At 38.8% G+C, this 117,254-nt stretch overlaps 4 protein-coding genes and 1 non-coding gene across 14 annotated transcripts; 3 read left to right on the top strand and 2 right to left on the bottom strand.

Annotated features, from left to right (window-relative positions):
• Nucleotides 1-5,243: 5,243 nt before the first annotated feature.
• CD274 (CD274 molecule) lies at nucleotides 5,244-110,790 on the bottom strand. Of its 4 annotated transcripts, none has more exons than XM_053656281.1 (8): nucleotides 110,713-110,790; nucleotides 37,363-37,468; nucleotides 21,239-21,304; nucleotides 18,915-19,256; nucleotides 12,860-13,144; nucleotides 10,517-10,615; nucleotides 8,974-9,033; nucleotides 5,244-7,895 (listed from the first exon to the last, which is right to left on the bottom strand). In XM_053656281.1, exons 2-8 carry the CDS (start codon nucleotides 37,448-37,450, stop codon nucleotides 7,873-7,875), a joined length of 963 nt encoding a protein of 320 aa, XP_053512256.1. In that variant the 5' UTR covers nucleotides 37,451-37,468; nucleotides 110,713-110,790; the 3' UTR covers nucleotides 5,244-7,872. The 4 variants fall into 4 exon arrangements, with proteins under 4 accessions (XP_053512256.1, XP_036999486.2, XP_053512257.1 ...); XM_037143591.2 differs by lacking the exon at nucleotides 110,713-110,790 and adding an exon at nucleotides 38,371-38,455; XM_053656282.1 differs by lacking the exon at nucleotides 110,713-110,790 and having other exon boundaries at nucleotides 37,358-37,406.
• LOC119048042 (plasminogen receptor (KT)) lies at nucleotides 38,553-78,037 on the top strand. Of its 6 annotated transcripts, XM_053656283.1 has the most exons (7): nucleotides 38,561-38,678; nucleotides 39,930-39,986; nucleotides 41,725-41,811; nucleotides 61,357-61,487; nucleotides 62,061-62,170; nucleotides 65,492-65,590; nucleotides 77,555-78,037. In XM_053656283.1, the coding sequence occupies exons 3-7, from the start codon at nucleotides 41,731-41,733 to the stop codon at nucleotides 77,893-77,895; spliced, it is 762 nt and encodes a 253-aa protein (XP_053512258.1). In that variant the 5' UTR covers nucleotides 38,561-38,678; nucleotides 39,930-39,986; nucleotides 41,725-41,730; the 3' UTR covers nucleotides 77,896-78,037. The 6 variants fall into 6 exon arrangements, with proteins under 6 accessions (XP_053512261.1, XP_053512260.1, XP_053512259.1 ...); XM_053656286.1 differs by lacking the exon at nucleotides 61,357-61,487 and having other exon boundaries at nucleotides 38,553-38,678; XM_053656285.1 differs by lacking the exon at nucleotides 41,725-41,811 and having other exon boundaries at nucleotides 38,558-38,678.
• LOC119048053 (small nucleolar RNA SNORA76) lies at nucleotides 49,139-49,272 on the bottom strand. Its single transcript, XR_005082248.2, has one exon. It is a non-coding gene; the product is annotated as a small nucleolar RNA SNORA76 (small nucleolar RNA).
• Nucleotides 65,972-71,696, top strand: LOC128626029 (PHD finger-like domain-containing protein 5A). The gene has a single exon (XM_053656288.1). The coding sequence runs from the start codon at nucleotides 69,866-69,868 to the stop codon at nucleotides 70,103-70,105; it is 240 nt and encodes a 79-aa protein (XP_053512263.1). The 5' UTR covers nucleotides 65,972-69,865; the 3' UTR covers nucleotides 70,106-71,696.
• A 130-nt stretch (nucleotides 110,791-110,920) lies between the features above and the next one.
• On the top strand, nucleotides 110,921-116,400 carry INSL6 (insulin like 6). 2 transcript variants are annotated; one of them, XM_053656107.1, is made up of 2 exons: nucleotides 110,921-111,245; nucleotides 114,312-116,400. In XM_053656107.1, the coding sequence occupies exons 1-2, from the start codon at nucleotides 110,960-110,962 to the stop codon at nucleotides 114,668-114,670; spliced, it is 645 nt and encodes a 214-aa protein (XP_053512082.1). In that variant the 5' UTR covers nucleotides 110,921-110,959; the 3' UTR covers nucleotides 114,671-116,400. The 2 variants fall into 2 exon arrangements, with proteins under 2 accessions (XP_053512082.1, XP_053512083.1); XM_053656108.1 differs by lacking the exon at nucleotides 114,312-116,400 and adding an exon at nucleotides 111,815-111,863.
• The last annotated feature ends 854 nt before the right edge of the window (nucleotides 116,401-117,254 follow it).

Genomic DNA, 117,254 nt, shown 5'->3' with positions numbered 1-117,254 from the left:
GTGTGGGACTGACTGTGGGAGCAGGGGGTGGGCTGGGTGGAGGAGGGCAAAGGGGGAAATTTTGGACAAGTATAATAGAATAACAATAACAAGAAGAATGATATAATTCTGCTAGGTAAAAAAAAAACAACTAGTGGATTGATTTGGTTCATTTGTTTGTTTAGAATAATATCATTTTACATTATGTGGATCCGAACCCATAGCTGCTTAACCAGAGGCCATAAATGACTTGATCATGCTTCTACATACTAGAGCTGTGCTGGGAGTGACACCAGTGAGAAATGGGGGAAAATTAAATGAAAAATTAATTCAAATCTGTTGGGTTCAAGTCCAGACTGAAAGCCAGGTGTGGCTGAATTCACTTATTGAAACTTCCTCACCACTACTTTTATATTGGCCTTATACACTGTGAATTATCATTACCTTCAAAATATGTAAATTACATGCCCTGGGAAGCAAGTAATTGAGCTCAGACTTTTAAAGACTATAATTTATTATTTTAGAATAGGTAATATATTCATGTAATTCAAAAGTCAAGAGATTATGCCAGTAAAATTCTCCTACTGGGAACCCAATATGCCACCAAAGGCAACCAGTTTTACATGCATCCTCTCTAATATATGTGTTTTACATATATGACAAATATACATCTACATTTTTTCTTTCAAAAATGCAAAATGTATATCTAGAAGAATACATAGTGTACATAATATGTATACTCACTAAATTAGTGAGTATACATACGAAGTACCTAGTATGCAAAGTAAGCGTTCTCAGCATGCACATTGTATGCACAATATAATGTACAGTAGCATACCACACTCTGTTCTATAACTTCCTTTTTTAACAATAGATATATCTTGGAGATCTATTTCATATCAGTACAGAATTTCCTTACCTGTTCACATGGCTAACTAATATAGTATTCCACTGCTTTGATGTGCCACCACATTGAATCGGTTCCCTATTGATGGGCATTTGGGTTGTTTCCAGTGTTTTGCTACTATAAATAAAGCTGTAATGAATATCCTTATACATGTCACATTGTGTGTATAAGAATATAGCTATACGGTTAATTTCTGCAAGTGGAATTGCTCTGGCATTTGTAATTTAGATAGATATTGCCAAATAATCCTTTTCAGAGGTTGTACTAATTTATATTTCCACTAGACATATAAGGGATCGAATATTTCCTTCAATCATTAAATTTATCTTTTATGAAAAGAAGAAAAGCTGTTTTCTATACTGCTGTGGTCTGAATGGTTTGGTCCATCCCTTCCCCCAAATTCACATGTTGAAATCCTAAACCCAAAGATGATAGTTTAGGACAATGGGCCCTTTGGGAAGTGCTTAGGTCATGAGAATGGAGCTCTCGTGAATGGGATTATTGTTCTCATGAATGAGACCCTCACAGAGATCCCTTGCTCTGTCCCTCACATGAGTACACATGAGACAGGAAAAGGGTCCTGAGCAAACACAGCCCTGCTGATGCCTTGATCTTGGGTTTCCCAAACTCCAAAAATGTGAGAAATAAAATCCTTTGCTGTTTACAAGCCACCTTGTCTGTGCTGTCTCCTTAAGGCAGCCTGACTGGACTGGGACGCACATCATCAGAAGCGGGCATCTTCTCCATTTTCCAGGGTCCCGGTAGAATCTGGCTTCCTTGCCAAAGGTTTTCTAGCACCTAGGGTTTCCTCCTTCCTCTTTTCCACAGCATTTTTTATCATCTCTTTTCCGTTCTGAGACATTTTCTTAAAGTTTCATGTTCTCTAACACTTGAACTATTACTTAATTCTTCATAAATGTGTGTGTCATCTTCTCAGACTAAAGCTCCATGACTGGATGAGCCACATTTAATATTTCTTTAACTTTTCCCACAATGCACTGTAAATGCCTGACCTGCAGAAGATGCCCAATAAGTAACTGGGCTGTCTGTGGGAATGTGGGAAATGTGAATGGACATTCACATATTAAAGTATTTTCTATGTCTCAGCTTTGGCATGGAGCTGGACAGGGAAATTGACCCTCAGGCTACAGAGAGAGAGAGAAAGCAGAGGTAGAGGGAAATACACAGAGAAAAATTACATTAATGTGTCAAGAACTACTGCAATCCTGCCACAAAGCCCTCTTCTGGTAAACCCATTTACTTCTTACCTTAAAAATTATCTGCCCTCAAAGCGTAGGCACCGGAACCCTGTGTGAACTCATTACACCACAATTGTAGTCATCCCCAGGGATCTCAAAGCAGCGAATGTGAAAATGTGGCATCCTTTGGCTGGTCCCCAGCATAGAGATAATGCAAGTTTAGGGACTGGGTGGATCTTCACCTCCCTTCACCTTGTAACAGGGTGCAGCCAAGAGGAGGGCCCCAAATGGGGATTAGCAATGGCGTTCAAAAGAGCTTGGAGATGATTGGCTCCACACCACGGGGCCACACCTGCCTGGAATGCCGGCAGCTGTGGCCAATTGTGAGAGGAGCCAGATATAAACATGCAGAGGAAGATTGGTGCTGGAATTTAAACCCAAGCAAGGCAGGCATTTGGTGTTTCTTTGAGACGTGTCTTTTCGGGGGCCACGTGGCTTTGGAAGTGCTCCCATTTTGCCAAGTGGATGGTGCCTGGAGCCTGAATCACAGGGTTCTACTTCTTTGCTGAGATAGAGTACCCCAGACTGGGCAGAGGGAGGAAGAAGGATTACATGCATTTCTAGGTTTCTAAAGAACTTTAGTCTGTATCACTTTTAAATAATAACTCCTTTCCTTTTCACCAATCTCTGGCATGTGAGAGACGTCTTCCCTCTGGCGGTGGGCAAAGCAAACCTCGTACAGGGGAGGAACCCCTGGAGAAAAAGGGGGGATCTTTTAGATCGTTCAGCCCCTGCACCCTGGTGTGTTCTGTAACAACCTTGCCTTCAACCAGGTTGCTGCTGCTCACTTCCTCAGGCCTGTCTTTTCAGTGGCTGTCTCTTAACATTTCTGAACTACCCCGAACCCCAAATCATCTCTTTTTGTCATCTGGCCTGAGAGGCTCTGTTGAGGGACTGAATCCTGGAGTTGTGGATGAGATTTCACTCCATGGTCTGGACAGCTGCCCATGTCCCCAGGCTGACTCCTCAGCAAAACAGAACTAGATGCTCACATTTTCTGCAAGAAGAGATCTCCTACAGAGGTCACACTGGTTGGACAGAGGAGATGGGGAATCTGTGTTTACAGATGTTTCCTTCAATGGAAATGGATATTCTAAACTTCCTATCCATCCAATTGTGTTTTCTACTGTAGAATCTGCAATCAGATCATCAATTAGTGGACCAATGGAGCCAAAACATGATAGCTTCACAATTAGGAAACTAAGAAGTGTGTATTTCAGCTAATGCTTGGCTGCTTACTGTCCATTCAAAATTAATGTCACAGTCTTATATGTAATACTCTTAAATGGCCACTTTATATTTTTTCTGATGAGGGAAAGACATAATAATCAGCCAGAATTATAATACAAATTCTTTCTTAAAGCTTCCCCATAATATCACTGTATTTATGCAGTCATATTTATTTTTGCCTATTTAATGCTGCAATTTTCCTTAACTTTGCTGACTTGGCAGCCATCCAGGTAAATGTGATTCCCCTGTTTGCTACACCTCATCACTGGTTCATGGCATTAAATGAGATGTAAATTTCAGTACCTGGCATAGAGTACATGCTCAATAAATGGTAATTGTCATGATTATTAATGATAGACCCCAAGCATTAACAATTGCTTCTAAACTGCTAAAGTTTAACTTTTTAAAAATATAAATTGTGGAAACATTTAATTTATAATAGGGATATGTTGGTTTATTATATTGATTTCCTTGAAACTTTGGAATCTTGGGGTAGGAAAAAAATTATAAAAACAAAATGTATGTGTCTTAACCAGTTTGGTCAAGGATATCAATGGTGCAAAAATTAATTTAAAATTCTAAGTTTTAAAGTAGTAGTAATCTATGTTTTCTAAAACATTTAGGCATAAATACATTTGGTCCATTGTGGCAGATAGTTACATGCTTGTAAAAGGAACTGAAGTCAAAGTTTAATGACAGCTTGCCACTGATCTCAGGCTACCTTTTCTCTAACACAGACCCCTCCAATGTCACAAAATTCCAGCCAGAGCCACGACCACCAAAGTCAGCCAGGAAGACTAGTCAGAAAGCTGGTACAGCCTGATGTCCAGCACCTGGCATGAATATTACACCTTCATAATTTCTATGAGAATACTGATACTCTTGAAAAAACATGTAGAATCTGACGTACATCCTTAGAAATGATTATCACCTTTTGAGAGTGTCTGATTCAGAGAAATGATTAAAAATCTATTTAAAGTGAACCTGAAAACTAATTAAGCTGGACAATATATTAAAAGTTCTAGGCCCTGGCTGGTGTAGCTCAGTGGATTGAGTGCGGGCCTGCGAACCACAAGATCACGGTTCGATTCCCAGTCAGGGCACATGTCTGGGTTGCAGGCCAGTCCCCTGCAGGCCAGTTCCCAGCAGGGGATGCAAGAAAGGCAACCAAACATTGATCTTTCTCTCCCTCTCTCCTTCCCTTCCCCTCTAAAGAAACAAAAAATAAAATCTTAAAAAAAAAAAAGACACATCTTCATTTCAAAAAAAAAAAAAAAGTTCTATACTTCCTTGAACGACAAGTGTTTTCATTTTGTTTTAAAACACTGTACCAGGCCTCAATTGTCAACTTGGCTTTGTTCTAGGTTTCTCACTTCCTCTTCAGAAAGCGAAGACTGAAATACATCCAGCTTCATGTGCGTTGGCTTACACATCCATGTTTACTGATCCGAGAAGAACACTCTCACAAAGGAAAGCCCCTTTGTTTCCCTATAGTTCTCTTGACCACTCCGTCTCTTCCATGCTCAGATCTTTAATTTGGATGACATAATTTTGACTGTTTCTTCTTTTTTTTTTGGGGGGGGGGATGTTGTCCTAAAAGAAACTATTGAGTGAGGGAGAATAAAAATGTTTAATATGTTCTTTTGAAAATAACTTTTTTGCTGTTTTTCATCATGCAGGATTCAGGAGTGTGCTGTGTAAATACAGAAGCTATGAAAAGAAAAGAACTAGGAAGGTGGCTGTTGGTCTTTCAAGTAACTGTTTCCACTGGGAAGTTAAACTGGGAGTGGTTCTCTAAAACATGCAGGAAATAAGAAAATGGTCATGCTGGTACACTGGTAACAAAATAAATAAGAGTATTTTATTAAGTTAATAAAGTGTATACAGTGACAATCAAATGCAGAATTAGCTATCATTTCTGCCTATACCATTTACAATGAAACACAAGACAAAGGGATAAAGTGCTTTATGAATCCAACATCATGAGATGCCATTAATACTCAGGAATAAGCTGAATGGCTGCACGTCTTGCTCAGCCGGGATCCTTGCTTGTACTTCATACCAACAAGAGATATTGTACAAATAAACATGCGGTAAATAATAGAAGACATTCTGTTGGAGATTCTGTCTTCAGCTTTCACACATTAAAAAGCAAAGAAGGTTTTCCTTATCATCAATCCACATAAATGGTTAAGAGTGAAGGAATATTCTGGGAGCTCCTGAGAGGGCATCCGCAATACCGTCGGAAGGTTACTCTTAAGAGGCCTGTGTAGTGATGAGAACTGGCAGGACTCAAGGGTTTAAGCCCAGCCTATGGGCCTTCCCTGGCACAGATGAGGGTCTAGGGTCAAATAGTCTACTGGAATTTCCAAAAAGAATGTGCAATTTTATAAGTGCAACATCAAAGTCAAGTTTCTACTCAAGAAAACAGAAAAAAAAAGTAAATAAACAAGTTCCAGGCATAATTCCATCATACAGGACAAGTAATAAAATTACCCTTCAGGTCTAAGTGGACCCAGTGTACCCTAAAGAACCCATGACCCATTTTGAGAAAGACAAAATGAACCAAATCCAAACTCAGTCATAAAGCAGGTACTCAATGAATGCTGGTTGTCTACATGTTGATATACAGCATGCACTAAGTCTTATGAAAGATACTAAGAGGCTATAGAAAAGATGGCCTAGAAACTAACAAATCATAATGCATGACCTCTGGGAACTTCAGAATTGTTCTGGGTGCTATATAAGAAATAATATATAAATAAAAACAGCAAGGTGCACAGCAGACACATAATGTGTTACCACTTATGTGAAAAAGGGTAAAACATAAAAATATATACTGTGTATATATAAATATTTCCACATATGCTCATAGAATATTTTCAGAAGAAAAGTAAACAAAAGGCAAGAGCGGTTACTTCTAGAAAGGGAAACTGATGACCACCAGGATAGAATGGAGACGTTTCATTGTCTCCTAATGGACTTTCTGAATTTTGAATCATGGAAAGGTATAAACTCAAAATTCAAATGCATTAAAATAAAAAAAGAACTGCTAAATAATACCAGACACTATGTATATAAAGAGGCATCAGTTTGTATGGCAAAGGCAAATAAATCAGGGGTAAATATAATGAGGGAAAATTAATTCGAGAGTTATTTTCTACAGTTTTTAAAAATATTGACATCTTAAAAACCTAAAAATATTGACATCTCATAAACTAAAATTGCCTTGTTAAAATATTTTCAATTGTCCAGGAGCATATTGGGTAGACTGGCCACCCAGAGTGACCTCACTTGTTTTGGCAGCATGTCTAGACCTTATTCCTCACACTCTCATTCTCCCTTAACACCTTATGCTGTGACACTGCACAGAAGTGTAATAATAAATTCTCTTGTCAACCTCCCCATTATGCTAGGAGCTCCTTTAGGGGAGGTACTTTATCTTGTTCACATCTGTGGACTCACTGCTTGGCACAGTAATGGACATACAATGGCATTTCCTAAATGTTTTCTGGATGAATTAACTTCTTTTTTTTTTAATGAATTTCTTAGAGTAAAACACAGCTGCAGATTGTATTCTAAAAGGACAGTGGTGACAGTCCCAAAAATCTGAGGTTTGCTACTTATCAACCCCTCAGCTGTGAAATGGGTAAAAATTGAGTTTTCCACAACACATTTGTAACAGAGATTAAATAAAATTATGCCTGTAGGATACCACATCGTTGTAAAGCTGATATTTAAATGCAACAGATACTGTGGTAATGTACCTTACCTCAAGGTCTAAGAATAAGATTATTGAAACATTTGAGGTCTCATAGTAAGATTATTCAAGTCATCTGAAGTATCAATGAGTTAACTAGGGTAATATCCTATACAAACCAATGGTTCGTTCTATATGCTTCTCGTACACCAATAATTACAAAGCACCTTACAAATACTATACATTCTACTGGACATATACAAGTGGTGTGTTTAGTTTGGTGACACAATTTTAACTTATGCTACAATATATCTTCAAAATAAATCATTCATAACCACACTCACATGACAAGACCCCAAAGACGCACATGACAAGACCCCAAAGATGCAAAATAAATAGAAATGACTCGTATTCAAATACTGTTACAACACTGGGACTCTCACTTGCACAGAAGATCATTCAAGACGTTGTGTGAAGGCAAAGGGCACCTCTGCAGGAATTGACCATTAAATCAGGGAATCTCAACTTGTTTTCCTAGGATGAGCGACGGACAATTTGCATGGAGAACATCATTCAGAAGTGTCCTTTCTCCCTTTCATATGTACTGATGAGTCTCCCAGTCATTTTGAGGTATCAAGGTTTCCTTCCAGGCTATATTTTCTAACTCTATCTTTCTTTTAAGTCCTACATTGTCTGCAGCCCACCGGCCCATTGCGTGCTCTGGTCATCCTCCATCCGGCAAACCCGAACCACAGGCCGAGCAGCCCTGCTTTAAGATCAGAAGATTCAATGCTGGATTACGTCTCCTCAAATTGTGTATCTGGAGAGTAATAAGGAGAAACATTTTATATTTGCTAGATGATATAATACATTTGCAAGAAGATAAAGAAGCATATTATATTTTTGCCCAAATATCTTTACTTGACAAAGGGTGGATGACCATCCCAGTTTGCTCAGGACTCTCCTGATTTTAAAACTGAAAGTCCCATGTCCTGAGAAAACACTTAGTCCTGGGCAAATGGGGATGGCTGGTCACCCTAGGATAACCCCACAGCATTCACTAATTGGCTTTACAACACGGAGCAGTGCTATGAAACCACATAATGAACACTCCCTGAGCTTGTCCAAGCTAATTAGACTACTTTGAACTTGGGCTTCCTGTGAAGTTTAGTTTCTCACTACATTAAAAAGAATTGAAAACCTTAATATAAATTTCTTCTTTATTCAATCAGCTGGGTGAGGTCTTTCTGACCTTTTATGAATGTAGACATTTGTGGCAAAATGGAATTAAGCAGATAGATTAAGACTATGGTCCTATGGTCAAGATAATGGGCCTCAAAGCCTGACTTTTTCATTTACCAGTTGTGTGTTTGGGGGAAATTTACATTATCTTCTTAGCCCTGCATTCTCTCCTAGAAAATAGGGATAATCCTAGCATTTATCTCCTTGATTTGAGGGGTAGGAGGGAATGAAATGAGGTGCTTCACATGAAGCAGTTAACACAGTTCCTTAAATACAACACAACTTCTCTTTATCTGTCTATCTCCCATCTACATAAGTCAGCTTGGTCCCCAGATGCAGGGAGAAGTGAGGATACAAAGCAATAGAAACCTATCAGAGAGAAACCATCTCCTCCCCAGCTCAAGCCTCCCCGATGCCCCTCCCCACCAACACCCCACCCCAACACACAGCAAAGCTGCTCATCATTCTTTACTCTCCAGGGCCATCCCTAAATCTCCTCAGACTGTGGGGAAAGTTCTGGTATTAGAGTGGTGAGGCAAAAAGAAGCTAGCAGTTCCAACAAAGAGAAGAGGGATTATTACTGATAGATTTCTCCTTGTTATTATTTAGCTTTTTGTTTCCTTGTCCTTCAACTTCTCAATCCCTAATGTTCTTACCATTTTGTTTCTTTGAGTTCACGTATCCAGTGCCATACTTTTCCACATCCATCATTCTCACTGGAAAAAAAAACCATTTTTATTTCCACAAAACACAACTCTACATCCTACACAGTGACTCAAGTTTAAATTCCAGGTTCCTATGAAACATTTTTAATCCCCTGGGAAATTGAATAGACTTCCTTATTTCACAGGTCTCAACCCCCTGGGGCACATGCTTTTGCTCCTAAATTTCTTTAGAAGTATATACTTTTATTTTCCATCCTTCCCTCAGAGATGGACCATGTACTGAGGTGCTTTGTCATGCACTGGTTTTCTAGCCATTTCCAATGCCAACTAATTATTTTCCATAGTAAAATATTTAAAATGTAAGTTGGTAACAGTTACTTCCTTGGACAAATCAACTCCATCTCAGGATCTTGCTATTATTAAAAGTTGATCCTTATATTCTGGCTGTCTCTGTTCTGCTAACTATCTATTTAGTCTTTAGATTCAGTAACCTTCACTCCCTCCATTACACTGCTCTCCCAGATCCAACCACCCTCTTAAGGGGTTGTGGGGAATTTCTCAATAACTACTGGAATTCCCTTCCATTTTCTACTTCCCTATTTGACATCAGATAACTCTATGCAAACTATCATTGGATCATTTGCTATATTAAAGCACTGGAGAAATGTTTTCTCTGAGTCATCTTAAAATGGGGAGAAATTATTTGAATAGGCTCATTTTCCTGCACTTTAATTGTTGCCAGAGGTAAAAAGAGAGATAAACACATACAAATTATTTCAAAAATTACATTAACATCCTGCAAAACACTCTATGATAAAGTATCACAGCTCTATAGAAGGAATGACTTTTTTAACTTAAGGTGCCCAGAAACCAGCTCAGTGTAACAGTGCAACCAATGCACGACTCAAATCCAACCAAACCAATGGGTATTTTTGCTTTTTCTCTCCTCTAAGTCTGTGGTTACTTGCATAAGAGGAAGAAACTAAATGACACCGTTCTTCTTCAACCTCTTATACACTCCTGTACACATGGATCTTCACCCAGCAATCTTGCTCAGCTTCAATGTAACTGCTATTAAACAGTGGAGTGTTTTGCGCCAGCCTGAAAAGGCAAGTCAGGCTCCCCTGCAGTCATGATCCAACTGTCACTCCCTCAAAAATGCTACCATACCACAGTGTCCATGGCTGCCCCCCAATGCAGGTGATGCTGCTGAGCAGCAGAATGAGCAGGACTGGAGGAAGAGAAGGCACACAGGTTCACATGGTAGATGGCTAAAATCTACCTTGCATAATTAAAAATTGGCCCTGAAAAAAAAAAGTCTAATAGGAAGGCAGCATTTTGTAAGTCAGTGTTTCTTGGTGGAGGCACCACTAGCATTTTGGGTAGGACTGTTCCCTGTTATGTGGGACTGCCCTGCACGTTACAGCAGACTTAGCCTTCTTGGCTCTGCCCAGTAAGTACCACTGTGCTAACAATAGCACTCCCATGTAATTCCCCCCATCCCCAGTAAAGACCATTGCGATAAAAGAAATACCATCTCTTCGTAGACAGAAGATGACCGTCAGGGCTATAAGTAGCACAAGGACAGTTCCCAGAATTACCAAGTGAGTCCTTCCTGGAACTCTACCTTGTTCTGAAAAACAAAACAAAAAGAAACGAAAAATAAAATTTTGATGTAAAGGGAGGGATCAAGAGAATAACCATCCTTGAGCCTTAGGTTAATTTTTTTTAATTTATTTGAGAGAGAGAGAGAGAGAGAGAGAGAGAGAGAGAGAGATCAGTTTGTTGTTCCACTTATTCCTGTATTCATTGGTCGATTCTTGTACATGACCTGACCAGGGATTGAACATGCAACCTTGGTGTATTAGGACAATACTCTAACCAAATGAGCTACCTGGCCAGGCCCTACATTAATTTTCTTAAATACCAAAAGTTCCTGGCCAGTGAGTGGCTGGAATGATGAGATACCTCCAATATGAAAATGAGAGCAGCACAGAAAAGTGGAAGAAGCTCAAGCTGTGGAGAGATGGACTTGGGGTTGAATTCTGCTGCCACTGACTAGCTTTGACATCTCTTGACAAGTCCTTTAACCAGCCTACAAAATGGAAAACAATACTTTTGAGAAGCTTATGTTTGTAAAGTGCTTAGCACAGTACCACGGGGAGTGGCTGCTCAATACTAAACAGTAGCCTTGATTATTTCCCTCATTTTTGCATTATTTTTTTATTGTTGTTCAAGTACAGTTTTCTGCCTTTTCCTCCTACCCTTCCTTACCACCCCAGCCCTCCCCACCTCCCTCTCCTGTTTTCATGCCCCCACATTGTCCATGTGTCCTTTATAATGGTTTTTTTAATACAGAAATTGAGAGCATACTGTACATGGCAGAGATGGAACATGAAGGCCAACTAGCACTGCCAAAGGATTAACCTCCTTATGTCTGTGGTGATGATCAGGGATCAGTATTTGTTATCTTTTCTTTCTCCACAGTCTGAAACTCAGGCCTTCTAATCGCTAGAACCTCTCACCAATCTCCTCATCTCTCTGTCTGCAGCCCCATGGCACATGATGCTCAGAGGCTGCTAACCTCCCACCATCAGTCACGATCCCTGACTACCTAGTTCACGTTTTAAAGCCACAACAGCAATCAGCCTTTGTCTAATAGCTTACAGTCTGTAAAATCTGTTCCTATCTATTTTGAGCCTTAAAATAAGTTTATGAGTTAGATATGCCAGGTATTTCTGGAAAATCTCCAGGTTGTGAGGTAATAGACTCCCAGCAGTTAGGTGAGTTATCCTATGTCATCCCACAAAGAGTTGTCGTAAACAGCTGTTCAAGGGCAGGGACCCACCAATGCAGCTCCTACCAAACTGACTCATACACCAGGAAGAGTATCTCTCATTATCTAAAAACTTTTTCTGTTCTTTTTATTCATAGGACTATCATGGATATTGTATTTTCCAATTGCTTCACTTTCTGCCCATTTTTTGGTTGTTTTCTCTGAAGTACCTGAAACTTTACTGTCAACATCTAGTGGGGGAATGGGTGGTGAGGAGAGCTTCTCAGAATACCTCTGGTTTTATATTAACATCATGCTTACCTACCTCACTTTTTCTAAAGGTCTGAGCCTTTCACCAGACTGTATCCTGCCTTAACCACTTTATCTACTTCTGCAGAGTAAGGAGAGAGAAAAAAGTCGAATCTGTGCAGGCAGGAGTCTCAAATCATTGTCATATACTATAGCTCATTTATTCCTATGATAATCTTGCCCAATAGGTTATAACCATATAGGGAAAATGAAGCATGTAGAAGTTGAGTAACTTGCAAAGGGACACACAGCCTTCTGTCCTATGCACTAAGCAGACTACCTTGAATTGAATGTCAGACTACGTTGGGGAAGGCAGATGGAGAGGAAGGACCTCTCCCATGTGGAATAAAATAGGAAACTCCATTTGCTTTTTGCCATAGAAACCCTGGAAAGAAAGGAGTTGCTTTATATGATCAGATTTGAATTCCTGAAACATGGCCTGAATTGAGTATTTTTCTCAGGTGCCCCCCCAGATCTCCCAGCCACAAGACCATTTCTTACATGGATGAGACTGAGATAGACTGTTTTCTTATCTGTTCCCTGAAGAATGTGAATTTATTCATTTATGAGTCCCCAATGCTTGGAACGTAGGCCATATTCTATAACTATATACTGAATGTTTATTAAATAGCAGTACGACTTGGATGAATGGAGGTGAGGAAGCAGGATGCATTTTGTACATATAGTGCTATTCACTCAACAAACAATGAATGCCTACGATGAGCAGACATCATGCTCAGTGCCAGGGGAGAGCACTAGGCACATTTTTAGTTGAAACATTCAGAATATTACCTGGGATGACCAACTCAGCTGTACTGTTGTCTTCAAAACCTGATCTCCGAAAAGTGCAGTAGAAAACCTCATTAGCTGTTGTGTTGATTTTGAGCGTGCTGGTCACATTGAAAAGTTTCTCCTCCCTGTTGGAACTGGTGATAGTGGTTTTGCCATTCAGGACTTGGTGGTCACTGTTTGTCCAGGTGACTTCAGCCTTGGGGTAACCCTCAGCCTGACATGTTAGCTCATGTTCAGACGTGACTTCATCCACAGAAATTCTTTGGTTGATTTTGCGGTATGGGGCTACACCATGAGCAAAAGAAAAGAAGTCAGGGCTTTCACTCAGCACAGAACTGGACATGTAGCTTGGTGTTGTCCACATTAGAGAGAACAGAAATCCGGCTGGTTCTCATCGAAATAAGCTTAATGTTCAGATGTCTCAGCAGTGGAGCCCTGTTAGTTTTGCTTCACCTCCTCTACTCATACTTGGGCCAAGTTTGGGCTCAAAAAAACAACTATCTTGCTATAAATATCATATTGCTATTTTGATTGGGCTCAGGTAAATATGTAGATTAATTTAAAAAGCATTTTCATCCTTAAACCAGTAATCTTTCTATCCAAATGTAAAATATGTCTGTGCACTTACTCAAGTCTTCATATGTTTCTCAGTAAAGTTTTATAGTTTTTAAATACATGGGGCACCTTCATTTATTTCTGGATGTTTTGTCCTTATTGTTATAATGCTGTCTTCACAAACATGACTCTGCAGCTGGCCAGTACTGTTTCTTAGACTAATGAATAAACAAAAAGTCCGATTCTGATGGCTACTTTCTCAACTTTAGGTCAATGATCAGAAACTAGGTATGAAAATAGTATGATGTCACTGTGAAAACTGATACATGTTCTCGTATAAAATTTTTTAAGGTCTAAATATATTGTTATTAAAAAAAATTTAGATTTCTGGAAAAGTTGCAAAGGTAGTACAGAGTTCCTGTACACTTTCTACCCAGTTTTCCCCACTGTTAACATCTCACTTCACCATGGCACACTTCTAACCAAGGAACTGACATTAGTATGTTGCTATTAAGTAAACTTCACACTTTGTTCCCTTTCACTAGTTTTTCTCTAATGTCTTTTTCTGTCCTAGGATCTCATCCAGAATAACACATTATAATACTTGTTTTTTTAAACTTTTATTATGCTGGCAATTTTAATAAACCATTTAAATAATTATTTGCATGGAAGAAAGTCTGATTAAATTTTAGATCATTGGTTTGGGACCCTTTTAGGATTAAGATACCCAGGGTACTTACTATATTATTCAGTGAGTGCATTTATATCACCCAAGATCTTCACTCATGTTTATCCATTATAAGCATGTTCACATGTCATTATTCTATTGCTATAATCTTTATGTTACTCCTAATACTTCAGTGTAACCACCACTGGTCCACCTGGAGCCTTAACTCTGTATTCCCTTAATACAGTCATAACAATAGTTTTGTGATACAATATATTCACAGAGATTTAATACAGCCAGGAACGAGCAAAAACTGAAATAATGATGTGATATTTCTGTGCTCTTAAATCAATAAAACCACTAATGAAAACATTGAAAAATCAACATAATCACAGTTTGAAGGTACATGAATAAGGTATCCTATGAATACTTGAGTCCTCAACCTTGTATCTGCTATGTTTAAGATCATAAAAAACAAATTCACTTATTCACTTCATCAAATACCATTACCAAAACAGACTCTAGTTCATATAGCACATAGCTTCATTTCCAGACAATTAAACTTTCAAGCCTAAAATCACAGTTAGTGATAAAGGGTTAAAGGTAAAACATTTGCTTGTTCACTCTGACATTTTTAACGGTATAAGAATAAAGAAGAATGTTGTTTCATGACTAGGCATATATAAAAATATGGTACACCTATAAGGGCTCAATAAATGAGTGGATTCATTCTACTCATTGATTAAACTTCTACTACATTAGTCTCTGAAGTGGGACACATGTATTGGAGTACAGAAAGAAAATATTAGAATGTCCACTTATATGTATTTTTATAACAATTAAGAAATAATTTAAACTTAATAAACATAGCTGACTGACACTGGCCCTCACTTTGTGTGCCATGCGAGGGTCTTGTGGGAAGAGGGGAGTTTTATAATATCAAAGGGAGAAGAATGACTTATTTGGGCTTATAGCTTTTCAGATTCTCTTGACTAATTTAAACTAAACTAATCTGCTTACAAGATAAACAACTAAATAAAAATTTTCCCTACTGAAACAGGATTAGAGACAACACTAACAATTCAAGCACAAACCAAAAGGAAATGTCAGAGTGACACTTTTTACCATCACCTCATTAAGTTAAAATAATAAACACCTAACTGAACCTGATAAGGTATTGGTTAAAATAAAACCTCAAAGTTATCAAGACCTTTATTAATGATGAATTTCATCTAAGGAATATTATGCCTTAAAATATTAGTTAATGACAGTGAAGCATCATCATTAGCAAGAAATTTAAAATATTTATTAACTTTTTTCATCCTTCTAAATTTCTATTTTTGTACATTATAGAATGTATAAAGTATTGTTTGAGCCACATGAAATCAGTGATTTTTAATTTCTTCTGCCTTTCAAAAATATTAATTTCTTATAATATAACCTATGTACTAGCACAATATATTCCCTATCACTATATACACATGCACACATACTAGTTTAACACACTTTACTGATGGGATAATCAAAAACATTTGCAGACTCTAGGTTTACTGGATCTAGAGCACTAGATCCAATGCAATGGTCACGTCAAGACCAAGAAAAGGTTGTGATAGTTTTGAAATCCAAACACAACTCTACACACACTCAGGAAGTATAAACATGGGCAGTACAACTTGATTGTTAAGGGCACTGATGTTAGAGCCAGGTTGCTTGAATTTAGAGCCTGGCTTTACCACATAATAGCTGAGTGACCTTGGGCAAATTACTGAATTTCTCTGGACCTCAGTTTTCTCATCCATAAAACAAGAATAACATCACATATCCCTGAATCTAAGATGAGATTATTGACACTCAGATTTCACAGACATAAAATGTAAAAAAAACATGCATCTCAGACATGATGAAGCCCCTACTCCATAGAGTCATTTGAGGATCAAGAGTTAATATAAGCAAAGTGCTAAGGACAGGGCCTGACACATACAAAGTACTACAGAAGGGTTCACCACCACTGCTATTAGCACTAGAGCTCCACCTCCTTCTCTTAGTGCTACCACTTATGTGCACTCATTAGAAAGTACTGATGGTTCCTGGTGAACAGTCTCGGAAATAAATTTTCATGTGCCCAAACCTATTCATGTTTCAAAATGTTGAGGTTTATCCTACTTGAGAAAATATTTCATTCATTCCTTCAACAAAATTTTTGTGTGCTCTTTTCATGCTGCTACGCTTATATGCCAAGTCCTAGGGATACAGCAATAAATAAAACAGACCAAAATCTCTGTCTTTGCAGAGTATATATTCTAGGAGGAGGAGAGAGACAATAAACAGAACAGATTCACTTTTATGATACATTACATAATATATTAGATGGGGAATAAATGCTATCCAGAAAACTTGCAAAGTTCTGGTCGATAAATTTGGGGGGCAGATGGGGTTGGTGAGGAATGACAGCTCTCAACCCTTGGTCCACAGGAACAAATTAGCTTTATCAAGTTCACTATGCAGTATTTGTTCTTGCAGTTGCCCAATCCCAGTAAAGTCTTGAAAGTATAAAAGAGCACTTCACCTTCTCTGCTATTACCTTCAATGATTAAGGTAAAACAACATTTTCAATCATAAGTCAGATGCCTGGAAGTCTGGTATTTAAACTAAGAACGTGAAAGGTGCTATACTACTCACATCCAACGTGATAATAACTGAGTTTATCCAAAATGAAACTTTCAAATTTCAGTTTTGAAATGTCTCACTTGTAAAATGCCGTGGCAAGTAAACTCCCTGTGGGGAAGCTGTGTTACCACATGCTTGCAGTGATGGGAAGAGAAGCTGTTAGTGTTACTCTGAAATCATTTGCATGTGGAGGTGACTCAGAAGTTCTACTTCCTTGAATCATCTACCTCATGACCTAAACACCAAATGTCTATTGGTGACACCACCTCAGTTGGAATTTGGAGGCTGGCTTGCTCTCAATTCATCCCCAAGACCACTGTATGACAGCAAGATGGATGGGGAGTAGAATGTCAATTTAGTAATTTACAATACAAAATAGAATAGTCAAACAAATCAGATGCTGGTTATCTGCCTCACTCCATCAGAGACCCCTCTTTGGAAAAACCATCAGAGTCAGAGATTTCCTATTGTGCTAAACCACAGGAAAGGAAATTGCAGATCCACACGGGGCATTACAGAGCCCAGATGACCTGGAAAAACACATTCCTCACTACAGAGGCAGCTGTCCCACTCTCTGCACACTCCCTACAGTCTAACGTGAGGCCTTTTCTGAAAGCAGGAACTTCCACTCTGCACTTCCTTTTACCTGATGGCCAGGAGATGCTCTTCCTCCCCATCCCCCATCCAGCACTGCTGGCAGATTATAGGGTTCAGTTTTGGTGATTTCTTTCATACACTGAAACACAGTAAGTGCCTGATATTTGCTGATGGACTGAAGAAAAGTTCAAAGTCCCAACTTGGAATCCCACTGTTCTGTTTTCATGACTATCATTGTTCTAGAGAAGCATGTGGTAAAATATAATTAAAATTAAATCTACTTCACAACACAAGTGATATTTTCCTGACAACAGTAGCATTAACTGTTAGAATCAAGAGACTCAGTAATGTACTATAAAATAGATGCATTTCTCCTAATTCTTATATAATTTTGACTTTGGGTTTATATTGATCAGTTATCCCTTTATTGTAATTTTAAACTTTTCTACTTGTTGACCTTACTGAGATTGATGGCGGTTGTCCCAGATATGGAAAGACCAGGGGATGGTGATCAATTCTAGTCATGTAATAAAAAGGGGAAAGAAAAAAAATCCAAGCAGATAAGTCCAAAACTATAAGAGGGCAGATTTCAGTTCAATATCAGAAAGTAATTTCAATAGGCTAGGGAAGGATGATCCAAATGACAGTAGTGTCATTGTGGGAAGTATGTGAGCAGCATACCCGCTGGGGAATTTCTGTTCTGTTCCTTGGATTAGCTGTTCTCGCCTAGGATGCTTTCAGCTCTCAATTCTAGGAATCTTAACAGCGAAAGCAGAGGTAGTCAGCTAAGGTGTTTTCCTTTGCTTAGCTAGCAGTTGCCCATAGTTTGAACCCAGATGATCTGATGACGTATTTGTGGGTCAGTACCCAGGAATTTATCACTCATAGTTCCTTTTTAACATTCCAAGACAACACTGTTATAGACTTTCAAGATAAATGCCCAATGAGCATAGTTTATATCATCTCTAAGGATGAATAGTTTCTTCTATACTTGATATCATTATTTTTTGCCTTCAAAAATTGACTTCAAGTGTTTTTCAATGTGAACCTTTATAGGGAGGTTTGTTTTTAACATATTGATTTTGGTTTGACATAGGTTCAAAGGAAGGAAAATGCTGGCAGACCTAACAAAATAAAAATGGTCGTTGAATTTTTAAAAAAATCCTGGAGAGCCACATAAATAGTGACTACCTGGTCATCTCTGTGTGCTGTGGAAGATGGTGGTGAAGGGAGGAGGGACTCTTCTGTAATTCATTTTATTTCCTTTCATAGTATTTGAGTTATATGCAGTTACATGTATTACTTTTATAGTAATGCCAAAATAAAGAATTGATTTCTAGGAGAACTACACACACTCTGGAACATGGCTCTGTAGCGTTTGGCTCTGGCTGCCTAGGGACTCTCAAACAGGAGGTGCTCTAGAAATGCTCATGGGACAAGAATGCAAATGAATGAACGAACAGAGTGCTGTTGTGGAGAGTGCGAGTGAACTTCCAAGAATGAAAAGTTATCAACACTGGAATATGATTTTAATAAAGGTTGGACCTCTTTATCTATAATAATTCTTACCATTGACTTTCAGAGTAATCCGCTTGTAGTCGGCGCCTCCATAGCTGATCAAGCAGTAGTAAACCCCTGCATCCTGTAGTTTCACATCTGTGATCTGAAGTGCAGCCTTTCCCAAAAAGAGCTGGTCTTTCAACAGCTGGGCCCTCTGGCTGTAGCTACTGTGTTGAACCTTCAAGTCTTCCTCCCCATTTATAAATTGGATAACTTTCTTATCCTCCATTTCCCAGTAGACAACTAATGCATACAGGTTTAACTCTTTTGCTACCGGGAATTTGCATTCCATTGTCACGTTGCTGCCATACTCTACCACATACAGGTCCTGAGGAGCTGAGATAGTGAATGCTGCAAAGAAAGATGACCAATCTTCAGAACATGGGAAACTCCTCAAAAAATTCACAGAATAAGTACATAGTTTACAAACACTTGATCAGGTCACTTAGGTGATAATTATGTTCAAGGACTTACTTCCCTAAAATATATATTTTATCCAGTGGGTTTGAAACATATTTTGAGATGCTATATCTCATCCCTGAGTTAAAATAATAAAATTAGCTAACAAATTGTTGTCCCAAAATTCATAAATATACATTATCATAAAAATATATGGTGATGAGGTACTTAACACCTGAAGACTTTGTTTCATGTGGACATGCCCAGAATGTCCTTTGACTTGACACCTATTTGCCTTCTGTATAGTCTGAATGATAGATACCAATACAGTCATGTGCTGCTTAACAATGGGGGTACATTCTTTTTTTTTGTTTTGTTTTCTTTTTTTTTTAAATTTATTTTTTTAAATTGATTATGCTGTTACAGTTGTTCTATTCCCCCCTTCATTCCCCTCCACCCTGCCCCCCCATCCCCACCATTACCCCCCTTTAGTTTATGTCCATGTGTCTCAAGTCCTTTAGGTTCTATATTTCCCATGCTATTCTTGCCCCCCCCATCTATTTTCTATCTACTGTCTATGCTACTTATTCAATGGGGGTACATTCTGAGAAATGCATCATTAGGTGATTTTGCTGTTATGTGATCATCAGTGTATAAGTATACATACCTAGATCATACAGCCTGCTACATACCTAGGCCATATGATATAGCTTATTGCTCCTTTGCTACAACACTGTACAACATATTACTGTAGTTTTTGTACAAGAGAAAATGATTTACTCATGAGACATGGTAGACACAAGATGTATGAGGCTGCCTGTTGGCCTAACATGGCATAATGTCTAGAGACTTTTCTACGTAGAAAGAGTACACCCTAAAATAACAATAAGAAGTATAGCATAGTAAATACATAAAGCAGTAACATACTCATTTATTATCAGTATCAAGTATAATGTATTCTACATAATTGTATATGCTATGTACTTTAATACAATTGGCAGTGTAGTAAGTTTATACCAAACTCACCACAAACATGTGAGTAATGTGTTGCACTGAGATATTACGTTAGCTACGATGTCACAAGGTGATGGGAATTTTTCAGCTTCATTATAATCTTAAGGGACCACCATGGTCCATGCAGTCCATCATTGACTGAAATGTCTTTTTGCAGCACATGACTGTAGTCCTTTCTACTTAAGTGCCCTAAACTCTTACTTGATTGTCTGGCCAGAGGTACATGGGTATGAAGATTTAGGGAGGGTCTTAGGATGAGACCAGTACTATTGTTACCCTGACACTTTCCATAATTCTTCCTTAGAATAGACTCTTCAGGGAAAAGCAGGTCACAGAGCAAGGTAGAAAAAATGCTCCTTTCCTTGTTTAAAACATATAACATCACAGGCCATTTCCCCAGATATTTTCAGTAATTATACATGAGAAAGGGACAATGCATAATGGAGTTAATTTTGTTTTGTTCAGTTTGTCCATGTTTCCTAAATCTTCGTCCAATTATATAATCTTATGAAATAAAGAAAACCAAAATGTCCTCTCTATTAAAAATTATATCCATTTAAAATTTTTTATTGTTTATGCTATTACAGTTGTCCCAATTTTCCCCCTGCACCCCCTTCCTCTCAGCCACCCCCAACTTCCACAGTCAATCCCCACACCATTGTCCATGTCCACGGGTCCCTCATATGTGTTCTTTGACTAGTTCTTTCACCCTCTTTGGAACACTCTCCACTTCCCTCCTCCCCTCTTATAGCTGTCAGTCTATTCCATGATTCTGTGCTTCTGGTTCTATTTTGGTCATTAATTATTTTGTCCATTAGATTCCTCTTTTCAGTGAGATCGTATGGTATTTTTCACCAGTTTTTAATTTATGGATAAAATATTTAAAATATAGAACATAATGAAAGGATCTGGTGTCTTACCTTTCAACAAATAACAGTAGGCCATGAGTATAGCACTACTAAGTATCCTCATTTTTCTGAAATTACCTAGTTATGGAAAACACAAAAAGAAAACTACTTTACTCAATAATTAAATACCCAGACAGTATGGAACTTGGATGATGTAATTAAAAGAGCCCTCTGATAACCATATAATGACTCACTTGTAAGTGTAGAAATGCAGCAGGTGATTTAGAAATTCAGTAGTCACTTAATACCCCAGAGCCATTTGAAGCCAAATTTTTAAAAAGTTACTACAACTGTGTGCTGATAGCCAGAGGGAAGGGGGGCAGGGACTAGGTGGAGGTGGGCAAAGGGAGGGATAATGGAGACATCTGTAATAGTGTCAACAATAAAAAATAAATTTTTAAAAAAGCAACTATGATGAGAATTTTAAAATTTAATTACAAGCCTTGCAAAAAACTTACACTGTCTACTCATGAAGAAAATGTTGCACCAAAATACTCTCAGTTATTTCATGGTCCTTTTCCCTGCAGTATAACATATCTGGAAGTACAAGCTTGCCTTAGGCAAAATTTCAAAGCCAGCAGAATCTGACTTTCCACATCATCCCCCCTCTTAATGCTTCCCATCCTGCCACCCTCCCCACACCCCAGCAGCTGAATACTTTCATCACACCCTTTAATTAACTTTTCAAGCCTTCCACATCACTACGCCAAACATCTCCTCCTCTGACCCTCGCTTATGCCAGATAATGAATCCTATCCCTGCAATAAACTTATTCCACTAGTGGCAGGAGGAGTGAGGAGGAGAAACAGTTAACCAATTGATACTAAGCTGTGAATGGCACACAGCCACTCTTTCAGGGGTATTTGCCCAGAGTCTATTCTTCCTTTTGTCATCCTGCTTGAAATTCTCCTAATTCTTCCTCAGCAAACACTGACTGAGCCCCTCCTCTGTGCCAGGCCCTATTTTAGGCACTGGGGATGCAGCAGTGAACAGGAAAGAAAATGCACTCTCCTCCTGGAGCTTATATTCAAGTAGGGAAGTAGATAAAGGAGATTTGTATTGCATTTTAGCCAACCTGTTTATTTAATAAAACAGTTTCTCTCTTGTATTATAAATACATTTATACACTTTGAGAAGGAAGTCAGTTTTCCCTCTTAGGTCTCTTTGATCTCTGTATACATATAAAAACTCACACATGACCGACTAACCAATGTTACACATATATAAGGCAGAAGGTTAATGCTCCTAATGTATATAGCTCCTAAAGATCAATTAAGAAAACTACCCACAACCCAACAGGGAAATGAATGAAAGGTTCTAATACACAGTTCAGAGAATAAGAAATGCAATGTCACTTGTTTAAATGACATTTAAACAAAGGAAAGAATGCTCAATCTCACCAACTTAAAAAAGGTATAAAATTTTGATATGAAATACCACTTTTCACTTATTAGCTTGACCTAAATCACAAAGATCTCCAACAGTGTTTTTGAGGGTATGATCTTCTTACCTCCTAATGGTAGGAAGAAATACAAAGTTGTGTACGCTTTTTTGGAGAGCAATTTGGTAGTCTTCATTAAAAATTTAAATGTATATACTGCCCTGGCTGGTGTAGCTCAGTGGATTGAATGCAGGCTGCAAATTAAAGGGTCGCCAGTTTGATTCCCAGTCAGGGCACATGCCTGGGTTGCAGGCCAGGTTCCCAGTGGGGGCCATGTGAGAGGCAACCACATATGATGTTTCTCTCCTCTTCTTTCTGCCTCCCTTCCCCCTCTCTAAAAATAAATAAGTAAAATCTTAGAAAAAATTCTTTAAATTTAAATATGTATGTCATATGAGCTTTTACTTTCTTTTCTAGAAATATATCCTACAAAAACAAAAACACATACATATAACAATTATGTAAAGGGGTGGACTTGCTAATAATAGCCCCAAACTGGGAAAACTCTAGATAACCTAAGTGGTCAAATACATTTTGGTACAGTCATACAATGTAATACAACTAAAGACATAATTAAGTACATGTATAGGTATTAAGTACATGTGCAGAGATGTAGAAAATAGGTTGCAGAACAGTATATATAGCAAAAATCTACTTTAAAAAATCTATGTGTTTGTTTAAACATAGAGGTCCAGAAAAAGTCATATCAAGATGCTGACAGCAATGAACTCTAGGAGTAAAATTAGAGGGAGGATAGATAGGTTTTTCACCTTTTCATAATTTATTTTTATTTCATTTAAAAAATATTTTATTTATTTTTAGACAGAAGGGAAGGGAGGGAGAAAGAGAGGGAGAGAAATAGTGTGTGGATGCCTCTCACATGCCCCCCACTGGGGAACAGGCCCATAACCCAGGCATGTGCCCTGACTTGGAATGAAACCAGTGGCCCTTTGGTTTGAAGGCTGGCACTCAATCCACTGAGCCACACCAGCCAGGGCTTTATTTTTAAACAATATTTATTGTATTTTTCTATTACCATTTAGTCCCTTTACACCCCCTCCCCATCACAATCACCACACTGTTGTCCATGTCCATGAGTCCTTTTTCCTTGTTGCTCTATTTCTCCATTCCCTAACCTCCCCCAAGTTAGCTGTCATTCTGCTCTCTTTCTATGAATCTCTATCTTCCTTGTTAGTTCAGTTTGTTCATTAGATTGCACATGAGTGAAGTCATATGGTATTTGTCTTTCTCTGACTGGCTTATTTCACTTAGCACAATGTTCTCTGGGTCCATCCATACTGTCACAAAGGGTAAAATTTTCTTCTTTTTTATGGCCAAGTAGTATTTCATTTGGAATTCTACTTGGCCATAAAGTAGAAATCCATCATTTCTCCCAAGTACACAGGGAGAAAGGATGGAAGAAAAGAAAAAAAAAGGGAAATGAGACTGTGAATGATTTCTTTAGAGTTTTTTCAGATACTTGTACATATCTTACTTTTATTCTCACAAAAAATAAAAACATTTAATAAACCATTTCAACTTGCCAAGCTGCAGAGTATTTGCCAGACAGAGTAGTGTAATGAAAAGAACCCTAGCACCCCAAACATCTGAGTTGAGGTAAAATAATGACATTTATTTTTTAGTTTTTCTTCATTATTAAAGTAATATAAACACAGTACACAAAAGGAGAAAAGGAAAGAAGAGAAAAACCACTATTCTATCACTTTAACCAGGTAATGCCTGAAAACATTTTTAGTTGTGAAATGAGTCTGCTGTGGCTGTCTTTTTCTTAGGCCAGAGTTGATATACCACAATTATAAAATACAAACGTGCTATTATAAACACAAATACACTTATCAGGCAGAAAAAAGTTAAGATACCCTACCTCTGAGCAAAGAACTGCTGAATAAATCAGAGGGACATTAAATCCACTCATGGATTACAATAATTTTTCCAATGTGTATCTGAATTCCTGGACAAGAACTGAGATGTTCAAAGACCAAAGAAGTAAGAACTAGGGCATAAGTGATGGTTCATTCAGGATGGGGAAGCAGGTTTGTCCCTGGGAGAACCCAGTATAATACCATGGAACTGATACAGCTTCTGTTTCCCAAGCATAGAATGGAGAGGAGGAAGAGACAGGGAAAGAATTCAAGTTTTGTTTCTCAAAAGTAGGAGCATGGAGTATCTTGATATCTGTTGGGTTAGGGTTTCCTTTGATTTTTATCCAATTTATATGAACTATAATTTGACTTTTAGAAGTTCTTAGAATTTGATAATGTCTCCAAGTGAGCTGAAAACTCACCCCATTATTAGATCAAAAGAACTGATCTATTAAATGTCTACTAAACTATCAAATTCTATTAAACTCAATTAAACCCTGTGGCAAAACTCCTTCCCTTTAGTGACCCTGAGACGCACTTGTATATTTCCCAGGTATGGCTTCAATTCTCCACAATATTTCTATGGTTTCCTTTAAGACCACACTCTAATTGCTGTCCTATAACCTCTGCCTACCCTCTTCTACTGGAAAACTATTTTTTTCTTCAGAGTATAACTTCTTAAAATGGCTGGCAGCTGTCAATGTGAATTAGAACAATCTTTCTGGAAGGCAAAGATTCATTTTTATTTATTTATTATTAAATTTATTGGGGTCACACTGGCTAATAGAGGTTCATATCCTTAAAAACACTGTTACAGAGCTTTGTGATTTAGGTCAAGCTAATAAGTGAAAAGTGGTATCTCATATCAAAAGTTTATACCTTTTCTAAGTTGGTGATATTGAGCATTCTTTCCTTTGTTTAAATGTCATTTAAAATTATATAGGTTTCAGGTGTACAATTCTATATACATTATCTGTATATTATATTGTGTGTTCACCACCCCAAGTCAAGTCTCCTTCCATCACCATTTAATCAAAAGACCTTTAAAATATTCAGACTCTTTGACTAAGTTTATGCTTCTAAGAGTTTGCCTGAAGGAAATAATCAGCCATGTCCCAGAGAGTTATATGCAAAAATGTCCAGTGAATGGCTAAAATAATAAATCACCATAACTATAAATAATCTTTACGGAGGATTATTTCTGTTTTGTTATCCAGCACCGTGGAATACTGCTATTTTTTAAAAATCACATTTAGAAGGCTATTTAATACAAAGAAAATCATCCACAGATGTCTATATATTTATTTTAGGTGCAAAAACCAAGGTGGAACAATGGCACTTGATGTATTCTCTGTGTTATAAAAGAAAACCAAACTGTACTTAGACATACACCAAGGTCATTGTGTCTAAGAAATGTTTTAACATCCCCCCCCCCCCCCCCCCCCCCCCCCGGCCCCGCTTCTGTCTTCTTCCTTAAGTCTCCAGAGCGGGCAAAGAACTCAGGTTCCAGTATCCTAGGTTTTACAGCAAGAAAGGACCTTAGAGGATGCTGCAGGTGTGCTGACTTACCTAGAGCACACTATTAGTGAGTGACTAAGCATGCACCTGGACCCAGGTGGGGTGTGTCCCAGCCTCCAGCCCAGAAATTTCCCTCTAAGACCCTCTACCAACCTCAGGACCATATTTATGAACGCACAGAACTTACGTGTATACTTACAAGATTGACATTAAGCAAAACTGGATCCCACCTAGTGAAAGGTCAAACGTGTTACATGTTCTTACAAACCTTGACAAGTAATTAGATCTAGTGCCTCCCACCAAAACCATCGTGCTTCCCTCTTTCCTCCTCTCTCCATCTCAAAGACGGGTCTATAGACTATACATTTTAAAAGTGCACAGTGAGATGGCCAGAGATTCCAGCCAGTGGCCCACTCCCGGGCGAAGAACGCTCCCTACCTGCAGCGAGTAGACTCGCGACCGCGCGGACCTGAAGCTGAGCCCCGGACTTCGGACTTGGGAGTAGAATCTGCGCAGCGTCCGGCCAGCTATGAGCTGTCTGGGAGGAACGTGTGCAGTCCCCGCCCACCTCAGCTGGAGAGGACCCCGCCCCAACCGGGTCAACTTCTGCAATCTTCCTCGCTTTCTAGTTAAACAGACGGATTCTGCTTCACAGACATCAACAAGAAGCCAAAAGTGAAACTTGTCCCTGAGGTTTCCTGTAAATCAGCTTTTTAAAAAGAAGGCTTCAATAATTGCCTAACATTCGTTATTTTTATAGCGAATGTTTATTGAGGATATTTACTGATTTGAGAGAGGAGAAAGGAGGGAGAGAGCAGGGGAGAGAAAGAGAGGACTATGGGGAGGGGAAGGGGAGACGGAGGGATAGGGACTGAAAGATGGATTGGTTGCCTCCCCTAGGCACCCCACCGGGATGGAATACCAGGTAGTGCCCTGATCAGAATCCAACTACAACCTTCTGTCTACCATAGGACTCTCCAGCCAATTGACTCACCAGCCAGGGCTATCCGAACTGTTTTTTAAAAAGGCTTAAAACAAACCAACGCCTGAAATAATCCCAAAGATTTCAGATGGTTTGACCTTTAGAATCCAGACACCTTAAACTTTGCCATCAGATTCCCCCTCTTTAGATAAAAGCTGTTACAAGAAAACAGAACCTGACATAATTTTGTAACATATAGAAAGTAAAACGACAGGCCAATATGGCTTTGGTTTTTATTCTAGAAAGTGTGTGTGTGTAATAGAGGAAATATATTTTTAAGTGGGGTATTGTGAGACTTACTCAGAGTTCCTCGACATAATGAAACTTTAATTGCCTCGTCATTAAAAGAACTTCCCATCACAGGTTACAACTTATAAGAATGTTCCAGATTCCTGCCGTCTTCCATTCAGATTTGGGTAGCACATCCCAGTAGAGTTAAGAAAACCCTTCTGGTAATTCTGATCAGTGGATGAGCCCAAGCTGAAAACCATGTGACTTACACAGAGGGTGGTGGCATAATTTACTTAAGCATTCCCATGATTAGATCTTTAGGTACTTGACTCTTTCTCCTTCCCTCCTTCTTTCTCTCTTTGTAATCTTTAAATTGATCTATTGAAATCTTCATTGTTTGCCTTTCTTACTTACCCATTTCCACTGCAATTCAAAATACCATAATGAATGAATATTGAGATGTCCATTGGCTTTGTTATGGCATTTCCTTGCCATGTAAGAATTTTCATTCTCAGAATAGCACATATTTTCATTTTATTTATTTTATTTTTAGAGGGAAGGGAGGAAGAAAGACAAGGAGAGAAACATTGATATGTGAAAGAAACACCAATCCATTGCCTTTTGCACGCCCCAATTGGGAACCTGGCCCACAAACTAAGCACATGTCCTGCAGGACCAGGAATCGAACCAGTGACCTATTAGTTTGCTGAATGGTGCCCAACCCACTTACCCACACCAATTAAACATATTTTCATGTTTAACTTAGAAAAATAATTGCCTTAAAAATCTGGTGGGGAATGTGAAATTTTCTTTAGCCTCAATAAAATCACAATAAACTTGAGAGATTTGCACCCTCCTGCAAATTTCTTTTTGAGGTCATGTAGTGGAATAGAGCAATGTTTCTCCAAATTTAGTTCCTCTGATATTTTCTATTTAATGTTTCATTTTTCTAAAAATGACCATTAATCACCATAAAGACATGTTTCATGACCTACTAGTGTGGTCACAACTAATTATCAAGTCAGAAAAAAACTTGCTCTAGAACTATCTAAAACATACTAGCGAGTAATTTTGGGCAAATAATTTACTGAGTAGTCAGATGCCATCCTCTTAGATGGCATCTATGAACTATGAATGATTTTTAAAACAGTGGGGGATGTTTAGTTTTTTGTTTGTTTTACCCAGTGTTCAGGATGTGCATATATATAGGAAAGATAGGAGGAGAATGGAACTGACCTTTCTCTGTTGATGGGAATGGAAGGCTTTGCTCATCTAAGGACTCAGTGATTTACATATTAGTAATCTGAGGATGTGTGAATTTGATCATCTCACCCACCTGTTCCTGTCTTTCAGCCATTGATTTTTTTAAAAATTTTACTGTATTTTTCCATTACCATCTAATCCCCTTATACCTCCCTCCACCTGCAATCACCACTGTTGTCCATGTCCACAAGTCCTTTTTCCTTTTCACTCAATCCCTCCCTCCCCCACCCACCTGTTATCCTGCTCTCAGATACTGAGTCTGTCTCTGTTTTGTTAATTAGTTCAGTTTGTTCATTAGATTCCACATATAAGTGAAATCATATGGTATTTGTCCTTTGACTGGCTTATTTCACTTGGCATAATGTTCTCCAGGTCCATCCATACTATTGCAAAAGGTAAATATTTCCTTTTTTATTGCTGAGTAGTAGTCCAGTGTGGAACTGTCCCATATTGTTTTATGCAACCATTTACTGATGGACACTTAGCCTGCTTCCATATCTTGGTGATTGTGAATAATGCTGCAATAAACATAAGGGTGCTTATGTTCTTTTAAATTAGTGTTTTAGGTTTCTTTGGATATAGTCCCAGAAGTGAGATAGCTGGGTCAAAAGGCAGATCCATTTTTCATTTTTGGAGGTGTCTCCATACTGCTTTCCATAGTGGCTGCACCAATCTGCATTCCTACCAAACAAGGCAAAAGAGTTCCCTTTTCTCCACATTTTCACCACCACTTGTTTGTTGATTTATTGATGATGGCCATTCTGACAGGTATGAAGTTATATCTCATTGTGGTTATAATTTGCATTTCTCTGATGGTTAGTGACATTGAGCATCTTTCATATGTCTACTGGCCATCTGTATGTCCTCTCTGGAGATGTGTCTATTCAGAACCTTTGCCTATTTTATTGGATTGACTTTTTGGGGGTATGAGTTTTGTAAGTTTTTTATAAATTTTGGACATTAACCCCTTATCAGATGTATTGGAGACTATGTTCTCCCATTCTGTGGGCTATCTTTTTATTTTGTTGATGGTCTCCTTTGATGTAGTCCCATTTATTTTTTTCTTTAGTGTCCCTTGCCTGGGGAGGTATATCAGATAAAATATTGCTATGAGCAATGTCCAAGCTTTCCCTCCCTATGTGTTCTTGGATATTTATGGTCTGGGGTCTAACATTTAAGCCTTTAATCCATTTTGAATTTATTCTTGTGTGTGGTGTAAAAAGGTGGTCTAGTCTCATTTTTCTACATGTATCTGTCCAATTGTCCCAAGAGCATTTATTAAATAAACTGTTTTTAGCCCATTGTAAGTGCCTGCTTCCATGTCAAATATTGACTATAAATGTGTAGGTTTATTTTTGGGCCCTCTATTCTGTTCTATTAATGTAGGTATGTGTTTTTATACCAGTGCCATACTGTTCTGATTACTATAGCTTTGTAGAATAGTTTGATATTAAGTGACAGGATTTCTCCAACTTTGTTTTTTTTTTTGGTCAAGATCATTGTTGCTATGTGAGGCCTTTTGTGGTTCCATGTAAATTTTTGAAATATTTGTTCTAGTTCTGTGAAATATGACACTGGAATCTTGATGGGAATTGCACTGAATCTACAGATTGCTTTGGGTAGGATGGACATTTTAATGTCAATTCTTCCTATCCATGAACAAGGTATGTGTTTCCCCTTATTTGTACCTTCTTTAATTTCTCTCTTCAGTGTCTTATAATTTTCTAATTATAAGTCTTTTACATCTTAGTTAAAATGTATTCCTAGGTATTTTTTTCTTTTTGAAGCAATTGTGATGGTATTGTTTTCTTAATTTCCCTTTCTGTTTGTTCACTGTTGGGATATACAAATGCAACTGATTTCTGGATACTAATTTTGTATCCTGCTACTTTACTGAATTTATCAGTTCTAGTAGTTTCTTGATGGAATCTTTGGAGTTCTCTATGTACAGTATCATGTCATCTGCAAACAAAGACAGTTTTACTTCTTCCTTTCCAATACAGATGTCTTTTGTTTCATTTTCTTGTCTGATTGCTATGGCTAGGACTGCCAGTCCTTGAATAAAAGAGGTGAAAGTGGACACCCCTGTCTTGTTTTCAATCTTAAGGAATACGTGTGTTATTTTTGCCCACTGAGAATGATGTTGACTGTGGGTTTCTCATATAGGACTTTTATTACACTGAGGTATGCTCCCTCTATTCCCACTTTGCTGAGAGTTTCTATCATAAATAGTGCTGGTTTTTATCAAATGCTTTTTCTACACCAATTGATATGATCATGAGGTTTTTATCCTTCATTTTGTTTATGTGGTTAATCACATTGATTTACAAATGTACCAATCTTGCATTCCTAGAATAAATCCCACTTGATAATGGAGTATGACATTTTTGGTGTATTACTGTATTTGGTTTGCCAGTATTTTGTTGAGGATTTTAGCATCTATATTCATCAGGGATATTGGCCTGTAATTTTCTTTTCTTGTAGTGTCTTTATCTGGTTTTGGAATTAGTATAATGCTGACTTTGTAAAATGAGCTTGACAGCTTTCTGTCCTCATGAAGTTTTGGAAAGAGTTTGAGAAAGAATGGTGTTAGTTCTTCTTGGAATGTTTGGTAGAATTCACCTGTGCAGCCACCTGGTCCAGGGCTTTTGTTTCTTGGGTGTTTTTTGATTTGTGATCTTGTTCATCCCACCCACCTGTTTCTACCTTTCAGCCATTCATTTTCTCATACAGTTTATTAAGATTCTTAATGAAGTTTCTGATATACTCTGAAGATAGGAAAATAGGATATATTTAGAAAGAAAGAGAGTGACTTCCATCACAGCTAGACCTCTGGGTGGTCATCTAGGCGTGGAGCTCTGCAGTTCCGTTGACTTCAGCCTCAGCATTCCCTTCTCTGGGTGTTTTGCTGCATCTTCTAGAAAGGAGACTGACCCCACCCCTGTCAGAGAAATGTCTGCTCCAGCTCAGCCACCCAACTGAAGGAACAGAAAGGATTGCCCGAGGTGGGGGTCCCCTGACCCTTCCCTTAATACAACCAGTAATGGATGACTACAACAAACCCAGACACAAGTAGATGAGGTGGAGGACCTCATGCATGAGAATGGATAAGGTCCTGAAGAAGCACAAGATACCATCACAGCTGGATGACCAAGCTGATGCCCTGCAGATGGAAGCGTCACAATGACAGCAGTACTGCCAAGCTAACAAGGAAGTACTGGTGGAAAAACTGCAAGATGATGATCATGCTGGGAGCCATCTGTGCCATCATCATGGTAGTTATTGTAAGGTGGGACTGAAGAGTTGGAAGAAAGCAGTCATTGTATACTCCCAATGATTCCCCTGGAAGGTTTCCACTCTCCTCTGGGCTCCTGCTTGCCTAATGCAGGGGGTCCCCACTGGAAAGGAACCACCTCTGTCCTCAAGAACACTGTTCTCAAACTGTCCCAAGCCTGGAGCCAATTCACCCTCTTAGTCCACCCATCTGTGTCACAGGAATTATTTCCTGGGTTTATTTGAGGCTCACCAGATATAGATGGCTCTGTCTGTTAGACATATTAGCCCTTCTACTTTCTTCTTTTTTTTTAATAATTTTTATACGATTTTATTTATTTATCTGGGGAAGGGAAGGAGAGCGGGAGAGAAACATCAATGTATGGTTGCCTTTCGTGCGTCCCCTGCTGGGAACTGGCCTGCAGGGAACTGGCCTGCAACCCAGGAATGTGCCCTGACTGGGAATCGAACCGCGATTGTCTGGTTCGTAGGCCCATGCTCAATCCACTGAGCTACACCAGCCAGGGCTACTTTCTTATCCCACCCTGTATGTCCTTTTGTGTCTTTGCTGTCCCCCTTCCTTTCCACCACCCATGTGCATGAACAGATACGAAACTAAACCCTGGGACTTTGCAGTCAAATGAAGCTGAGCTTCCCACATCCCCTTCAGTTTGCCAAGAGATGATCTGGGGTTTCCACTGTGTGTCTGTCATAACCTCTTTGTCTTTTTTCCTAACCCCAGTCTCATACTTGTATAGAATAATAACAGTCGTACTTTGTTGGGGACTGCCCTGCTTGGTTTCAGGAATTGGAAACCGTCTCCCATGTCTAAGGCTATGAGCGATCTTTGGAACGTGAGCCACTGAGGAGACAAGGCTTGTCTCTGGCAGCAGATGCTGTCCCTGCTTCATCTCCATGCCCCCAAAGTATGGTCGGATGGTCAGAGACAAGTGAGACCCTTCAGAGGAGGGGCAGCCCAGGCCAGACACGATCACTTGGGAGGCTGTGAGAAAGAGGGAGTGATGGACCCTTGCCCCCTAGCTGTGATGAAGCCTGAGTCCCCATGTCCTCTGGGAGAAGTGCTTCCTGGCTCTAATCCACTTAAGCCTAAAAACCTATGATGGGGAAGGTGGTGCAAGCCTTGTGATGGGAAAGGTGGGCTCCCTGGGTAATTAGGCCTGAGAAGAAATATGTGAAACCCTGTGACACCTGCTTTGTTTAAGAATGCTTTTAGTTAGATGATAAGGGCCAGAGAAGAAGAGTTTATGTTCCCAAAGTTCTGTAGCCTTTTAGCTGGCAGGCCCTGATTTAGAAGAAACCCTAATGGTTCTTTGTATATGATCTACTGTTTACTGCTTGACAATGATTAATAAGCTGTACCTGAACTCCTGTGCAAAAATCCCAATTAAAAAGCCTGACTAGGCAAGGGTTGGGGTGCTCTCTCTCCCCTGGTGAGAGAGTTTCCCAGCCGCTCCAAGCCGCTCTCCCCTTGAGAGGGTGATGAGGCCATTCTGAGGCTCTCCCCCCTTGAAGGAGTAGCCTTGCGGCCCTTTTCCTCCACAGGACACAGTAGTCGTAGTCGTGTGAATTTGTCTCATGTCTCATTCATGACACTGTGGGCACTGCTTGTCAGTGCACGCTTCAGTACTTTACCAAAGGTATGGGACGTATTTACCAATTTCATTTCATGTATAACAAAGGCAAAAAATACAAATTTCTACCACAAAAAAAGAGGTTTTAACACTTAAAAAATATAGGAAATCCTGCCAGCTGGGGCTAGGGGCCATTAATCCTGAAACCTTGTGATTTGAGCAAAGTGGATGGAGAAGTGCTGAGATAGAAGAAGTGTGGGCACCCTAATCATTTCCAGTATCACTATTTCCTAGTCATGCCCCACTTACATTTTTAGGGGTAAAAACTCATCAATGCTAATATACTGTTTCTGAGGATCACTTATATCACAGTTGACTTGAGGTGGGTGTTTACAGATTTTAGGGCTTTAACACAACAGACCTGTTGAATATAGTTCTCTGGGGAAGAGGTGGTTCTGGGAGTCTACATTTCAACACCAACATGATGTGATTCATTTGCACACTGAAGTTTTAAAAATTGATGGTATGATGTTTAAGGGAAAAAATGAACCAAGAGTTTTTGTAAGTGCAGTTATAACTCCCCTTTCTCCATCAAACTTGGCTGATTGGTATTGATACCACCCTTTACACTACCTCTACCCATTCCACTAAAATAAGAGAGAGGTTCCTTTTCTATCCTGATCTCAGAAGGAGGGTAGATTCCAGGGTCTTAACACTGGGCCTGAAGTGATGCTAGCAATTTTCCGGTGAAGAAGCAATTTCCCGTAAACCTTCTTGTTCATCAAAAACAGGATAGTCCTGTCTGTGGCTTAGTTGCTTGGGTTAGATTCCCTGTCAGAGCACATACCTAGGTTGTGGGTTCAATCCTTGGTTGGGGTACAGAAGGGAAGCAACTAATAGACGTTTCTCTCTCACACCAGTGTTTCTCTCTGTCTTTCTCTTCCCTCCTCTCTCTCTAAAATCAATAAACATATTTTACCTTTATTTTGCCATATTTTGCTGCCCTCTTAAATTATTGTTATCTCTGATTAATAATCAGAGATATCTGATTTTCAATAGCAAACCTCAACCAACTAAAGCATCACTTTTTTCACCTATCAAAATAACAAAACAAAATGCAATAATTATAATGAAGAGAAAAATAATAATAAAACATATAGCATTCTTTATATGTCAGAAGTTTGTATTGGTGATTTACATATGTCAGCTCATTTAAATTTTTCAACAATTCTATGAGAAAGATACTGCTATTGCTCCCATTTTAGAGATATGAATACTGAAGCACAGAGCTTAAGTACTGGTCTAAGCTTACACAGCTAGGACATGGCACAGCTGAGGTTCAAAGCCAGATACTCTGGCTCTAGTACCTATGCTCCTAACTATTGTACAAGTGTGGTAAAATCAGTATCCTTATTCACACTTGGTGGCCTTGTGAATTTGTTCAACCTCAAAGATTTAAATATAGAGTTATCTTATGACTCAGTAATTTCACTACTATATACTCTTTCCTAAGAGAATTGAAAACATATACACAAAAACTTGTACACAAATGTTCACCAGCAGCACTATTCATAATAGCAAAAAAGTGAGAACCCAAATGTTCATCAGTTTTGAATTGATAGAAAAATATGGTATACCTGTACATTGGCATATTTAGCCACAAAAAGTAATGAAGTACTAAAAAATGCTACAACTTGGATGAACCCTGAAAACCTTTATGCTATGTGAAAGAAGTCATACACTAAAGGCCACATATTGTGTGACTCCATTTATATGAGCTGTTTACAATAGGCAAATCTACCGAGACAGAAAGCAGATCAGGATTTGCTCAGGGCTAGAGGAAGGGGGAGAATGGGGAGTGACTGCTAATGGTATGGGGTTTCTTTCTGGTGTGATGAAAATGTTTTGGAATTAGATAGTGGTGATGGTTGTAAAACCTTTTGAATATACTACAAGTTTCTAAATTGTACACTTAAAATGGCGAATTTTATGTTCTGTGAATTACATCTCAATTTAAAACTCTTTAGGTAGAGAGAGAACAGATCTTGAATCCACTGCTGCCATTATACTGCCACTTGGTGTCATTGTTGAGGAATGGACAAAACCCAGACAAGCCTTGCCAAAGCTCAGTAATGCTCTCTGCTTGTTCAAACCACTCCCAGGCTATAGGCCCCATGACTGAAGTGTAAGGTTAAAATTCAGACCATGTTCCCCAGAGGTATCCCAGAGGTAAAAAGCAAAAACTTTGCTTTTTAATCTATTAATACTTTATGGATATGCAGGAAAACATTGAGTAATTTTCCTTTCTAGGGTAGGAGATGTTCAATGAGTGGAGGATTTTACATCGATTCTAAGATATTTATACTATTTTTTTGATATTTATACTATTTAACCCAGCATTTACAATCAGAATGCTGAAGATATATATACCTTTATATATATCTTTATATATAGACCATGAAGATGGTCATCATGATGTTATTGCAATAGCACAAAAAATTAGCAATATACAACAACAGAAATTGTATACATACTTCCTAAAAATCCAACACCTGTTAAAAGTGGCACATATGAATGCTATTTAACAGCATGAAAATCCTTATGCTATAATGCAAGATGATTTTTTAAAAAGCACCTATTTGTACCTGTGTGTAAAACATATGCGCCTATATACACAAATTCATACAATTAGAAATAATGCACATGTCAGTTAAAGTTATATTCCTTTGATTTGAAATTATTTTAATCGTTTTACCTCACATTCTATAAAATGTGATATATATGAGGTCTGTCCAGGGGTATCCAGCCATGTAATATGAAAAATAGAGACATTTATTGATGAAGATATAAGATACAAGAAACATTGTACATAGGATAATGACGCCTCAGTCCCCTTCACAGTAGGCTCCTTGGGACCTCTCATAGTTCTCCCCATCACCATCAGTTACCCTATCATATTTTCCTGAATCTCATTGGTGGTCTAAAATCTCTTTTCCTCCAAAGGTGATTTTAGTTTTGGGAAAAGCCAGAAGTCACAGGGTGCCAAATCTGGGCAGTAGGGGGGCTGAGTCAGCTGGGTGATTTGATGTTTTGCCAAAAAACTCTGCATGAGATGTGATGCATGAGCAGGCGTGTTGTCATGATGAAGCTGCCAGTCACCAGTTGCCCATAGCTGTGGCCTTCTGAATCAGCCAAGTAGTTTCTGCAGAGGAATGTTCAAGCTTAATGCAAAATTATGATGCAGATTCATTGTTCCATTCACACAATCATTTTGAATGCTACAACCATACAGTACAAATGCTCACTCAGAGCATCTACTGCCCCCACTGACTAGTACAGTGAGGTTGTCCCTGTTCGTGTAAGCACATTCCAGTCCACTCTCATTGGCTGCCAGGTTATATAAATGTCATGCAAACCATTCTCATTATATTAACAATGGTTGGACCTTTTCTGGACAGACCTCATGTGTGTACACACACATACACCAAGAGTTCTCTGAATTATCAGGTATATATTACACGCTCACTTTATTCACTTATATTTTAAAATTGTAAACATATCATACATACAAGAGTATAATGTATGTGTACAGTTTAAAGTGTATCCATCAGGTTTCAGTCAGGAATCAGAATTATGTTCAGTTGGTTTGACTACAGAGATATTAATGTAGACACTACTTAAAGTGGGGTGTTGGGGTTAAGAGAACCATCTGGTTGAGGCATGTCAAACATTAAGCTGAGGTTAAGAACCACCAAGTTGAGAGAGCCTTGGTGCAAGAGCAGGAAGCCCATATCTTCTCAAGGCTAAAAAGGAAGGAAAGAAAGCACTCCCAGAGTTCTGAGAGCTGGAGCCATGGAGGAGTGACCCCTGGTTAAGAGCTGCGGTTGTGGAGAGACACAGCCACTGCTAGATTCTGACCCCAAAACAGAAAGAATGGATAAAACATACCCTACCTCTCTTTCCTCCTGCCTCCAATCTCCTGTGGATGCTTCCATTGTTCAAACCCAAATGGAAACCAGCTGAGAAGAGCCCAGGTGACATTTCCAAAGAGGTCAGCTTCTGGGGTAAAGGGAAAGGAGGAAAATAGATATGAGGGCAGGCAAACAGAAAACCCACATCGTGCACCTGCTTTGCCACCTTGGATTTATTCTTGCCCTTTGCTCAAGTGAAGAGATGCTCATCCCTCACACCTGAGAATCACAAAATCTTACTAATCATCAAATTTCTTTGAGATTATGTCAATTTGGGTATAATCTAAATTGACCTAGAATCTAAATTATAATTTTGTAAGACATACTACTCTTCATACAAAGTAACAGGGAAGGAAGGGAAGGGAAGATATAAGCAGTTAACATTTTGAGTGCACAGCTACGATAGTCCCTGCCTTTACAATTTGTTGCTAAAAATGATAATCAGAGCTTTCTACTTCATTCACTTATGTTTGCCTGGCCCTATGCACTACCTTGGTAGATCAGGATTTTTTCCCCCAGCCCAGTACATGCTTATTGATATTAGAGAGGGGAAAGGAAGACGGGTAGACGGGGAGAGGGGGGGAGGGGGAGAGAGAGAGAGAGAAACATCAGTGTAAGAGAGAAACATATGCGCTCCCTTCTCCAGGGGAGACCGAACCACAACCTAGATGCCCTGACTGGGAATTGAAAACCTGCAACCTTTTGATGTACTTTGATGCTCCAGTGCTCCAACGGAGCCCCAGCCAAGGGGGTAAATCAGCACTTTTTAACCCATGTGGTGACACTCTAATTTCTGCATGGTCCGACACTTAAGTGGTCTTGACTTTATCAGTTTCTGCAGTTATCTAATATTGCAGATGGGAGTATTAAGACTTGCCCTGTGAATCTCTGGAGTCGCAGTTTCTTTTGCCTTCGTTGTATAGCTGCAACCCCCCAACCTGGGCATGCGCCCTAACTAGAACCAAACCAGTGACCTTGAGGTTTACAGACCTGTGCCACAGCTGCTGAGATTGTCTGCCTCTTTCCTCTTTGAGCTGCCTGTTCTAAGGTCAAGGTGTAGAACGCTGAAGGCCTAGGACAGGCCGAGGGACCTTTATGGAAGCTAAGAGCTGCACTGATTGGCTGAGGGTTGAATGCACTGTCTTGGCTAGCCAATCTGGGAAGTGAGGCCGGGTTTCTGCAGCAGTTCCGGGGACAGGGAACCCGAAGGCCTCTTCGGCGATCTCCGAGTCCCTGAGCCTCAGTTTTCCTGCTGCCAAGTGAATAAAGGCCAGCGGTGCGGGACCGGGCAGCCACAGGTTGGTGAAGAGCTCGGATCCAGGAGTCCAAGCTGTCGCGCGCTGAGCTCCCGGGAGGGGGGGGATTGCTGGCCGTGCTGCGCGGACGCTACTCGTGAGCTCCTGCCCTCGGCTCCTTCCCTGCCCCTAGTGCTGAGGGGTATAGACAACCTTGTCTTGGAGTCAGTTCAAGTCACAGGACTCCTGGCCTTTCCCGTAAGACTGAAATGCAGTCGGGGAGTACAGGGCATTATGAACGGAAATCAGCACACCATTTAGGAAATACCGAAGATACAGTAATTAGGTCCAGGAAAGGCGGATGTAGTTAAATTACGGAAATCCTCCCAGGAGAAGCGGTGGGTTCCGGGTTGGAATTTGCAGGGGAAGTGGGCTAATATGAATGGAATGCAAACACTTATTGAAAATGATTGCAATGCAACTAATCATAAATGTAGGTTGTTAATGTGTAATTTGATCAGGAAGTGAGTCAGCGCAGAAATCTGGATGACAGAGGTTGTGGTTATGGGATTTTTTTTTTTACAACCAGGTTCCCAGGGGTACCTGGAAATTGCAGCCTCAACACTCCTCACACAGAAATACCACTTCCCACTGTAATCTATAGCACAGCTTTAACCCCAAAGTCCTTTTTAAAGTCTCAGGAGTAATCAAAGGAGAACTACGTGCAGAAGGAACTCAAATCAGTATTCTCAGCCCTCTGAGCCACACTGGTGTATAAGTTTTAAGTATCAAGAGATTTGTCATCAGTGATAAAAGTGTTGGAAGTTTTGAAAGACTTACCTTACACAATTTGGGTAACTTACCTTATAAAAGTTATCCCTATTGCAAGATCACTCTTGCTTATCCCCCCCCCCACTGAGTTTTATTGACAAATAATTGACATGCATCACTGTATAAGTTTAAGTATACAACATGATGGTTTTGACTTATGTATTACGAAATGATTACCACGTGGGTTCAGCTAACATCATCTCATATAGATACAATAGAAAGAAGAAAAAAGTTTTCTCCTTTCTGATGAGAACTATTAGGATTTACTCTCTTAACAACTTTTCTGTAGATCATACAGTGGTAGGAACTATAGTCATCATTTTTCTAATATATATTTCGTGAGTGGGAGAGAGAAGATTGAGAGTATTCTGAACACCTAAAAGAAGCTCCCAGACTTTGGAAAATGGCTTTGTTAGGATGGTAAAAGTTGAAAATACTGAACTCCAGGGTATACTTTACAAGATATTGTACACTCACTTTCAGGTGTGATATTCCCTGAGGACCACGGTCTAGACCGAAGAGAACAAGGCCCAGAAAGAGGTAAACATAAACCCTAACTTTCCAGTTTCTCTTCCCTAGATGGCTAACATGGGGACTCTCCCTGTACTTCAGGGGAGGTCCCATGCCTTGATAATAGGAGCACTTGTAAGACACAGGTCTGTGACACACTGTGTATGTATACAGGAATGGGATTAGATGGCAATTATTTCCTTTATAAATATTTGCAACATATGTAAGAAGTCAATTATCTACTCCTATATACAGAAGAAAAATAAGAAATGGCAAGTGACCTGAGCTACCCTTTCTCTTGTATTGCTCATTGCTTTCTGCAAAGTTTTATTGGAAAGATACACCAGGAGACTGCCAAGATGGATGATACATTGCTTCTGCCTTCAGGCAAGTTCAGAAATGCTGCTAGAGAGAAATGACATAGAACTGTCAGAGTTTGTAGAAAGGAGAGAACTTATGCTAGATCTTAGTAGTTCCAGTTCTGGTCACAGGATGGAGTGAGCTGGGGTAGTGGCTGAGGGGAAGGGAAACCTCATGACCTCCCAGGCCTGTTCAGGGTTGTGCCTCTTCTCTCTGGTGAGTGATTGGCCTCCTGTTCCCAACATTAAAGCTGACTCTAGATCAGAGGCCCCTGTAATTCCAGGGTGCATCTTTGGTAGAATACAGGTAAGCCACTGAAGCCTGGCTTGCAGTTCCCACTCACCTGAAGCCCTTATTATCAGGGATAACCCATTCCATCTGGCATGAAATGTTCTCCCTCCATTCTTCTTTCTCCCCAGTTAGCCAAGATTTCCTGATAGGGATATGGCTATGCTAATAGGACCTCCAAAGACTTCCCATACAACACATGAATCCTGGGTAGTAAGCATTGATACTGGCCACTCTGACCCACAGTTTACAACCCTGCTCAACAGCCTACCAAAGGGAATCAGCAACACTGTTGAGGAGGGTAGAACAGTTGTAATGTCCTTGAGTTTTGCATCCTGAAAATCAAAATCAACAACTGAAGGTCTTTTGTACCTACCCAATTGGATGAAGAACAAAATATTGGAGTACTGAGGTACTAGAACTGACAGCCTACTTAAGAACTTCTTAAGTAACATAAATAAGATAGACAGTACTATATACTCACTTAAAAATTGTGTTTCCCAGGACACTTACTTATCCTTATGTTTCCCCTATTGAGAATTTCAGCAGTAGCTTTAAGAAAACAAAGGTGAAAGTAGAGGAAGATGGCCAAAGGATGTCAGCAGTGGGAGGATGGGAATATGGGATATGTAGGAGAGGGACAGGGCTAGCAAGAAGAGTATTGATATAGTGACCTGGAGATACTTAAAACTCCTAAAACACAAAATGCAAGGAGCACAGAGAAATCCATCCTTAAAGTGCATAATGCATCTTCTGAATCACCTCTCGTCAGAAAAGAAGGTTCTATCATCCAACTGTACAAAAGGTAAAAGGATAGGTGGGATTCACCCTGTTTCTCCCAAAAAGACTTTTTTTTCCCGTTTGTGTGTTTTTCAGTATTCAGTTCTTCAGGATTTATAGTGGAAATAGAATCATGAAACATGGAGCCATAGACTTACAGAGCAGAATATTCTGCAAATCATCTAGTTCAATCAGCTGGTATTAGTAAATGACAGCCAAGCCAGGTCAAAATTCTTTTTTTTTCCCACGTTGTCATAAACTCATGATAGCCCAAAGCGGAGCATGTGAGGATGCATGTAGAATACATTGTTTTAAGCCTCTTTGCTGTTTTATGTTTTAGATCAAGATGGGGTTTATATTTTCAAAATCTATGAATGAAAACATGAAAATGCAACAGGAGTTCATGCTTATGAATGCTCGACTTCAGGTACATTTTTAAATAATGAACATTTTATGTTGTTACAGTAAAGTTTCTAACGTATGAGCTCTAGCAGTATGTTTTCTTTGACCCCAAAAGGTAAAATGCTTTTGGTATCCTCAAAGCCAAAATGAAGTGGGTTATTAATTATCTGGTGAATGAGCTTCTTAAAATCTCCAATCCAGATACTTGTGTAAAAATTTCCATAATATAGGAAGAGACAACTGCTTAAAGTATAGGGTAGGCAGAATGATACCTGCCCCCCAAGATATTTGCATCCTGATCCCCTGTGAAGAGTTTTCCTTACATAGCAAAAGGGACTTTGCAATGTGATTAAGTTAAGGACTTTGAGATGCAGAAGATGCTGGATTATCATGGGTTACCTGGATGGGCCCAGTGTAATCGTAAGGGTCTTTATATGGGAAAGAGGGAAGGGAGCAAGAGGGGTGGGGGAGAGATTCGACGATGCTATGCTGCTGGCTTTGAAGACAGGGTAAAGGACCATGGGCCAAGGAACACAGCCAGCCTCTAGAAAATAGAAAAGGCAAGGATATGGATTCTCCCCTAGATTCTCCAGAGGGAATGCAGTCCCACCAGTCCATTTTGAACTTCTGATCTCCAGAACTGTAAGATAATAAATTTGTGTTGTTTTAAGCCACTAAATTTGATAATCTGTTATATAGCAATAGAAAATGAATATAGAGTATGGAAACTTGACATTGGATTTATGTAGAAACAAAGCAAAGTAGAAGACTGTCTAATTGCCCAATATAGGTTGTCAAAAAGTACTTTAAAATGTTGTATACCAAAATCAAGTGCTAAAAGCTGGACTGGAATTACCATCCTAAGATTTCAAATAAAAGTCTCTATGCCTCTGTGGTTCACTATAGCTGAAAGGAGATGGTCCCACTGTGAAGCAAGATAGTGAGTGGTTAAAAGTGAGGGTTAAAGCTACACTTCCTGGGTTTGAACCCCATCTCTAGCCCTGACTAACTTATGACTTATGCCTCAGTCGCCGACTACGTAAGCTGGAGGTGACAGTATCCCCTTCATTAGGGTCGTTTGAAGGAGCAAAATAGTAGTATATAGAAAGCATATAGAACAATGCCTCAAGTCTTTAGAACAATGTCTCTCAGCCTTTATTAGCTGTTGCTGTTGTGATTATTGCTATTAAAGAGTGATATGATTGTCTTGTGTAGGATAATGATGTCTTTGGAGGAGATGGAACAATTGAAAGAATGGGCAGCTGAATTAATGGAACAGAGCAGAGTAACCTAGGGAAGACCAAATGTTAGGCATACAAACCAGCCAAGAATGTCACACACTCAGAGTCCTTGTGCAAGACCTTTGGAAACTATAGGGCTTTTACTCGTACATCAGTCTCTGTGAAGTCAGAGTCTTTGAAGGATCTGGGATTTTACTCTGCAAGCTAACAAATTAGCCTGTCCTTATTTCATAGATGCTGGTGGGATGCAGGAGACATCTATGTCAGAAATACAGAACTTTATCACTCATAACACAGCAAGCAGCATGAGCATGGGGTTGGTGTCACTTGTCCATCCCCCTTAAGTTTTACAGAGTTGACAAAAAGATGGGTTTTAATGGATGCTGTGTATTCAGTGGGTTTGTGGCACATTTGAAGAACACTGGGCTTAGGGAATCTACTACTTTTATAGTGAGTGTTGAGCTGGTGAAGTTGGGGGTTGGGGGTCACCTTATTTCTTAAGGTTGTTTACTGCACAAACACAGCCCACAGAAATGGCCTGAACAAAGAGCAGTCTGGGCCTTGCATTCTTGGCCTACTGAGCAAGTACTGGGACATTAAGGGCCTATGGCAGATAGCCCCTCTAGACAACCGGCCGTTCTGCCTGACTGACCACAGCTTTGAGAACAACCATGACTGCTGCCTACTGATCCCAGTGACCATCATAGCTGGTGCCGAGGTCAAACTGGCAGAAGCACTATCAGCCACATCAGTTTTCTCCTTGGCTGAATCAAAGGTAAAACAGGCCTAGGCATTTAGGAGAATCTCTGTGAATCCAACAGCCCTATTGAGCCAGTAGCTTTGCTTTAGATGGCAGAAAGGGATAAAGTGTTTCCCAAAGGGGTAGCTACTACTTTATGCAAAATTGAGATGACAGTAGGCCAGGCCAGCTGTGCCCATAAATACATTTTAACTTGCCAGCAAATGGGCCCTTTTCTTGTAGTTGTCCTGTCCTAGTTAACCCACCCCAAAATGAAGATGTCAGGCCTCAGAGTCACAAGACCTCCATGGGTCAGGTGTTCATTTTTAACAAGAGCGCTATAGTAAGCCAACAGCTGCCTTACATTAGTGAAAAGGATGTATTACTAACTGGTTGAATTGTGACCCTCCCTCAAATTTGTATGTTAAAGTCCTAACCCCTACTGCCTCAGAACATGACCTTATTTGGAGATGGAGCCTTCACAGAGGTAACCGTATTAAAATGAGGTCATTAGGCTGAGTCCTAATCCAATATGACTGGCATCCTTATAAAAAGGGGAAATTTGGACACAGGCCTACAGGGACAATGCCATGTGAATATGAAGTTAGCCATTTACAAACCAAGGACAGGCCTAAACATATCCTATCCTCACAGCCCTCGCAAGGAACCAACCCTGCTGACACCTAATTTAGACTTCTGAACTCCAGAACTGAGGCAATAAATATCTGTTGCTTAAGCCTCTCAGTTATGATGGTCCTAGAAACTAATACAGGATGTATTTGGTGCCTGTGTCCAGCAGGTGACACTGCAGTACTGGGTTTCTCTGGAGATCAGCTGTGATTTCTGTTTTTCTCTCTGGAATTCTGTATTGTTTCTGTTAGACAAACTGGAAGGGGTCAGGGGATCACTGAATGGAAGGGTGTTGTCTCTTCACCATGAATATTTACAATATAAGCAAATAACAGCTCGATTTCATTATACATTTACATAATGGGGGAAACAACTGCAGGATTCTGAAGCAACTCAAAGTCACTTAATTTCCCTTCCTCACTGCAAACTTTGTTCAAAGCCTATCAGTTGAATTCTAGTGCTTTTTTTTCCCTCTGGGAACACACCAGAGAGTTTAATGTAGAAAATCCAGGGGTTATCTTAGCAGTTTCAGGTAATTATGCTGTATCCTAGCAATCTGGGGAAACTGGGTGTGCAAAGTGGCTAGGAAGCCTTTGCCTTTTGACTCCTGATCCCAGCATTGGTGCTGCTACCTCCTGTGTGTACCCCTGGCCTCTGAAAGTATTAGGGTTCAAGGAAATGATTCTTTTACCCTCTACTAGTGCCACTGATCTGCCCTGTTTGTCATAAACCTGTACAAACCTGTACAAAATTTTTTTGAGTTTACCTGAGCCAAAATGAGGACAATTGCCAGGAAGAAAAATCTCAATGGATTGAGAAAATGCTATGGAGAGTGGCAGTTTTGCAGCTTATTTTCCACATTAGAATACAAGGAGGAGGCATAGGAGGGTTACATGAAATCCATTGGTGACTGATTAGGACAGTAGGAGAAAGCCAAGTGGAGAACTCTGGGGCATTGGATAAAAAGCAAAATGCAGCCACACATACTTCTTCTACATTAGTGGTATAGGGTAGTTAATAATTAACATTGACAGTACATAGAGATGGGAAGCAGGGGACAGATGACAAGGACAGGTTCTCTGGTCTCCTGCAGTGGTGCAGGGGATATACCCTGAGGGGTCTGAAAGGGATGATTATTTTGAATACTCAAAGGTAATGTTATCTTAGATGCAAAAAGACAACAGACAGGCTCAATTAAGGCAAAGACTGACCTTTGTCAAGGAAGATACTGGCCTAGTACTGATACCACCATGGCCCACTTTTAGTTAGGAACTTGTACATTCAGTCCCTCCTATGTGGTTATTTCCGGTCTCTGGGTTGGTGAGGCCACTATGCAGGCCTCCCCTCAGCTTGTAAGGTATAGTCAGCGGCCCAGGCCCTTTCTCATCCAAACCTATATCCTCAGCAATCTGGGCCAACCTGGGACTTAGCTCACACTCCATCTGCATGGGAATAAGTAGGCTTGGGTACCTACATCCAAGAGAGACATAAACATTTGAGTTCCTCCTCTCCTCCCCTCCATGAAGTGCCCCAGAACACTCAGTTTTCTTTGCTAAAGCAGCTGAAGTTGGAAGAGAGACAGCTTGGTGCCAATCAGCTAGCCTTTGAATTTATTACCCTCTGTTTCACAGGCCTCCCACCAACAGGCTCAACAAAAAGTTTCTAATGTTTCTAGTCTGCCCAAAGTTCCATGACCTCAATGCTGATGCCATTATTTCAGCTTTGGAGACCCCCTGACCCATCAGCCACAGCCACTCTGTATACCTTTGGGCCGAGGTGTGGAGTTGACTCTGCAGTGTCCTGGTCACATTCTTCTCTCTCCACCCACAGGAGAATGTGCCACAACCAAAGCAACATCTGGGTGACCTGTTTTGACCCTGCCTTTTGTAGCTCAGCCTCATTTAACAGAGGAGAGTGAGAGACCCTACTCTCCCCTGGCACCCTCACCAGCACCTAGGTGAGAGCATTTTCTGCTTGGTCACAGGGAGTCTTCTTATGGCCAGTAACTCTCCCGTGAGGGCTCTTGCCCTTTCCCTGTCAGGATGTCATGCCCCTATCAGCATCTCAGCTTGGTCACCATCACAGGCAGGCACTGTGAAGGGTCTGGGATTTCACCCTACTGGCAATATAATGAGTTAGCCTATTACTATTCCTGGGATGCAGGCAGAAGACTTTGTTGCTCTCTGCAGCAAGCAGCACCAGCAGGCTTCTGATGAGCATGAGATGTTTTCTGTGTGTCCTGAAGTCCTGTGGAGGGCATGCAGGTAGGCCTAGGTGGACGCTGAGGTGGATGCAGCAGGTTTGTGACTTAACTGAGGAACAGTGAGATGTGAAATCTACCACTTTGATGGTGAGTGGTCAGCGAGGCTGCTCTTTGGTAAGAGAGGTTACTTCATCCCTCAGGGTGGCTCACTGCAAACAGAACCCTGAAAAACGGCCCTGGGAAGAGCAGTCAGGGTCTGCTCCTCAGCCCATCCAGCAGGAAAGCACAGGAATGGGGACTCAGCATCCATGGGGACTGATTCTCTCAACATGTGTGCAGGTTAAGAAGAATTCTCTGATTTCAAGGAAGGAGACAAAGAGAATACAGATCAACATCGTCGAGGCAGCTTTCCAACCCAAAAGCTAGCTGCCTGAGTTCTGAACCTGCCTGGGAAAGCCCAGAGAGAAACATACTCACCCACAGCCATTAGGGAAGATCAGGTGTGTCCTTGAATGTACCCCATGTAAAAGAATTAAACTTCTAGCCTTATTCATAGGGTTTAAGCTACTCTTCTTTTTGAAAAAAAAAGTATCATGAATTATTTGATACATGTAAGAGACTATAGTTACAACTTCTGAAGCATAATAAAATGAAAAACAATGAACTCATTGCTACACTGAAGAATTATAGCCTCACAATACCCCTGAAGCTATCTCCGGGTTCCCCCAGACATGTGAGCGAACCCAAACAGCTAAAGCTGGGCTGGAATTGATCTCTTGTCCCAGAGCCTGTGGAAGACAACGTGTCTTTTCAGTTCTTCAAAGGGGAGATTTTTAAAAATCCCAACTGAACAGCACGTGTACTAATACCTTTAGCCTACTGTGATCTTGGGCTCTTTTCCTCAATATCTAGCTCCTGAATAAAAAGGGTAAATAGAAGAAGTAAAGCAAGAAAGTACAGTGTTGGCTTTCTAGGCAGTCTTGTGGTGAAAGGGAACCCCAGAATTAGAGTGGGCAGTGAAGAGGAGAGGAAAGCAGGCAACTCTGTATCTGGAGGTAGCGCGATAAGCAACCCGGAGTTGGTTCAAGAACCAGAAGTGTCAGGGGACTCACCCAGGACGTGCGCGCCTTGAGAAGGAGGCAGAATGACCAACACAAGTCCACCCACAGTCGGGGCCACAAGGAAGGCTACAATGACCTAGCTCTTGTGCTTGCATTCCCAGTCATCTTCCCGGTCCCCTCTGCCTGCCGGTCACCACCCCTTGTCTCACACCTGTAATCATTCTGAGGTTCAGTTGTTTTTTATTTTGGTAAAATCCATATAATGTGAAATTTGCCACTTTAAAGGGTATGATTCAGTGACATTCATTGTATTTACACTGTTGTGCAACCATCCCCACTATCAAATTCCATTAACATTATCATCAGCTGAAGAGGAAACTCTGTGCCCATTAAGCACTTACCTCCCATCCTCCCTCTTCCCCCAGGAGCTGACAGTCACTAATCTGCTTTCTGTTTCGGTGAATTTGCCTGTTCCAGACATTTCACAGTCATGGATTCATATAACAGAAGGTCTTTTGGGTCTGACTTCTTTCACATGGCATAATCTTTCCAAGGTCCATCTACATTGTAGCGTGTGTCAGTTTTTATTCCTATTGATGGCTAAATAACATTGCATTGTATGAATATACCACACTTTATTTACCCATTCATTGGTTTGTAGAAATTAAGGTTCTTTTCACCTTTTGCTTGTTCAGAATAGTCTTGGCATAGAAATTCTCAGACTGATTTTTGTTTGAACACTTGCTTGTCAGTTCTTTTGAGTATATACCAAGGGGTGGCATTGCACAATCATATAATAATTTTATGTTAACTTATTGACGAACTATCGAAATGTTCAAAATGGTACCAGCCTGCTGATATCTTTCTCTACCAAAGTTGAAACAGATGGAAATCAATTAATTTCACTGCATCATGAGGCACTGGGTCTACTTGCCAAGAATATAATGAGTCACTAAGTTTTTAAGGAGGCTGCTAAAAATGTTCAGCAACTCTCTTTAAGGGTGGGGGCAAGTATTAACATGTCTGGAAACACTTTGAGGAGTTAATGACAAAACTCTTCAGACTTAGTTTTCTGTGTATATTATAGGTTGAGTCATGGTAGGAAATGTAAGTAAAATAATTAAGAAAGGTTGTTGGTGCCATAGGCACTTATTTCTACAAAGGTAAACAAATGATAAAAAAAGGTCAAGCCCCCAAGTCGAACCTTTGCTCCCAGCCCTCCTTGCCGACAGTGGGCCCAGGACCCTCTCCACACTCCGTCCTCCAAGGGGCCCACACTGGTGTTAGGTTTGTCCACAAACTTCAGTGAGACCAACAAATCCAATTACAGACTGGCAGGACGATTTCCTTTTTCTTTTCCTCCCTCAACTATAACTCTATTTTCATAAATCTGAACAGGGTGAATTTTAATTCATATTCAGTTCATCATTGCCTGAGCAAGAAGGGTACCTTATTTATTTATTTATTTTTTGGTGCGGCCATGTCGCTCATGGTTAAAAAAGGCCGCCAGCCGCGGAGCAGTTGGCCCCAGTTATGCGCAAGCTCCTGCTCTGGCGCTGCAGCCTGACCCCAGACACCACAGGCAGGCGCAGCGGGGGCTCAAAGGCAGCATGTCTGGGTATCTTATTTATTTTTTAAATTCATTTATTTTTTATTGATTATGCCATTACAGTTGTTCTATTTCCCTCCTTCATTCCCCTCCACCCTACCTCCCCGTCCTCATTACCCCCCCCCTTTATTTTATGACCATGTGTCTCAAGTTCTTTAGATTCTATATTTCCCATACTATTCTTGCCCCCTCATCTGTTTTCTATCTACTGTCTATGCTACTTATTTTCTGTACCTTCTCCCCCCTTCTCCTCCTCCCACTCCCCTGTTGCTAACTAGACTTCCAGGAAATCCAGGAAGTTCAGAGAGTCCCAAAGAAGTTGTACTCAAGAAGAAACACACCAAGGCACATCATCATTATATTAGCCAAGATTAAAATGAAGGAGAGAATCCTAGAAGCAGCAAGAGATAAGGGGACAGTCACCTACAAAGGAGTTCCCATCAGACTGTCAGCGGATTTCTTAAGAGAGACCTTACAGGCAAGAAGGGGCTGGAAAGAGGTATTCCAAGTCATGAAATCCAAAGACCTACAACCAAGATTACTCTATCCAGCAAAACTTTCATTTAGAATGGAAGGTCAGATAAAGTGCTTCTCAGATAAGATCAAATTCAAGGAGTTCATCATCACCAAGCCCTGATATGAAATGTTAAAGGGACTTATCTAAGAAAATGGGTACCTTATTTTTTAACTCAGTAGAGCATTTACTGAATGTCTAGTGTATATCAAGTTGGGGCACAAAACTATTAAGAGATTATAGTGTAGCTTTAACAATTATTTGTTTTCTCTAAAAATCTTCATAATATGTACACATGCACATGTACCCCACATTTTTCCTAAAAGAATTTCAGGTAGGCTGCTGTTAAAATTTTTAGACCTCTACATGTGTCTTGTTTCTACTTTGTTTTCTTCCCCAAGACAATTAAGAATGTAGGGCAGCAGGGAGAGAAAGAGTAGCCTCTATAAACATCTTTAATATTTAACATAAGGGGGGGAAATTCCAAGTGTCTTTATTCTTGAATAAATTTACTGAATGCAGAGTAATAATGAATCCACATTTTAAGAAATGTTTTAGTTGAGATAATTTTAGGTTTGCAGGAAAGTTGCAAAACTAGTACAGAAAGTTTATGTGTAGCCTTGTTCAGCTGATGCCAACAATTTATAGTGATCAAAACCAGGAATTTAGCATCAGTATAATACTACTAACTAAATTACTGAGCTTTCTGGAACTTCATGAGTTGTTCTCATACTGTCCCTTTTATGTTCCAGGATCCAATCCAAGATATTATATTGCACTTATTGTTGTGTCTCAGTAGTCGCCTCTAATCTGTGATGTTCCTCATTCTTTCCTTGGCTTTCACAATAAGTACTTTTGATAAGTACTGGTCAGTTATTTAGAAATTCTCTCATTTTGGGTTTTTCTAATGTCTTCTCATGATTAGATTGAGACTGTGGTTTTGAGTTGGGCTTTTTTTTTTTAGCATATTGTTCTTAAACCACAGAATGCTATTGTGTCTTTGTCATTGCATCATGTCAAAGGACACTCGATGTCACGTCATATGAGGTATTTCTGGTGATGTGAAGCTTGTTCTTTTGGTTAAAGTGGCGTCCACCAGTTTTTTTCTAACTAGTAAATATCTTTGGGTAGATATTTTGAGACTGTTAATATCTTACTTCTCAATCTTTTGCCCACTCATTTTGGCATCCATTGATAGGGTCTTACATGCAACAATTATTACTGTGGCATTTGCCTAATTATAATTTTTTTACTCCTTTGTTTCATTTATATTTGTTCATTGGAAAGCTGCATTTTCTCCATATATTTATTTATTACATTAGTTATATAAATATGGTATCAAGGGCATTTTATTCTATGGTTATAGTCTAGTACCACCATCATTTATTTTATGGCTTAAATTATTTTGGCTGTTGGGACCTCCTTCCAGTTGGCTCCTATGTCCTTTTGACACACTCCATCTTTTATTGAATACTTGCTCGATTTCTGTTTTCTTAAGATATTCATGTATATTTGCCCTGCCCCAGGCCTGGAATTAACCACTTATTCAAGGGGTTCTGATTCCTTTTGCTAGAAAATGGCATTTAGAAATCAGTATCTGGGCTCTAGGTTTGCTCATAGCTCTGTCCGCTGTCCCAGATCCTCTCGGCAAGGACATGTGTATACACCGACCATGCTGTGCATGCACTCTTACCTGTTGCTATGTCTGCCTATAAGCATATATATACAGGGTGGGGTCAGAAGTAGGATTACAGTTATTTATCAAAAGTAATATAATTAATAAATAATACAAGAATAAAGTCTGTGGCTTGCATACTCACAACTGTAAACCTACTTTTGACCCAACCTGTGTGCTAAACCATGAGTTCATACTGATACCTCTGATTCCAACTCAGTATGATATTTCCTTCCAGCCCTTCCCCTTTCTTTATTTGCAAGTTCTTTCTCAGATAGTGAGAAGCCTTTTTTACAGGCCCCCTGAATTCCATGGCTCATGTTCCCTTCCTCCTTGTCTAAGCCAACAGTGTCAGTGTAGCATCTTCATGTCTCTCTAACTCTGACTCTCTTGCCTCCATCTTTCACTTGTAAGGAATCTTGTGATTACATTGGGCCTATCTGGATAATACTGGATAACCTCCCTATTTCAAAGTCCTATAGTTAATCACATCTGCGATGTCCCTTTTGCCGTGTAACATGATATATCCACAGGTTCATAACACAGACTTCTTTGGTGGGGGGCATTATTCTGCCTACCACAGGTACTTATTATTTCCATTGTTTACTATTACAACACAGAGCTACAATAAATAACCTTGTGCTTTCGTATTTCTGTACAATTGGAAGTATATCTTCTAGGTAGACTTCTAGAAGTGGGATTGCAGGGTAAAAGGCAGGTGCCAATATAGTTTTGTTGGGTACTACCACATTTCCTTCCAAGCTGTACCAATATGAGAGTGCTGTCTTCCCAAAGTCTCAACAGAGTCTGTGGTCTTACTCTCTAATTTTTGCCAACGTGACAGGCAAGAAAATGCTCTTAGTCTTGTTTTAATCTGCATTTGCTTAATTAAGAGTAAACTTGAAGCCCTGGCTGGCGTAGCTTAGTGGATTGAGCGCGGGCCTGCGAACCAGAGTATCGTGGTTCGATTCCCAGTCAGGGCACATGCCTGGGTTGCAGGCCAGTTCCCAGCAGGGGACGCATGAGAGGCAACCATACATTGATATTTCTCTCCCACTCTTTCTCCTTCCCTTCCCCTCTCTCGAAAAATAAATAAATAAAATATTTTTTTTTAAAAAAGAGTAAACTTGAACATTTTTTTCATGTTTGAGGGCCTTTTATATCTGTTTTTGTGAATTATCTGTTCATTGTTTTTTTTGTCCCCTGTCCCTCAATTTTTAAGAGTTCTTTACACATTAGAGATATTCATCTCTTGTCTGTGGAATTTATGGCCATTATTTCTTCCAGATTGTCATGTGTGTTTGACTTTGTTTATGGTGGGGTTTTAGCATGAAAATAATTTTTATGTGTTCAAATTAACAATCATTTATTTTATTGCCTCTGCATTTTGAGTGTTTGTTTAGAAAGTTTTTTCCTATATCAAAGTTAAAGAGGTAGTCACCATGTCTCCCTACAATACTCTTACAGCTTTATTTACATTTAGATCTCTAACCCATTTGGAGTTTGTTCTCATATATATGGTGTGAGATATATGGATCTAATTTTATCTTTTCCCAAATGGCTACTTCATAGTACCCACATTTATTAAAAAGTCCACCTTTTTCTCCACTGATTTGAGATGTCACCTTTATTAAGGTTGTATATGTACTTGGGTCTGAACATGCTATTCAGCTGGCCAATTTGTCTCTTCATATGCCAGTACCACACTGTTATAATTACAGATGCTTTTTAGTATGTTTTGATGCCTAGTTAAGCTAGTATATACAATTGTAGTTTATCTTTTAAGTGTTTATTACCTGTTTGCTTTTTCATAGAAACTTGAGTTCAATTCATCCAATTCTATAACATAGTTGGTTGATTTTTTAATTGGAATTGCATGCATTTATAAACTTATTTAGGAAGAATTGTTGAGTCACCCTGTCCAAGAACTGGGGATATTTTTCCATTGGTTTAAATCTCTTTTTATGCCTTCTGGGAGTTAGTAAATGAATTGCAGACAAACCAAAGGATTTTTTTGTGCATGGAATAAAGGAAAATTTTAAGTTAAATTTTCCTATAAATGATTATAAAAATATCCTTGCAGCTGAATTCCTCACCTATCTGGCAATGGAGTATATTAGCAGTGCATATGATGGAGGGGCATTCTTACACTGAAACGTGAGAGACTGAAAGGTAGAAAGAAAAAGAATAGCAGGACTTCCAGGCAGATCGAGCCCTGAATGGTGTAGCTTAGTTGGTTGGGCATTGTTCTGCAAAGCAAAAGGTCACTAGTTTGATTCCTGGTCAGGGCACATGCCTGGGTTGTGGATTGGTCCCTGGTTGGGGTGCATGTGTGAGGCAACAGATTGATGTTTCTCTCTCTCTCTCTTTCTCCCTTCCTTCCCCTCTCTCTAAAAATAAATAAACTTTTTAAAGAAGAATTTTCAGGCAGCTTGAGGCAGCACAGTGGGAAATTTAGAAGGGAAAACTGGGCCTCAGACTAATGCCCACTGGATTTACAGCCAGGACATGTGTGCTAAGGACTGTGGTTTCACTCTCCTTGTATACAGTGAGAAGGTCACAGTCATTGGAGTCACAGATACCTGGGGCCAACCCTGGCTCCATCACTTACTGGTTGTATGACCTTGAATAAAGGACATAGGCTCCCTGAGCATCAACTTCATTGCTAAGGTGAGGAGAATACTCAAAATACTAGGTTGTATAGCAGAGGAAATGCTCAGTAAGTGATCCCTTCTTTCCCATTTATCTACTTTCCTCTCTTTTACTTACTTACAGTTACTACTTCATTCTTTCTTTCATCTCTAATTTCATTCTCCATTTTTCATTTTTTATCTTTCCCCATCACTGTATCTTCAATTCTGTGGCCAGGCATTTGCTTTTCTGGTTCCCCTTGCTTCTTCTTTGCAGGATGATTCCTAATCAATCCTGGTAATGGGACCAGTGGTCCAATTAGCCTGTCAGCCTCAGCCTAAAGATGAAAAGATACAGTTGAGTAGTTTTATAATATTTATATGTTCTGAAATGATTCACATTTTTCACATAGAGCTTTTTTTGGAAGAAGAAATGGTTGGATTATTTTCAGTAAAGAAAAATTTTGTGTTCTCTTTGATTCTGTTTGATAAATTATTGATGTTACTTTTAAGTTCATAGTTTGATTCAGTTTAAGTACAATACATTTATTGATGATAAATTAGAAGAAATCAGTGAGCTATTAAATTTTGGATTCATTACACTAATAACATAATTACATAACTTAAGATTTGAAGTTATGTATGTTTTGTTACATTTACTTGATTTTTTAAATTCTTGTACATGGCTTGGATGCCAACTTATACAGTGTAAGGCATTTATTTTCTATTATGTACCCAAAAAGATAAATATGAATATGAGGTAATATTTGTTTTGAGGAAAATTTGAACATGAAAACTTCAGAGTTTAAGGTATTATATTGGAGTAGGTGATTATAGATGATTTTCCTCTCTTGAGAAATTTTTCCGCAATTATATATATATATCTTTATAATATGTATAAACAAAGAAAAGCACAGTGAGAGCTATAGCTGTAGATATAGTACCTTAACATTAGCAAGTGCTAATCCACCCACAGGCTTTTGGGAAAAGGTTGGCTTTTTTTTTTTTTTTTGCACATATTATCATAAAAATCAATACTATAAGAGGTGATTAGGAATATAACTTTTAATTGTTTTCTTCATATTTTTAGTAATTAAATATTTGCATAGAGACTTTGGGAAGTTGAAGGCAAAGGAAATTCTATTAGGTTAGAATCTTTTTTAAAGTACTGTTAAAATTAATTCTCTTCTAAGTAATACTTTGTTGCTATGCCCCTTTAATAAATACCTCAGTTAGAATTTCAAGAACTGTCATTTTCAAGAATTATGAACCCAAAGTACACAACTATGAAGAGAAATCTGTTATAAAAAAGGGAAGAATGAATAATGTTCAGTATGGCATGGGTTTATCCACTTTATGTATTTCTTTTAATAAAAAACTACTGCCATTGATCACCATAACATGATTTGGTGTGCTCACATGTGATCTCTCTCTTTCTCTCTCTAATATGTTTAAATAACTATATATGTTTAAATATGATATAATTTTGCCTAAAATATGTAACGTAAAATGAGGAACTTTAGATGTGGACCTCTCCAGTGAGAGGATCCCAAGGACACATCTATTTGCTTTATGACCCTCACTTTCTATTGTGGGGTGGAGAGCAATAGGAAAAAATGCCAACATGTTCATAGCTTCACCAAACTGAAAAGTTAAAGCATATAAGTAGTAATCACTTCAAAATCAAATTGTTGTGTTGTGCACTTCACCAAGGAGGAATTAATGTTATAAAGAAGAAAGATCATTGCTCACTTGTCTCAGTTTTCCTTCTTTCAGTGCATGCTTTGTACCACTTTCACGACTAACAGAATTATTTTCCCCTTGGATCCTTCACATGGTCCTTTTAGACAGTTTACTCTCTCCATCTCTTCTGTGATTGAGAGCCTATTACTTCTGAGAGAGGGAAGTTCCCTTGCAAGCTGAAGTTCTATGACTGGGCAGCAGTCTTCTCATTCTTCCTAAATTTGAGCAGCAAAACATTTCTGCAGGATAGCCTTCCTCTGCTGTTGCCTCTTTTGGGGAGGAGATGAGGGTGCAACTGCTGCCCTCTCACCTCATCCACAGTCACAAAGACAACCTCACACTGGATGGTACCTTATTTACTGTCTGCCCCCATCCACTGGATACCCTAATCTCCCTTGCCTTCAGAAAATGTGTTCCAAGCTCAGTTTTAATTCATTCATTCAAATTTTGGCAGCTTTGCTATAAAGTTCTTATTTGCCCAGATCTCAACTATGCCACCTTTCAAATTCTGTGCTCAGAGTTCTGCTGTTTAAATATAAGGAAATTAGATGGAGAAAGCAGTAATCAGGGCTTCTCAGAACTTCCTCAGAACTAGGCTTAGAGATGGGAAAAAAGTTTACAAACTTAAGGGGATATGCTGAGTACAACTGACACCAGTGCCAGCCAATACTCCCTTTGTCTTTTTGCTCCATTAATTCAGTGAACCCTGGGGCAGCACCTTGGACAACTGCCTGCAGCTACTACACTTCCTTCTCTCCTTCTCTCTGGATGAGAGAAAAAACTGCAGTCCTAAGAAGCAAACTAAATGTAAAAAAGTTCAAAAGAATCTCAGCAACATTTCTGTCATTAGTGCTTTTGAAAAAAAAGGGGGGGAGTTCTAAAGAAACAGAGCCTGTGGCCTCAAAAAGAAAAGAAAATGCCACTGAACTGAGACAAAAACTTCTAACAAAACCAAAAGTTTTCCAGCAAAAAAAAAATTTATAAGTCCTAAAGGTTCTGAAAAGAGATGCACTAATTATCAAGCTTATCAAACTTACTTAAATCAAGAAGGTCCCAAAGCACTGGGCTCCAAAGAAATACCAAATGGAGCTGAAAATTGTTCGGAAGGCCCTATTTTTGTAATCACAGAAGTGCTGGAATCCATTTAAAAAGATGATATTTTATTTTTGAAATCACATGTGATCATGAAAATTGGAAGTATCAATATTAATTCCCAGAAATAGATAACTAAATAATGAATCCTTCCCACAATCTACTTTTGTTTTTATATTGAAATCAGGTTTAAATAATAAATTTTTAATTTTAAGGCCTGGCTAAAATTAATTAAATTAGAGATAACCTGCCCTAGGAATTCTTCCTATTAACAATTATTATATCACTAGATTAAGTTTCTGATGTTAACTAGATTCTGATTTTAGATACCATATAACTGTATTTTCTTCTAAATAAAAGAATCTCCAGATTAATAACCATCCAAGCCAAACTCCCAAAATACCTGGCAAAAGTGATGATGGATTGACATTTGACCAATGTTTTAAAGGAAAACAGATCAGTTCAACCCACTCTCTTGACCAAAAATTTCCTGTGCTGCAGATTGTACCTCTAGCAAATAAGTTCTAATACCCAATACCCATGGAGGGTGACATTAGCATTAGAGATAGAAAAACTTGAAGAAAAAATAGGAACATTTACAGAGAAAAAACAATATCCTCCCAACCTCCTGCCACTGCAAGGAAAATTCTGGTAGTGGAATTTATTAGTATGAGAATAGAAAAAATATGGAATATGAAGCTTAAAAGAATTCATTTATAAAATGAATAGATATATCATACTAAAACACAGTTTTTATTCCCTCTGATAAAGATGGAACATTTTATTATAAAATTATTGATAAAGTCTTCACATCTGCGTAAAGTTATTTCTTACCTAGTGGTCCAGACGTCTTTGAACAATTATTGAGAGTAGATCATGAAAGACCTGGAATAATTGTATGGTCAGGCGACTGATATTTTAGAATAAATACATGCTGTTACTTACCTATTGTGACTGATGCTGAAGGGGTACCATGTCCCACTTCTATTTTTTTAAACACCTTTGTTGAGTTGTAATTTACATAGTATAAAATCCATCTATTGTAAGGGTACAATTAAATGACTTAGCACATGTATAGAGCTGTGCAACCATCACCATAATCCAGTTTTAGAACATTTCCATCATCTGCCAAAATTCCCTTGTGCTGATTTGCAGTATATCTTTGATCCTAACCCCAGGCCCAGAAAATCACTAATGTACTTTCTGTCTCTATAGATTTGCCTTTTTTAGACATTTCACATAAATGGAATCATACCATATGCAGTTTTTTGCGTGTGGTTTCTTTTACTTAGCATATTATTTTTGAGGTTTATCCATGTTGTAAAATATTCTCTTCTCCAAAGGAATTTTAGAATCAGTTTGTCAAGCAGACTTTTAAAAAATCCTGTCAACCAGGTGGGAAGGCCTTCTCTTAGCATGACCTTTAGTCCCCCTTACTTGTTTCTTGCTTAGGATTTCTCCATCTTTTAAAGCATTTTTGAGGAATTATTTTATATTTAGAACATTACTGAGTGTAATAAAACCACAAGAAAATATAGAAGACCTTTTTATTGGATAAAAACCTTTTGTTTTCAGGATTGCATGAAGACATAGAAATGTAGGATCAGAAAAGCACAACTCATTACGAAGATAGAGAAACTAAAAGAATATTCTACATGGTCATAGTTGTAGTCAGTTGGGTTTAGTTTTGTCTTTTTGTTTTATTTTGTTTGACCTCTTTTGTTTGACTTGTATTTTGAAAATAACTATTTCATAATTTTATGGCTTATTTTTATAAATAGTAAACAATATTACTCTCCATTTTATTTTGACTATAATGACACTTCATTAGACCTAAGTCATATAACTGACAACCTCTTATTTGGAGCATTATGAGGAAGCAAAAAGAAATACTTAAAGACAAAAGAACCATATAATTATAATAAGACCATATTCTAAAATGCATGCACCATACTCAAAATAAGCCCCTGGCTTTCAAATGCTCATTAGGAACTTACGTACTTCTACTTTATGAACAGTTCTAAAAAGGTTTGTTGTCCCTTTAACATTTCATATAATAAGGGTTTGGTGATGATGAACTCCTTGAATTTGATCTTATCTGAGAAGCACTTTATCTGTCCTTCCATTCTAAATGAAAGTTTTGCTGGATAGAGCAATCTTGGTTGTAGGTCTTTGGTGAACAGTGAAAGGACAGCAAACTCACAGTTATTAATAACCACACCTAAAACAAAAGCAAACTAAAAGGACAGCTAGATCAGGAGTAGAAACATAGAAATGAAGATCTCAAGGAGGGTTAGCAACAGGGGAGTGGGAGGAGGAGAAGAGAGGAGAAGGTACAGAAATAAGTAGCATAGACAGTAGACAGAAAATAGATGGGGGGGGAGGGCAAGAATAGCATGGGAAATATAGAATCTAAAGAACTTGAGACACATGGTCATAAACTAAAGGGGGGGTAATGGTGGGGACGGGGGGTAGGGTGGAGGGGAATGAAGGGAGGGAATAGAACAACTGTAATGGCATAATCAATAAATAAAATTAAATTAAATTTTAAAAAAAGAATAAATAAATAAAAAGGTTTATTGTTTCCCTGCCCCTGGACAATTGAAAGCAACAGATGATTGAGAAAGACAGGGAGAGAGAGAGGAGAAATAGAAGCCAGGAGAAAAGGATTTATTGCCAAGAGTGAGAAACAACATCTTGATGGAGGAGAAAGAAAACGGACAGAGGCCCAGGACCATTTGGTGAACTGGGTCAGCACCACTGCATTACAGCACAGGCGAGCTAATGATGATGCTGGGTCTTTATGAAAGGATGTTTCCTTATGTTCAAACCACCTCCATTCCTTCCTAGAAGAGTATATATAGGGCTGGGCAAAAGTAGGTTTATAGTAGGAGTACGTGAAATAGTTTATACTTTTATGTTATTGTTTATTAATTATTGTATTATTTTCCATATGAACAACCATAAACCTATTTTTGCCCCACCCTATATATAACCACTCTTAAATTATAAATAACTGATCAAGCAACTTTGATTTACTATTTTTTATTATGAAGGTGGCATTATATCATAGCTTTTAGACAAATGTCTATTAAAATAGTTAGAATTCATAGAGAGAAGACCATGAGAAGACAGAGAAGAAGGCTGTGTGAAAATAAAGGCAGAGATTAAAGTGAGGTGTCACAAGCCAAGGAGTTCCAAGGATTGCTGGCAGCCATAAGAATCTAGGAAAGATGAACACATTCCACTAGAGTTTTATTTTGGCAAGAATGATCAAATCTGAATCCCTAAAGAACCTGTTTATTCCAGTGCAAGGTTTGCCTATGATGAAATTAACTAGGAATGGTACATTTAGTGATAATGAAAAAGAAGAGATGGTTCTTGAACCTGAATAAGAAATGATACCTGGAGATTGAGATAAATCTTCATGTGTGTTGATGGGACAAACAAATGTTTGAGGCTCTCAAACTGGGGGTCCCCAAACCCTAAATCTATTACTGCCCTGGGGCTTCAGCCCCCAAGAGGGGCCAAGGAGCCCAGCCCTATCTTTATATCGAAAATCTCATTCTCTCCCAGTTCTTTCCCACAGTAGAAAGAAGGCCCAGAAGGGAAACTGAGTCACATTTTTAATTATTTCTCCTCACCTTGTGGTTTACATCATGAATTCTGTGCTTGCCATCCTCTAGGCTTTGCTAATAATACACTGTACCAAGATTTTAGAATGAAAAATTACAACTTTTCTCTCTCAAGAATCTCTCAAAATAATGGGATTGGGCTTTCAGATTGTTGCTTCTCTTGTGTTTTCTAAAAATCCACTCAGAAATTGAGTCTCCTATGTTCTGAGCTGCATCTGCTTTTTGCTCCAAGGCAGTGAAAGGCACTGACTTAAGTGGTGAAGGACTGAGGCAAGAAGAAAACTGTGGCAAATAAAAATCTCTATTGATGTCTCAAAATAATAACCATCTACCATTATATCACAGTGTGATATGGACCCGATAATCCAAATGAATTTCAACTTGGAGTTGGATGGATTTGGAAGACAAACTTATTTCAGTGCAAGTTATAATAAAGGCCAATAAGATGTGTCTACATTAAATGCACACAAATCTTTCTTCACATATGATATAATAAGCTGAACATATATATTAGGCTTGGATAAAAGCTTCAGAACCACATGTTTTCAATACTTCAGGACACAGAAAAAGAAAATCATGTCTATTCTGCATATATTCCAGGAAGATTTTACTGCCAAAGTTAACAGTTGGGGACAGCTGTCCAGAGGGACTTTAGTAAAAGTCTATTGAAAATTTAAAAAAAAAAAAAAAAAGAATCAAAGCAACTGAAGAATGAAAATCCACTGGAAAAACAGATTATTGACTCTGCTCATATTCAAAAGATGAGTAACCACACTTTTTCTTTTGTTTTGTACTCAGCTGGAAAGGCAGCTAATTATGCAGAATGAAATGAGAGAGAGACAAATGGCCATGCAGATTGCTTGGTCTCGGGAATTTCTCAAATACTTTGGAACGTTTTTTGGGATTGTAGCCACCTCTTTAACAGCTGGGTATGTTTGTTATTTACTTTAAATTTTCTTAAATAATTTATTTATTTTGTCTTTGCCATTATGATACTAAGTTGGCCAAGGTAGGACTTCAGTCCCAAAAGTGTGTATGTAAACAAAGTATAGCTTAGTCCCCAGAGGTAATTCTGTAAAAACTGAGCAGCAATAGTTAATTTTGCCTTTCATTTATTAGGTTTCCTCTCTCCTTTTCTCCATTTTGTAAGTTAGAGAACCAACTTGACACTGAGATAGAAGGGGGCTTCTACAAGTTAATCTCCACAATCTCTAAAAGGGTAGATTATCAGTACTTAACCATTAATATAATGAGTAATCTGAGCCTTAATATCAAATAAAGATCAGCAAGTCATAGACCCTGACCCTGCCTGCCCTGGAGAACTGCAGAAGCTGGTATGGGGTTATGGGTAAGGAAATCCTATTTTCAAAGAACACACAAATGAACTAAGTAACTTTTGAAATGAAGGACATTCTTTCAAAGAGCAGGTAAACTTTTTTTCAAGTATAGAGATCGGTATTTAGAGGTTATTTTTTGATATTTATTCTTTGTTCTTGAACCAGAGCAATAAAAAGGAAGAAGCCAGCCTTCCTCTTCCCTATCATCCCATTAGGCTTTGTCTTTACCTACCAGTATGACTTGGGCTACGGAACCCTTCTACAAAGAATGAAAGGTAAGTCTTTGATAAACCAGACTCTATTTCTGATTCACTATCTGATTAAAGGATCCCCTCCTTATGATCCCTTAACTTTGGAAGATTCTGAAGAAAATCTCCCTGGTTGTTAAAAATTAAATAATATAAACTTACAGTGAAATAAATTACAAAAAACAAACACTAAATTATATTAAAAACCACAGTAAAAAGTGCTTAGAATTGATCGGTTTCTAATTATTATATGATAATCTGCACTTTTAGGTTATATATCTATACTATTAAGTTATTAATATCTATTATATCTGTATGGTTGAAATGCAGATACCATATACAAATACAATAAAATACAGGTACAACTCTAACTTCAGTGACATCCCACTGGTACCTGGAAGCTGATCATGATGGGAGTATTTACACTACGGAGATCTGCAAATGCCAAATCAAGCCTTGACTTTTTTTGTTGATTGTTTAGACCAGGAGTTGGCAAACTATGGACTGTGGGCTATTTGTTTTTGAAAATAAAAGTTTTATTGGAAGACAGACATGCCCATCCATTTCTGAATTGGTTTTGGCAGCTTTCCCATTACCATATGGTATGGTAATGTTGCAATGACAGAGCTGAGTCATTGCAACAGAGACAAAAGGCCTCACAAGCCCGAGGTATTTACTGTCTGGTCCTTTAAGAAAGTTTGTCAGCACTTTCTTAAAGGATCTAGATTTAAGACAGTGATGAAGGATATGTTAATAATGCAAATTATACTTAAAAGTGTGTTGTCCATAGCCATTACATTGTGAATAGCATAAAATGAGGAAATATTCTCCCAATATTTAATAACTGTTATCTGATTCAGCAAAGTTGTTCACATCATTCTCACATATAAAGTTCCAACATGTCATTGTTTTGCTGAACTATACTCATTTATTATCTGCTACTATAGATTAGCTATAACTACAGGAGTTCATCAATGAAAACCTTCTGCGAGCCCTGGCTGGGTGGCTCTGGCTCGAGCACTGAAAGGTCACTGCTTCCATTCCCAGTCAGGGCACATGCCGGGGCTGTGGGCCAGGTCCCCATTTCGGGGGGGTGTGAGAGGCAACTGACTGATGTTACTCTCCCTCTCTTTCTCCCTCCTTTTTCCTCTCTCTAAAAATAAATCTTAAAAAAACCATAAAACATTCTGTGAGAGTCAGTTTGCTATTTGGAATTTATGATATAATGTACTTTACATTTTATTATTTATAGATTGTATGCTACATATATTTAATATAAGTAACATTTATAATAAACTCATATACATAATAAACTTACTCCCCACCCCCGCAAAAAAAAGCTGGTTGTTAACTGTTCACCGGCACTGTGCTGCTCTCACAGAACCCTGGCTCTTACTGCCCTACCAAATGGCTCTGCTGCCATGGAAGCCTTTCCTGTCCCAGGAAGATAGTTTCCCATTATTTGAAAGCTATTCATGTTTTTCAAATTCCCACCACTTCTCTGGGAGCTACACTCACGTGAGGATCCCTGTGTCTCACTTTTCGAGCCTTTAACCCAGAGCATGTTGGAAAGAGTGCTTTCCCAAGCCTTCATGGTTGCCATCCTGCCCTCTCCTGGGCTATGGGCCTATACTTGAATCTCTATGGGGACTGGTTTGTTATGGGAAAGGAGAACATACAGGGTTGAGAGCAGGGAGCAGAACATCTCACTCCTGGGCCTAGGGAAATGGAGGGATTATATGTTCTTAAAAACAGAAATATGTTTCCACATAGATAGTATGTTAAAGTGCCTTTGTGATCAGGCATTATTGGTATCATAGTTTATCTATATTGTGGACAACACAGTTTTTGTTGATGGCCTAGAAATTGATTTATAGCATTATTACTATGGGAAAATGTATTCTAAGTACTAAAACAATGATCTACAAATTAATTTTAGAGTACAATGCCATTTGAAGATGGAAATTAATTGTATACAACCGATTTACCAATGTTAAAACTCATTTCAATAACCAGCTCAGTTTCACATACTCTTCTGCTTAAAGAGTCATTAGTCTGAGTTCAACTATGTCGCATTGTTTCTATGGGCATTAGAATTCTCAGAGCCTCATAAAAACCATGTGATGTTAAGAGATGTCAACTCTATTACACAGTATTCCTTTGAACATACTACTAAAGGAGAGCAAGTTTATTTTATGGGAACATTTTGATTATATATTTTGGGAGCAATTTTATTACAGGTCTATCAGATTCTACAGAATATAAAATTTTCAACTTTCAAGGAATGTTGTGGGAATTTTTTATAAAAAGAAATCATCTTCAGAATCCACGAGGAAACTTACCATATTAGAAACTTCAGATTATCACAGTTAACCCCATTAACTAGTGATGATGACTTGAAGATATACAGTCCCTGTTTGACTGAATTTAACATAAACCATCCTGTAAACACACACTGAGATTTGCTATATCCCAGATATTCTCACATGGAAACATCTAGTCTGTCATCAATGGCCTGCCTGATTATATACAAGTTATAATGATCTTTACTTACTATTTAAGCCTGAGGAAAGAAATGTTTGTAGATAGTTGAAATGCTGTTATATAATTTGAAAACTGTAGTCTGCCCTGTCGGACTTGGAGTATAAATTAATTGTGTGCTAAAAGAGGAGAACTTAAAAAATTTTGCCTTCATTTCCAAAGTTTATAGTATGTCAATGTGTATTATAATTTTTTATTGACTTTCCTAATTAGTCTTCAACATTAGAAGTTGGCAAATGTCAATGGGCCCAAGAAATTACTGTTATCTGAAAGAGGAATTGTTTATAAAAATGTGAGGATGTGTATGAATGCATGTATACAGACTAAAGAACATTTAATATTATTTTGGTATTTACAAGTAGTTTCAGGATAAAGGTTAGCTTTCCTAAAATTTTATAATTTTTAATAAATTTTATTTTCTCTCAAGCCACTTACGCGATATATTAAGAGGCAATAGGAAGGGGACTACCTCATACCCCTTCCAACACAACTAATACTTAGCATCCTGACTTTCCTTCAAGGGAAAAATATTACTTAGTATGCTTTCTCTTTTGTATTTAAAAAATGTTGTCTTTTATCAGATAAAGTCCCTGGCACATGATTTATCTCTCTGTGAGTCTTCAGAATTCATCACTGTATTTCCTTTGGGAGGTTACTTCTGAGGACAACAGATGAAATACTTAACTGTAAGACTTGAGGGCATCCCTTCACACAGTGTTACAACTTGTCACTGGAACACAAGTCGAGTCTTCTCACAAAATGCTGATACCCCTTTGTCACCTTGCATATGTCTGTACTTTATTTAAGGTGAAGCCGAGAACATACTGGAAACAGAACAGAGTACGCTACAGCTGCCAAAAGGAGTGATTACTTTTGAAAGCCTTGAAAAAGCCAGAAGGGAACAAAGTAAATTCTTCATAGATAAATAATATCATGTTTACCTATTTAATCTCAAAACACAAAATTGTTGACTTGAATTGGGGTTTTCAAAATTTTTTAAATGCCCAAGATTTTGATACAATGGATTTTATTTTAAAATATTAAAAATGTAAGATCAGTTTTGTGAAGCTATTTTAAAATTTTATAACATTCAACAAAAAAGGTACTCTAACTTTCAGATTTCATATATATGTAAATTATATCTAAATGTAAAACTAATAAATTATATTGTTTCAAATTCCCCAAAACAGATGATGCTCTCATTTCTATATCTCACATACTTTTCCCGTCACATTTGTCTTTTATTTGGATTTGTCCATTGTGTCCTATCTCCACCTGACAGAAACAATTAATATTAATGACTAACATATATATTGTGCTAACTATGGCCAGGCACTGTTCTGAGTGTTTCGCACATGTCCTTTTACCCATGCCAACAATCCCATCAGGTAGGCATCATTTTATGGATCTGGAATCTTAGGCACAGAGAAGTTGGTTAAATTACTTGCCCAAGGTAAACAGAACTGGCACCTGAACCTGTACAGTTTGGCTCCAGTGTCTATGCTCTGAAAAGGCATGAAAAAGTTAGGTCTTAATGCTTTTTTAATGTGGAAAGGCAGGTGTGAAAGACAAATGGCAAAAACATTCAAATAATGACTCAGGGCACAGTAGCTAGACAGGAGGGATGGAGGGGGAAGTTGAGTGTGGTGCCTATCTTTATTTCCACTCACCAGAAAACCTATACTCATAAAGTAATTCTATTTATACCCATTACTATAGTTGCAAACACTACATGTAATACATTAATTCCAAAGATATTTATTGATACTTACTGTAGTCTGGCACTGTTATAGGTACTAGGGCTACATTACATTGAGTGAGTAAGTAGACAAGGTCACTACATCCCAGTCAGAGGAATGTGTTCTAGTGAGGGGTTAACTAGGGAGAAGAACAAACATGGAAATAAACAAGATCATTTCTGATGGTGACAAATGCTTTGGTAGAGAAGAAACAGGATGATTGGAAGGATGTTAGTAGGGGTGACTACTTTAGATCTGGCACGGTAAGAACTGCTTCTCTGAAGAGGTGACATTTGAACTGAAAACTGAATGATGAAAGCCATTCCTGTGAAGAGAAGGAATGGAGACAGGGAAGTGATCTCTAAGCAAAAGGAAGAGCCAGAGGAAAGGAGCTCCAAGACTTGCCAAAAATAGAAAGAAAGCCGTGGAGAATAGTAGGAAATGAGAACTGAAGGGAAGAAAAAAGCATGAATACATGGCTGGTACACACAAGCAGCTGATGACATGTTAACATATGGCTTTGATAAAATTATAGTTGAAGAGAACCTAGGGCCAGGTCTTGAAGGATGCTTTGCAGTTCTCCATGAATACAAGGAGGTGAAGAGAAAGTGCTTCTTGGCAGAGGGAGAATGATTAAAGGCAGAACCATGCATGCCAAGTCCAGGGGTTTGCTGCTGGTTATTAGGTTTGGCTGGGGCAAGGAGTTCCTTTCCTGGGAGACTTGTTAAGAAATAAGCCTGGAGGCCCAGCTCAGCTCCTTGGGGGTCACACCAAGCAGGCTGCACTCTATTCTACAGGGACTAAAATTACAAACCACCTAACTCAGTTTGTGTTTGGGAGTAACTTCAAAGGGTCCATGATGGTATAGTACTTAAACTGTACTTTGTAAAAGATTATAGCATAAACAGTTTTAGTGACAAATACTGAAACTATACTGTTAAAATGTTAAAGAAGGAAGGACAACCCTTACAAGTAGTCTAATCTAAGCCCCATTTTACAGTTGTAAAATGGTGACTCATACTGATTTACCTAAAGTTCCACATCTGGTAAGGGTAGTTTGTCTACTAAAACCTTGGTGTTTGGTATCCCTGGAAGGATTCTTTCCAATGTAACATAATTCCTGACTCTGAAAGGAAAGTGACGAAGTCAAAATCAAAGATAATTTTTAAAAACTATCACATATGCTCAATTTCAGAGCCTTAGAAAATGTTCCAAAAGTGGGATTTGAAGAGAATAGGGAGGGAGCAGACTCAAATTGCAAAAATAATCTATAATCAATGTAATCAGAATATGAGCAATCTGAACTTAATACTGTATTTTATAGACTTCAACGATTTTAATATATGCATGTTCAAATGTGGTATCTTAGCTACACTAGCCAGAACCTAGATAGTTTTTCTGCTCCACATTTCTGGGAAAGAAACAAACTCTTGCTGAGAAATATTATTAAATAAGCCTTGTCACTCAGGTGTTGCTGTGACTCTTGGCCTTGGAGTATGTCTGTTCCACAAGAGGGTTGGAACTGCTCTGTTAGGTTTGGCCTTGTGGATGCCCACAGGAAATTTCAGATTATACCCTGCATACTACCAACTGTCCAATTTGTAGAAAGTAGTTTCTAACATTCAGGGTTCACTATTTAGCATCTTTGCTGGTTTTCCTACTAGTAACTTTGGGTCAGTCTTGGAGTTTATGAATATTTGAGCAGTACTTGGGTTGCAGATACACCAGAAAGTCTGGACTGGCTGGAGGTAGAAGGTAGGTGCGGAAGTGGTGTGAACGGCCTATGAAGTAAGAGAGCCAAAGAGGAGTAGTCTTCATGAAGGGCTCAGCTACTATAGGAGGGTGCACACAACCCATACAAGGGATAGCCCTGGAGCACCCAGCAAATGGGATCATGAAGTCTGTACCACTGGGCCCTACATGGTACCTACTACACAAGGCCACTCTGACAAGACCAGGAGATGTAGTAGATGCACCTAATACACAGAAACAAATAGAGAGGCAGCCAAAATGAGGAGACAAAGAACCATGTCCCAAATGAAAAAACAATGAAACTCAAGAAAAAGAACTGAACAAAATGGAGACAAGCAATCTGCCAGATGCAGAGTTCAAAACAGTGGTTATAAGGATGCTTATTAAACTTAGGAGAAGAGCAGATCAACTCAGTTAAAACTTTAAGAGATAGAAACCATAATATAGAACCAGTCTGAAATGAAGTATACAATAACTTCAAAGAAGAATACATTAAAGGGAATCAACAGTAGCTTAGATGAAGCCAAGGGTCAAAACAGTAATTTAGAAGACAAGGTATCAGAAAACACAATCAGAACAACAAAAAGGGCAAAACATTTTTAAGAGTATAGTTTAAGAGACTTCTAGACAATATCAAGTACAATACCTGTGTCATAGGGATACCAGAAGGAGAAGAGAGAAAGTAAGGAATTGAAAACCTATTTGAAGAAATAGTGACTGAAAACTTCCCTAACCAGGCAAAGTAAATAGATATACAATTCCAGGAAACACAGAAAGTGTTACACAAGGTGAACCCAAAGAGGCCCATATCATAGTTACAGACACATCATGACTAAAATGCCAAAGACTAAAGGCAAAGACAATCTTAAAAGCAGCAAGAAAAAAGCAGTACGTTATGTACAAGGGAGCTCCTATAGACTGTCAGCTGACTTCTCAACAAAACTTCGCAGGGCAGAAGAAATTGGCAAGAAATATTCAAAGTGATGAAAAGCAAGGACCTGCAACTGAGATTACCCAGCAAGGCTATCATTTAGAATCAAAGGAGAGATAAAGAACTTTCCAGACCAGAAAAAGCTAAAGGAGTTCATAACCACTAAGCCAATATTACAAGAAATATTAAAGGGACTTCTTTTAGAAGAAGAAAAAAGATAAAAAATATAAATAATAAAATTGCAGTTTTTACATACCTATCAACAACTGCTTTAAATGTATATGGACTAAATGCTCCAATCAAGAGATGGATAGAGATGTGGTATATTTATACAATGAAATATTAATCAGCCATTGAAAAGAATGAAATCTTGCCATTTGTGACAATATGGATAGACCTAGAGATATTATGCTACATTATACAATATTATGCTAGGTGAAGTCAGTCAGACAGAGAAAGACAAATATCATATGATTTCATGTATATGTGGAATTAAAAAAACCCAAATAAACAGAACAGAAACAAACTGATAGATACCAAGAACATTTTGATGACTGCCAGATAGGAGGGAAGTTGAAGCATGGATGAAAAGGGGAAGGGATTAGGATATACAAATTTCCAGTTATTATTCTTGTAATTTACACAAGAATGTAAAGTACGTCATAGGGAATATAGTCAATGAGATTCTAATAGGGTGACCTCCTTGAGTGCAAGCTATGGCTAACCATGACTCGGACTTGATCTTTCGCCACAAAAGCCATGGTGTTGCCACCAGAAAACTGTGAAAAATGTGATGGTAAGTGTGTGATCTGTGACTCCTATGTGTGTCCCTGCACCCTGGTGCGCATATGTGATGAGTGTAACTCTGGCTCCTATCAGGGGTGCTATGTGACCTGTGGAGGTCCTGGAGTCTCCAGTACTTATTGTAAGGAGTGCACCCACCAGGAGAAGGACAGAGATGGTTGCCCAAAGACTGACAATTTGGGACCTCTAAGATAGATCTCTTCTATGAATACAAAAAATATGACTTTAAGAAGAGGTGATTGGTGGCTGGCCTCTTCCTCCCCTCATCCAGCTGCTGGCCTGCCTGAAAAGACTCCTACTACCGCTGACAGAAAGGGAATGGAGCACAGATTATCACCTGAATCGCCTCTCAGTACACTGGCACCTTCCCATCCTTTCCTTTCCTCTCATCCTGATAAGGTTGATAGGAATGGAAAAGGATTCTTCAGAGAGTATTGTGGCAGACCATATCAGAAAAAAATGATAGATTAGTTCATGGTCTTTCTCACATTCAAGAAGCAAGACTGTTTTCCACATTGATAAGTTCTCTCTATACCAAGAGCTTCTAGTATCATTTCAGTGTTCTTGAGGAGCTGATTATGAAGGTATCCGTGTTCTACAGCAGCTCTGATGGCAGTTGTCTTTGATAAAATAGCGGCGTGGTAGGGAGCTCACAGAATAATAAATGTGGACATTTAATCTTGATAACACTTACCAGGTAGTGCTGGTTCATGTTACTGTTCTGACAAAATGGAAACCCTTTCTGCTGTTACTGTTTTAATAAAGGAGGTGTTTATTTTCTGGTAAAAAATATATTCTAATAACTATGGTGTCAGGTGGGTACTCGACTTGCCAGGGAGAATCATAGGTAAAAATAAATGTCTAGTCACTATGTTATACACCTGAAACTAATATATTAGATGTCAACTGAAATTGAAAAAATAAAAAAATATATTTTTTATAAAAAGAAAAGACCCTGGTAACCAAGGGACCACCTCCTCAGCAGAGGAGGATTGAGTCCTGAGCCATTACCCAGTTTCTGTATGGGATGCAGGCACTTTTAATAAGTGTGCTGGCTTTTGAAATATTTAAATATCTTATACTCTGCCAACTAATTAAGAGCTTGAGTCTAGACACCAGCCTTAAAGTAATATATTTTAGAACCTACCTAAATGCACTGCTATACTTAATATGCCAGACCATTAGCCTCATAAATTTATTTATTAAATGCATTATCATTTATGCCTGTATAACCACTTGAATAATTCTAACAGTGTATAATTTTAATAGTGTAAATGAAATTATTCCATTGCTTTAATCCATGGTTTCTCAATGTTGGCACATTTGGGACCAGATAACCCTTTGTGGGAGGGACTGTCTTGTGTATTATAGTACAATTATGTTTACTAGCATTCCTGCGCTCTACCCACTAGATGCCAACAGAACCCCTCCTATACCAGTTGGACAACCAAAGATATCTCCAAATCATCCCTACTTGAACATCACTGTTTTGAATGTATAGTTCAATTTAGACTTTGCTCTATATTTTTTAGAAATGTATTTTTTTCCCTAAGAGTGATGAATCAGCACTACTTTTTAGCTTCCCAGCTACACAAAATTAACAGATGATCTTTGAAAATTGTTGGTGTTGCTGGCAACATAAAATGCTGATTTAAAAGATACTCAGCTTAATTTGCCTAATCAATTGCAAAGAAAGTTATGTATCTAGGCAAGGATTCTGAACACACATTTGCAAGAAATATTTATTTAACCAAAATATTTGGAAAGTAAAAAATAAAGACATTTAAAAAAATTTAGAATAGATACTCAGTTTATATGGCAACATTTCCACTATTATTTACTCTTTAAGTTCTAAGACTTTACATTTCTCCTGCTTTTAAGTAACCATATTAAAAGGTGACTGACATGAAAAACTGAATAATAAAAAGGTACTGGAGTTTTAAAATACATGCCAGAAAGTTTATCTGTCAAACTAAAAACTGTCAACACTTTCTAAAATAAATCTTTTTGTTTTAAAACTATTTTATTAGGGTTCCAGTTTCTCATTTACTTAATTAGTTTGGAGTTGTATGAAAAATACCAACCTCAAACATTCCACTTTTCAATTGTTTTGGCAACGTTCATGTCTTACATGTTCAAGTACCAAAATTCGATAGATGTTTTGTCCTATACTAAGTTAAAATATTCCTCTTATGGTTTAAACATAAAATTATAAGTATTTTTCTTTATGTTCTATTCTTTTTATTAACTTACTTCTCAAGCCTCAAATTTTCAAAGGGCAGGCAGGAAAAGCCCATGTTGCTTCACAGGGATCTTAATTAGGGCAGGATTTTAGAACTGGTATTTTAAACTTGTTGATTTGTGCTTAATGCATTAAAGGGTCACAAAATGTGCCATTCATCCTCAAAGAATAAAGGTGTATGTTATATATGTGTGTATGTTAATTATAAAAATCCAAATTATGATTAATTTTCAAAAACAAGTCAATATGTCATTACTGTGTTGATTGCTAAGTAGACACTAAGGGGACATGAAACTTCTATGTGATAAAAAAGGCACTTAACTTGACATCTGAAGTCTTTGCTTGAGTCCCACCACAGACTCTTATTGTGTGATTTTGGGCCAAGTACTTCTCAGTATTACCTGTGAAATGAGGTAAATACCCGTGTAACCTGATTGTTATATGGGCAGAATGAGATCATGTTTGTAAAATTTCTCAGCAAACTATGTTTGATATCCAAAGTGTTAAGGGCCCAAGCTCTGCAGAAACACAGTCTCAGTTTGAACCCTCACTTCACCATTTACTAGACCTGAAGATGTGACTGAATCTTCATTCCTCCATCACCTCACCTGTAGTTTGGTGATACTAACATTAGTCAGTTCAGACTACTCCTGAGAGGGATGAAAATGAGATAATGCAGATAAAGTATTTGGCAGATAATACATACTTGATATTTTGGAATATTATCATTCTATGTTCATTGAGATCCTCCAAAGTATGTTCCTTATCTATTGCTATTTTCACTCTACCCTATAAATTAATGAGTTCTACTTTACAAAGGAGAAACTGATAGCTGATGGCAAACCCTTCTCTGCTAATCAGCTGATTGTATACCTTATTTCTCAAAAAATGACTATTTTCTCTTTTAAATAATCTTTATTACATTTTTTCATTACCCTTTTTCTATGAACACAGTGAACATTCTTGAGAACTAAAACTAGAGTAAGCGAGGTGATAAAGTGCCATATTTAATTTGTTCATTTGGGTGACGCTTCATACACACACAAATGTAGAAATTCAACTAACATTTAGTTATTTGTGAAACAAATGATATTTACTGAAAAGAGTAAAACTGAAATTGGGGCTATCCTAGAAAACCAAGAATGTGAGGTATCTGGGCCAGCAGACAAGAAAACCTGAAAGCAGGAAAATATGGTATTTAGATAAATAAATTTGATTTTTTTAAATTGGCTAAAACCTTAAACAAGTTACAAAATATATTTCCCTTTCCATAATACAAATTTATTTTTTGCTGTATTAATAGCATATCCTTATAGTACCAATATCAGTTCTTTATAAGACATTTAAAGTATTGCATAACCCATTTATGCTAGACTGGTATAGTTAGGAATTTTAACAATTTTTCAGGATTGTATAAGTAACAAATTCAAAGAAATCATTCCTAAAATCTTTCACTGAATTCTTGTTCCTCGTCCTCCCTGACCTATCCTGATAATCAGAGGATGGCAGAGTACTTTGTGTTCCTGGTCTTCAAATATCTCAAGAACTCAATTCAGCAGAATTAAGTTGGGGGAAAAGGTCACTGGGAATAAGTTGAATGGATAGGGAAGTCATATCAAACATATTTCTCAACAGGTTATAACTTTCTATCACATATATCCCTACTAGCAGGTGCCTAAATCATACAAACCTAGGATGGGGTGGTTATGGAGGAGATGGCATGAGGTTTGTCTGGACTAGCTTTCCTGCCACCTTCATCACTACTATCACACGTACTGGGTATAGCAAGACAAATATGACAGTTCATGTAGTATTTTTGCATACTATTACCATAAGATACATAATTCCTTACTTCTTGTTAACTTTTTTTTTTTTGCCTACCAAGCCCACTGCCTTTTTTTTACTCTAAAAGTTCTTGAATTTTTGAAAATATCCTTACTTTAAAAAATCTCTAAAGATAAGGCTGTGTGAAAATTACTGATATCTTTCTTACCATACTTTTTTGAAGCAATATATAATATTCCTATATTACACTGACTCTGCATCTATTAGAAAAACTGTGTAATCTTTGTAATTCTGTAATTTCTAGAGTATACCAAAGGAAGACTTCACAATTAAATGTTGACAAAACATTTTCTGGACAAAAGAAAGATTCCAACTGCATATATAAAATTATTTTAAGTAGCAATATGTATCATATTTAAAAAGACAATCTTTGGTTACATTTTTGCTATTCCTGGAAAGAAACATGTATTTTGAAACTGGTTTAAGCTACACATGATTTCCAGGCCATATGTTTAATGACTATTCTATATCCAACTCTTGGTTTTTCCTATCAAACCTTATTTTATCTAATATGTTATCCAGAGAATGTTTCTAACCAAATAAAAAGGCTTGTATCATTGAAAAAAAAAACTATCTCACCAAATACAGCAAACATAAAACACAGTAAAAAGAAGAAAAATCACCATGATTTTTGTGGTGTAATGTTCTACCAAAATATTCTTCCTGGAATTGTGTGATTCCATCACTTCTTTCCTTTTATTTTCTGGTTTGTTTGTTTGTGTGTGTGTATGTGTATTCTCCAGTCTCTAGATAAAGAATACAATCTCAAATTAAACTATTTAACAAACTGGTTACTATCAAACTACTTCCCACAGGAGGTGAAGGAAAATCAGTGGAGAAAGTACATGGCAAACTTAAGATATTGTAAAAGTCTAAAGTGATGCATTGAGAGTTTTAATGTTTCTACCACAATTTAGATAAAAATTCATTAGTTTTCCCTCTCATCAACAATTTATCAGTACATTCATTATGTTTTTATGGATTGATATACCACATACTATACTAATTAATCTAACTATAATCTTATTAAGATTTAGCATCACATGTTCATGCTGGATAACCCTAAAATATGAATGATTTCTATTTCATTTTTGTTGAGAAAATTTAGTGTAATGGCCAGCCTAGTTTTACAATAAAGGGAAGACTTCAAATATTGACTAACTTTACATAAGTATACAAAGGGGCTTGAGAATAAGAAAAAGATAAAAATACAGCTGTAAGAGAGCCAAGGACAGATAGATGGGCCAATGGAGAAAAGGTTGGAAGAATAAATTAGAGCTGGGGGAGGGGGTTGCTGAGGGTGGATTGAAAGGAGGTGGGTGGGGAAATAGGTGGAGCTTAGACCATTGACTCAAGGTCTAAGTGGAAGCCCAGGAGCTATATAAAAGCTTAGTGCAACCAAGGGAAAGCAGCCTGAAGTCCAGGATCAGCACACAGGCAGAGTTTGATAGACAACAGCAGCAGCAATCTCTAAACAAACACTGAAATGCCTAGAGCAGGAGACAGTGGGACCAGGATGCCGCATCTGTTCTTGTTCCACCTGCTAGGAACTTGGCTTCTACTGAGCCAACTTCCAAGAGAGATCCAAGGCCAGGAAGGGGAAATTTTTATTAAATGCGACCGGGAATTCATCCATTTCTTCATCCATCTTTGTGGCTCGCATGTCTGGGCAGGTGAAATGAGGAAGCAGCGTCGTAAGATGAGATCTGAACCATCTGCAGGTGAGAGCTGCTGGTGCCTAAAAGTTGGGGTATTCCCATATAATTTGTTTTTCCTAGTAAAGGTCTTGCTGGGGATCTCACCGGAGCAAGGGAAAGCAGTAGTGACAGTCTCATCTGAGGCGTTTGGTACCTTTCACCTCCTGGCCACCAGGGTGACTTGGTGGGGAGAAGGAAGAAGCCACAGAAGAGATAATGCTGCCCAAAGACCCATAAGGGTGGGCAAGAACTGGGACCAGACCCCAGAGTCATAGGTCTGTGGGCTGCACAATGGGAGAGCTGGACAATGGCTGGAGCAACTGGCCAGGTCATCTTGAGAAGACAAGGGGAAGTGAGGTATGAGCTGATTACCAAGGATGTCTGGGGCAGAACTCAGGATACTTCCCATAGGGTCCCAGACCTCCCATAGGATCCCGGAGTGGTAGATTTTGGATGTAATAACTCCCTTCCTTTGTGGGGGGTGGGGGTAGGGAAAGCTGGGCCATGGCTCATGCCATCGAAAACCTCCTCTTTTGTTTTAATTTTTTGGGGGGGTGAACTTCACCAAAGGGGAGAGCCTAGCTTCCCACAGCTTTGAACTGTGTCTTGAAGCTCAATTTGTGAGAGAAGGGATTAGAGAGAAAGAAAAGGGCCTGGTCCCTTCAGGAAAAAATAAAAGGGACTCTTGGTCAAAGAAGTTTGCCTTTCAGACAAACACAGGTAAACTACTGATATCGTTGCAGAATCACCTCCCAAAATTCAGGTTTCTGTATTAATGTGCTAGTAGGGCAAGAGATTGAGACACTGGTTTTTGGAGACAGAAAAATGTATTCAATTTGGCTGACATGAGAAGATGGGAGAGCAAGATCTCTCAAATCCATCTCTCTCTAAAAGCAAATGTAGGGAGTTTTTATGTAGCTAGGGAGTATGGGAGGAAGAATTCCAGGGAACAGAGAGAGAAGGTTGTGTTTCTTTAGTCACAGATGATGTTTTTTTTCATATCAGACTCCTGGGCATCAGCAGCTGGTCACAGCTACCTTGAAGACATATTTTCCTTTGATAAAACAAACTAATAAATTCTCCTAGTGACCCTGAAGCTATCTCTTTGCTTGACAAAGAGATAGTACATCAGCAACTTAGGAGTATATTCATGAAAACAAAAGAAATTGAGCAGGAAAAGTGGTTAACATGTGAACAAAGGCCTGATTATGAATTAAATTATTTAATTTCAGCTGCCAAAAATACTAGGGTCATTAAAATCACAAGGGACCCAACTACAATTTGGAGTAAATAGTTTGTGGGAAAGAAATTGTTAAATAGTAGATGTATGAGGAAGTCAAAGACTGGTATCGCCTACCTAAGATATTAGAGCATTTGAAAATTCTGCCATTTTAACTTTACCTTCAAGCAGTGATTTTCCACCATGGAACATTTGATGGTTTAAAATAATATACTCTTCAAGGGTTGTTATCATAACTCTGAGCTTACTTAGCAATGGAAGAAAATTACTCGGGTAAGAAGAATTAACATATGGTCAAACTGAGTGTTTCTGACAAACCAGATGTGACTTCAAGCATGTCAAGTAGAGTCAAAGGGCTTTGATGAAAGCATTAAAGGGGTATAAGGTGAGGAAACAGATGGGCAAAGGGAATGAAGCACTACAACCTTAGCAATGTGGTAGAACTTTAAGCTGCCCAACTATAATAAACTAAATTGTTTAGATATAAGGGTACTTGCTGATGGTTTTGATATTTAAGTTTACTGAGGCAATGCTTTCTTTTATGTCTATGCAAAATTTTATAGTTTTCCTGATGTTCATTGACATGAATATTTTCCTTTCCCCTTCTCTTTTTAACTTAGAAATCGTGACATTTTCCACCATGAAAAATGCAGGAAACTTAAACACAATAATGGAATTGATTCCTACTTTGCCACAGAAACTGAAGAGAACACTGGATGAGAGGCATCCAGTATTGAAAGAGATACTACAGCAAGATACATCGGAGGATACAAATCTTAACTTTGAAGAACTCAAGGAAAATAGATTCCATACTATTGGAGCAGGACACAAAAGTGTTTCAGAATTTAAAAATGTACACTTAGCTAAACATTTCCTACAAAAGAGGCATGTCCCTTCCGTACTATCTAGCAAGTGTTGTTCTGTAGGTTGTACCGAAACAGAGGTGGCCGCATTCTGCTGAGATGGCACTAATTGTGTATTTCATCCTATGTTCACATGTGTTCTCAATGGCCCATTCACAAATGCCTTCGTCACCCCACCTATTATTAGAATATGAGAAATGATTATTGGTGTTTGGCTTTTTAATTTTGTAAGAAGGTATTCCTAGCATTATTGTAGTTTCTGCTAATAAACACTTTAATGCTAAAAAGTATTTTTGTCTTTTTTATTAATAGTATAATTATATTAATTGCTTTTTAATGCTGATAACTTAAAATAGCAATAAAAATCTTTATCATTTTAAACACACACAACTCAACTTAAAATGTTTTTTAACTAGACAGTAAAACTCTATGTCTTGCATTAGTAAGAAGGGATGTCTACTTTTTTTTAAAATATATTTTATTGATTATGCCATTACAGTTGTTCTATTTCCCCCCCTTCATTCTGGATGTCTACTTTTGAAATCTGTATTTGATAAGTTATAATCTGTCACCCACTTTTTTCTCCAGATCTAATATCCAAATGTTCTTTCCCTACTTGATATTAAACAAATTACTTTATGAGCAAAAGAAAAATAAAAAAATAATTCAGTGTATACAATGCCTAACATTCAAAAAAGAACTAATATATCCTTCTCACACTATTTCAAAATATTCAAGAAAAGGGAAAACTTCCCGAAATTCTCTTTATGAAGCCAATTTATTCAAATTCCAAAATCAGATAAAGACACTACAAAGAAAGAATATGAAAGGTCAATATTGATAAAAAATATAAATGTAAAAATCCTCAACAAAATATTAGCAAACTGGATTCAGCAATACATCAAAAATATCATATACCATTATCAAATGGGATTTATTCTGGGGATTTAAGGTTGACGTAGTATCTGCGGTCAATAAATGCAATAAACCACATAAAATGAAAGATAGAAACCACATGATCATATCAATAAATGCAGAAAAAGCATTTGATAAGATCCAGCACCCATTTATGATAAAAACTCTCAGCAGAGTGGGAATAGAGGGAACACACCTCAATGTAATAAAGGTCATAAATGAGAAGCCCACAGTCAAGATCATACTCAATGGGCAAAACCAATAAACATTTCCTTAAGATTGGAAACAAGACAGGAATGTCTGCTTTAACCACTCTTATTCAATACGGTACTGAAAGTCCTACCTGCAGAAATCAGATAAGCATAAAAAAATAAAAGGCATCCAAACTGAAAAGGAAGAAGTAAAACTGACATTATTTGCAATGACATGATATTATATATAGAAAACCCTAAAGATTCTACCAAAAGACTACTAGAACTGATAAATAAATTCAGTAAAGTAGCAGGATACAAAACAAATATCTAGAAATCAGTTGCATTTTTATACACCAATTATGAACTATCAGAACAACTAAGAAAACAATCCCATTTACAACTGCATAAAAAAATAAAATACCTAGGAAAAGATTTAACCAAGGAAGTAAAAGGCCTATACTCAAAAACCTGTAAGACACTGAAAAGAAATTGAAGAACATACAAATAAGTGGAAGCATATGCCATGTTGATGGATAGGAAGAATTAACATCATTAGTATGTTCATACTACAATTATAAAGGACACATAGGCAATAACTAGGGGAGAGTGGAAACAGGGGAAGGAGAGAGAAACAGGGGAGGGAGGGGGAAAGCTGGGGTGGGGGAAAAGGCAGTAAACTATATATGAGCAACAATAAAATTTTTTTTTAGTATTTGTCAATTTTAGTGTATAGCTTTTTGCCAAGACAGTTCATACTTATGATTTTGTTTGCATATTAATTGCAATCCATGAGAGAGTTTTTGCTTTGCTTTGATTATTTTTTTTAAGTAACATGATTGGAACCACTTCTTCCTCCTCCCATCTCTTCCCTGATTCTTCCTAAGGCCCAGAATGTTGCCAAGCTAAATAAACACACTTGTTAAATTTTAAAAAAAAATGTTCATACCACCCAAAGCAAACTATACATGCAGTACAATACCAATCAAGATACCAATGGTGTATTTCATAGAATTAGAACAAGTCTTCCAAAAATTTATATGAAAACACAAAAGATAGCCTCAGCAATCCTGAGGAAGAAGAACAAAGTTAAAGATATCAATCATGCTCCCTGATATCAAACTATACTACAAGGCCATAATAATCAAAACAGTATGGTACTGGCATAAAAACAGACACATATATCAATGAACAGAATAGAAAGCCCAGAAATAAGCCCACACCTTTATAGTCAATTAATATTTGAAAAAGGAGGCAAAAACATACAATGAAATAAAGGTAGTCTATTCAATAAATAATGTTGGAAAAATTAGATATGTGCAAAAAATGAACTACACCACCTCCTTTCACCATACACAAGAATAGATTCAAAATGGATTAAAGATTTAAATGTAATACCTGAAAGAATAAAAATGACACAGGAAAACATAGTAAGAGAAATGTCTGAAATTTTACTAACATTATTTCTGATATATCTTCTCAGGCAAGGAAAGCAAAAGAATAAATAAACAAATAGGACTGCATTATACTAAAAAGTTTTTGCACAGAAAAGGAAACCATCAAAAAAATGAAAGGAAAAACCACTGAATGGAAGAACATATTTTCCTACGATACATGCAATAAAAGGTTAATGTCCAAAATTTATAAAGAACTCATATAACTCAACACCAAAATAATAAAAAATCCAATTAAAAAGGGGGTAAAGGATCTGAATAGACACTTCTCCAAAGGACACACAGATAGCTAATAGATGCGGAAAAAGTGTTCAATGTCACTAATTGTCAGAGAAATGCAAATTAAAACCACAATGGCAGATCAACTCACACCTGTCAGAAATCAACAACAAGTATTAGTGAGGATGTGGAGAAAAGGGAACACTTTTGAATTGTTGGTGGGAATGCAGACTGCTGCAGCCACTGTGGAAAGCAGTATCAAGTCTCTGCAAAAAATTAAAAATAGACTGCCTTATGACCCAGTGATTCAATTTCTAGGAATATATCTGAAGAAATCATAAATACTATTTCAGAAGAATATATGCACCCCTATATTCATTGCAATATTATTTACAGTAGCCGAGATTTTGAAGCAGCCCAAGTGTTCATCAGCAGATGAGTAGATAAAAATGCTATGGTACATATACACAATAGAATACTCCTAGTCCATAAAAAAAAAAAGGAGGAAATCTTACCCTTTGTGACATCATGGACGGACCTGGAAATTATCATGGTAAGTGAAATTAGTCAGTCAGAGAAAGACAAATACCACATGATTTCACTTATATGTAGAATCTAATGCACAACAACAACAAAAATAGAAACAGACTTATAAATAGAGAACAGACTGACAGCTGTCAGCATGGAGGGGAGTCGAGGGGCTAGGTGAAAAAGACAAAGGGACTAAAGAAAAAAAACTCTTAGACACAGACAGTGGTATGGTGGTTACCAGAGGGAAAGCAGGGGTTGAGAGCAAGTAGAAAAGTGTATGGGGGAATAATTGATGACAGAAGGAGACATGACTTGAGGTGGTGAACACACAGCACAATATACAGATGAGGGATTATAGATTTGTCCACCTGAAACCTATATAATTTTATTAACTAATGTCACCCCAATAAATTCAATAAAAAGAAAAAAGAATCAAGCCAGATTAAAGCTGTCTAAATATATGGTATCTACTCACATAGTAACCCTGTTTTGATATGACACTTTCCTTAATCTTGTCATTCTGAATCAGGAGTAGGTATTATAAGGCCAAAGACTTTTTAATTTTCTATTTCCTAACTACATAATTTTTATAACACTTTTGCTCAAATTAAGGTGAGGTCAAGTCTGAATTGAGTAAATGGAATTAATAGGATTTGTCAGCAAGGTACTCAAATGGGAGTGTTGTCCCAAGGCATTTCCTCCTCCCTTTACTCAAAGATACTGTATACCTTCAAACACTCACCTGTCTGGGGGAGTGGTGGATTCTCCCATCTTGCAATTTCCATTAGAATTCCTTTTTTTGAGGTTCACCTTCATTAAAACTATACATTTCATACATACCTATCTGCTGAAGTTTTAGTATTCGGAAACTAAAACAGCACTTTCAGAGACTTGTGTCAATTTATTGAGAATATGGTATAGAACTAAACAAGTTTTTAAAATTTTTTCAATAAATCTGCTTTAGTGTTACAAAAACAGAAACTGCTAAACTTTTAGAGGAATATCAAAAACAGCCAAAGGCTCACAACAACTAAGTGAATGCATAGTCAAGAAGCCACTTTCAAGAGGGTAAAACAATTTTGCCGTGTTTTTACTGCCCCTTCCACACAGCCTTGGTGGTGCAACAGTGCTCTTGGTCTGGAAGGGCCAACACCCCTGTCATCAGTTCCCTCTTTCAAGTGGATCACATGGAGCAAACTTTATTTTCAAATTATTTTGTAAAGCTAAAGGCTATCTGAAGGACTGGCTTCTATCTCCCCTAATATCAATTTCAGATGGGAAAAAGAGGTGAGCACTACTCATGAAATCTGCAGGAAAATGACAAAAATTACATACCTACAGATGCTTGAGCAGATATTATAGATATAGATATAGTGGTATAATAGACCATCTAATGCTGGGGCAAATTTCTGTGGGAAATTAAGGCCCAAAGAACTATATATGTATAAGGGGAACTAAAAAAGACACACATACAAAAATAAGACATCAGAAGGCTTTAATCTTTCACATTGGGCTGATCACTATGCTCAGAGCAATACTAGTTTTATTTAAAAAAAAAAACCACTTCAATAATACAGAAGCAACCAAAAGATAGGATAGGGAGACTTCCAGTAAAGATGGTATCATAGATAGATGCGGCCCACCTCCTCCACAACCACATCAAAGTTACAATTAAAATATAGAATAGCCATCACTCACAATATCAGAAATCGAGTTGAATGGAAGTCTGACAATTAAGAAACCACATCCATCCAGGCTAGTAGGAGGAGTGCAGACTCGGAACAGGCTGGTCCCTCACGCACATGTGGTAGATAAAAATTAGGGAGGATATCTCAGAAGAGAGGAGTCCCAGAACCATGCCAGGACCCCCAGCCCAGGTTTCCAGTACCAGGAAGATAAGTCCCCATAACTTCTGGCTACAAAAAAACAGTGGGAATTGAGTCAGTGGAAGAAACTGCTGGACCTCCAAACAGTTGCTCCAAAAGAACCTACACACGATTCACCTACTCAGATTCGGTCCCTCTGAGCTCCAGCACTAGAGTAGCAGATTGAAAGGCATCAGCAAACTTCCACCAAGATGGAGGCGTAGGTGGAAGCACTTCACCTTCTCACACAACCAAGTTTAAAAACAACAAAGTTTTAGCAACAAAAACACAGCCAAACCACAGAAAATTGAACTACACGAAAGTCTGACAACGAACCCTTCAGCCAAACTGGTGAGAGGGGCAGAGCCAGCAGCAGAGCCGGGTTGGGCAGGAAAGATCCACCAGACCAACCCGGGCGTGCAACCCAGGTGGGCCAGCAGCTGTGGGTGGATCCCAGGTGTGGAGAGTGGGTAGACCCACTGAGGGAGGACCGTGGTCACACATTCACGAGCAGATAAACTGGTGAAGGAGCTAGTGGTGGCGAGACAGACCGTGTAGACCCCAACAGCGGGAAGCGGCAGAGGGAACCACCATTGTCTTTCTCTGACCCCGCCTCCACATATAGCATCACAAATCAGCGACCTGGGTGGCCCCGCCCTGGTGAACAACTAAGGCACCTCTCCTCATACATAACAGGCAAGAACAGATCAAAACATGGCTCAAGAACAATTCAGAGCCCCAGAGCCCATAACTCTAAGTGACCAAGAAATAGCCAAACTTTCAGATGCACAGTTCAAAACACTGGTGATCAGGATGCTCGCAGAACTGGTTGATTTTAGTCACAAATTAGAGGAACATATGGAAGCTAAACTAATTGAAATGAAGGGAAATACACAGGAAACCCATAGTAATGTAAAGGAAACTGGGACTCAAATCAAAGGAGTAGACCAGAAGGAGGAAAAAAATGACCAAACAGAAAAGAATGAAGAAACAAGAATTCAAAAAAATGAGGAGAGGCTTAGGAACCTCCAGGACATCTTTAAACGCTCCAACATCCGAATTATAGGGGTACCAGAAGGGGAAGAGGAACAGCCATGAGTGGAAAACTTATTTGAACAAATAATAAAGGAGAACTTCTCCAATCTGGCAAAGGAAATAGACTTCCAGGAAATCCAGGAAGCTCAGAGAGTCCCAAAGAAGTTGGAACCAAGAAGGAACACACCAAGGCACATCATCATTACATTAGCCAAGATTAAGATGAAGGAGAGAATCCTAGAAGCAGCAAGAGATAAGGGTACAGTCACCTACAAAGGAGTTCCCATCAGACTGTCAGCAGATTTCTCAAAAGAGACCTTACAGGCAAGAAGGGGCTGAAAAGAAGTATTCCAAGTCATGAAATCCAAAGACTTACATCCAAGATTGATCTATCCAGCAAAGCTTTCATTTAGAATGGAAGGATAGATAAAGTGCTTCTCAGATAAGATCAAATTTAAGGAGTTCATTATCACCAAGCCCTTATTATATAAAATGTTAAAGGGACTTACCTAAGAAAAAGAAGATAAAAAAGATGAACAGTGAAAGGACTGCAAACTCAGTTATTAAGAACCACACCTAAAACAAAAGCAAACTAAGAGGAAAGCTAAATCAGGAGCAAAACCATAGAAATGAAGATCACATGGAGAGTTAGCAACAGGGGTGTGGGAGGAGGAGAAGGGGAGAAGGTACTCAAAATAAGTAGCATAGACGATAGGTAGAAAATAGACAGGGGGAGGGCAAGAAAAGTATGGGAAATATAGAATCTAAAGAACTTGAGACATGTGGTCATAAACTAAAGGGAGGAATGGTGGGGGAGGGGGTGTGCAGGGTGGAGGGGAATGAAGGGGGGAAATAGAACTGTAATGGCATAATTAATAAAATATATTTAAAAAATAAAAAAAGTATCCAACTCCAAAAAAAAAAAGAAAGGCATCAGCGATATACAAGGAAAAACTGAAATGTCTGGCATCAAACAGATACCATATTCCCTTTTTAAAACCATCCCCCAACAGAGCCAACAAGCTGGTGCCATATCAGAGACTCCATCAACCTGGTTAACACTACTTGATCCTCCTTGGAGATTCCCAAAGACTCTGTCCACCCAACCTGGAGGCCCGCCCAAGCTGTATTTCTGTATGAATGGCTGGTCTTGGCTCATAATTTACAACTTACTAAATCCTATCAAATAAGCAACAGCTGGCTTTAGTGAGCCACAGGCCCAGCACTAGCAGTAGCAGCCTAGATTCACAGCTTGACTTCACATGGGAATCTCCATGACCAGCACAAGTGGAGCATCTCAGATTGCTTTATAGCTCAAAGCAGGGTGGCCCCAGGCAAAACACAGGTGGAGAATAACCTTGGCCTGCACCACCAGGGAAACACCATGGCCAATGCACCCACTGCATAGCTTCAGACAACATTGGAGCACCACAACCCCGCCCCTGCACAGCTGATCCTCCTTGAAGAACAGAAGTTGATGGTAAGTGGGCACAGCCAATCTTTGCAGCTGAATGGCCTGCATAATCCCTCCCATTGATCTTTCAACAGCAATCAAGTCTCAACCATAAGAAGAGGGTGTACTCAGCCCACAGGAAGGGCATACCTGGAGTACCCAGCTTGGGTGATAGGGGAGGCTGTGCCATTGAACCCTATAGGACATCTACTACATTAGGACACACTACCAAGACACAGAGTCAAAGCAGCTCTATCTAATACGTAGAAACAAATACAAGGAGGCTGACAAAATAAGAAAAAGAAACATGGCTTAAATGAAAGAACAGATCAAAATTACAGAAAAAGAGCTAAACAAAATGGAGATAAGCAATCTATCAGAGGCAGAGTTCAAAACACTGCTTACAAGGATTCTTAAGGAACTCAGTGAGGACCTCAGCAGCATAAAAAAGATCCAGCCAGGAACAAAGAATTCACTAACTGAAATAAAGAACAATTTACAGTGAAACAACAGTAGGGTGGTTGAAGCCAAGAATCAAATCAATGATTTGTAACATATGGAAGTAAAAAACATCCAATCAGAACAACAAGAAGAAAAAGAAATCCAAAAAAATGAGGAGAGTATAAGCAGCCTCTGTGACAACTTCAAGAGGACCATTGTCACATTACAGGGCTGAGAGAGGAAAAGAGTAAGATATTGGAAATTTATCTGAAAAAATAATGAAGGAAAACTTCCCTAATTTGGTGAAGGAAATAGGCATGCAAGTCCAGGAAGCACAGAGAGTCCCACACAAGATGGATGCAGAGGCCCACCCCAAGATACGTCATAATTAAAATGTCAAAGGTTTCACTGTGCCTCCTCACACAACCAAAGTAAGGACAACAAAAATTTAGAAACAAAAATACAGCCAGTACTGACAGAAAATTGAACTGTATGGAAGTCTGACAACCAAGGAGTTAAAGTAGACACATTCATCCAGACAGTTGGACGAGCGGAGTCAGGTGTCCAGGCAGCAAAAAAAAAAAAAAAAAAGCAGTGGCCGGAGGACCCAGCGAGGTGGCATATTGTGGAGGTGCACCTCGCACAAGGTGGCTGACAGACAGGAGGTCCCACATTCATACACAGATAAACCAGGCAAAACTGGGGAGCGAGATAGACTTCATAACCCTGGGCTCCAGTACAAGGAAATAAAACTTCCGAACACCAACTGAAAACACCTGTAGGAGTTGAAGTGCCAGAAGGGACTCCTAATATCACAGGAGAGTTTGCTGGAGAGACTCACAGGGTCCTAAAATGTACACAAGCCCACCCACCCGGGAATCAGGACCAGAAGGGCCCAGTTTGCTTGGGGGAAGTGGCGGAATTGACTGAAATCTGGCTGAGCGCAGCAAGTGCCATTGTTTCCTTTCAGACCCCTTCCCCACATATAGCATTACTACGTGGTGACTGGATCAGCTGGCCACCCCTTACTATGTAACAGGCATGTCAAGACAAAAAAAAATGGCCCAAATGAAAGGACAGATAAAAGCTCCAGAATAGCCCTGGCTGGCATAGCTCAGTGGATTGAGGGTGGGCTGTGAACCAAAGGGTTGCAGGTTGGATTCCAAGTCAGGGCACATGCCTGAGCTGCAGGCCAGGTCCCCAGTGGGGACCACATGAGAGGCAACCACACATTGATGTTTCTCTCTCTCTCTTTCTCCTTCCCTTCCTCTCTCTAAAAATAAATAAATAAAAATCTTTTTTTAAAAAGCTCCAGAAAAAATACAACTAAGCTATGAACAGATGGCTATCCTATCAGATGCACAGTTCAAAAGCACTGGTGATCAGGATGCTCACAGAATTGGTTGAATTTGGTCTCTAAATGAAAAAAATGAAGGCTACGCTAAGTGAAATAAAGGAAAATGTGCAGGGAACCAATAGTGATGGGAAGGAAACTGGGATTCACATCAATGGAGTGGACTAAAAGGAGGAAACAAACATCCAATCAGAAAAGAATGAAGAAACAAGAATTCAAAAAAAAATGAGGAGAAGCTTAGGAACCTCCAGAACATCTTTAAATGTTCCAACATCTGAATTATAAAGGTACCAGAAGGGGAAGAGGAAGAGCAACAAATGGAAATGTTATTTGAACAAATGATAAAGAACTTCCCCAATCTGGCAAAGGAAATAAACTTCCAGGAAGTCCAGGAAGCTCAAAGAGTCTCCAAGAAGTTAGACCCTGTGGGGGCAACCTTGCCCACAAGTCCCCCTTTCTGCCACAGATGAAAATAAAACTGCCAAGACATGATCTGCTTGGGGAGGAGAGATGGTCAATCTCTCAAAAGAGAAAGACCCAGAGCCCCTTCCTCAAGGGCTTTTATTAGGTTTGTAACACATAGGAATACAGATAAAGCTCATCAATGTCAGGTGACAAGGATCAAACAATAGATAACATTTCAAAGAAATCTGAGGGCTTAATCTGAGTCAATGTCTGTCAGGTAAAGGGGTTGCAAAAAGTTTGGGAGACATACTCATTTCCTGCCTGGACCCTTATCATATGAATGAAAGCACTCTTAGCAAAGCAGGCTTCACAGGACTTTGGGAACTCTTTCTTATGCCTGATCACCCTGGACCCCACTCTAGCCGGCAGAGGACTGCACTGCCCTCTCAGTCATAAGTTTTTAGGCTTAAGTGGATTAGATTCAGGAAGCACTTCTCCCAGACAAAAATGGGGACTCAGGCTATGTCAGAATAGCCAGGGGATGAGGGTCCATCCCCCCTCTTTGCTGCAGCCCCCCAAGTCCTTCCTTGAGGGCCTTCCAAGTGATAGAGTCTGGCTTAGGTTGCACCCCATCTGAGGGGTCGTACCCATCATTGACTAACCAACCAAGCACTGGGGGCGAGAGATGGATGAAGCAGAAGCAGCATTCCTGCCAGGGAGATAGCTTTGTGTCTTTAGTGGCTCACAGTCCACAGGTTGCTCACTCAGCCTTATCCATGGGGGGCAGTTACAATCCCTGAAACCAGGCAGAGGGGTTCCCAACAGGACCTAAGAAGGAACACACCAAAACACATCATAATTACATTACCCAAGATTAAAATGAAGGAGAGAATCCTAGAAACAGCAAGAGATAAGGAGACAGTTACCTACAAAGGAGTTCCCATTAAACTATCAGCTGATTTCTCAAGAGAAACCTGACAGGCAAGAAGGGACTGGAAAGAAGTATTCAAAGTCATGAAAGGCAAGGACCTACATCCAAGGTTACTCTATCCAGCCAAGCTTTCATTGAAAATGGAAGGGCAGGTAAAGTGCTTCTCAGATAAGGTCAAGTTGAAGGAGTTCATCACCAAGCCCTTATTATATGAAATGTTAAAGGGACTTATCTAAGAAAAAGAAGATAAAAAAGATGAACAGTGAAAGGACAGCAAGCTCACAGTTATTAACAACCACACCTAAAACAAAAACAAAAACAAACTAAGCAAACAACTAGAACAGGAACAGAATCACAGAAATGGAGATCACATAGAAGCTTAGCAACAGGGAAGTGGGAGGAGGAGAGAGGGGGAAAAGGTACAGAGAATAAGTAGCATAGTTGGTAGGTAGAAAATAGACAGGGGGAGGGTAAGAATAGTATGGGAAATGTAGAAGCTAAAGAACTTGTGATACATGAACATAAACTAAAGGGGGGAATAGTGGGGGAGGGGGTGTGCAGGGTGGAGGGGAATGAAGGGGGAGAAATGGGACAACTATAATAGCATAATCAATAAAATATATTAAAAAATAAAATATATCACCACCACCCCCAAAAAAGTAAAATGAAATAAAATAAAATGCCAAGGGTTAAAAGTAAAGAGAGAATCTTAAAAGCATCAAGAGTTACCTACGGGCAAGTCCCTATAATACTGTCAGGTGATTTCTCAAAAGAAACTTTCCAGGCTAGAAGAGATTAATAAGAAATACTCAAAGTCAAGCAAAACAGTGACCTACAACCACCATTTCTCTACCCAGCAAAGCTATCATTTAGAATCGAAGGGCAGATAAAGATCTTCCCAGACAAGAAAAGGCTAAAGAAGTTCATCATCACCAAACCATTATTATATGAAATGTTAAGACTTATTTAAGAAAAAGACCAAAACCATGAATGATAAAATGGCAAAAAAACACAAATCTATCAACAATTGAATCTAAAAAAATAAATTAAGCAAATAAGAAGAACAGAGACAGAATCATTGATAGAGGGAGTGTTTTGATGGTTGTCAGACAGGATGGGAATGTGGGGGAATGGGTGAAGAGGCGAGGGGCTTACAAAGTACAAACCGGTAGTTAGAGAGTATCCATGAAGATGTCAAGTCCAGTGTAGGAAACTGGTTAGCCAAACAACTTATATGTATGACCTATGGACATTTACAACTGTGGGGGGATTACCTGAGGGAGTGTGGGTGCTTCAGTGGGGCAAAGTGGGGAAAGTCAGGACAACTTTCATAGCATAGTGAATAAAATATAATTTTTAAAAATAGGACAGACTGCTGTTTTTTCAAATGCCTCATTTTTAACAAGAAGACAGAAAGCATAAAAGAAATGGTACAATATAGCCCATTGAAATGAACAAAATGAATTGACAGAAAAATCTCTGATTAAGCCCTCTCATGGGACTTGCTAAATAACTCTTTTCTTCTTTTTTATAAATACATTTTATTGATCATGCTATTACAGTTGTCCCATTTTCTCTCCTTTATTCTCCTCTGCAGTGCACACCACCTCCCACCTGCATTCCCCCCTTTAGTTCATGTCCATGGGTTGTACATGTAAGTTCTTTAGCTTCTATATTTCCCATACTATTCTTACCCTCCCTCTGTCTATTTTTCTATCCACCAATTACACTATTTATTCTCTATTTTTCCCCTTTCTCCCCCTCCCAGTCCTCCACTGATAACCCTCCATGTGATCTCCATTTCTGGGATTGTTTCTGCTCTAGTCATTTGCTTAGTTTGTTTTAGTTTTTGTTTTAGGTTTAGTTGTTGATAGTTGTGAGTTTGTTTTCATTTTACTGTTCATAGTTGTGATCTTCTTTTTCCTAAATAAGTCCCTTTAACATTTCATATAAGAAGGGCTTGGTGATGATGAATTCCTTTAACTCGACCTTATCTGAGAAGCACTTTGCCTGCCCTTCCATTCTAAATGATAGCTTGGCTGGATAGAGTAACCTTGGATGTAGGTCCTTGCCTTTCATGACTTTGAATACTTCTTTCCAGTCCCTTCTTGCCTGTCAGGGTTTCTTTTGAGAAATCAGCTGACAGTCTGATGCAAACTCGTTTGTAGGTAACTGTCTCCTTTTCTCTTGCTGCTTTTAAGATTCTCTCCTTATCTTAATCTTGGGTAACTTAATTATGATGTGTCTTGATGTGTTCCTCTTTGGGTCCAACTTCTTTGGGACTCTCTGAGCTTCCTGGACTTGCATGTCTATTCACTTTGCTGGATTGGAGTTTTCCTTCATTGTTTTTTCAAATAAGTTTTCACTTTCTTGCTCTTCCTCTTCTCCTCTGGCACCACTGATTTCTATGTTGGAACATTTAAAGTTGTCCCAGAGGTTACTAAGCCTCTCCCCATTTTTTTTTTTGAATCCATGTTTCTTCATTCTGTTCCAGTTGGATGTTTATTTCTTCCTTCTGGTCCAAATTGTTGATCTGAGTCACAGCTTTGTTCCCTTCACTGTTGGTTCCCTGTAGATTTTTCTTTATTTCAATTTGTATAGCCTTCACTTCTTCCTTTATTTTTTGGCCATACTCAATAATTTCTGTGAGCACTCTGATTACCAATGTTTTGAACTCTGCATCCAATAGGTTGGCTATCTCCTTGTCTCTTAGTTCCTTTTCTAAAGTTTTGATTCATTCTTTCAGTTGGGCCATATTTCTTTGTCTTGGCACACCTGTTATATTTTTAAGGGGTGAATACTTAGGTATTTGCTAGAGCAGGGCAAACTATGTTGCTATGTTGTGGTTCTGTATGTGGGAGAGGGGTCTGAGAATGAACAATGCCATTTGCTTGGCTCTTGTCCAGCTTTTAGTCACTTCCCCTGCTACCCACAGGTGAACTGCACTCTTTTGATGCTGATTCTCGGTTGGGTTGATTTGTGTACATCCTAGCACCCTGTGGGTCTCTACAACAGACTCTCTTATGAGACCGGGAGTTTCTTCCACCACTGCAACCCCCATAGATTTTTACAGCCAGAGGTTTTGAGGCTTTCTTTTCCCACCCTGGAATCCTGGGTTGCGTGGTCTGCCTCACTCCTCAGTTGTTTCTCCCAGTTTATCAGCATGTGAATGCGGAACTGCCTGGTCTGCCAGCCACTGTCTTGCCACATGTCCTCTCCATCCACAGTGCCTGTCTCTGCCCCTCCTACCAGTCTGAATGAATGTTTCTTCTTTAACTCCTTGGTTGTTGGACTTCCATACAATTCAATTTTCTGGCAGTTATGGTTGTTTTTGCTTTTAAATTGGTTGTTGTCCTTCTTTTGGTTGTGTGAGGATGCAAACTGTATCTACATATGCCTCCATATTGGCCAGAAGTTGCCCCAACTTCTTCATTTTCAACAAACTGATACAAATCTAAGTTCTGTCACCTAGCTGGGAATTTAGCATCAGATATTATTCTGATATTATTCTAATGGGGATACCTTAACCTTTGATACCCCAAATCACCAAAGCATTAGGTCCACAGGACATATAGTTTTCATTGACACCCACCATACCTACTACCGTAGCCTGTATTGTCCCCTTAGTTTAGGTGCTTGCCTGCCTTGCTGTCATTAGGAGAACTTTGCAGGAGGAAGTTTGCATGGTTTTCTGCTCAGGCTCTTATTCCCCTAAGTGTACCTCACAGTCATCCCTTCTGACATCTGCCTCTCCAGAACATGCCACTTAGCACTACACATCAGAAACCTGTTTTTTAGTACTCAAGACCATCAACCTCTGTCTAGTATGAAGAAAATCTCTATCTATCTATATCTCTATGTTTCTCCTGTCCATTGTGGACACATGCCTAATTTGTGGCTGACACATATTTACAGGTTATCGGAGGAGAAACTTCAAGAAGCTTCTGCTTTCTGCCCTACAAAAGTACATCAGGTAGGGAAATACTATGGCTCTGGATATTTAATTTGAATTTGTGGGAAGGTTGGAGGGGAGGCTGAATGGAAACACACGCAGAATAAAAATATCTTAATATTCTTGCTACTTACTCTGACCTTACACATTATCAACCTTTCCTTCTGCACAGGAATCTTCCTCTATTTCTAATATTTTTAATAAATAATGAAAACTGTCTTTACATCAACTCCTTTTCTATTAAATTGATAGAACTGCTCCTAGTTCTTCACCTCACATTCCTTTTGGGATCCACTATGAACTGTTCCTTACCTGTTAGATTCTACACTGTATTCCAATCCCAAAATTTGACCTTAACTTACTTCTCTTTTACTACTTTTTGATATTTGACTCTGTTGATAACCCTCTTTTTTTAAAATTCTTTTCCCTTTTTGCATGTCTGAAATGACATCATTCTATTTACATTCTTCTCTAACTCATTTCCTTTTATCTTTCCTTAACTCTTTCCTCACTTCTTCCCACATGAAATTCCCTCTTTGTTTCTGTCTTAAAACTGGGTATGCTATCCATCTGTCAAAGAGTTGATTAATTTTATGGCTTTACCTCAAAGCTTTTCACTGTTGACTTCCAAATCTGGATCTCCTGGTGGGTTATCTCAGCATGCTTTCAGACCCATATGGCCATTTGCTGTATTAGACAGTTCCTCTTGATTGTTTTACAGGAATCTGAAATTTATCATGTCTAAAGTTTTACTGTGGGATTAAATTACAGCACCCTCATGATTTCCCTTGATGTCATCAGCATTTTCAGTTTCTACAATTTAAGGCCCTGGTCTTTTTAAATTGCTCTAGCTCCCACACCTCCAGTTTACATGCAGTCAGTCACCAAGTCCTATGATGTTTCCTTTAAAAATAACTTTTACCAGTCCTTTTGTTTATTCCCACTCCTTCCATCCTATCAATAATGTGGACTTCTACTTAGTTTCTCCACTTTCAATTCTTTGCCTTCCTGTCAAATTACTTTAAGCGTCAATATCATTTTGTCTGTACCTTATCCACAAATTATTTTATAACCTCCTACTTTTCATAAGATAAAAAGGATAAAACTAAGTCAGTCTAAATTTTAAAGCCCCCTTTATTCTCTAGTCATACTTCATTTTCTACTAACCCCTAGTACAACTATTAAATGGGTTCTTTTCTATAGAATATCCTTTGGTCATTTCCTTGCATACCCTTGTGTCTGCCATCTTCTATCTTTTCTTCTTCCTGGAATGTCAACCCTGTCTTCTACTTCCCTGGCCATCAAAGCCCAATTAAGTTCTGTCTCTCAAACCAGTGATTTTTAACCTTTTCATCTCATGGCCCACATAAACTAATTACAAAATTCCGCATCACACCAAATTATAAATTTTTTGCAGATCTCACAAAAGTAAGTATAATTTTGATTCATTCACAATGGACAGCTATTGTCATCATGTTTTTATTTGACAGTCAAAGAGAAAAGAGTTCCATGCCCCTGACTAAATAGTCAGGTATTGCACTGTTTTAAAAATTCTCGTTATACCAGTTGAAAATCATTGTACTAGACAAAGTCTTCTAAGACTACTGTAGCCCACACCAGACCCCAATCTATGAATTATTTTACTTAAATTCTCCATAGTTAATTTCAACATGTAACTAAGTAACACCCTGACCAGTGTGGTTCAGTTGGCTGGACATCATTCCACAAAGTGAAAGGTCACCAGTTTGATTCCCAGTAGTGTTTTTATTCCATTATGTCTTCAACACAATTAGAATAAAACATGTATGCTTCTTGTACTTAAAGATATTTCACTTACTTCATTTATATCTGCTAAATGCCAAAGACTTTTTCCCCAATGAATTAATAAAAAACCTCTTATTTTAGGACCAGACCATGACTATATTGACTACAAACTATCCTTTATGTAATGAAAATAAAAAGATAAAAAATAATTTTAAATGCACATTATAAACTGTTGCCAAATTAAGTCTGGGTATCTGATATATAAATGAATACAACACTTATTTTCAAGAGCATTCTACCTATTATCTCATTTTATTCTCATATTCTAACAGAATATAGATGGCAATAATTGTAACTGCTAAATTTTTTAGTATTACATGTCAGGTGCTGTATTTCCACATTTATTATCTTATGTATCATCTCATTTAATGTATTATATCATTTAATCCTTCAATAGCTTTATCAGAAGATACTATTATCATCTACCTTTAACTTATGCCACATGTTCTTATATTCATGACACACGTTCTTATATCATGACACACATAAGTAAAGTGGGGTATACAATTTCTGCAAGTTTGTATAGCTAGCTAGTCTTAGTTAACTGGATCTCTAGAGATCTTTACTACCAATAGAAACATTCTGAGGCAATTACCTTAACTGTTTTTTGTTTATTTGCTTTTGTGTGCTTTTTGTTCTAAATTATTATTTCCTGTAATTTAGGGTTTTAGTCTCAAAAGATTTATGTTGTTCTTACTTATGATATCATGTGCCATTTTAACCTTTTTTTTGACAAATTATGGTCATACCAAACAGGTTAAGAGTTTAAGCTCCAGACACAAACTAATTACTTCTAAGTCCCCAGGTCCCATAGTTTTCTTTTTTTAGTATTAATATTTTCATTTAATTTGTTTCATTTGTCTTTTCAAACTACATTTTATTGATTATGCTATTACAGTTGTCCTGATTTTTTCCCTTTTGCCCCCCTCCAGCCAGCACCCCCCACTCCCTCAGGCAATCCCCTCACCATCATTCATGTCCATGGGTCCTGCGTACAAATTCTTTGGCTATTCCATTTCCTTTACTGTACTCTACATCCAAATGATTATTCTTTAACCACCTATTTGTACTTCTTAATCCCTTCACCTCTTCACACATTCTCCCTGCCCCACTCCCATGTGGCAACCTCCCAGTAACTAACTTCTTTTCTCTCACTTTTAAGAGTCTCACTTTATCTTTAATCTTTGGCCTCTCAATAACGATGTGTCTTGAAGTGGGCCTCTTTGCACTCATCATAATTAGGACTCTGCTTCCTGGACTTGCTTGTCTATTTCCTTCATCAAATTAGGGGAGTTTTCTTTCACTTTTTTTCAGATAGATTTCCAATTTCTTGCTCTTTCTCTTCTCCTTCTGGCACCCCTATGAGACAAATATTGGAGCTCTTAAAGTTATCCCAGAGGCTGTTTATACTACCCTCATTTTTTTTAGATTCTTTTTTCCTCTTGTTTTTCTGATCGGTTGTTTTTTGCTTCCTTACGTTCCAAATCATTGATTTGAAATGTTTTTGCTTCCTTATGTTCCAAATAATTGATTTGATTTTTTGCTTCATCCATTCTACTGTTGTTTCCCTATAAATTGTCCTTTATTTCAATTAGTGTATACTTCATTTCTGACTGGGTCTTTTTTATGCTGTTGAAGTCCTCACTAAGTTCCTTGAACATCCTTATAAACAATGTTTTGAACTCTGCACCTAATAGATTGTTTATCTCCATTTTCTCTAGCCGGTTTTCTGGAGTGTTGATTTGTTCTTTCGTTAGGGCCATGTTTCTTTGTCTCCTCCTTTTGTCAGCCTCCATGTGTTTGTTTCTCTGTATTAGGTAGAGCTGTCTTGGTAGCATGACCTAATGTAGTAGGTGTCCTGTGGAGTCCCCTATCAACCAAGCTGGGTACCGCAGGTATGCCCTTCCTGTGGGCTGAGTACACCCTCCTCTTATGGTTGAGACTTGATTGCTGTTGGAAGACCAATGGGAGGGATTATGCAGGCCAGTCAGCTGCAAGGACTGGCTGTGACCACTCACCACCAACCTCTGCCCTCTGCGGAGGATCAGCTGTGCAGGGGCAGAGTGGTGGTGATCTGACCTGGTCTTTAGCTGTCCACTGGTTACATTGACCCTGGTGTTTCCCAGTTAGCGCAGACCAAGTCAGCCCCTGCCTGTGTTTTGCCCAGGGCACCCTGCTTGAGCTGTAAAGCAATCTGAGAAGGCTACTACTTGTGCTAGTCCTGGAGATTCCCAAGTGAAGCCAAGCTGTGACTCTAATCCGGCTGCCACTAGGGTTCTTTGAAGCCAGCTGTTGTTTGTCTGATAGGATTGAGGAATGAAGACCAACCATTCTTATGGAGAAGCAGCTCTGGTGGGCCCTTAGGTAGGGTGGGATAGAGCCAGGTTGAAAGAGTCTCAGACATGGCACCAGCCTACTAGCTCTCTGCGGGAAGGTTCTCAGCAAAGGGACAATGGCCTGTGCTCACTCCAGTGCCAGACCCTTCAGTCTCTCCCTGTGTACTACTGGTACCCTTCAAGTTGCTATGGTGGTAGAGCTCAGAGGGAATGAGTCTGAGTAGGTGAGTCCATGTGTGAGTTTCTCAAGAGCAATGCTTAGGGCTCCACAAGCCTCCTCCACTGACCAATCCCTGCTGGTTTTCACAGCCAGAAGTTGCGCAGACTTACCTTCCTGGCACTGGAATCTGGACTGGGAGGCCTGGTATGGATTTGGGATTCCTTGCTCTTGAGCTGTCTCTTCCAAATTTTTATCCATATGGGTGTGGGATTAGCCAGTTCCACATCTGTGCCTGTCCTACTAGCCTGGATGGTTGTGGTTTTTTCAGTTTTGTAGTTGTCAGACTTCCATTCAACTTGATTTCTGACATTCCTGGGTGATGGTTATTTTATATTTTAGCTGTAATATCAATGTGGTTGTGCGAGGAGGTGAGCCATGTCACCATCTTGACTCGGAGTCCCTTGTTTCATTTTTTAACAAATATTACATATAGCTACTTTTTATACTTTAAATTATCTTTCATTTTTCAATTACAGTTGGCATGCAATATTAAATTACCTTCATGTGTAAAACTCAGTGATTTGACATTACATAACTTACTAAGTGATCATCCCAGTAAATCTTATACCCATCTGACATCACACAGTTATTAGAATATTACTAATTATATACCCTATGCTGTACTTTACATACCCATGACTATTCTGTAACTACAAATTTGTATACTTCTTAATCCCTTCACCTGTTTATTCATCTCCCTAACCCTCATTCCATCTGGCAACCATCCAAATGTTTTTTGTATCAATGAGTCTGTTTCTGTTCTTGTTTATTTTGTTTTTTACATTCAACTGCTGATATATATGTGTTTATTGTCACTTTATTCATATTTGTATATTTTTTTCTTTTTCTTTTTAAAGAAGACCCTTTAATATTTCATGTAATACTGGTTTGGTGGTGACAGGTTCCTTTAGCTTTTTCTTCTCTGGGAATCTCTTTATACAATACATCCTAAAACAATAGTTTTGCTGAGTAGAGTAATCTTGGCTGTAGGGCCTTGCTTTTCATCACTTTGAATATTTCTTGCCAGCCCCTTCTGGCCTGCAAAGTTTCTTTTGAGAAATAAGCTGACAGTCTTATGGGAGCGTCCTATAGGTAATTAACTGCTTTAATCTTGCTGCTTTTACTTTTGTCTTTAACCTTTGGCATTTAAATTATGATGTATCTTGAGTTTTGATGTGGACCTCTTTGGACTCATTTTGAGACTCTGCACTTCCTGGACTAGTATGCCTCTTTCTTTCACCAGGTTAGAGACATTTTTGTCATTATATTTTTTTACATAGTTTTTCCATTCCTTGCTCTCTCTCTCTTTTCCTTCTGCCCACCCCCCCATGATACAAATGTTGATATGCTTTAAGTTGTCCCAGAGGCTTCTATACTATTCTCATATTTTTAGATTCTCTTTTATTTTCGCTGTTCTAATTGAATGCTTTCTGCTTCCTAAATTTCTAAATCTCTGATTTGATCCTCTACTTCATCTATTCCACTGTCAATTCCCTATAATATATTCATTTCAGTTCATCTTCATTTTTGACTAGTTCTTTTCCATGTTTTCTAGGTCTACCTCTCTTTCTCTCTCTTATTTTAGTTCTTTAAGTTCATCTACTCTTCCCCCTGAGTTTGTTGAGTCTCCTTATACCAGTGTTTGAACTCTGCATCTAGTAGATTGCTTGTCTCCATTCTGTTTAATTCTTTTTCTGGACTTTTGCTCTGTTCTTTCATTGAGACATGTTTCTTTGCTTCCTCAGTTTGGCAGCCTCCCAGTGTTTGTTTCTCCTTATTAGGTGGAGCTGCTATGTCTCCCAGGCTTGGTAAGTGGATTTATATAGTAGGTGTCCTGTAAGTTCCTGTGGTACAACCTCCCTATTCACACAAGCTAGGCACTTCAGGTGCACCTCCAAATATAGGCTGTGTACACCCTTCTATTATCATTAACCCTTGATTCTACTGGCATGTCAATGAGAGGGATTTACCCTCTGCTGATAAGCCACAAGGACTGGCTTCAATCACAGTGGAGGATCAGCTGTGCAGCGGCTTAGTCCATGGAGCAAGACTTACTTCAGAGGGGCTCTGGTGTCCATTAAGTCTGCCCTTTGAGTGTATCACTCGTGAAGGTGGTTGGATGATGTTCCTGTGTGGTCTGAATCTGTCCACCAAATGCTCTGGCTCTGGGGCCTTCTGGGAGGTTCAGGACAAGATCAGTCACCACATGTGTTCTGCCCTGGGCCATCAAGCATGAGCTACAAAGTGATCTGCAGATGGCTGCTACTTGTGTTGGGTGTGAAAGTGCCCAGGAGAGGCCAGACCAAGGCTGGCTACTGCTAGGTTCAGGTGTGGGGTCACTTAGTGACAGGTATGGGGCACACTGAGGCCAGATTCTACCTATTTGAGAGATTTTAGGAAAATCTGAAGCATGTGCCAAGATAGGCTGTTTGTATGGAAAAGCCACTAGAAACAGCTTGGGTGGGCCCATGAGCTGGATGGGGCTTGGCCTCAGGGAATCACCAGGGTAGAGCAAACCGTGATACTCAGCTATGGTGCCAGACCATTGGCTCCATTGGGGGAGGGCTTATCAAAGGAACAATGGGTTCCAAAGCACTACGGTCCAGGATAAAACCACCCCTCCAGTTCTTGCCCCAATGCCAGACAACTCAGTCCCTCCCCATATGTCCCTGGAGTCTGTTGAGCTGCTGCTGCCCTAGCACTAGATCTCTGAGTGAGCAAGCCACAAAAGTCTGTGTGTGGACCCTATAATAGGATCGCTTAGGCCTCCAGCATCCCTCTGTCTCACTCAGCCACAATCCCTGCTGTTTTTTACAGCCAGAAGTTATGGGGACTTGTCTTCCTGGCATGGAAACCCTAGTGTGGGAGGTGGGGGGCTGAAACCTCTCGCTCTTCATAAGAGACCTGCACAGCCAAGATACCCCTCCTGATTTTTATCCCCAACATGTGGGATGGAACCAGCCCTCTTCCACATATCTGCCCCTTCTACCAGTCTTGATGTGGCTTCTTCATCATATCTTAGTTGTAGGGCTTCTATTCAGCCAGATATCATGTGGTTCTAAGTAATGGTTGTTCTGTAATTTAGCTGTAATTTTGACATGTTTGTAGAAGGATGCAAAGTTCCCAGAACCCATAGTTTTCAATTACTCAGGCCTCTACCTCTTATCAGCTCTGCCATCTTTGGCAAATTTCTTAATATCTCAAAGTGTGAGCTCCCTCATTTATATAATGGGGATAATTATAGTACTACTTCATATGATTGGTACAAGAATTAAATGGGGTAAAATGTGTAAAAGCCTGATGTCTGATGTGGTGCTCATGCAAAACATGATGTGTCATTATAATGAGCATTCTTTCATGACATATCATTGATATCAAACTATAGTATAAGGTTATAGTAATCAAAATGGTATGGTACTGGCATAAGAACAGAGATGTACATACTAATGGAACAGGATAGACAGTCCAGAAATTAACTCATTCTTATACCATCAATTTATATCTAACAAAGGAAGCAAGAACATACAATAGGGTAAAGACAATCTATTCAATAAATGGTGCTGGAAAAATTGGACAGGTTTGTACAAAAGGCAAAAATAGACCACCTTCTTACACCTGGACTTTACACAAAGGAGTAAACTCCAAATGGATAAAAGACTTAAATAAGACCTGAAACCATAAAACTCCCAGAAGAAAGCTTAGGCAGTAAAATCTCTAACATTTCTCTTAGTAATATTTTTTCTTTTTTAAAAATTTTATTTAGTTATTTTTCAAGTATAGTTTTCTATTTCTCCCATCCCAGCCCACCCCGCCCTGTGCTCCCCACCTCCCTCCCATTTCCACCCCCCTTAGTTCTTGTCCTTGTGTCCTTCATAGTTGTTCCTCCAAATCCCTCCCCTTTTTTCCCCTTAAATTCCCTTCCCTCTCCCCTCTGGTCACTGTCCCCTTGTTCTCTATTTCAGTGTCTTTGTTTTTATTCTGCTTGCTTGTTTGTTTTGTTGTTTAGCTTCCTGTTAAATGTGAGATCATATGGTATTTGTCTTTCAACAACTGGCCCATTTCACTCAGCATAATGCTTTCCAGTTCCATCCATGCTGTTGCAAAGGGTAGTAGCTCCTTCTTTCTCTCTGCTGCATAGAATTCCATTGTGTATATGTACCACAATTTTTTGATCCATTCATTTACTGATGGGCACCTTGGTTGCTTCCAACTCTTGGCTGTTGTAAATTGTGCTGCTATGAACATTGTGGTGCATAGGTTCTTTGATATTGATGTTTCAGGATTCTTAGGATATCATCCTAGCAGTGGAATTGCTGGGTCAAAAGGCAAGTCCAGCCCTGGCTGGCGTAGCTCAGTGGATTGAGCGCGGGCCTGCGAACCAGAGTATCGCGGTTCGATTCCCAGTCAGGGCACATGCCTGGGTTGCAGGCCAGTTCCCAGCAGGGGACAAATGAGAGGCAACCATACATTGATATTTCTCTCCCACTCTTTCTCCTTCCCTTCCCCTCTCTCAAAAAATAAATAAATAAAATATTTAAAAAAAAAAAAAAAGGCAAGTCCATTTTTAATTTTTCTGAGAAAATTCCATACTATTTTCCATAATGGTTGCACCAGCCTGCAATCCCACCAACAGTGAACTAGGGTCCCCTTTTCCCCACAACCTCTCCAACATTTGTTGTTTGTTGCTTTTTTTATGATAGCCATCCTGAATGGTGTAAAGTGGTATCTCACTGTGGTTTTAATTTGCATCTCTCTAATGGCTAGTGATATTGAGCATCTTTTCATGTGTCTCTGGATCCTCTCTATGTCCTCCTCCTTGGAGAAGTGTCTGTTCAAGTCCTTTGCCCATTTTTTTAATTGGGTTATTTGTCTTCTTAGTGTGGAGTTGTGTAAGTTCTTTGTATATTTTGGAGATTAAACCTTTGTCTGAGGTATCATTGGCAAATATATTTTCCGATACAGTTGGTTGTCTTGTTAATTTAATACTGTTTTCTTTAGCCACACAGAAGCTTTTTATTTTGATGAGATCCCATTTGTTTATTCTTTCCTTTATAGTCCTTACTCTAGGGGACATATCAGTAAATATGTTGCTGAGTGAAATATCTGAGATTTTCCTGCCTATGTTCTCCTCTAGGACTTTAATGGTTTCACAGCTTATATTTAAGTCTTTTATCCACCTTGAATTTATTTTGGTGTATGGTGTAAGTCTGTACTCAAGTTTCATTTTTTTTGCACGTAGCTGTCTAGTTCTCCCAACACCATTTGTTAAAGAGGCTATCTTCACTCCACTTTATGTTACTGCCCCCTTTGTTGAATGTTAATTGACTGGAGGGATCACAATACCTGATATCAAGCTGTATTACAAGGCCACTGTAATCAAAACAGCCTGGTACTGGCATAAAAACAGGCACATAGACCAATGGAACAGAACAGAGAGCCCAGTAATATTTTTTTGATATTAGCTCCTTAGGCAAGGGAAACAAAATAAACACATGGGACTACATCAAACTAAACTCTTTTTGCACAGCAAAGGGAACCATCAACAAAATGAAAAAACAACCGACTGAACGGGAGAACATGTTTGCCAATGATACATCCATTAAGGGATTAATATCCAAAATGTATAAAGAAATCAGACAATTTAACACCAACAAAACAAATAATCCAATTTAAAAATGGGCAGAGAAGCAATAGACATTTCTCCAAAAAGGACCTACAGATGGTCAATAGACATATAAAAAGGTGCTGAACTAATCAGAGAAATGCAAATCTAAACCACAATGACATACCACTTTACACTTGTCAGAATGGCTATCATCAGTAAGTGTTCAAATAAGTGTTAATGAGGATGTGGAGAAAAGGGAACCCTAGTGCATTGTTGGTAGAAATGCAGTTTGGTGCAGCCACTATGGAAAACAGTATGGTGGTTCCTCAAAATTAAAAATGGAACTGCCTTCTGACCCAGTAATTCCTCTTCTGGGTATATATGAGGTCTGTCCAGAAAGTATCCAACCATGTACTATAAAAAATAGATATTTATTGAAGAAGACACAAGATACAAGAAACATTATACATAGGACAATGACACCTCAATCCCCTTCAAAGTAGGCACACCTTGAGATCTCACACAGTTCTCCCAATCATCATCAGCTGCCCCATCATATTTTCCTGAATCTCATCAACAATCTGAAATCTCTTCCCTTTCAAAGGTGATTTTAGTTTTGGGAAAAGGCGCAAGTTGCAGGGTGCCAAATCTGGGTGGCAGGGGGGCTGAATTCCTTGGTTAATTTGATGTTTTTCCAAAAAACTCTGCATGAGACATGATGCATGAGCCAGAGCACTGTCATGATAAAGCTGCTAATCCCAGTTGTCCATAGCTGTGGCCTTCTGAATCATCTGAATAGCTTCTGCAAAGGAATGTTCAAGCTTAATGTAAAATTTCATGCAGATTTGCTGCTCTGCTTGCTCAGACATTTTGAATGCCATGGCCACACAGTACATATGCTCACTCAACAGCATCTACTACCCCCTCTGACTAGTACAGTGAAGTCATCTGATGCATGCACTGGCCTGCAGTGTATGCGGTATTATGGATGGGATTTGAGACAAATTCACACAGACTACTGAGTCCTGTGGAGGAAAAGGGGCAGGTCACTCTCTCCAGGGGAGAGCGCCCTCACGCCTTTGCCTAGACAGGCTTTTATTATACTTTTTTTTTCTCAGGAGTACAGGTACAACTTATTAATTATTGCAGGCAGTAAGGATCAAATGACAGATAGCATACAAAGAACTACTAGGGCTTCTTCTGAGTCAGGGTCTATCAGCTAAAAGGCTACAAAACTTTGGGAAACAAACTGATTTCCTGCTTGGGCCTTTATCATTTAACTAAGAGCATTCTTAGCAAAGCAGGCTTCACAGGATTTTACAAATCCTTTCTCAGGCCTATCACCCGGGGAACCTGCCCTTTCCAGCACAGGGCTGCACCACCCTCTGTCATTGTTTCAGGCTTAAGTCAGGCAGAGGAGGCAAGATGCCAAGAAATTAGGAGACTTCTCGCAGACAGAATGAGGACTCAGGCTTCATCAAAGCTGAGGGGTGAGGGTCCATCACTCCCTTTCTCCATAGCCTCCCAAGTCCTTCCCTGGGGCCTCCACATGATCATGTCTGTATTAGGTCATTCCCCCCTTGGGGAATCTTACCTGTCATCGGCTAACTGATCAAGCACTGGGGACCAGTTATAAAAAAAGGAGCAGAAGTAGTGCTCCTGCCAGGGAGATTAGCTTTGTCTCCTTAGTGGCTTATGGTCTGAAGGTCGCTCACTCAGCCTTAGCCATGCGGGGGGTACAGCTCCTGAAACCAGGCAGGGTGGCTCTCAACATTCATCACTGTTCACATATGTACACCCCAGTCCACTCTCCTTGGATGCCAGGTTATGATGTCATACAAGCTGTTCTCATTATATTAACGCTGGTTGGACTTTTTTTGGCAAACCTCATATGATTTGAAGAAACCCAAAACACTAATTTGAAAGAATATATGCACCTCTATGGTCACTGAAGTCTTATTTACAATAGCCAAGATATGGAAGCAACCAAGTACCAGTTGATAGATGAGTAGATAAAAAAGCAGTGGTACATACAAACAATGGAATATTACTTGGCCATAAAAACAATGAAATCTTACCATTTGCAAAAGCATGGATTGACCTAGAGAGTATGGTGGTGAGATAAGTCAGACAAAGACAGATAAATACCATATGATTTAACTTCTATGTGGAATATAAGGAGCAAAATAAATGAACAAACAAAACAGAAACAGACTCATAGATATAGAGATCAGACTGATAGTTGCCACAGGAATGGGGAGTTGGGAGGCTGGGTTAAAAGGTGAAGGACTTCCGCCAAGATGGAGGCATAGGTGGATGTGCCGTGCCTTCTCACACAACCAAGTTTAGAGACAACTAAATATTAGCAACAGAAAACACAGCCAGAACACGGAAAATTGAACTTTTCGGAAGTCCGTTAACAACAAATTCTTCGGCCTGACCGGTAAGGGGAGAAACCAGCGGCTGGTGAAGCGGGGTTGCACAGGAGGACTCGGTCAGACGGACTGAGGCATGGAATCCAGACGCGCGGAATCCAGGCGCAGGGTTGGACCTAGTGAGCAACCGAGCGAGCGACCAGGCGAGCAACCGCGGGGGAGACAGCAGGGCAGCAGGGCTGCGTGTTGACTGTGGTCGCGCATTTGTGCGCGGGCGGACAGGCCAGGGAGTGAGTGGTTGGACCGGGGCCGGGTGGGTCCCCGCGGCAAGTGGCAGTGGAGGGCGCTGCCATTTCCCTGCTCTGACCCCACCTCCACATACAGCGTCATAACCCAGCGACTCTGAGTGGCCCGGCCCAGGTGAACCACCTAAGGCGCAGATCCTCACCCAGCTGTGAGAAACAGCAGAGGGGGTCGCCATTTCCCCACTCTGACCAGGGCCCCACATACAGCGTCACAACCCAGCGACCTGGGAGTCCAAGGTGCCGCTTCTCACACTTAAAGGGCCAGAACAGACCAAAAATGTCACAAGAAGAGCTCAAAGCCCCAGAGCCCATAGATCTAAGCGATGAAGAAATAGCAAAACTCTCAGACGCACAGTTTAAAACACTGGTGATCAGGATCCTCACAGAACTGGTTGATTATAGCCACAAATTAGACAAATATATGAAGGCGAAACTAATTGAAATGAATGGAATTGCACAGGACACCAATAGCAATGAAAAGGAAACTGGGACTCAAATCAATGGAGTGGACCAGAAGAAAGCAAATAATGGCCAAACAGAAAAGAGTGAAGAAGCAAGAATTCAAAAAAATGAGGAGAGTCTTAGGAACCTCCAGGACATCTTTAAATGCTCCAACATCCGAATTATAGGGGTACCAGAAGGGGGAAAAGCACAGCCACCAGTGGAAAACTTACTTGAACAAATAATAAAGGAGAATTTCCCCAATCTGGCAAAGGAAATAGACTTCCAGGAAATCCAGGAAGCCCAGAGAGTCCCAAAGAAGTTGGACCCAAGAAGGAACACACCAAGGCACATCATAATTACATTAGCCAAGATTAAAATGAAGGAGAGAATCCTAGAAGCAGCAAGAGATAAGGGGACAGTCACCTACAAAGGAGTCCCCATCAGACTGTCAGCGGATTTCTCAAAAGACACCTTACAGGCAAGAAGGGGCTGGAAAGAGGTATTCCAAGTCATGAAATCTAAAGACCTACAACCAAGATTGCTCTATCCAGCAAAACTTTCATTTAGAATGGAAGGACAGATAAAGTGCTTCTCAGATAAGATCAAATTCAAGGAGTTCATCATCACCAAGCCCTTATTATATAAAATGTTAAAGGGACTTACCTAAGAAAAAGAAGATAAAGAAACATGAACAGTGAAAGGACAACAAACTGACAGTTATTAACAACCACACCTAAAACGAAAGCAAGCTAAAAGGACAGCTAGATCAGGAGTGGAAACATAGAAATGAAGATCTCAAGGAGGGTTAGCAACAGGGGAGTGGGAGGAGGAGAAGGGGAGAGAAGGTACAGAAAATAAGTAGCATAGACAGTAGATAGAAAATAGAAGGGGGGGCAAGAATAGAATGGGAAATATAGAATCTAAAGGACTTGAGACACATGGTCATAAACTAAAGGGGGGGTAATGGTGGGGATGGGGGGATAGGGTGGAGGGGAATGAAGGGGGGAATAGAACAACTGTAACTGCATAATCAATAAAAAAATTTTTAAAAAAAGGTGATGGAATTAAGAAATACAAATTGGTAGTCACAAAACAGTCATCAGGATGTAAAGTACATCATAGGGAGTATAGTCAATAATATTGTAATAAGTATGTTGCCAGGCAGGTACTTCAAATATTTGGAGAATCACTTTGTTAAGTATATGATTGTCTAACCACTATATTGTATACCTGAAATAATATAAACAAATATTGAGTGTAAAAAGTAATTTAAAAATTTTTAAAGAAAATAAAAAATATATCTTGAATATATATTATTTGTATGTATTCAAGAATACATACTTGTAAATATCAAGAATAAAGTGTTACAAAAACACCAGTATAGTGGGGAAGACAGACAAATAATTGAATAAAAAGCAAAAAACTAATTAAAGGAAATATTACCTGTATTATAAGCAAGCAATAATTTAGTTATTATAATTAATTCTATACACAATTAACATTGCTAAACTAAAAATTTTAAGGATTAAACCATGGGATAGTAGAGGTTTCCAGGCAAGATGGAGGCATAGGTAGATACACTTCACCTCCTCGCACAACCAAAAGGATAACAAACAATTTAAAAACAAAAAGCAACCACAACATACAAAAAATTGAACTGTATGGAAGTCTGACAACCAAGGAGTTAAAGAAGAAACATTCAACCAGACTGGTAGGAGGGACAGAGATGGGCAGCCAGGGCAGAAAGGACACAGAGCAAGGCAGTGGCTGGCTGACTAGGCAGTCTCACATTTGCGTGCAGATAAACCTGGAGGAACAACTGGGAAGCGAGACACACCATGCAGCCCAGGGTTCCAGCACAGAAAAAGAAAGCCTCAAAACCTCTGGCTGTAAAAATCTGTGGGGGTTGTGGCGGTGGGAGAAACTCCCAATCTCACAGAAGAGTCCACTGGAGGGACCCACAGGATCCTAGAATGTACACAAGCCCACTCACCTAGGAATCAGCACCAAGACAGCACCTGAAAGTGCACAATTCACTTGTGGGAAGTGGAGGAAGTGACTGAAAGCTAGACAAGAGCTGAGTGGATGGCACTGTTCCCTCTCAGACCCCTCTCCCACATACAGCACCACAACACAGCAATGTAGTTTGCCCTGCTCTGGAAAATATCTAAGTATTCACCCCTTACAATGTAACAGGTGTGCCAAAACAAAGAAATATGGCCCAAATGAAAGAACAGATCAAAACTTTAGAAAAAGAACTAAGCAACAAGGAGGTAGCCAACCTACTGGATGCAGAGTTCAAAACATTGATAATCAGGGTGCTCACAGAAATTATTGAGTATGGCCAAAAAATAAAGGAAGTGAAGGCTATACAAATTGAAATAAAGAAAAATCTACAGGGAACCAACAGTGAAGGGAACAAAGCTGTGACTCAGATCAACAATTTGGACCAGAAGGAAGAAATAAACATCCAACTGGAACAGAATGAAGAAACATGGATTCAAAAAAAATGGGGAGAGGCTTAGTAACCTCTGAGACAACTTTAAGTGTTCCAACATAGAAATCAGTGGTGCCAGAGGAGAAGAGGAAGAGCAAGAAAGTGAAAACTTATTTGAAAAAATAATGAAGGAAAACTTCTCCAATCCAGCAAAGTGAATAGACATGCAAGTCCAGGAAGCTCAGAGAGTCCCAAAGAAGTTGGACCCAAAGAGGAACACATCAAGACACATCATAATTAAGTTACCCAAGATTAAGATAAGGAGAGAGTCTTAAAAGCAGCAAGAGAAAAGGAGACAGTTACCTACAAACGAGTTTGCATCAGACTGTCAGCTGATTTCTCAAAAGAAACCTGACAGGCAAGAAGGGACTGGAAAGAAGTATTCAAAGTCATGAAAGGCAAGGACCTACATCCAAGGTTACTCTATCCAGCCAAGCTATCATTTAGAATGGAAGGGCAGGTAAAGTGCTTCTCAGATAAGGTCGAGTTAAAGGAATTCATCATCACCAAGCCCTTCTTATATGAAATGTTAAAGGGACTTATTTAGGAAAAAGAAGATCACAACTATGAACAGTAAAATGAAAACAAACTCACAACTATCAACAACTAAACCTAAAACAAAAACTAAAACAAACTAAGCAAATGACTAGAGCAGAAACAATCACAGAAATGGAGATCACATGGAGGGTTATCAGTGGAGGACTGGGAGGGGGAGAAAGGGGAAAAATACAGAGAATAAATAGTGTAATTGGTGGATAGAAAAATAGACAGGGCGAGGGTAAGAATAGTATGGGAAATGTAGAAGCTAAAGAACTTACATGTACAACCCATGGACATGAACTAAAGAGGGGGAATTCAGGTGGGAGGTGGTGTGCACTGCAGAGGAGAATAAAAGGGAGAAAATGGGCCAACTGTAATGGCATAATCAATAAAATGTATTTAGAAATAAATGGTTTAAATATTGTTCCATTCCTTAATGAGCTTTCACAAATACAGAAGAGATGATTACATGATATTTTCAAAATTCACCATAGTGCAACAAAGAACTATAATTATAACAAGTATAAAATAAGCTGTAAAGGATCATGTAGCCAATTCTTAGGAAGCTTTTTCATTTATTCTTTCATTCACTCATCAAGTATTATATGATTATTGATATTAATATTTTATTTATTGCTATTAATATTGTTAATTACTATTATTAACATTAAATTATTACTGAGAACCAACTACATGCCAGGCACTGCTCAAGACAGGTGATATCGAGATAAACATAATAAAATCACTGCTCACATGGAGCTCATATTCTGGTAGGAGTAAACAAATAGTAAACATACAGAGAAGTAAAATATATAGTATGTCAGTTTGTAATGAATGGTATGAAGAAATACAAAGGGCAAGGGTATAGAAAGTGCAGAGAATCAGAGTATAAATCAAATGTGCTAGTTTCTAACACATATTGCTTAAGAGGGTTTTTTAAAAATCTCAGTATAACAAATATTTTCCTTTCTCACAGGGCTTCACTGATAAAGTTCTGACTAGCACCCATGGCCCACTGTAGTTTGGACATTAGTTGTTTTTCAAGGAAAGCAATGAAATTGTGCTAATAAAATCACATCAACCTTGAAAAAAAATCTGACAGCCAGTTAATTTAACAGCACTTGTGGATGCCACTGGGAAGCAAGGCAAAGCTGCGAGAAGAGACAATGGAGAAAAAGACACAGAGTCAGGGGGAAGAAAAAAATAAGTAAATGGAGATTGTCATTGGTAACTGCAGGCACGTCTCTCAGGCTGTGGCAGCCTTAAATCTATTCTCTTGAGAGCCCCTGGCTGCCCCCTTGTGGCTCGTTGTACCTCCTTCACAGCTAACACACTAATAAAATTTAATTTATAGTGACCAAGCGACCTATAAGGACTGCGCTACACTTCCCTGTCCCTTCCCTCCTAATTTAGCAAAATTGTGTTACTCTTAGACGGCAACTCCTCTACGGGTCCCTGTCACAAGCTAGTTACAATCTGGCAATAGGCAATCCTTTATAATCTGTAACGGAAACAACCAAAATATCGCCCGCAGGTACCCTAGGCCCCTTTCTCCCTGCGGAACTGGTCGAAATTTTCTGAACTTTGCATCTGACTTTAAAACACACACATACATACTCTAGCACACCCATGTTTCAACATATTTCACTGCCAACTACGCGTCAAGCCCTGAGGTACAAGTGGAAGCAAGAGCAGATACAGGCAGTGCCTTCGTGCAGCTTGAGGCTTCAGGGGAAGAAGTTACCGAGCGAGCACACGAATGTGAACAAACCCGTTGTTTTTAATCTTCACCCTAGGACATGCTTATAACCTTTTCTTGAAAAGCCTTGGTGAAATACACACCAAGAAGAAAATGAGAGGTTTCTATGAGGAAGTGACACCCCATTATTATTAACCAAGCAAAAAGGGGTACTCTTGGAGCAGTATTTTTAAAGTTTTTTCCGTTAACTAGGGCCCCACGTTTCATTTGCTCAATCTCCCAAGTGACGAAGGCAAGAAAAATGAAAGCAATCACGCTACTCACGACCGCCTGAGAGCCCGAGCGAGCGCGGGAGCCCAGGCCAGGGCACCACCTCGCACCACCACGTCTGGGAGCCCTCACGACGTCCGCACGCGCTCAGAGGACCTGCGCGGGCGCGGGCGCGGGCGCGGGCGCGGGCGCGGGCGCGGGCGCGGGCGCGGGCGCGGGCGCGGGCGCGGGCGCGGGGGGCGCGGGCGCGGGCGCGGGCGTCCGTTAGCGAGCGCGGCAGACCCGGCTTGGGGGCTCAGGGATGCCGCGGCTCCTCTGCTGGGGTCTGCTGTGGCTCTGGCTCCTTCCGCTTCGGTTCTCCCAAGAGCAAAGCTACAGAAGCAGAGCCAAGAAGCTGTGCGGCAGGCACCTGCTGGAAAGAATAGTAAAACTCTGTGGGGATGCTGACTGGAGCCACTTCGAGGAGAATACCCCTTTAAAAACAGAGCTGTTTCCCCAGGCTTCGAAGAAAGTGGAAAGCCTCACCCCTGACCGGTTGAAAAGCTCCCAAACCACTTCCCTGGCCTGGGAGAGAAGCACAAGCGCAGGTAAAAATCTAAACCAGAGGTGTGTTTATCTTTGTATATTTCCTACCCCGGAATCTGCTCTGCTAGATGGTGAGCCTCCCCAAGAAACGGAATTTGTGCGTAGTACACAGGAAAAAAAATTTTTTTAAATGATAAACCTTCCTGGCTGGTGTAGCTCAGTGGATTGAGTGCGGGCTTGCGTACTGAACCAAAGGATCGCGGTTGGATTCCCAGTCAGGGCACATGCCTGGGTTGCAGGCCAGTTCCCAGTGGGGCGGACGCATGAGAGGCAACTGTACGTTGATATTTCTCTCCCTCTCTCCTTTCCTTCCTTTCTAAAGATAAATAAAATTTCTTAAAAAATTATAAACCAATATATTATGTATACACAAAACGACTACGAAACTTTTTTTTACTTAGAGGAAATACATGTATATATGTAAGTCTACACATTTATGTAAGACTGCTGCTTCTTCCCCAGCTTTCCCTTTCTTCAGTCCCCCCTTGCAACCTGGCAAACTCCATCTTGTCCTTCAAAGGCTAACTTAAGTATCATTTTCCCCGTTAAGTCCTCATTGACCCTTTTCTAGCTACTTCCTTCACGGATGACGGTTCGACTTGACCATCATCAGGACTGGCGACACAACTGGCTCAACCCAGTGCAAGGTGAAAATGCAGGGCCCCTTGTTCAGAAAGCAGAAAACACCATTAAGGTTCCTGAAATATAAAGTTTGTTTTCTCTTTCTTGTGCGAATCTCTTCTGCTCACACATGGTCCATCGTGCTTTCAGACTTCACTTAGTTCAAAGAAAAAATTATTGAGAACTTCAAAACTGTAACAATAGAGCATTAGACGAAATTCAGGGTCCTTCTAAGCACTAGGCTGGTGCAACTGACTACACAAGCTTTGTTCCCGTAGCTACAGCCTCCTATATGCCATACCATAGTATAGCGACTGTCTTATGCATGTTTTTATCTGAAACGCCTAGCAGAGGGCCTAGTGTATTGTATGTGCCTAATATATACTGAATTTAAGCAGTCTTTAGGAAGAATATTGTTGTCGTTTTTAATCTTCACCCTAGGACATGCTTATAACCTTTTCTTGAAAAGCCTGCTATGAAGCCTATTTCCTTAATTTAAAAAAAAAGTCAACTTTAAAACTCAGAGCTGATTAATGACCCCTTTGTTTCAGATACCATTCATACTTCCCTGGGGGAATGTGTAATTAATGCAATGAGAGAGAGCTGCAATCAAACAAGATTTATGGGACATATAAGTACATCTGACAATATTTCAGGAATGTCTTCCCCATCAACATGTTACTGTGGGAACTATGATAAGGACATTTTGCTGAAGTGGAAATATCCTGTGTCAATAAAGCCATAGTTTTAAACTATATGGAAGAAGGAAATAATGGATTTAGGTTGTCAATATGAATTTGCATTAAATTTTTTTAAATGTTTAATCTATAAGGGACGATAACATTTAATCCGATTTGTTAGTTTCCAGGGAATAATTAAAAGTTGTAGAGAGATATAGGTATGTGTTTCCAATGTAGAATTTCAATATACAATATATAATTGTGACATTTCTTTTGCATACAAATGTAGCTGCAAAGTTGGTTAACTTTTATTTAGCTTGTACCAGCAGGACACATTTCTGTGTTAGATCAAGTCAATTATTAACAATTTTTTTATTTTTAAATTACAGTTGATATACAATAGTAGTTTTAGCAGTACAACCCCATGATTAGACATTTATATAACTTATGAAGTGATCACCTCAATAAATCTAGTACCCATCTGTAATATATAATTATTACAATATTATGGACTATATTCCCTATGCTGTACTTTATATCCCCATGACTGTTCTGTAGCAACCAATTGATACTTGTTAATCCCGTCACCTTTTTCACCCAGCCCCCCACCCCTCTCCCATTTGGTAACTGTCCAAATGTTCTGAGTCTGCTTCTCTTTTGCTTCTTTATTTTGTTTTCTAGATTCCACATGTAAGTGAAATCATCTAGCATTTTAGTCTTCTGATGATCTATTTACATCAGACACAGGAAAATATAGTTTGGTACACTGATACTAAAAAATGCTTTTTTTTCCAGAGCTACTCACACATAATCTGAAATCGTGTACCCTGAAGGTATGGTCCATATTTCCAAGACCTACCCAAAAATGTGGCTTCATGAAGCTGACACCGTATTTCTAAATTCTGGCTGAATATAGTGCTCCCCAGCTCTCACTGCTAGGTGAAACCATCAGTGTTTCATCAGCAGCTTTTCTTAGTTTATAATAACTGTTCCAGTTAGATTGGCCACATTCCCCTATTTTTGGTTTTCATTCATCTACTCTTGGTTTTTGTTTGTTTGTTTGTTTGTTTGTTTGTTTAGATATCATTTTTAAAACTGGACCTTGTAAGACCCCTCTATATATATAGTAACAAAATTTGAGTGCCTGTTATGTACTAGGTATTTTTCTTGGTATTAGGGATATAAAAGTGAATGGTTTCACTCAGGAGACAGTAAAGGCTCCTGTCCTCATGAAGCTTGCAGAAGAGTAGATAATAAACATAAGTAAATTATGCAGTATGTATACACGCTACGATGTAGACAAACTTTGAAAATATTAAAGGCCATATACAGCATGATTTCATTTTCATAATAGGAGAAACCATAGAAATAGAAAGTAGATTAGTGGTTTTCAGGAACTGAAGGATGAGGGAAAAGGGAGAGAGCACTGATAGGTATGGAGTTTCTTTTGGGGGTGATAGTAATGTTCTGGAATTATAGTAATGTTGGTTGCACAATATTATGAATATATTTTTAAAATCACTGAATTTTATTCTTTAAAATGCTGAACTTTATGGACTGTGAATAACATCTCAAAAATGCTTTTTGCATAAAAATGTGCAAAGGTTTATACATCTTTTTATAGGAAAACACTGCCTACAAGCATTTTAGTTAAAAATATATGTTGCTTTTGAATAATTAACTGACTTTAGTATTCCAGTATTATGATTTAATTTTCAACTAAAGGAAGATTTTAATAAAGTAGAACTTTTTCTCATCTCTCAACAGTCTCTACTTCTGCCTCTCAGGAAGAATCAGTAAACAATGTGGAGATGCAGTCACCTCCTGAGTATCAGAATAAAAAGGCCAACTTGCTACCTAGTAAGACAAGAAAATTTACCTCATCACAAGATATTGATTCATATGTTCATGAGATTATAGACTATCAGAAGAAAAACACAAACAAAATTAAAAACCTAAGGAAATTGATTAGGGGGAATCATCTCCAAAGAATACGCAGAGGATACTCAGAAAAGTGTTGTCTTAAAGGATGTACAAAAGAAGAACTCATTATTGCATGCCTTCCATATATTGATTATAAAAACTTTAAAACAGAAGGAGCATCAATTGTGACTGAAATATACTAACCATCATAGGAATTATACTAAGTAAATAAAAGCGTAATATGTTTATTTTACTATTTATTTATTTAGTTTTAGTAATTGTCCTTGTAGGTTCTCTGTTGTGAACACTTTAATGTACTTGCAAGCACTTGACAATACTTTATGCTGATAATAGGAATCTCAGTATTTTCTTTGTTGACCGCTATTTTTCATAATTATTATATTTGAAGATGTTACTAGAGATGGCAAGATCCATATGACATCTAAGAATTGCCTGTTCATCCAGTCATTTTGGTTATAAATTCTCTTACGCTATATTTAAGTGGGTTATGGAGTGTTCTGCATTCCATGTGTATAATATCCAGATTGATGCCTATGACTATTAGGCTCATTCCAATATGCCAATACATCTGTACCACCAATTTAAAAATAACTAACCAACTACCACTGTTGTAGCAGTAAGTACACTTTTAATTCCTTGAGTTTTGTTATAAAACTCAGTAACTCGTCAAACATTTTTTCAGTTTCCATTGAGGACGTAAAACAAGTTTAATTCATCTCTTTTGATTATGAAATCTCTCTCCAAGATATTCTGTCTTTGCTTGGAATGTGCTGATATAATTAATATGACACTGTATTCTGTCTTGGTTTCTGTTTTCTTGGGTGGGCTTGAATGATAAAGCCCCTGATAATGATTCAGAAAGTGGTTTTGAATTGGTTTAGGGAAAAGATGATAAATGAGTTTCATCTTAAATGGAAACACCAAATGATTGCTTGCTTGCAGTTTATTTGGTTTTTGAGTAAAAATAAAAGACAAATTTTCATTTTCACCAATAACTTTATTGAACAACATAGTCACTGTTTTGTCTCACTACCTTGTGACATCTTTCAGGTAACTTCATAATTCAGTCTTCCCAAAACTTTTTATCTTTTGAGCAAATAGTTCCAGGTGCTTGAAATTATTTTCTATTAGGAAAATTTTGTAAAGACCAAAATAAATGGAAATCTGAAGTATAAAGTCTGGTGATTACAGTGGATGAATCAGAATGTCCCAGCCAAGTTCTAACAGCTTTTGCCTGGTCATCAAAGAAACATGTGGTCTTGTGTTATCCTGATAGAAGATTGTGTTTTCTGTCAACTAATTCCAGATGCTTTTCATCAAGCGTTACTTTCAGTTGGTCTCATTGGGAGATGTACTTGTTGGAATTAATTGTTTGATTTTCCAGAAGGATCTCATAATAGAGGACTCCCTTTCAATCCTACCACATACACAACATCACCTTCTTTGGATGAAGACCAGCGATTGGTGTGGTTGGTGATGGTTCATTTCACTTGCCCCATGATCTCTACTATACCACATTATTGTAAAGTATCCACTTTTCATTGCCCATCACAAACAGAAGGTTTTCTTACATTTAAGTAGAATATCTCGTGGAAATATGGTCAAGAAGGTTTTTTTTTTTCACTTATATGGGACCCATACATCAAAACAATTAATATAACCAAGCTGGTGCAAATGATTTTTAATATGTGATTTGGATATGATGAGTATGTTGGCTATCTCTTGCACAGTATAATGTTGATTGTTCTCGATTATTGTCTCAATTTCACCGCTATCAACTTCAACTGGTTTACCTGACCATGGAGCAACATTCAATGAGAAATCTCCAGCATGAAACTTCATAAATCACTTTTGACACATTCAGTCAGTCACAGCATCTTCTCCATAATCTGCATAAACCATTTTTTTGCACTGCAGTTGCATTTTTACCTTTCTTGAAATAATAAAGCATAATATGCCAAAAATGTTGCTTATTTTCTTCCATCTTTAATATTTAAATGGCTACACAAAAATACACCAATTTTGATAAGTTCTTTTTTAAGTGCATGTTGATATGACAGCTGCCACAATACAATCTAACAAAATTGTTTCAAATGAAGTGAAAGACAACTACATGCTACTAGGACCATCTTATGGAAAAAAATAAATAAACTTTTTGGCCCTATATCTCTTCACATGCATTTTAAAACCTCTTCAACAGTATACTTCAATTCTCCCTATCTTTTTTGCTATTTATGTTATATATTCTATTCCACATCTAATATAAATCACAATACATTTTTATTATTTTGTTTTAAACAATAACCTTTATTCAGATGCTTTTAATAAGATTATTGCCATTCTGTACAATTTCTTTAACTGATTTTTACGTTGTCATCAAAAAAGTTGATGACTACCAGGCATAGACTAGAGTCCATGAAGCTATAAGTCCAATTTAGAAATGAAGCTAGAGTCCAATTTAGACTCTAGCTTCTTAAAAATCAATCAGTTTTGACTGCTCATGAAGTCTTTCTACACTACAAACTCAAATCTGCATGAATTGTACATACTTGTATGCCTTCTACAGTGCAAACATTTCTCAGGTCTGCTCCATTAAAGCTATATGGAAACATCATAATTGCTTCTAATAATCTATTTTATTATACTTTATAGTGGTATCTCCATAGGTTTTCTATATAGCTAATCTTTCACATAAATAAATCTACACATATTTTTATATTTACCTGGAGGTAGTAAAACAATTCACTGTACTCGTTTGTAGCTATA

The sequence above is a fragment of the Artibeus jamaicensis genome, unplaced genomic scaffold, assembly GCF_021234435.1.
Source record: "Artibeus jamaicensis isolate MK-2021 breed Jamaican fruit bat unplaced genomic scaffold, CSHL_Jam_final scaffold_1964, whole genome shotgun sequence".
Taxonomy (NCBI): domain Eukaryota; kingdom Metazoa; phylum Chordata; class Mammalia; order Chiroptera; family Phyllostomidae; genus Artibeus; species Artibeus jamaicensis.
The sequence above is the reverse complement of the archived record's forward strand: the minus strand, read 5'-3'. Positions and strand labels throughout refer to the sequence as shown.

Coding starts and splice junctions, on each gene's coding strand:
- CD274 (XM_053656281.1), bottom strand. CDS start 37,450: ATGTCACCTGGGCTCTTCTCAGCTGGTTTCCATTTGGGTTTGAACAAT. Junction 19,257..21,238: donor CTACTGTTATTTGTTGAAAG/GTAAGACACCAG, acceptor CTTTCTTTGCAG/CATTCACTATCTCAGCTCCT. Junction 9,034..10,516: donor CTTCTGTCTACGAAGAGATG/GTATTTCTTTTA, acceptor TTTTTTTTCCAG/TGAGAATGATGGATGTGGAA.
- LOC119048042 (XM_053656283.1), top strand. CDS start 41,731: ATGGGGTTTATATTTTCAAAATCTATGAATGAAAACATGAAAATGCAA. Junction 61,488..62,060: donor GCCACCTCTTTAACAGCTGG/GTATGTTTGTTA, acceptor TTCTTGAACCAG/AGCAATAAAAAGGAAGAAGC. Junction 62,171..65,491: donor CCTTCTACAAAGAATGAAAG/GTAAGTCTTTGA, acceptor ACTTTATTTAAG/GTGAAGCCGAGAACATACTG.
- LOC128626029 (XM_053656288.1), top strand. CDS start 69,866: ATGGTGTTGCCACCAGAAAACTGTGAAAAATGTGATGGTAAGTGTGTG.
- INSL6 (XM_053656107.1), top strand. CDS start 110,960: ATGCCGCGGCTCCTCTGCTGGGGTCTGCTGTGGCTCTGGCTCCTTCCG. Junction 111,246..114,311: donor GGAGAGAAGCACAAGCGCAG/GTAAAAATCTAA, acceptor ATCTCTCAACAG/TCTCTACTTCTGCCTCTCAG.